We start from the raw sequence: 120801 nt of genomic DNA on the forward strand, positions 1-120801 counted from the left end.
TTAGTAATACAATGCAGGTAGGACTCTGCAGTACTGATCTCCATTAAAAAAAGGAAAGGATCTCTATTTTATAGCTTTGGAGTTACAGCTGATCATTCAACTCCTTGTTGATCAAGCTGGTGTTGCCATGGTATCTTGCTGTGATTAACCGGTTTACTGGATACTGTTGCTTTGGTTGAAATTAATGAAGTGAAGGGATTTTAATCCCTGGCATTCGACAATTTTACAAAAATAAGTATCAAAGGAATAGAAATGATCTTGACGTTTACATGCCTTGTCTTTACACGTGACTAGTGAACGCTCAAATCACAAGTCACCATCAGTGTATGGCAATCAATCCATAGGCTGAAATTGTCCAGCTAGTTGTCCAAGACTTTTGCATAACAAATAAATGATTCGAAATTGCAGATGGTTTGCTGACAGAAAAGAGGGATGAATTCATGCCATTAATCATGTGCTGTGAATACTTTGCCCAGCTCTAATTACAAGGTGTTATACTGCCTGTGTGTCTTGGTTATTAACAATGGTCTGTAACAGGATGGCCTATCTCTCCAGGAGCCAGAGGCCTGGGGCCAGCCAGCCCTGTTCACTAATTAGATGCAGTTGAGATGGGAACAGGTGTTCCCGATAAAGAGCTGAGGAAAGGGACAGGCTGCTCCTGTAGTAGTTCCTGGAGAAGGAAGTCTCCAGGTGGGAAATCCTGAGTGTCCTGGCTGGCTAGAAAGCCTCAGATGGAAGTTTGTTTCCTTTAGCAAGTTTGCTGGTTGTTTGAACAATAAATGGAGCCCAGAGGCAAAGGCTGTTGATAATTCCCCGAGTAGTCAGGAAGGTTGGCAGTTTACAGCAGTGCCACCCAGAGGATTCAGGGGGCCTGGGGCAAAGCAATTTCAGGGGTCCCTTCCATAAAAAAAAGTTGCAATAATATAGTATAGTATATTGCCCCAGGGCCTGGGGCACATTGCCCCACTTGCCCCCGCCTCTGGGTGGCTCTGGTTTACAGTGCCCAATCCCTTGGCAGGTAGATGTCAACGTCCCTTTAGAAGAAGAAGAAAGCCTGCTGGACTGACTTTGGATAAGAACACAAGACAGAGTAGATAAAGAGTAGATAAAACATTGATGCTCCATTTGTCATTTCTGTTCCCCTCTCAAATACCTTGTGTCCATCCAGCCTGAGATATTATGAAGAGCGGATGGTCATAAATAAAAAAAATGTATGTACATAAACAAATAAAGCCCATTGGGTGGGTGAGTGTGACTCCCTCTGGGATTTATCAACACTGCTCCTGGTGAAGCTGAGAGGAGTTGCTTAAGAATAAGGGCCCTGATCCAGGAAAGCACTTAAGCATGTACTTTAAGTACACAGGTAGTCTCATTGGCTTCAGTGGGGCTACTTGTGCTTTGCTGGATTGAGGTTCTGACTCCTGCCCAGTAGTAGACTGCGCTGCCTGCACAACATTTCCAGCCTTTGCCATCCCAGGAGTTGGAGGTGCTTCTGCTTAGGAGTCATCCCCAGATCTGACATGCAGCACTGTATAGCTTGCAAGGACACACCTCGCACTTGTCTTGGGAAAATTGGGGAATCCAACAGGATAGAGTTAAAGAAAAATGTTATTGCATAAGAGGGAAGAAATTCAGTCAAAGGAAATGTTCAAATTAAATACTGTTCCTCCAAACAAAAGAATGACTGTGGAGCACGTGTAAACCAAACAGAGAGACTTATCTGAGCCCTGCTTTCAACAGCTCCAAATACAGACACTGCTGGCATGTGGAGTGTATGTCCCAAATGTTTCCAAAAACCTCCGCACACAGCAGGTTTGTGATGCATTATTGCGTAACAAAAGGATAAGGTCAGCCCCTGCCTCCCTGGGACAGTTGTTCTTCACAAAACTATCTCCTCAGTGTGGAGCCTAGGTGATATCACTGGGTTGCTGCAATCCCCGGCTGTGGTAATCAAATGCAGAAGGCCAGAATGGAGAGCAAATGCTTCATATTAGCCACTCATGTCCAGAAAATGAATCATTTATCCAAAACCATGGCCCCATTGATGTGTAACCCATGTGCGTGCACTGCAATATTTACTGGTATAAATCAGGGAAGACACAGCAGGGAGGATCCATGGTTCATTCCAGGGCGTGGGGGAGGAACTGTGCCAGAGCTGAGCAGGGTGACTCCATTAGAAGAGTGAGAAACATCCCATTTGGGGTGTGGCCGTCACTACAAGTGCTCACTAGCTGATTTGAAGCTAAACAGGCAGCTTTTCATTGTGGACAAACTGCCTGGCAGAACTTACCCACGGTCCCCATCTGAAGGCTGAGCCACCTGGAGCTCAGTGAGGCTATAAATAGCAGAAGTCAGAGACTACCTGTAGGAACTCAGCAGCTGAACCCCACAGGATTAAGAGTTGTTTTGATGGCAAGGTAGGGTAACCAGATGTCCTGATTTTTGAGTCTTTTTCTTATATAGGCTCCTATTACCCCCCACCCCTCCTGATTTTTTACACTTGCTGTCTGGTCACCCTGTGGGAAGGTCTGTGTCTCAGAGATTGTGCCAATCCATTTGGATCCAGATAGCCTGCTCCCTATCTCATTGAGAGCTAAAAGAAAGTGTAAGTTACTGCTGGTTATAAGAGTTAAGATTGCTGTTGCTGAAGAGGTGCAGGTGAGTTGGAAGGAGACTGTGGAATTGCTCTAGCTGTAAGAGGCTCAAGGGGCATATATACTTTGAATTGCACACATTGCAAGCAGGGCTCACCACATGAGAAAGTTGGAGGGACGTGAAGATACATGTATGGGTCAAGGTAGACATTTCCTCAATATCTTGTAATAGCAGCAAGTATGGAAGTTTGTGAGCAAAACACTAAAGGGGTTATCACATAATAGTTGTTTATAGGAAATATTGACACCCAAGTCAGATATTGCATATAGATTATTTGTACTTATTAAATGTTGGGTGTTTTTTTTTTAATGAAGAAATTGTCAGTCTCTTTCTCTTAAAAGTGTAATTGTATAATGGTAAATCTTGGTCCCGAAAGGTCTGATCTCTGACTTGTGCTTCAGCAGAAGAGTAGGTTGAAATGCAGGAAAGGGAAAGTAATCCTAGATAATATTATCTCTGTCCCCTTACCTGTTACATATGCACATGTACCAGTGCCTCATCTAATGCCCGTTGAACACAGTAGGTCTTTCCACTGACTTAAACAAATGCTGAATCAAGCCCTTAATGAGTAACTTATTACAAGGAGAGGAGTGGAGCCTGCAGTGGGCCTGGGATCCCGTGGGTCCCAGAGGACCCACTGCCATAATAGCGGGTGCACGTAAAATGTACTTTATTGCGGGTGGGATTGGGTGAGCAAAAAAACTCCAACCCAACAGACTGCAGGAATTTACAGGAAAACACTAAATCTCTTGTCAGTGTGTCATAGATAAAAACTTTGACACTGCTGAAATTCTCTTTCTTTTTTTTTTTAAATAAAGGTTTTAATACTTAAATTTAAGTGAGGGATAGAAAGAGATTTTATATCTATTATAACAGGAGTTAAAGTATTCTTTACATGGTTTAAGGTTTATTTTATTCTTTAATGGTAAATATTGTGTCTGAATTCCGTTTATATATATTAACCAACCGTGGTGGTTTTTTTTGTTTTGTTTTTGTTCTGTTTTTTTACTGGCATGAGGAATCTGTCTCTTGTGGAATTTGAAGGATCTAAGGTTTTTGCGGGTGGGAGCAGGACAAAAGTGCAAGAAATAGTGAGGGAGCGAGTGGGAATGGGAATTGTAGGATTAAATAAAAAGCCCTGCGTAGGGCCCTAGATTGGAGCTCTTCTGTACTCCTACAAATAGCCTTATTCATGTAAGTACGCCTTAGTCATGCACATAGTCCTATTCAAATCAATGTGGTTAAAGGTGAAGGATGAGACCCTGAGATGAGATATGGGGTAGTTGGGGTGTAAAACTATATTCATTACTGTTTAAAAACAGCTGGATAATGAACTTTGAATTACCATGATTCAGGTGAGCGTATAATAAAAATGGTTTTAATGCAGAGTTATGGTTATGAATTTAAATGTAGCTAATGTTGGGAAAGTCTCAGTTAAGGTTCTAATATGCACGTTATGTATATTTGCTAGGGTCAGAGATGACAATAGAGTATTTCATTGCAGCCCTAGAGCCTTAAAAGCCCACCTGCCCTGCAGGAAGAGAGTGAGGCAGCAGAGCTATGAGCAGAGCCTATGAGAGGAGGCTATTCAAGGACAGGAGCCTCCAGCCCATATCAGCAGGGTGGATGGGTGGGGATAGGTAAAGACATTTGCAGTCCCTGGCCCACATGTTGATGGGGATGGTACATGGGAATTTCCATCCCATATATGGAGGGCTGGAGTACACTGGGGTCTCTTGCCCCTACATGAGTGGGTCTCCAGCCAGTGGAGTTCAATTAAATACAAAGTTCTAGGCTCTCCAGTTCCTAGAGAGGAATGAGATGTTGTACAAAGTAATTTAATAAATTGCTGGATTTTCAGGTTGGGGGGGGGGTCATTCTTTACTTTACTGTTCTCTCTACTCCCACAATCCATCCAGAGGGTGGAGGAGGTGGGACAGGAGAATATTTTCTGTCCATATATGGACAGAAAATCCAAATCTAACCCTGACTTCAAACCTAATTCCAGTTTGGGGAGTGGAGGCAGAGTTAAAATTGGTATTGATTTTCCTGCCTTCTTTGCATTTAATTTCTCAATATAGCCTTAGCCTTAATGGAATTTTTTGCTGTTGAGATTTCCTAGGGCCAAATTCTCTGCTGATGTAAACTGGTTCAGCATCAATGAAGTAACAGAATTGCACCAGCATACAACAGCAGAGCATCTTGCCCCTTGTTTCAGTTGCATGCTTTATTTAGAGTTTTGTTTCAACACTGCAGATAAATATAAAAAAGGAATAACAAAACAGTACAATTACTTTGTCTAGCAGTTTTGACTGCAGTGAGGGTATGAGTTTGCTCTTTTCAAGACTTGGAAGAAAATTTTATAAAACAGTTCCTCTAATTATAAAGAAAACACAATTTTTTGTAAATGTCTGTCTGTCAAAAGGTATAAGAATAATCTGCTTTTTGCAAAGTTAACAAATCTTATTGACACTTTTTGTATTTATCAATTGAAGTCTCAGTTTGGAGTATAGTATGCTACAAACCACACTGGAGTAAACTTTGACAAACAGGAAATAGTTGGAAGGTTAGTAATACCAATGGGATGAAGTCAGAAGTCTCCCAGTCTTGTCTTTCAATTGTAATCTTTTCCATTTTTTATTTTTGTTGGAGGTTTTGGCAGTCTAGTTTCATACTTTCTCAGCTTTTCCATATGTGTTCTAATTGGAACACTCCCCTCTATTATGAAGATTTTAAAAAACAGGAAACAACATACTTTTATCTCAGTGCCACAGTAAGAAAGCTCACATCAAGAGACAGGATGCTTATAATGCATATATCAGGACCTGTGTTTGAAAATGAAGTGCCTTGCTCTGATTCACTTGAACTTTTGTTACACTGGTGATTTCATTGGGCCAGATCCTTGGCCCTGTTCAAAACCCTGTGCACTGACTGCTCTGTGGCACACAGGGGCTGGACACCCAACATATCCAATAATCCAATCCTGGTGGCAGAGGGCCAGCATTGCCTGCTTCCCCCCTCTTCCATTCACACTTTCCTGCACAGGCAGCATGTTGGGGGCACAGCCGAGAATGGACATATGAGTAATGTGCTGTGCCCTGGTGATCCTCAGCTAGTGTTTACTAGCTGGCACAAGCTAGAATAGCCAAACTCCTCAAATTATGTCAGGGGCTGAACGCTGCACAAAATTAGCCACTCATGCTGCATTCCTGTATTCTATCTCTCAGATCACTTGCTCTGTCAATTCAAGCCAGTGGCGTAGCGAGCATGGAACATTTGGGTAGGCCCCAACTTCGGGTGGGCAGGCAATGACAGGGGGGCAGGTGGCAGGAAGAACCAGGGGGGTGATGGACAATCTGGCCTGGGGCCCCATGTGCGCATCCAGTTCTGGAAAGAGACCCCGCTCTCTAGTGCACACAGTTCCTGGCACCTGTCCCCATCCCACACCGGGCCCAGCTCCTTGAGGTGGCAGGCCTATCTTTTTTTGAGGATCTCCTCTTCCACGCCGCTTGCCTGCCCTCCACCTGCTGTGGCGTGCTTGCCCAGCACTCTGCTGCTGTCCCTCCCGCTCCGGTTGGGCTGGGGTGTGTGTGCACCCGGCATGCGGTGTTCTCCATGTCTGGGTGAGGCTAGCTCTGGGGCCGGAGCAGAGCCAGGGAGGTGGGGTAGGTCTGGATTCTAAGAGGGTGGGCCGCAGCCCACCCAGGCAGATATGCCTAACCTGCAAAAAAAAAAGAAGCAGAAATTGGGCTTGTTTTTGGCTTAATTGGCTTGTTGGATAGTTTTTGGCTTGTAGCTTCTTTTTTTTGACCAGCTTCTGGCAAGCAGGGTCAACGGGGAGAGAGAGTCAGAGGTGCACAGTGGGCCCACCACAGTCCCAACTGAATGCTGATTATCATACACATTGTAAGGAGAGTGATCACTTTAGATAAGCTATTACCAGCAGGAGAGCGGGGTGAGAGGAGGTATTTTTTCATGCTTTGTGTGTATATAATAAGATCTTCTACACTTTCCACAGTATGCATCTGATGAAGTGAGCTGTAGCTCACGAAAGCTTATGCTCAAATAAATTGGTTAGTCTCTAAGGTGCCACAAGTCCTCCTTTTCTTTTCACATAAGAGCGTTGGGGTTCTTAGGGATTTTCTTGTTTTGGCCTTGTTTTGAAATGGGATTAGCTTGATTTTTGGCTTATTGTGAAAGTCGGGGTGCTCATTTACCCCGTGAAAGTTGGTATCTGTGCACCCAGGCCCACCTGTGGCTAAACCCTATTCAAGCACTGAATTTTTACTCCAAAGGCCAGATTTTTAAAGGTAGTTAGGTGCCTAACAATCTGGCCCTAAGAATAGAAGTGGGTTGTGTTCCTATGCAAACAAAAGCAGGCTGATCCAAAACCCACTGAATCTAATGGGAGTCTTTCTACTTCATCAGTGATCTTTAGATCAGTCCTTATATCCCTTTGTTAATTATAGGATCTTGGCTTTTCAGCAAGCAATTTTAGGAGTTTTTAGTTGCAAGGAAGTCTTTTTACTTAGCTGTAATCCCATTAATATCACTTACCCTAACATTGACAATAGTCCATCTTGCAGGACATTTGATAAAGCTGCAGTCTGATTTCAACAAAATTAAAAACCAATTTGTTTTAAGGAGACAAGCATTCTAATTGAGTGTCTGTGTGTGTGGGAGGATCAATAATAATGGTTACTACAGCTCGCTCTGAAATAACTGTTACTATACCATGGAGATAGGTACTTTACTGAAAGCTAGAACAGATAATGAGTGAATAAGAATTCACTTTACTTATGTAAATACACTTATTTTAAAAAGGTACTTTAAAAGCATAGGGCTTTGTAACACAGCACATAATTGTCCAAAATTTGACATCTGAAAGGTTTTTAAAGCAAATGGTTTTCCACTCCTAGACTATGTAGGTGTTTACAAAACAGTAGGCCCCACTACAGCATGCCATCTAAACTCAAGGCGCCTTGTAACAAAATCTGTAAGTGCGTGGTCCTCTATCCTCCTAGAAATCTGTAGAATTTTTACAATCCAGAGGATCAGAATGAGCAAAACTGGCTTTTAATAACCGGTAAAGAGGTACGAAAAGTCACCTTCCATCTGCCTGAACAACCCATGTGGGTATTTATGTAGCCAAATCAAACAACAGTAATACTGTATCGGGGGTAACCGTGTTAGTCTGGATCTGTAAAAGCGGCAAAGAGTCCTGTGGCACCTTGTAGACTGACAGACCTATTGGAGCATGAGCTTTCGTGGGTGAATGCCCACTTCGTCGGATGCATGGCCATCCTGTAGCAGCTACACTTCCCCGTCCTGTACAAAGGAGGCTCAAAGACACATTTCCCTTGGCCTCAGCCCATTCCCACACCCAGCACCGGAACGGAAGTTCAAAACAGCCCCACCAAGAGACAATTTTTCCAGAACACGAGTGCTTTTAGGCCCCTTTTTACAGGAAAACCGCCTGACTGGCCCCCCTAAAGGGCTCAGCTCCTTCCGGGCTATGACCTCCCCCTTCCCAGGCCCGCCCCGCTCAGCTCCCTCCTGGCCCTGGCTGCAACCGCAGCTGCCCCCGGCCCGCAGCCCCCTCCAAGCCCGGGCCGCACCCCCCGCCCGGCTGCTCCCGCCAGGCCCTGGCCCTCCGGCCCGGCTCATCACATCACTCCCCCCGCCCCGGGCCGGGTGGGCACTCTCCGCTCTCATTGGCTGGCCGTTGCTGCTCTACTGATTGGCTGACTTTCCGAGCGCAGTCCCGCCCCCCGGCCCTTCCTGCTTCGGCTCCCCTCAAACTCTCCGCCCCGCCGCGCTTTCTAGGAATCTTCTCCGCGCCCATTGGCCGCGCCTGTCACGTGGCCGCTGCCCGTTGCCGCCTCGCGCCCGGTTCGGCCGGGCGGTTGGAACCGGTTCGGCCGGGCGGTTGGGGACGGCCGAGCTCAGCAGGGAGCTCGGGCGGCGCGCCCTGGAGCCGGGGCAGTCGCTTCCGCAGACAAAGGCAGCCGGAGCAGCCCGTCGCGCTCAGCGTCCAGGTCAGAGCCGGCGGCTGTCGGGATGGAGGGGAGGCGCCTGGGAGAGAGGGGGAAGGTCTCTGACAGGTGGGAGCTGGGGTAGTGAGGGAGGGGGGCCAGAAGGGGAGCGCAGGGCAGGCGGGGGGGGGGGGTAGACGGGGTCGGGGGAGGCTGGAGGCGAGTGCAGGGCTCCCGGGCGGGGGGGGAGTAGACGGGGTCCGGGGGGGGGCTGGAGGCGAGTGCAGGGGTCCGGGGGGGGGAGTAGACGGGGTCCGGGGGGGGCTGGAGGCGAGTGCAGGGGTCCGGGGGGGGGAGTAGACGGGGTCCGGGGGGGGGCTGGAGGCGAGTGCAGGGGTCCGGGGGGGGGAGTAGACGGGGTCCGGGGGGGGGCTGGAGGCGAGTGCAGGGGTCCGGGGGGGGAGTAGACGGGGTCCGGGGGGGGGCTGGAGGCGAGTGCAGGGGTCCGGGGGGGGAGTAGACGGTGGTCGGGGGGGGGCTGGAGGCGAGTGCAGGGGTCCCGGGCGGGGGGGGGAGTAGACGGTGGTCGGGGGGGGGGCTGGAGGCGAGTGCAGGGCTCCCGGGCGGGGGGGGGGAGTAGACGGTGGTCGGGGGGGGGGCTGGAGGCGAGTGCAGGGGTCCGGGGGGGGGAGTGGGTGGGGTGGGTGCTGGAGGCGAGTGCAGGGCTCCCGGGCGGGGGGGGGAAGAGTAGACGGGGTCGGGGGGGGGGCTGGAGGCGAGTGCAGGGGTCCGGGGGGGGAGTAGACGGGGTGGGGGGGGGGCTGGAGGCGAGTGCAGGGCTCCCGGGCGGGGGGGGGAGTAGACGGTGGTCGGGGGGGGGCTGGAGGCGAGTGCAGGGCTCCCGGGCGGGGGGGGGGAGTAGACGGGGTCGGGGGGGGGCTGGAGGCGAGTGCAGGGCTCCCGGGCGGGGGGGGGAGTAGACGGTGGTCGGGGGGGGGGCTGGAGGCGAGTGCAGGGCTCCCGGGCGGGGGGGGGGAGTAGACGGTGGTCGCGTGGGGGGCTGGAGGCGAGTGCAGGGCTCCCGGGCGGGGGGGGGAGAGTGGTCGGGGGGGGGCTGGAGGCGAGTGCAGGGGTCCGGGGGGGGGGAGTAGACGGGGTCCGGGGGGGGCTGGAGGCGAGTGCAGGGCTCCCGGGCGGGGGGGGGGAGTAGACGGGGTCCGGGGGGGGGCTGGAGGCGAGTGCAGGGGTCCGGGGGGGGGGAGTAGACGGGGTCCGGGGGGGGGGCTGGAGGCGAGTGCAGGGCTCCCGGGCGGGGGGGGGAGTAGACGGAGTCGGGGGGGGGCTGGAGGCGAGTGCAGGGCTCCCGGGCGGGGGGGGGGAGAGTAGACGGGGTCCGGGGGGGGGCTGGAGGCGAGTGCAGGGCTCCCGGGCGGGGGGGGGGGAGTAGACGGGGTCCGGGGGGGGGGCTGGAGGCGAGTGCAGGGCTCCCGGGCGGGGGGGGGGAGTAGACGGGGTCCGGGGGGGGGGCTGGAGGCGAGTGCAGGGCTCCCGGGCGGGGGGGGGAGTAGACGGGGTCCGGGGGGGGGCTGGAGGCGAGTGCAGGGCTCCCGGGCGGGGGGGGGGGAGTAGACGGGGTCGGGGGGGGGCTGGAGGCGAGTGCAGGGCTCCCGTGCGGGCGGGGGGGAGTAGACGGGGTCCGGGGGGGGCTGGAGGCCAGTGCAGGGCTCCCGGGCGGGGGGGGAGAGTAGACGGGGTCGGGGGGGGGCTGGAGGCGAGTGCAGGGCTCCCGGGCGGGGGGGGGAGTAGACGGGGTCCGGGGGGTGGAGCTGGAGGTGAGTGCAGGGCTCCCGCGGGGGGAAGGGGGAGATATAACCGAGATTGAGAATGTCAAAGTGGGCTATTGTTGTAAGTAATCACTTTCTTGGACATATTTAATTTTCCAGATATTTTCAAGATAAACAATCTCCTTAAAATGTTAGTGTTGCTATTTTAAACCCCAGGTATATTCTGATATCATTTCTTGAAATAGTATTTCTGTTTCCCTACTTCCTAAATGATGGATTAAAATGTACAACAGGATTTTACTTCATCAGTAGACTTTCTGCTTTTGGATCAGAAGTTGTGTGTTCAAACCTTGCCCCTAGCTTAGCTCATATCTAAATGTTAATGCTGCAATGCAGTCTTAAGGAGAGCTGCAGAACTTGTAGAGGTGCTTACCTATGTAGGAAAGATGGCAAAGTAAGGTCCTTTTTGTCAGTCTGTGACTGCTCAGCTGGAAACAAAGGGTTTCAGAACTTTCTTTGTAAAGAATGATAGCTGTTATGATTTGATATACTGTCCAACCTTGGCACTGGTTCTGATATCAAACGCTGTATGATTATTTCAGATTTATTTGCCTGTAGTCACTGTACTGCATGTATCTAATTTGTTAGTTTGTGATATCTTGTGTATGAGCAGAAGAGAATTCTGTTCTTTGTAGAATTAGCCTAATGAGTTTTTGCTGGAAATCATTTAAACTCCATGTGTGATGCTGGAAGCAACTTATGTTGATATTTGGTATCTGAGGGCTTACTTCTGTAGGGCGGGTAAAAATTACCTCTTAGAATGTTAGTTAGTGCTTGTCTCCTTTTTGTTCCCTTTAGTACTGAATGTATACTAATTATATGTAAGACAGTAAATATGATTTTTAGGGTAGGTGCAAGCAGGGGGGCCAGCAAATGCCTTGTGTAGACTTTTCCATCAGTATGGGCAGGGAGGTGTTGATAGCATCCATATATTCTATGGATATTATGATTATGGAGAAGGACTGCTTAAGACGGAAACATACAGTTTTAAAAATACTGTAATGTAACCTTCATGTATATGCCTATGAATTTTAGATTTGGAAACTATAGTCACATTTTGATGTGATTAAGCAAAATACTTATTTTCTGTGGTACCAGTATTGTACACTTGATCTGTTTGGGGATTAGTGTGAAGTTCATGCAAATGTGCTATGTGTTTACCATTATTTTCATATGGCTAATTAAGCAAACTTTCTAGTGTAGTGACTTTAAAATTAATGAGTTTAAGGGGCAGATATTTAAAGGTATTTAGGTGCCTAAAGGTGTAGATAGGTGTCTGAAAATCCCACTTGATCCCCTTTTTCATCTTTAGGCAGCTAAATACCTTTACAAATCTGACCCTCCATAAATAGCAATTAAGAGAGGTTTTTTGTTTGTTTTTTTTTTTTCTATTGAAAGATCCGAATCCTATATTGTAGTTTCTTCCTTCAACATAATGTTATGTAGGTAAGTTTCAGGTTGGTGGAGCATGTGCCAATCAGAAGTTTCTGATGGTCTTTTGTCAGGTGGAAAATGTTCTCAGTTTTTAAGATAGGGAAAATGATATAACATAAGCGAAACTTAGTTACAGGTAAATCCTACTCCTTTTGGCTTTCTTATAAAAACATAGCATAAGAATGGCCATACTGAGTCAGACCAATGGTTCATCTAGCCCAGTATCCTGTCTTATGACAGTGGCCAATGCCATATGCTTCAGAGAGAATAAGAGGGACAGGGCAGTTATAAAGTGATCCATCCTCTTTTGTCCAGTCCCAGCATCTGTCTGAGTCTTAGGGACACCTGGAGCATGGGATTGTATTCCTTACCATCTTGGCTAATACCCACTGATGGACCTATCATCCATTAACTTATCTAACTCTTTTTGGAACTCAGTTATGTTTTGGCCTTCACAACATTGCCTAGCAACGAGTTCCACAGGTTGACTCTGTGTTGTGTAAAGAAGTACTTTCTTCAGGTGACCCTGGTCCTTGTGTTATGTGAAACAGTAAATAATGCTTTTTCTTGACAACATTCGTGACTTTATAGATCTGTCATATCCCCTTTAGTTGTCTCTTTTCCGCGCTGGACAGTCTTAATCTTCTTAAATGCTCATCATAAAACACAGCTTACCAGATATTGATTAACTGCAGTGGGTAAGGTTCACCTAGAGGACCAAATCCTCATATGGTATAAATAGCCATATTTCCAATAAGATCATTGGAGCTACTGCAACTTAATGCTATCTGAGGATCTGACCCAGAGACTTTAGTGTGTCAAAATCTTTGGGTTTTGCCCAATGTACAGCTAGATAAGTAAATTGTCTAATCTTGTAGTTCTACCTTTTAGTTCTGTTCTGCCACCAGCTGGAATTTTGCCTCCTTTCTTTACTTTCCAAATTACCAAAATGTTCGTACTGGATCCTTTTCATTAAGATGTAAAAATGTTAGTTTTCTTTATGCAGATGATGTGATACTCAATTACTCTGCTCCCCTTCCAGACACTCTGTAGTTTACAAAATCAACACTTCTTTCAGGTTCTAACAGTTCATCCATTTTGGATAGTGAATGGAAAGTAGCTCAGTCAATCTCCAGACTCAAAATTGTCTCCTTTCAGAATCCGAAAGGAATCAGTCAAAGTAAGTAAGACTCTTCAAGATTTGTAGTACTTGAGGTTTTTAAGCCTCAGCAATAAGAGAAACTGTTGTGACAGGTATGGCAATGTCTGGCCACATCCTTGGGAGACCTTACTGAATTAAGTTGGTCTTTGGGCTCCATTATATTAAATGCATGGCTTATGTATTATTTTGGGCCGAAATTGCGTGTAACCTCTCTAGGTGACATTTGTGAGACCTGGATGTTCAAAGGACTCTATTGAAAATGTGCCAGACAAGAATGGACTTCTGGGTCTGTAAATGTTAAATGGATTTCCAAGGGGAATACCTAGGGAGAGGTTAATGCAAATTCCCCACCTTCAATTACACAAAAACCCAGCCTTTTGAAGCTACATATCTGCTGAAGATTACCTGTTCCTGGAGTCTGGTGATCAAAGTCCTGACCTGTATAAAGAAACAAGCTTTTCTGCCCAGTCTCAGTTCTGAATCTGAGATAGTTATGAATTTGTAACTATGGTAAAGTCACAGTTGTGGGCTTTGCAGGACTAATGCCTACCAAACGCCAAGATTGGTGTTAAGGATTGCCTCTGGTAAGCTTTTTAGCATGTGTAGATTTTTGTTTTTAATATTTTCTTTGTAATACTTTCACCTTAATAATAAATGTGCTTGCTTAGAAAGAGCTATGGGGTAACTTATAACTGTGGGCGATTATATGGGTCATAGCTTCTGGAGATACAGCAAAATGCAGATTCTAGTCTTTTAGGGAGTCTGGCTTGCTGGGGATATCAGAGTGTTAATCAGGTAGCTGTATAGCCTTTAACACCCTGGTCAGGAAGGAAACAGACACAGGTTTCTGCCCAAGAGAGATGGTGGCTGAACAGTTGGGAGCCTACAGTGGGTCCCCTTGGTGGACAACTGAGGGGAAATAAAGGTTCACTTACCCTGAAACTGACAGCTGTCACAGATCATACAGGGAGCATATCCCATGCATCATACTTGGAACTCAAAAATCTGTCCTTGTACACAGATTTAAATGCTGGCTCAGTGACAGCCAGTAGGCAAGCTGGAGCTGTCGTATGTTAGCTTCAAGAAACTCCTGAAAGCAGCTCTATGATATTGTAATCTAAATTAGAATTCATGTCCAGTCTGATGTTTGGTATGGAAAAAACAGTTTGGAAGTCTTTGTATATACATCTCAGAGATCACTGCAGAGTTTAGCATGATTGGCAGCCCTTGCTCAAAGACGGACGGACGGATGGTTGTTTTAGGTCACTAGTGGAGTAAGGTTTGCCAATGCACTATCTGAGAAGCTTAAATAAATCTTGCCCTCAGTGACTACTGGTTTGGTGAGCATGGTTTGGCCTTCATTTTTGAGTGCTAATGTTCTGTCAACTTTTTTGAAAGGTAAGATTTTTATATATTCCAGATTCCTGTTTAAATATTTTGTAAACTTTAGATATTTCGTATATACTATAGGCTTGCAAAGAACTGAGGTTACTTGACTGGACTAGGAGATGCAGTTACACTTCTTGTCTAAGTGGAAACCTTAAGTCTTCTAGCTAATGTTGAGTTTGTGAGGGGAAAAATGGGTTTAACCAGAGTTTTATAGCAGCTATGCTTGTTTTTTCCCCTAAAGGATGGCTGTACTAATGGAAAAACAAAGTGTTCTTATCTTAACAGCTTTGCCATGTATATCAGGCATAACATTTCAGTGGTGCTCAATATACCAACTGTTATTGTTTCATTATAGTTCCTGTGAAAGTTGGAAAATTCAAAAGAGCACTATAGCAGCAGAGAGCTGTACTGGAGGTCTAGTCATGAAGTGATTAATACCACCTAAGCTTGGAATTAACAAAATGTTGACTTGTTTGGCTACATCCTGCCTGTAGCCAAAAATTAGACCAATACCTCGTTTATGCTAACAGCTCTAAACTATGCTACATACAGTCTTTATGGGAAACAGTTGTTATACTTAATTGTGGTACATCCACACTTGATCACATCTCTTCAGGGAGAAGCTCCTTTCTCTCTTCAGATCTGGAGATTCAGTAGTCTCTCCAGAACTCTGAGGATTGTTGCAAGTATGGGGAAATAGGGAATTTTCCTTGACCGCTCTTAATTGGCTAGGGAGTCTTGCAATACCGATAGGGTCCAGGGCTTATAAAACTTGCATGACACCGACTAGCCAGAGAGTTAGAGTTCTTAGCCAGGAAACTCTTCCCCTTGCCTTGCAAGAGTTTAAAGGAATAAAATTAAAGCCTTCTGGACAGTTTAATTGTGTGTTCTTTTCAAGACATATCGTGTTGTTCATCTAGTATCCCAAATATACACAGTGCTTTACAAATGCAGAATAATGTACAGCATGGATAAGGATTTTGATGCATTAATGTAAAGTTAGAGAGAAATATAAACTGAAATATAGTAACTGGATGCCACAGAGAGGTGTGTGCTAATTTGTATTGTATTCCATACTTGCAGGCATAGCTTCCCTTCAGGAACTTTCTTGAAAATTGTTTAGTCTTACCATGTTTAAGTATAAAAAAAAAATCATAAGCCTGATATCATTGGCAAGAAATTCTACAGCTGCAGTACTGTCCCTGAAAATGTTCTGTTTCCTATCTGTGAGTGTAAACTAGGATTATTTTCAGGTCTGTTATCCCTGTGGAAGTTGAGGTAGTCTCTGAGGTAGATAGCTTCCATTCTGTTGAAGGAAGCTTTGCAAAACTGCAAATGAAAGTTCTTCCAGCCCAGGCTCAAAATCCACTCATCCACCCTTGAACATTATAATGAAAAACTAATATTCTTTTTGCCTGTCAGCTAAAAAGCCCCAACCCAATATTGGTTGGTAAATGAGTGAATAGAACTTTATAAAGCACTTAAATCTGTAAGGCTGCTTTAAGATCAGGACTTTGAATTCAGTTTTGAAACTAATTGGGAGTCAGTTAGTATAGCATAGGCATGGCCTCTTTTATATCAGCCGTAGCTTTGTGAGACATGCTGCGTCATCGTTGGAGGCAGTGTTATCCAGTGATAAGACATTGGTCTGGGACACCAGAAGTTCTGGGTTCAGTTTTCAGCTTTGCCAGATACCTGCATGATAGCCTTGGACAACTCACTTTCCCTCTCTGCCTCAGCTTCTCTTTGTGGGGGTTGGGGGCTGGGAAAGTTCTTTCCTGTTTCCACTTCAGTGAAATCTCCTCCCTCCCATATTCTCAGGCACAGAGGGAAGAGAAAGGGGTTGGGGAGAATAAGAAAAGAACAGGAGTGAAAGAGGTAATGTGTGGGGCAGAAGAGGGACAGACATGAGTGAGGAAGGGACACAGACCCAAAGGGAAGAAATGTGGAGGACACAGAAGTAAGAAACTCAAACATTAGAACTTGTTTTCTGCAGCTCTCGGACTTTCTGCTCTGGGCTCCGAAGAGCTACCTTTCTGCATTCTCCCCTATTCTGTCTCTAGATCTTCTTTCACTCTGCCTTTTGGGCTCCTACTCAGCTCTGTGTACGTTTGCAATCACTGGAGGACCGGGGCTTGCCCTCTAGTGTTGTAACTTGAACATTTTTTGTTCAGTAACACTAAAGCTCTCAACTCAGGCATGCTGCTGTCATCATTGTATTACATAAACTGTACTTCTGTTTACAACAGGATTTTTGAAACCTGGTGTGAAGTGTTCAGAAATCAACTAGGTGGGAAGCACAGTACTAAAATTTCTTGCTGTATATTACCCTTTCAAAATTATTTTGGATTACTTGGCACTCCGTTGGTAGTGCATTTACATACAGTGAATGCTATTTGCATATAGAAACATGGCCTTCATTGACTCTGAAATAATTATTTTATAAGTAATGGAAAAGGAAATTATTTTCACTTATACATGTCAAATTCCTAGTTATCTAGGACTGCCAGTGTTGTCACGAGGAACTCTCTTTTATTCAACTCTAAAATACCTTGCATATTTATGGAAGGGAAATAAGGCATAGATAATATTTTAATAAGCATAGCAATTCTGAGTAAATGTGATTTGTTTTTTTCCTGGCTATTAAAATAGGACTGCTATAGTTATGTAAACTATCATCATGTTTTCATTGCTGCCATGTTATTTTGAGGTAAATGCTCTTTCCTCAAGGAAGCTTGATGTTGTATTTTTGTAAATATTTGCTTTAGAGTTATGTGTATTCATAATTGGTTTTCTGCTCGTCTGCATTATTTTTCATGAGTAGCTTTGAAAGTAAGAGTAGGGTTGTCAACCTTCCAGGATTGGCCTGGGGTCTCCAGGAATTAAAGATTAATCTTTAAATAAAGATTATGTTGTATGATGAAATCTCCAGGAATACATCCAACCAAAATTGGCAACCCTAAGTAAGAGTAAAGAATAGCTTAAAGAGGCTGCTGCTTACCCATAGAAAACTATTGGCCATTGAAGGTTATAATTTCACTTTGTCTCTAATGATAAAGTTCCCATTGACTTCATTGAGAGCAGAGTTAGGAAAATGCTGAGTGCTTTAGAGAAATCCTCCCCTAAAAATATTGAATTAATGCTATTTCTAGTTGCACATATCAATCTCACTACTTTTGTTTAACACTTGTTAATCTTGTAGATAGGCCCTGTGTCACACTGACTTCCTCGCTGGCTGGACAGTGGTTTCTTGATCTGGTCAGTCGTTTGCTTTGGTTTGCTGTGGAGTGGTCCAGAGCTCACAAGTACTGCCGTTTGTTCAGAACATTAAGACCAATACTTGGTCACCCCCCTGTAGATGACTGAAGTTCATACCCTAGCTTTTAGTGAGACAGCTACAGATGCGGTATATTGTTACTGAAATACTTTTTTATACCCTCTAATAGGAGACATCAGACTTCCTTAGTCATTATCTGCAAGTATGACCCCATCTCAAGTTACCTTTGAAGTAAGAGGAACAGCAGAACCAGGTACAGAAATCACACTTGTCGTCATATACGTGTGTGTGTGTGTGTGTGTTGTAAAACTAGAAGAAAATCTTCAAGCCATACAGTTAAAAATATTTTTATATTTTAGTTAGAGGGCAAAGAATCATATAATTTTGATACCTAGGATGACAAGGTTCAGGAGGGTGGATTGGTAAAGAGGAGCTTTAACAAATAATTGTTCTTTAACGGAGAGTTGGGGAATTAATTTTATCTCCTTTATTAATAACTTTTGTTTGAAAAATGTTAGCATACCAGAGATTTTTATATACTCCCTGAAATAGTCTAAATACTTCTTAAAATTAGAATTGTATTTGTGATAACCTTACTTTATCAAGTGGAAATATTTAGCATTAATCCTGACCTCAGATACGCAGGCATACATTGCTATGTTTCTTGGAAAATCCTCAGTTTGTGTATAGGTATGCAGAGGGTTCCTGTTGAACCAAATATAACAAGAGAATATGTTTTGAATGAGTTTGGAACACAGGTTAACAAATTGGATAAGATGGCATGCTGTTCTGATCAAGTATCCTGAAACCTCAGATGTCAGTTACATTTCCGTTCTGTCTCTAGCTGGTTTTGGGATGTTCGCTATGTCTGTGTCTAACCAGTGGGATGTTATCCAATCTTTGCCTTCAACGTTTTTCCAAAATTGTTACAAGCCAAAAGCAGACACAAAGTAGCTATTCCATTGAGTTTCCTCTTTCACTTCCTTCTCTGATTCACAGACAAACACCCCCCCCCACACCCCATCCCCCTCCCAATCAGTGGCTGATTGCATCTAAAAAGCCAGAGTGCTTCCTCTGTGAGTCATTATATGATTTGCCACAAGCCTATCTAAGGTATTCATCTTCTCACCCATCCTGGCCAGCCTAACCATACACACTCCCCTGTTATTTATACACTCCCCTGTTATTTATACAGTGCTATAAGGCTTAAATTCACAGCGAACCACTCTAATAAATCCTAGAAGGCATCAGCAGCCATTCAATAATAAATCGCTAAAATCACCAGAAGCTCCTCCCCCCTCCCCTTCTTATTGAGCATACTCTGCTATGCCAAACTCAGTGGAGTTCCCTCCCCTCTGCTAAAATCAGAGGTAAAATTCCCTTTCTTGGACTTGTGGGAGCTTAGTTCTCTCCCCCTCCTCTGCTGGTGAAGTTGAGGACTCAATAGGTGTTCAGGATGTTCCACTTGTTCCCTTTACATTCCTTTCATGCTGCAAATCAGAGGCCTAGTCTACACTACAGCGGAAAATTGATCTAAGCTACGCAATTTGAGTTACATGAATAGTGTAACTCAAATCGACGTAGCTTAGACCTACTTACCGTGGGTTCCACGCTATGTGATGTTGACGGGAGACGCTCTCCTGTCGACTTCCCCTATTCTTCTCTATCCACTGGAGTACAGGAGTCAGTGGGACAGCGATTTGCGGTCAACTTAGCAGGTCTTCACTAGACCCGCTAAAATGACCGCCGATGCATCATGGATTAAGTGTAGGCAAGCCCAGAGTAGTCCAACACTTTCTTGTGACTTCTTACTCTAAATTGAATATGGAAGCAGTTAGTCATTAGGTAGAAGATGCATGGAATCTACATTTGTCTTACTACAAAGATGCCACTTAGGTTCTAAGGTGCCACAAAATACTCCTTTTCTTTTTGCGAATACAGACTAACACGGCTGCTACTCTGAAACCTTGTTTTGTGATACTTTTTGCTGTACCTGATAATGCAATTCTTGCTTATTATGGGGTATCATAGGGTTTCCAGTTTCAACTTAAAATGATGAATCTAGACTCCATTACCAAAAATCTAAAAATATAAATATATAAGTACCTTGGAAAAGTGCTTGTAAAAGAGGCAGATAGGAGCCTGGGAGGAGATGATCTCTGTAGCATGTGATTTCAAAGGGGGCATTTTGAACATAATTGCGTAGTAGGAAGAGGCGAGAAATGTAGCAGGCCAATATTACTGCAGTTTTTGGGGCAACTGAATAAATGTTCGATATATCATTCTGCTCTTTGATAAAAAAAAAATGTAATGTTCTTTGGCGGTAATTAGTACAACAAGAAATACAAACTGGAAGTAAACAGGGAATCAGTCTACCATATGTGGTTTATTATTACAATGATATTGGCAAAATAATGAATATATAATAATGCCTTGTCACTAGTCATCTGTTAAAACTCCTTAGGACACAAACTTTCTGTCACATTTTAGTTAAAAATTAAAAGCACTAATTATATCTTTTTTTTTTTTTTTTTTTTGTTTAAAATGATGTGTAATAAGAGAAGTAACAGGCTATTAAAACAGAAATATGCATTGAAACAGAAACCAATGCCAACATCTTGATTGCTAAGGTAAAATTTATCTAAGGTCACTAACATTTGTTGACGGTTCAAGTGCAAATGTTTATCAATAACCAATTGCGGTTTATTACAAAAACTTCAATTTGCAATAAGATTGAAGTGAGCATTCATTTATTTCACATAAAATAAATCAGTAGCTGTTGCTCAACAGAAGCAGCTGAACATGTAATTATGAATGTTGGCAAAGGTCCTGTTAAGAGGCAAATGTTTGGTTGCATAAGTTTCCATTGCATTTGTGCAAAAATTTTCAGCCATATTTGAGTATGAGGACAGAAAGGCAAAAATATACTTTTACCAGTTAAAAAAAAAAAAAAAACTTGCAATTTTTTAAACAGCTGTACAGGCAAAATGTCCAGGGCTTGGAACCTGAAACTCAGTATGAAGATATAGCCCTTGCTAAGGAGCAGTGTCTTTAATTTTTGTATTTTTTAAAAATGACTCTCCATGCTTGCAGCTTTCACATCTGTAAGAACTGTTTGATGCCTCACAAAGTATTTTGTTTAAAAATGATTTCTACTTGTATGTCATAGTTTTTGTAGAATTCTGAAAACTTGCAAAAATTAAAAATAATAAACAAAAAGGTAGAACTCCAAAAAAGCTTCTGCTTATTTCCTTCTTGTATTTGCAAGTTTATTTCTAAAGCAGCTAGTTGTGACATTGCTTTCCCTAGCAGAACAGACTTGAAGGTTTTTGGTTTTTTTCTAATCGTAATAGAAGAAGTAAACAACAAGGCTAGAGAAAATTAATTCCTTTTCTGTCAGTGGTTTTGCAGGGAGCTTTCCTGTGGGAAATACCTACAGGATGTGGATGGCATAAGAGGATGATTGTACTGTTTCTGTTGCCCCACAATACTGACATGACATGAGGGCTTGTCTTCATTACGGGGGTAAGTCAACCTAAATTACACTACTCCAGCTACGTGAATAATGATGTAGCTTAGGTTGACTTACTGCAATGTCTTCACTGCACTGTGTTGAGGGGAGATGCTCTCCAGTCGACTTCCCTTACTCTTCTTGGATAGCTGGAGTACCTGGGTCGACCGGAGAGCGCTCTGCTGTCTGTTTAGTAGGTCTTCGCTAGACCCACTAAAGCAGCAGCTGGATCTCCCCTTAGTGAAGATCAGCCCTGAGTTCAGGGATGGGCAAACTTTTTGGCCTGAGGGCCACATTGGGTTTTCAAAATTGTATGGAGGGCCGGTTAGGGGAGGCTGTGTCTCCCCAAACAGCCAGGCGTGGCCTGGCCCCCGCTTCCTATCTGACCCCCTTGCACCTATCTTGCACCCTGACCCGACCGCCCCCCCCCCCCCCCCCGGACTCCTACCCCATCCACCACTCCCTGTCCCCTGACCACCCCAGACCCGCCCCATCCAACCCACACTCTCTCATTCCTGACTTGCCTCCTGGGACCCCTGCCCCATCCAACCACCCCTTCTCCCTGTCCCCTGACTGCCCTCTGCCATCCCATTGAGCCCCCCATCTCCTTCCTGACTGCCCCCCTGGGACCTGTGCTCTATCCACACCCCTGCCCCCTTACCGCACTGTCTGGAGCTCTGGTGGCACTACAGCTGCGCTGCCCAGAGCACTGGGTCAGGCCGCTGCTCTGCAACTGCAATGCCCAGCTGCCCAGAGCCTGGTGCCGCGTGCTGAGTCTGTGGGGGAGGCGAAACAACAGGGGAGGGGCTGGGGACAAGCCTCCCTGGCCAGGAGCTCAGGGGCCAGGCAAGAGGGTCCTGCAGGCCAGATGTGGCCATGGGCCATAGTTTGCCCACCTGTACCTTAGTTTCTTTCTGCTGCTACTAGTGGAGAAGGGGCTTTTGGTATTAGCAGAGGGAGAAAGCAGGCCTGAGGACATATAAACAAACTTTCTGAGAGGCTTCAGCAGTTCTTTATGCCATTAAATTTTTTTTCCTCCTTATCTAGCCATTGTGTGGGTTAATTATGTCAAGTCACAGCTATAAATAGTGATCTATGAAATGAGAATCCTTGCATAGAGCATTGAGAGAATATGTATTTTAGTCCCACGTTAATACTTTTTTCTGCAGTATTCGGCTAAGGAGTGTTGCAGTGATCTTGAAAATGCTCTTAACATTAAGCAATTCAAGTTATAATATACTTCCATTTCTCTAGTGCCTTTCATCTAGGGACTTTACAGCATTTTGTAAACACTAATTAAGCCTCACAACACCTTTCTGAAGGTACATAAGGGATCACTACCTCTCCCATTTAAATATAGCCTGCTGTGTGGTAAGCAATAGCCAGACCTTCACACGTTTAGGACAAGAAATGAAGAATATTGCTAAATAAAACTGCAGGGGAATTTAGAGAGGCAGAATATAATTATCCAATCTAGAGATTGGCCAGTACACAGACTTTAACTTGTCTCTTAAGACAAGAGACATAGGATCTTTAATGAGCGTGTGGGACAGATCTGTGTGTGGGGTTTTTTTTTTTTTCCCACTTTTTCCCCCCCAGAATGAGCCAGGCCTTGAGCTTCTTAAATGCTTCAAAAACTTATTAAAAGCTGCTAGGTAGATTCGACTTGCTAGCAACCACTCAGTTGCCAGCAAAAAGTTGCTGTTATCCAGAAGTTGCTGAAAAGTGGAAGGCAGGTTTGCAAGGCAGTAGCCAGGGAAGAAGCGCTGGGACGTGCTATCCCTGGCTGCAGCACTACTAGCCTGCCTGTGTAGAGGACAGCAGTGGGGAGGGATGCTGCAACCCTGCTTCCAAGGGCAGCAGGAGCTCAGGAGACCAATGGAGCTGCACTGTACATCAACTTGTGCTCTCCAGTGATCGGAGTTCAACACTTCCCAGCACTTACTTTCCTTAGGGAGAGGTACCATGCAGCCATGCTGCAATGGCTCTTCCCACAGCCTGCCTTCCCAGCCCACAGTCACTTACTGCTTGTGCAGGGCCTAGGTGTATGCAGGTTTGCAGTCACAGAAAGAAAGAAGAAGAGAGAGAGAACCTTTGGGGTGGACTGAGCACTGGCCACAGGCAGGCTTGTGGGATTACAGCCAGAGAAAGGCATATCCCAGCACTTCAGTACTTAATTTGTAATGCTGGAGCTCAAGCAATTTTTTTACTTTCATAACTGATGTGGCAAGCCCAGAGGTGCCAGGGCTCAGCACTGGTAAGCCCAGGCACAAATTAAGCACTACAGCAATTCTTTCCCCGGCTGCAGCCTTGCAAACTTGCCTGCACAGGGTGCTTGGCACATCCCAGTGTTCCTTGTGGGGCTGCAGCCTTGCAAACCTGCTTTCAGATGGTGCATTTCTTCCCCACCAAAATGTTGCTAATAAGCAGCATGCGGTCGCTGATACCCAAATCCCATTAACATTGATGATAATGAGGTGGGATTGGTTTTCAGCAATATGTTGCTATTAACTGGAAGTTACTAATATCATTGCTATTAAATGGAATCTGCTGTATTTTAAGAGTGTTCCAAATGTTTTTACCTTAATATTAATCTACTATAACAGTTTCTAGTTTGGAATCTCTTGCCTTTGGTTGTAGTTGTTGGTGCTAAACAAATCTTTGCTGTAGCATGTGTTTTTTAAAGAATAGCACCTGACTTGCATTGATTGTGTGCATCAGTTACACAGTAAAAAGAAAAGGAGTACTTGTGGCACCTTAGAGACTAACCAATTTATTTGAGCATGAGCTTTCGTGAGCTACTAGCTCACGAAAGCTCATGCTCAAATAAATTGGTTAGTCTCTAAGGTGCCACAAGTACTCCTTTTCTTTTTGCGAATACAGACTAACACGGCTGTTACTCTGAAAGTTACACAGTAAGTTCATTGTAAACCTACAATGGCAGATGGGTAATATGACAATGGAGAATATAAAGTAGGTCTGCGTTCTGTTTTTTCTTAATATTTTAAAGAAAATATTGATGCAAAATTTGATAGGCAAATACTAAATGGGACAAATTACTATTACTGGGACTGAACGACCTTGGTAACATCCTTTTTAAAGTTGTAAGTTTTGCATCTACCTCCAAGCGGCAATGTATTCTTTCCCAGTATGAGAATTTGAAATCGCTGCTGGAGATAGTGACTTGTGGCACAGGTTCACAGCTTCTATTAAGGCTTCCTGTGACTCTGTAGGACTGGTTCAAGTTTAATAGTTGAAAATACCTAGCCCATTGTCATAACAGGTAGGTTAGTTTTCATTAATCCCATTTTTCTGATGCTCATGTTTTCTGAAATTTAAAGAACTATTTTTTCCTTTTGGGCTAAAAATGCTGCATGTTTGGTCTCAGCCCAAAGGTGAAATTAAGACAATTCAGTTTTTAGTGAGGGTGAAACACATTCTAATCCTGTTTTTACTTTTTGGGAACAGTTCCGGTAGAAATGACTGACATTTGGAAATGTCTGCATGCAAATTGTTCTTAATGAAGGGGTAGTACTATTCTAGGAGTTTTGGGGAGGGAGGTGGTGAGTAGAGGAAATGCTCAGTGAGGTTCTGCTAAAATTTGCAGCAGAGCCAAATGAAATCCCATAACAGTGTTAAAATTTCTGTGTTCTTGCATGTGTAGACTACTGCTCTGAAGTGCAACACTTTGCATGAGGGGCAGGAGGCAATGCTCGCTGTGTAAACTACAAAAAACCCCAAACCTCCAAAAGTACTCTTTTAACATCAAGAAAAGGAAGAACGTTAAAGTTGTGCAGTTCAAGGATTCCAGGGGGAAAATTCTTGAGATTCAGAATGTTAAGGTCCCAACAGAAGGATTAACCTCTCAACTTGCCCCTGTTGCATATCCATTTAATGCATGTATAATGTTGTACATATGCGCAACCATTAATTTTATGTTGCTTTTATATTCATATAGACATAAAAAGAACTAAATTAAAAAAAGATTAAGGTTGAAAAGTCAAATATTCAAGTTTGAAAATGCCAAAATAAATTAGCAGCCTGGTCTCTATCAGTGCTTTCCTGTTCATTGACACCAGTTAAGGGAGACTTAAAAATAAGCAACAAATCAGTTGCTAACTATTGAGTGTAAAATTCTGCTTGAGCTGTCATTACGTATTTGAAATGAATTTCAAGGAAACTGACTTTGGAATCTGCCTGTACCATTGTCTGCAGAAGTATTTGTGTGGTGGTTCCTATTATTTAGCAGTTACTTTCAATGGACCTGCCCATCTGTAAACTGGAGATGAAATTTGAAGCACAGTCACAGTCCTGTAGTAAAATATCCTTTGTGAAACAAAAACTTGAAGAGGGCTGGATTGGGGTCTGTCTTATATCACAAGTTTTAAAACCCCTTCAGCCACTGTGTAGAATGCCATTTCTAATTGAAGACAAGTCCAAGTAATTATGATGATTATCTTCCTAGGAGAGGTTTTTGCAATATGTGGGAGTTGCAGCGCTTTGGGAAACTGGAATCCTAAAACTTCAGTGGTTCTTCAGGCTGATGATGCTGATGGGTAAGCTTTTAGAAATAAAAATACTGATCTAATACTTGCATTTTGATGCTGAATTCAAAATTCTAAAAACTATACACACTTCATAAAACCTGTTTTATCTAATCAGGTCTTTCCATTGTTTGATCATTTTGGAAAGCATTTTTAGAAAAAAGATGTTTACTAATGTAATAGAATTTGTAACTTACACACCTGCTATTCCAGTTATGAGTGAGATCACATACTGGAGTGGTGTGGTAGCACTGCTCAGCAGGACACTTGCAAAAACTTCTTTAAAGTGCTGTTAAGGAGGATCTTCTGTTGCTGTGACTGTAAACCGATAATAAGAGAAGTTTTTTGTGTACATATGAAATGGGGGAATATCAAACCCTAACACTTGTGTTGCATAAATTTTTAAATGGTTTAGTATGGGAATAAATACTGCAGGAAGAGTCAACCAGTTTCTTAAAATTACACTGTGTTGCTTATTTTTCTCTGATTTGGGGAATAGCATGCCCAGAATCTGTTCCTAACTCTGCCAATGACTCTGTGTGACCTTATTCATTTAACTGTTTCTCATTTTCACCCGTCTGTAAAATGAAGATAAATTGTTTTTCCTTACTTTGTAAAGCACCTCAGATCTACTGATGAAAGGCACAATAGAAGTGCTATGTATTTTATTATTTTACTTGATGCATGCTTAACTAAGTCAACTAGAAGAGAACTTTTTGTGACTTTTTTACAGTTTATTTTACAAGATGTATAAGAACATGCACTTATGTCTGAGATCACAATCAAGTTTCAAAGCTTCTTATATTTAATGGAATAGCTGACAGTGCTGCATATTTGTATTACCACAACATTCTAGATGTGGCCTTTTTCTAAATGGCTGGCTGACTCTCACTATTGCAGCATTGATAATAGATGGTTGTAGCAATAAAATCATACTGCAACTTCATTATAAATTTTGTAAAATGCTTTCAGCCTCTCAAACCATTTTAGAGGGCTGTTACATAAGTTCAGAACTGTTATTCAAGTTTCAAGAATGCTAGCCTAGTGTATTTGTGAATGTTTTCTTTCTTTAAAGTAAGTTAGGAAAAGAAACAAACAGCCCTGGTGCTTTTTTTTTTTAAGAGGTAGCAAGAAATGTACTTAAATCATATTTTTCCAAAGCCATATTTGTATACTTACCTGTTTCTGTACAACTTTTAGTTTTGGGCTAACGATAACATTTTTTGAAAACCTTCATGTAACCAAATACTTTTAAAAAAACTATTTTTCTGCAGTATATTATGGAAAACTACTGTTGAACTTACTAGAGGAGTTGCTGTTCAGTATCGATATTTTAAAGGGTGCTTCTTAGGACCCAAGGTATGTATAACTTTTTAAGCTGGTGTTCTTTGTTTTTTTTGAACTGTAATACTTTAACTCATAAGGAGTATGTCTTATGACTCCAGCAAAATAATATAATGGACACAAACTTAGTCTGCGACAACTTACTGTTACTAAATGGAGTTTTACTTTAATCATTCCTACCACCCTGTCCCACAACTGCTGGTTTTTGTTCCTCCAATAAAAATGCGTGAGGATCATGCAGAGCTTAAATACATACAAAATCCATCATAAGTTCAGGTCATCTTTATCTGTTGTCACTAGAAGTAATCATTAAAAGCCAGAAACTTTATTACAAAAGGTAAGAGTATTGCATCATAATAATGTAAATGTGTAATAGCAGAAGAAAATTATTGGTAATTTAAGTAAACATGCTAAAATTCTGCTTTACTGGGCTGTCTTTAATATTTACATTTTTCATAAAACATTAAATTTTAACTGCCTCTTAACTGCTTTCATTTAAAAAAGCCAAAAAAGAGAGAGCATTCCAATATTTTCTACAGTTCCTAAGTACGCATTTGCATGAGTTATACACCTGCAGTTTTTATGTGGATTCATACTGAAGATGCATGTGAGTAGGAGTTAGAAGGCAGCATACTCATCTGTGGATACCAAGCTCTTCTTGGGATTAAGGATAGGAGAGCTCCAAGGAGATGATCTGATCATATAGTCGTGTGGGGAAAATGAACAGCTACTGTTTAGCTGCATTTTCCTAGAAGCCACCATACTGAAGAAGAGTGGTCCAGTAAACCCACCCAACTGTCTTTTGCACCTATTACGTCTACAAATATATTGTAGTTCTTCACTAGGGCCCAATTCATTATCAATTATATGACTTCATTAGTAAGTAAATACGTGGAAGGGCTGCAGAATCGTGCATCCTCTTTGTATAGCTCAAATATTTTAAATTATTTCATGGCTAATAAGTCTAAAAATTGACTGGTCTTGGTTTTCATTTTTTTGGAGATGGGGAAAATTTCTTTCTTGAGTTGAAAATATATTTGAAAAAAACATTTATTAAAATTCTCAGTAACATTACTTATTTGACACATGCTCTAAAAGATGGTGTTACTTTATCCGTTCCAGCATGTGAAATCAACTAATCTTAAACTGAGACTTAAAACAGATATTTGTGAAATATTCTAGGGGCATAAGAGGAGGGTACAATGATGGTTTTTTTTCAAGGTGAGAAACTTATAAACGGGGACTCCTGTCAAGGTAGGTCAGTTTTAAGGCCTAACAAGTCGGATAGTTGTTCAGATACCCCAATATTTAAAATGTAAGCAGTAACAACTGGGGGAGAAAGCATACTTAGCTTAAAAGAAAATTGGCAAGAAATTTTTTGCTAGTAAAACATTTTCCCTTGTAATATTTGCAAAAGTTCACAGTATATATTGGTGAGTGTGTTTCTTTAAGTAGGTGCTCTGTATCGTGCACGCTCTATGTACCGTGTGATGCAGAGGCTGCCAAGGTAAGTATGAATTTTATGGAATAGCAGAGTAAATAGCTACTGTATATAAAAACCCATATAAATAGCCATAGTGAGATAACTATCCACCTACAAAGTTTAAATTGCACCTTGTTATAAACACCTGACTTAATTTTTTAATAAAATTGGTTTCTGTGTCTAGAAGTGCTTTTCTAGTGGCTTGGCCCTTTTTTAGTTCTTGAGTTGTTTATGGATATAGGAAAGATCAGTTTAAGAACAAAATAAAAAATACAACACAAATGAACCAAGTATACAGAAAACCTAAGGAGATGAAATGTTAATTATCTAATAACTAAGAACTATGTTTTTAATATAATTTGAGATTCAAAACACTTTTCAATCACTGGACTGTATTATATATTTCCTGCTGTTTTATTTAGTACTCTTGGTTAACTTCTAAATTTGAAACTTATTATCTGTACAGTTGCACTAACACAAAATTTAGTAAGGGTCTGAAAGGTACTTCATATAGCTTGAACTTTTAATCTATCTGAATAATCACTGAAATATCTGTATGCTAATCCTTCATCTAATAAACAAATTAGGGGGTTAAGTATCTCGAAATACGTTTTGGAAAAAGTAGTTTTGTAGTCCCATAATAAAGTTTCAGTTTGTAAATTTATAAACATGCATTAGAATAAAAACTGCTAAAGACAAACCCAGTTTAAATATGTAAAGTGGTTAGCAGTTCTGTTTCACATTTCTTCATGAACTGAGGGTGCCGCATATGCTTGAAACAGAACATCATATTGATATATATGTGAATATTGGCTAAACTAGAGGCCACAGACATAAGGGCTAATAGAGGAAACTGACCACTTTCACCTATCTAGAAACAAAATACTAATACAAATGAGAAGCTGAAAATTTTAGCACAGCAAAATATGCTTTATAATCAGAACATAAGAATGGCCATACTGGGTCAGACCAAAGGTCAATCCAGCCCAGTATCCTGTGTGCCGACAGCGGCCAATGCCAGGTGTCCAAGAGAGAGTGAACCTAATAGGTAATGATCAAATGATCTCTCTCTCCTGCCGTCCATCTCCACCCTCTGACAAACAGAGGTTAGGGACACCATTCCTTACCCATCCAGGCTAATAGCCATTAATGGACTCAACCTCCATGAATTTATCTAGTTCTCTTTTAAATCCGGTTATAGTCCTAGCTTTCACAGCCTCCTCAGGCAAGGAGTTCCACAGATTAATTATTTGCTGTGTGAAGAAGAACTTCCTTTTATTTGTTTTAAACCTGCTGCCCATTAATTTCATTTGGTGGCCCTTAGTTCTTATATTATGGAAACAAGTAAATAACTTTTCCTTATTCACTTTCTCCATACCACTCATGATTTTATATATTCAATCACATCCCCCTTTAGTCTCCTCTTTTCCAAGATGAGAAGTCCTAGCCTCTAATCTCTCCTCATAATAATCTCAGTATTCAAATTCAAGAAGAAATAAATTGAAAAATCCTGTCCTTCAATCTTGTAAATTGTCATTTTGGGTAGTATCTTTGACTGGTTTTATTTCACTTGAAAATATGCTGTCAAATTAAAAGGACAGTTTATATTTAAGTATTTATAAATAATAACTGTCTTGGGTTGTTTTAAGATTTGCTACCATCTTCCCCCCTTATTTATAAATATAAACAAAAATTCATGAATATGAATTATTTGTGTACAGTTAAGGCATGTCTTGGCTGCATTAATGAAAGACAGCACATCCATGCAGAAGGAAAAAAGCTTTTAATGAATTCTAGATACCTTTTGCAATAGCTTTTATGTATCTTGTGCATTTTTGTGAACAAATGGTTACATACAGTTAGAAGCAAAGTATTACTAGATATTTCTGCTATTTTGTACAAGCTGAGCTTTTTTTTTTCAAACGTATATATGTCTTTTAAAGATATACTCACTTATTGCAATTACTTTGCTTCAAACTTCTATTTTTATGAAGTTCCTTATTTGGGCAGGTTGCTTCTGCAGGGAAAAAAAAAAAACTGTTGGGAAAAAAAAATAACAATCCTGTCTGGAACATGTCATGCATGTATATTATACATAAATTAAATATACTATACTATTAAGTATGGTTTTTAAAAGCTCATTGTGGTGAATAAAGAATAAATAATAAAATACATAAACTCTTGACCTTTATTTAATATTTTCCTTCCAGTAAATAAGCTTGCACATTTTAGGGAATTTCCTTCAAAGAAAAATACAGTGACTAAGCCACCAGTGGGTGTAGCAAAGCTTTGAAAACTTGGCATCACTCTTCATTCACTTTTTTAAATATTGGCAGAATACCATTTGATATATTCATGGGGATTTTAACAGAGCTTTGTATTTTCTTAAAATTTTCTAGTAATAAAAACACTCCAAAGATGAATCTTGGGTTCATGCTCTGCATTTACTAGCAGAGTACCCTAGCAAAATCCTTTGGCTGTCAGTCAGTAGCAGGCTAGCAACTTCTAGTTTCTGCCTAACTGCTAGCAATGAGGGGGTTCTCCACTTTACTGTGGTACAGCAGTAAGTTGTGTGTTAAATCGTTACTACTTGAAAATGTTTCAGGCAACAGAAAATACTAGGCTAACTAGTTTTCAGTGTTAGGTAACTTAAATGTGTGTTCTAGAGTCTTTGAGCCTTGTGAAGTCAGCTACCCTTTGAGCTTTCAGATTTTGTGCCAGTGCTGGTTGATGTGCTCAAATGTGGCCTATGAGAGCAGTATAAAAACCTAGGTAGATGGACCTCGTTGTTAAAAGTCATACTATAGCCTTCTAAGGCATTCAGCTGCCTTGTGCTCTTACCCAGCTTTTATATGGCACATAGGTTCCATTTTGAGAATCTTGGACTTACGGTGTGCATGTGAAATGCCCATTTAGGCACCTGGCATTACACTTGCATAGATTCCATTGGTGAGTTCTTCAGGGCAGAGACTGACTTCCTTTGTTCATACCCTGCTATCATTGTTCGTTTTTTAGCTTTTGGAGAGGTCACTGGGCTACTTGATGGGAGCAGCTGTGGCACCTGCCTCCCTGCTGGCAGACATAATTTTCACTGTGGGAATCCAGAGTGTGTGTGTCAGCCAAAAGCGTGTGGGTCTGTTATAAGAAAACAGGGAAGAAACTTGACTTCATATTCTTTTCAACTTACTCGTATTTTAGACAATTCTGTTTTCCCTTTCCCTCTATTATCCTTGCAATTGTGATCTCTCTCTCTCTCTGTGTACTGTTAATTAGCATAACATTACCAAAAGAGAGATTAATAATGTAATATTGTGTTATAACTAGATGTATTCTACCTTTTTAAAGCATCAAGTGCTAAATAACTTTGGGTATGTATTTTGCATGAAGTGGCTTTGGGTGGGGTATATGCAGCTTTGAGCTAAATGGGACCTTGGCATTTCTTTTTAGCAGTGATACAGAGATCAAGCCTAAATTTACTGAATACTTTTAAATCTTTGGCTTTTGGGGTCACCTAATGCAAAAACCTTAATAGATTACATATCCTTTACATAATATCAGGAAGTCCCAGCTGGTGCTAAAAAATTGATACTGAGCCATAAATATTCACAATGTTCAGATATTTTGATTATTACTGTTGGATTTTAAGTTTGTCTGAATTTTCCATTTTTTTATCAGCAAATTAAGTTGTTTCTGTTAATCCGAAACAAAATAAATGTTTTCGTCTTTTTTTTAACTCTGCTGAGACGAAACTGGTGTTGGAGCTTATGATGCCTTGTAAGAGAAGGGACAATGTAGGCTTGATGAAATCTAGAGTGGCTTCTTAGCCAAAAATACCAGGATGGTGAACCCTGGAGATAGCTAACAGCACTTCCTGTAGAAAATGGTAACCATGTATTGATAGGGGAAGTAGATAATTTAAGGAGAAAAAAAGGGCAGAAAAATAACTTTAGTCATTAAGTCCCATTCAGTACAGATTATCCAGAGACTTGGGCCCAACAAAGTCTCAGTTCCTGCTTCTGCAGCCAGCCAAATGATTCACTATAAGCTCTAACTTAGAAAGCATTTTTAAAGTTCTGTTGATCCTCGCAACAGAGAAACTATCATTGTTCTCAATATCTAACTGGCTTTCTACCAGATTCACTAAAACCAAATATTGCCCCCTACAATTGCCAAAGTTTGGGGGAACCCACAAATTTAATGTTGGTCCAACCAAAACTAACCACCAAGGACTTCACTGATAGCTTATTGTGTATAAAGTTAGAAGCATATTTTTGTAGTGGGATTTCTTAATCTTCTGCCCTGGCATCTTCATCCCTCTTCTGTGGATTCTTCTATGAATACATTCTCCTTTGCCCAGGAATAGTCTATATATGTAAAATATTTAACATGGATATATGGTTCACCTAAAATGATGTGCCTCCCTTTGAGCATTGTGAACGCTTTCTTTATGCTTTTGCTATGCCTTTTAAGCCGTGTAAATTTTTTATATTCCTTTTGTGGTAGTGAACCAAACTCAGATGTTCTGTTTGAGGTAATGCAGAAGAGCAGGACCTCTGCCACAGCCAAAACACTTTTGTGTCAGTCTGAGTTCCTCACCAAATAAAATAGATAATTTTAAAAAACTTGTGTTGGATGGGTTAGAAGTCTACCTGAAGGAATAAATTTAAGTAGTAATATTAGCATTAATTATCTGAATATCTATTGAAGTACCACAAATTAAAACAAAAACCTGAGTTCAGTGAGAATTGTTTTCTTATTGGAAAGCATAACTTTCCAATAAAGTACAGTAGCTATAAATTCTGAGGACTTAATAATTCCATCCAACTGCTCTGCTCCCAGTCTGAATTTGTCAGTTTGTCATAGTGTGACCTGACTCATCAAATCGCATCATCAGCAGTCTCAGTAGTAAGAAGCAAGCCTTTTCTTTTCTAAGGGTATGTCTACACTACCCACCGGATCGGTGGGCAGCGATCGATCCACCAGGGATTGATTTACCACGTCTAGTCTAGACGCAATAAATCGACCCCCGAGCGCTCTCCCATCGACTCCTGTACTCCAGCTCCGCGAGAGGCGCAGGCGGAGTTGACAGGGGAGCGGCAGCAGTCGTCTCACCACAGTGAAGACACCATGGTAAATTGATCTAAGTACATCTACTTCAGCTACGTTATTCACGTAGCTGAAGTTGTGTAACTTAGATCGATCCCCCCCCAGTGTAGACCAGGGCTTATTCTTTAGCATCTTTTCTTATTCTTTAGCATATAAATTAAGATCACAAGCACCCAAAGTGGCATTGTGGGTAGAATATCAGATATGACATAAGAGATTATTGCAGACATTTAACTTTTAAATTACAGACTATCGATGGTCCCTGCCAAGTCATAGTTCACAAGTGGGAGACTCATCTACAACCACGATCAATAACCCCTTTAGGTATGGGCATCAATTGCATCTGTTTGAGGCATATGCATAAGATTACTAATATGCTGCACATTGGTTTAGTGGGATTGACAACAATTTATAGCTTTCAAATATTTAAATTTAGTAATGTGTTGCAGGTAAATAAAATTTCTTTATACATCATGGACCTCATTCTCAAAACCTTAAAATTATCAAATCTTAAACTCCTGTGAGCAACTGCTTTAAAAAGTAATAGATTTGAAGTTGTTTCCTAAATATTGTCTTTTGCCTATTTCTATTTAAATTGGAGTTAGCATAACTTTTTGATGTTTGTCACTCTTTGAGACTGAGGATCCATAGTTACATTTTTAAAAGAAATGTGAAGAAGGGGAGGATATGAATTTACCCTTGTCCTTGTTCATATGAAGTTCCAGTAGTAAATTTAAAGAGGACTTTAATCCCAGTGAGTGGGCATCTTAAATAGATATTACTAACAACAATAGCAACATAATTCAAGGTGATGGAGTTTTTTCTAACTGGTAAATACCAGAAATCCCCCTTTTGTTGTAGGGACATATGATACGAACTTGATTAAGTTCCTTAGAGTTTTCTGAAATCCAAACTTTCTTTTTAAAAAGTGATTGAAGTCATCCATTGAGTGTAGTTCAGATCGCAGGATGGCACTTTTCTACATATATTTTTTTGTCTAGTATATCAGAAGGCCAGTGTTTTCTAAACTTGAATTAGTTCATTCTACATATATTAAGTACCTTCTGGTTCCTGGAGAGAGTGTACCCTTTAGTTAGAATCTTCTATTTAAATATCTGTTAGGATTAATCATGTGTATCATAAGGGATTACTGTTGCTTACTAGTTAGTTTTTTTTTTTTTTGTGAATTAGAGCAGTTAATGATTTCTGTTCCTGCAGAAAATTGTTTTTTCTATATATTGGTCAGCAATTAATATTCTGGTCTATATTCCACCCTCTGTTGAACTTTTTTTCTAATACATATGTTTACCTTACTCTGAACAGTTTTGAATTTTTAAGTAATATTCAACTTTATTCTTTTTCACCCAGTAGTCATTGGAAAAAAAATACACTGGTCCTGTGAATTCTGGGGTGATTATTTAAAAAGTAAAATATATTTCCTAGGAAAGCTAAAGTACTAATAAATGTAATGAGATAAGAACTTACTTGTTTTTAATATGTTAAATGAACTTCCCAGGGATCTATCTATTTAATATAGCAGCTCTGTTTGTTTATAAACAGTCTTTTTTTAAAAGAAAAAGTACTTTCTTGATCTAGTAAAACCTGGATATTGGAGATCTAGAGCTGTGTGAAAACTTTTGCTGTCAGAAATAACTCTTCGCAAGTTCATTGAAAAAATAAAACATCTCTTTTGTCACAAATGTCAGTCTATTAATGCAGATAGAAAACTTGTCATTACACCACAAAACGTTCTTTAATTACTATTAAAGATTGAGGGCAGAATTGTGGTGTTTTTTACAAAAGGCTAATGACATTATTGGCAAAATATTACTAAGTCAAAGGAAGTGAGCTGTAGCTCACGAAAGCTTATGCTCTAATAAATTGGTTAGTCTCTAAGGTGCCACAAGTACTCCTTTTCTTTTTGCGAATACAGACTAACACGGCTGTTACTCTGAAATAAGTCAAATTTGGTTCTCAAATTTTGAGAAACACAGTGATTATTTCTTTAGTGTTTTTTTTCATAGCTCTGAATGGGTTATGGTTATGCTGGTGAGTTTGCATACTTCCTGAGCTTCCTGTTTTATAACCTTTCTGAGTAGGGTAAAAGTGAAGAAACACTTTGAATATCTTGTTCCAGGGAAACGGGTCTGTCAGATGCACAGAATAAGCATTTTAATTGTGACTAACTTGATTGAGAAGCTTTTCGTAGCAAAAAGCTTGTATGCTTTCAAGAAACATTTCTTAAACACTGTCAACATATATAATACTAAACGGATCTTGAACGCTAGCGAAACAGAATACTAGCAATATAGTGTAATCTGCAAGAGAACCAAACTTTTAGAATGCATTTAATAGAATTTTGCAATAAATATGCTTATTCTTTGTCTACTTTTTTCCTTCTAAATTTTAAATACAGTAGTTTAATTTTGACATTTGACTCTGTAAGGTAAGAATGCTAACTAGTTTCCTTCCGTTTCCCCTCCCTTCAATTACAGAAAATGACATCTCTGTTGATGATGGACAGTTTGGAATCCATAGTAAGTAAGATGTATTAATTACTTTAAAATCCTTACCAGCATGTATGAATTTTAAGAAGTCAGGTGTTAGCGATTTACAAATATTTTGAAATTCTAGGTGTTGGCTTAAACAAAACATTTGCCAATGCCTGAGGGCCTGCTTCCGACTGGTGATGCCCTTTTCAGGGGGAAGAGCACCAGCCATGTGCCAGGGGGATATTCTACTGACAGCAGGATGCTGTGGCATCATGTTTTGGCCATGATCTTCATCCTCCCCAGATTCTCACTGCTGCTGTGTGTCAGCTGTTAGGTTTGGTAATACCTTTTAGGTGTTGTCTACACTACAGAGTTATGTTGACAAAAGTTATGTTGACTATCAAAAAGCACTATAATACACTCTCTCTGTCACCAGAGTGTGCCCACAGTTGGGGCTCTAGCATAGACCGTGAGAGTAGTGCACTGTGAGTAGCTGTCCCACAGTCCTACTCACCACCTTTTGCTGCTAGCATTTGTAGGTTGGCATAGTGGCTCACAGTGCATCGTGGGTTCGTGGCATTTTTCAGTGGCCCATGTTTACTGTATGCTCACCATCTCTATGTTAAAGGATGTATCCTGCACTGCTCTCTACTGCTTTGTTAACTGTCAAAATTTGTAATGTTAAATTGAACATACCTGTTAAGCCCATTTTGGTAAAATTTCAAAACTTTCCAGTCTAGGCAAAATTCTTAGTCCAGCCTTAGAATAAACATGGACAGTCTGCCTAAATAAATCAGGCCAAGAGCCATCAATACACTACCTCCCCAATTGCTCTCATATGTATGTGCCCACACTTGCATGCTTCATACCAAGTTCTCCCTCACTTTACAACTGTTTTTTCACACACCTCACAGCCACGCCACCATTCACTCATTGCTCAGCCCTCTAACACCTACAAAATTATCCAAGTTTGACACTACTGTCACATTACACCTCAATTCTGTCCCTTCCACTAAATTCTTAACTTCTGTTTTCTCCTGTCTTTGCTTTATGCCCCCCCCCCCCCAACTACCTCTCTTACTCCTGTCTTCAGAGTTGTCACTTCTTTTCACAGCCACACTAATCTATTGCTTCTCAGCAGCTTCAAAGCTGCAGAAGCAATTTCTGAACATCTGGTAGCTGGTACCTTGTGCCCCCTCCTGGCAGCCCCACTTGTAGCACTACTTTCCTCATTCTGAGAAGCTGAGGATTCTTCTCTACCTCTTGCCAGCACACACTCTTTCACATGGTGGTGGTGGTGTTACGTCTTCGTACTTATATTCTCAGTAATTTTATTTTTTCAAAGTGTGTTTTTAGTTTTTTGACTGGTCTATGCATTTTATAATTTTTTTCTCTCTTACACTTAAATTTAATTAATTGAGTAGTGAGTTCTAAAATGCCTAACCAGTCCTGGCTGGAGTAATTATCCCTATTGGTAACTTTTTAAAAAGATAATATCTAGGTTTTCTGTTTCTACTGCTGGCACACATCCGCACGTTACTGCGGTGCACATAACAAAATTTATTCTGCACATGGGTGGAAAAAATTGGAGGGAACATTGGTTACAGGTATGGTAGACTGTGCCAAAGAAACTAGTTATGTGAAATCACGCTATTTCAAAGTTATACCAATATTCTATTTTTAATTTATATTGATGTATGTTTCTTTTTTGAAAATCTCTTGGGCTGTATATAACTGTTACTACTTTTCATCATGTTTACTTTGGCAGATGGTGTTCAAACTCTGGATTCTGGGTGGCTGTCCTGTCAGACTGAAATAAGATTACGTCTACATTATTCTGAAAAACCACCTGTCTCAATATCCAAGAAGAAATTTAAAAAATCTAGGTTTAGGTAAGATCATCATAAGTTGCAATTTTTGTAATGTTAAGTTCCATCACAAGTTAAATACTGTAGTATGCTGGCATGCCTTGCATACCTCAGTTAACATAGTTTTACAACTAAAGCTATAAATAATACTTACAAATATGTATTACTGTGCCCTTCCCAGATATTCGCAAGCTTTGCCGAACATCTGCTGATAACATTCAATCAGTGGTGCTTCTTTCCTCAGGCTTCTCCCATTGCTAACTTTTTTTCTTCTTTGAACAATTATGTTAAGAGGCCACAATGTACGTTAGCATCCCATTTCTATAATGATCCTAAGTCTATTTTACAGCTACTTGTGGGGGTGGGGATATTGTCATACATGAGAGATTATTTATATATCCTTACATGTGCTGTCCAATGAAACAAAGAATTAATTTGGTATTTTTTAATGTTCCATTATGATGTTTTAGATTAATATGAAAAAATTAATAGCTGTTACAATCTTTACTTCAGTTAATTTTACTTTAGTCTTGATTTTGTTCAGAGCTATATTTCTTGAGATTCTTCATTAAATATTTAATATTAAGTTCTCTTTATGAAAAAATGAAGCAGTACATTTAGATGAAAGAACTACTTCAATTTAGTCCATTTTCAGTCTTTATATTTTTATGATAAGTTATTTTAATAGGTCCCTTTTCTCAAACTACAAAAAATATCCATATACAGTAAAAGCTGTTTTATCCAGCACTTCACCAGCTGGAAAGCTCTATAAACCAGCATTTCTGATCTTCAATGAAATTCCAGTTTGTAGTCTGGTTGGCATGGGGTGTGGGAGTGGGTGCGGGGTGCTGGATCCGGGGGGGGGCACTCACCACAGGTGGCTCCCTACAAGTAGTGACATGTCCTGGCGACTCCTAGGTGGAGGTGCCCCAAGCCCCCGCCTGCATCCACTCCTGCACCCCAGCCCTGCACCCAAACTCCTTCCCTCTTAGTTAACCGGCATTTTTCACTTACCAGCACTCCCCATTCCCCCAAAATGCTGGATAAAACAGCTTTTACTGTAGCAGGTATTATAGCATCATATACCAGGAAGTAAACGGACTGCTTTTCCCAGTAGGTACACACACATCCTTTTGTCTTAATTTTCCTTCGTTTATACTTTCTTTTTCTAGGGCTATGTGATTAGATGTGACTCATCTCTTCAGTTATATACATGCAGTGCTCAAGTCTGATCGTGTTAAGTGCAGTTAGCTGTCAAATATTTTATACAGCTTTTGATAGTGCAGAGATTCTCCAGCTTTTAAAATAGCATATCTGCTTTGATTTTTTTCCTCCCAGTCTCAATCATGCTGACCACCTGCCTTCCAATTTGCAGTTGGTTAGAGGATTGGGTTATACTTGTTGGAAAATATTAAAATTTGTATATTTTTAATCAGTGTGATTTAGCTGCTGTAAGTCAGATACTGAGCCGACACCATGTGACCAGCTAGCTTTTCACGTACCACCAGCAAGTGCTCTGCAGATCATGGGCCGTAATTTGAGAGCCCTGTCATAATGAACGCCTGGCTAAGATGGTAGCTTCCCCCCTGCCCCCCCTTTTCCGGTGCTCAACCTTGTCATGAGGCTGGAGAGGTAATTGCGTTACTGAGAACAATTGCACCTAATATGCCCTTGCTCTGTCCCAATACTGTAACACCTGACTGTGTTTCCTGGGGCACACCATTGGCAGGGCATGCAAGAGAGATAAGGTAATTCTTGAAACCTGGTCCTAGTCTTCCTGAGAATCCGTGCACTGCCCTTTTTGCTGGTTACTTCAAGGACCTCCTTGCTGGCTTGTTACTAGCAATTCAGGAGGGCAGTGAGAGGCTTTGAACCTCTTTCCTGTAGTACATTGGCTCTTCTGCTGCCTTGGACCATTCATATCACCAAAGTCCTGATGTGCATGGCAGATTGAACAGACATGACACCCCCCCGCCCCCCGAAGATTGGGATTCATTAGAACTCTAATAAACATGTCTCGGCTTGATATCCCTACTAAAACCGGGAATCCTGGGCAGTCCAGGTCAGACAAAGGAGGTAAGTCTGCATGTAACAGTTCAATCATTTAGCAAAAGCTTGGTCTCATGACTCCTACCTAGACTATTTTCTCAGGAAGCATCCTCACTGGACAGTAAGGTGCCAGGGAAAGTCGAACTTCATAGGATTTTTGCATACAGCCATAGTAGATGTTCTCAGGGTTTTCTGGGCCTGATAAGTCTGGTGGTAATCTTCAGTTAGATCTGGATGGCTAAATTCTGTTTTTATTGACATGGGTGCATTGAGACACCTTTCACAGAAGGGTTCCACACACAAAAATGTTCTTTTTAGAACCAGAAATTGCATATGTTAAGTGATCTAAATATCAGAAAGTGTATAATGCACAGAGGACCTGAAGAGTTCTGGTATATGAAAGGATGGATGGTCTGAAGTCCACTGGATAGTCAGAACAGCACAATTAAGGTGCTTGTGGCTGCTCTTTCCACTGTCTAGGGTCCTGTAGTGGAGGGTCAGTTTTAGTCTCTAGACTGTTTCAGATATTTCTTTCTGTGGTATTGAGGATACAGATTTGATGTAGAGGCTCTATACTGGCAGCATTCTCTCAGTGGGATTTGTTTGCTGCTTTTAGTGTTATGTGGACCTCTTTTTGTAACTGAGAAAAATATCTCCATTTACTTTGCTTTCTTTGTAATTGACTGAGAAAGGGATTGGAACCTGGTTATATATACTTCCTTTGGTAGGAAACAAAGAGGCAGAAAACCTGTTTCATGGAATGATGATGTTTGCTGGATGCAGCTTTGTTTGCTGGGATAGGGCACATTGGAAGCCAGGGAGAATTCTCCACATTCCATGTAGGACCACTTATTGTTTTCAGTCTGGGAACCTTCATAAGCACTACATTCAATTTAATTTTGTGTTTGTTTAAAAATAATCTGAAGTTTACTCTTTCTTTGCGTTTATCTTTGTGGCTTATCAATAACACAGGATATATCTACTTATATTACTTGACTTTAGGAATATTAAGGGACTTGTGTGTTTTGTGTGTGCATATTCATACATCAGTTGTCATATGCTCGGGGCTGATGGTGGCAATTACCCTAGTCTTCAGTTGCCTTCAGGTGACCCTTTAGGTTGTTGGTAATGATCTCCTAAAGGAGGCCATCTGTTCACTCTGGCACCCATATAATTAGTCAGTAATGATTACTATCTTTTTACACAGTGGGAAAACTTTTCAGATCATCCAGTAACTATTTTTCAAAAGTAACTTGTGCACTTATAAGCCAAAATTAATCCATTTTTGAAAATGGAATGTAGTTACTAGAGCCTAAGTTTCTCTGAAAGTCTGTGCAACTCAGGCTGCATGTACTCTACAAGTGAGGGGTGTGATTCCAAGATTGCGTACATGTACTCGCACTAGCTCTCATCTGAACTAGCATGCTAAAAATAGTAGCGTAGTTGCAGTAGGTTGGGCAGTGGTGGGTACAGTCTAGCCATCCCAAATACAAACCTGCCTGAACCCCATGGTTCTGTGTGATGGGATCCCTAGGGTACAACCTGAAACTGTGGGACTGTTGTGCCCCCTTAAGTCTCCAGCCTGGGCTGTCTCTCATGATGCAATGCCAGCCAGTGACAGGCAGTGAACTCTTCTGGGTGCTGTGATCGCTCAGCCATCAGCATGTGGAGACCCACACACAGCTAAATCGTATGAAGGCTTTCTCAGTCATTCATGAATTATACAGAGTGAGGCACCAGCAAATCACCCTAGTCCTCAGCCTTGCAACACTGAAATATACTATCTTACACTGCTTATGACTCTCTTGGACAGTGCAAGCTCATTAATTAGTTCTCCATTCCAACAAGGGTAGTAGACATGCAAAAGTCCTTATTAGCCTGAGCTGAGATTCTCTAAGCATTTCAACCTAAAACACTCTGTTTTAGGTAAAATATAAAACAGGTTTATTAACTACAGAAAGATAGATTAAATGACTATAAGTAGCAGGCATAGAGCTCAAAGTTGGCTTTGTAAGAAATAAAAATAAACTCACAATCTAAATTCTACAGACTGACTAAGGTTTGATTCAAACAGCTTTTCTCACCCTAATAGGTGTTACAGGCATCTTACAGTTCCAATACATAGGGTGGATTTCCTTCCCAGCCTGGGACCTATCTCCCCAATTCAAAGTCTTTTGTCTTCCAGACAGTCTTCGAGGTGTTGAGATGGAGAGGAGAGGCCAAATGATGTCACTGTCCCTCTTCTATACTTTCTTCCAGTTGCTAGAAAGATCCTTGCTGTGAGGGAGTTAGGCAGCCCCAATTGTGTATGTGTCTTCTCTGGGAGAGTGGATTCTTCTCAGTGGGTCATCAACAAATGTCTGGCTGGTCCTGATATAAATCCGTTTTACTAGGTTGCCACTGAAAGGCTGGCTGTGGGTGTCTCCCAACTTCACAGCATATTTCAGTAACACACACAAAACAATACTTCAGATTCACACAATCCCGTAGGGTAGTAGTAATCAACAGATCATGACTTCTCAAATGATACTGCACAAGGCATACTTTGTGACATGATTATATGTTTTGTACAGTGGTGATTATGGGGGTTCCAGGGTGCTATTTTGAGGTACAGAATGTTACAGTATGTACTCAGCAGCTAGCCTGTGCTGCCAGTGCCTAGGCTGCTGTGGCTATGCTGTTTTTAGCATGCTAGCCCGGATGAAAGAGGGCGTGGGTAGGTGTACATGAGCTGCAGACCACACCCCTTGTTTGTAGCATAGGCATATCCTTAGGGGTTGTCTACATGGTGAATTAGTATGCAGCAAGCCAGGGTGAGTCTACAGCCTGCTATTTGCTGTGTGCTAGCTTGCCATGTGGACCCTGCTACATTAAAAGTTCTATTGTGCACTTTGACATCCTCCTCTTTAGGACTGCAAAACTTTTAGTGCACCGTAGCAGGTCCACTTGGTGTGTTAGTGCAGCAAACTAGCACACTATAGAGTCACACTGTGGCTTGCTGCACACTAATGCATGTAGACAACTCCAATTCTCCTAAGTCACATAGGCATTTTTGAAAACCTTACGCAGTGTCTTGAGCTTTTGTGATGTGCAAAAGCATAAACTATGAGGTTAAAATCTAAATCTGTAGAGGTGGTTTGGAAAGTATAACTAGAGAGTAATGGCTCCAGGATGGGAGGAGTAGGGAAGTATTATCCCACTAATGTTGCCTTGAGATCTTGGTCATCATGATGTTTAGGGAAATATAGGTAGTACAATGGCATATAAAGTTTTTGTGGGGCAGAATCCTACTGGATCTACTAATCTAGTATTTTGTAGGCTTTTGAGTTGTTGCTGTCACTGAGGATGCTTCGCTAATTTTCTAGCATCTGATTTGTTTTTCTTTTTGGTGCATAGGGTGAAGCTGACTCTGGAAGGCTTGGAGGAAGATGATGACGATGACAACCAAGATAAAACTGTTACTCAGAAAATGTCAAACACTCTGGAGATCTCCTTAATAAGTGATACTGAATACAAATCTCGGCACTCTCAGCCAGAATGTGGTTATGGTTTGCAGCCTGATCGATGGACAGAATACAGTATACAGACAATGGAACCAGATAACTTGGAATTAATCTTCGACTTTTTTGAAGTGAGTACTTGTCTGGCATGTGTGTTAGGAAGTGATGAGTCTTTGGTGCAGGAAGAGGTAATTTTAAATAGCTGAACAGCTAGCAATTTTATTTTAAAAATTACTAAAAATATTTAGTCCAGAGAAGTGGTTCTCAGCCAGGCATATTTGTACCCCTGGGGGTACACAAGGTGTTTCAGGGGGTACATCAACTCATCTATATATTTGCCTAGTTTTACAACGGGCTACAGAAGAAGTCAGTACAAACTAAAATTTCATATAGACAATTACTTGTTTATACTGCTCTATATATTATACACTGAAATTCAAGTACAATATTTATAGTCCAATTGATTTATTTTATAGTTATATGGTAAAAATAAGAAAGCAATTTTTCAGTAAGTCTGCTGTGACACTTTTTTGTATTTTTGTCTGATAGTGTAAGCAAATAGTTTTAAAGTGAGTTGAAACTTGGGGGTACTCAAGACAACTCGGACTCCTGAAAGGGGTACAGTAGTTTGAAAAGGTTGCGAGCCGCTCGTCCAGAAAAGAGAGTAGACCATTTCTTCCTAATTGTTTCACTTACTGCCAACTCAGGGGTATGGGTCCCACTGTTTAGTCAAGGAGTTCTTTACATACCTTAAGAGTCCCTGTGATTAAGACCGAGCAAAATAATCACTGTTGTTAACCAGAGCTACTTTATTACCAAAAAGGAAAACATTAAACAAAATGCAAGTGACGGAGAGCAAGTGATAAACTGGTTACTTCCATTACAATCTCTTCCATATCATCAATATATTGTGACTTCAGTATATTTGTAGTTAACTAAGAATGTTTATAGATGGTCAAAATAATTTGTCAGGGCAGGTGTACCTGTTGGTTATTAATAAATAGCCAGTCAGTTGGTAAAGAAGCAACTATAACTACATCTATGAAATCAAAGAAGATATTTAAATCAGTTCCTTAGAAGAAGCCATTTAAGGAGCTGTCTTGAGACAAGCCAGTTAACCATTATTAAGAACTTTAAATCCACGTAACTCCCACTATTTCTGTTTACCAATATTTATCATCTGTCTTCTGTGCAGGAATACATGGACTAACCACTTGGTGATTAGCAGGAGAAAAACTGCTACTATTTTAAGTTACAACATCATTTCACTATTCCAACAAAATAATTACAAGGGTTTTTTTTTGTTTTTTTGTTTTTTGTTTTTTTTTTTTTTTAAATCTAATAGTTTGACAATGTCTTAGTTAACTTTCTCTCACCAATCCCTGTTGAAGTTTTTGGGAAGATTTTCCTTGGGTTGGTTTCTTTTTGAGTCTGCTCTGTTTCTTATGTGTCTGTGGCAGCTTGTTTGTAGAGATGGACAGGATGAGTTGCAAAGTGCTTGCTGTCTAAGCAGAGTAATAGGGTGTGTATAAGGGGTACTCACTCCAGAGTTTTATACTCTTCTCCTTCCTAGTTCTGTAAAATTATAAGAGAAAACACCTCTGTAAGCTTGTTTAGATTCCAGGTTGATTGCTGTCACCCTTTAATTGGTTTTGTGTCTTCATGGTAGTTCTAGCAGCCCCTTCATCTTTAAGAATATATAGTTTGTTAATACATATACAATTTTCTGTATTTTTGTGGCAGGAAATATTCAGATAGTTTTTAACCAATCAAAAGTTTCTTTTTATTTAGTCCACTTTCTGACAGTCTCAGTTTTATTAGATTTTGACCATTAATATATAATTTTATTTTCAAAAAGTCCAAACACTTCTGTTTCTTCTGTTTTAGTCCTCAAACAGGTTTTTTCAAATTAAGTAGCTCTTATAAAGGCTTCAGTGTTAAAGTCATTGACTCTTAACAGAGTTTGGAGAGAGAATTCTTGTCTTCCAAAAGTGGATGAGTGTTTGCTTGGGCACTGTCAGTGATTAATTTCACACGAATATAAATAGTCTGTATTTAAATGGCTTCCTGAATTAGTAATTAGTTTAGCATCAAATGACTGTGCTATACTTGTACATACTATTCATATAATAATATCAAGCAGTTATTATATGAAGGTTTGCAATTAGATACAAAATATTTGCAAATATACATTTTAAAAGAAACTTATGCCATCTTAATCACTTGAGAAACAGCAAAGGTTTTTACCTTTAAGTGGAAACGTGAGTTTGAAGTGACCAATATCTTCTGTAAAACATCTGACCATAAATGTTCTCAAAGACTAAAGAATGATGACTTCAGTTGATGTTCAAAATGAAATATTCATATTGAAATTGATTTTAGAATTCTTTGAGTTTAAACTAAGGTTTTTCTTTGTGAAGATGAGGGCTAAATGATTCATTTTTATGATTTGGTTTATATCTCGGATAGCACATCCTGAGCATTACTACTTTTTGCGGTGTTCTACATGAAACATCCTCACATTCTTTTATTCAACCAGGTCTCTTTCCAGACATAAATATCTTACAAAGTCTCTTTTCTTGAGAGAAAGATCGTATCTGGACTAACTCACATTGGGTACGGGGGGGGGTGTCCTTGTCTGTGATAAGATGTACTACTTTTCTTTTTGCAAATTAGTGTTTGTGGCACCTTAGAGACTAACAAATTTATTTGAGCATAAGCTTTCGTGAGCTACAGCTCACTTCATCGGATGCATTCAATGGAACATACAGTGGGGAGATTTATATACACAGAGAACGTGAAACAATGGGTGTTACCATACACACTGTAAGGAGAGTGATCAGGTAAGGTGAGTAATTAGGCTTGAATAAAGACTGGGAGTGGATGGGTCATTACACAAAGTAAAACTCTTTTCCCCATGTTTATTCCCCCCCCCCCCCCCCCGCTGTTCCTCAGATGTTCTTGATCAATTGCTGGAAATGGCCCACCTTGATTATCACTACAAAAAGTCGTGGTGTCCCTGTCCATCCCCATCCCCGACCCCCCACTGGTAATAGCTCACCTTACCTGATCAGCAGACTGAGGTAGGCTCCCGGTCTGGAACAGCTTGGCCAGGGCAACTCCATGGGTGCGGGAAAAGGCAGGAGCAGCAGTGGATCAGGGTAGCAACAGGAGGGGCATTCCTGTCCCAGAGGCATGTAGCAGCATCCCCTTGAACACAGTGCCCTGGTGTGCGATTAACGCTTGTTTTTTAAAAAAAACAAAAAAACACAAAAAACGCATTAATTTGTATTGAGTTAATTGTATGCATTAGTGCTGATTGACAGCCCTATTTACAACCTACTGCTTTACAACTTGTAATTACTCTCATCAAATATTCTATACAAAGCATGAACCATAATAACACTTTTATACACTTTTCCAATATAGCACAAAAGAAAACAGCATAGAATATTAAAGTGAAATAGAAGTTATAAAGCTGTATTCCAGAGTCTCTGTAAATATCGCTAAGAGTTTAAGATCTTCAAGAGCAAAGTCGTGTTTATCTTTTCTAACACTTGCTTGTCCTTGGGAAATAAAGTAGAAGTTTCCTGGAATTCCTTTGGTTCGCTTGAATATTTCACATAACGAAATAAAAATGTAGGCATATTGAGGTACCTTTTTTCTATAAGCATTATCTGTATGAAAGTAATGATAAATATATTGTAACTTTTTCAGTAAAGGCACAGGCAAATTTCATGACCTAATATTAAAATTACAATTTTTCAAAATTTTTGCATCAATATTCAGATCTCTCCCCCACAGTCTGCTTCAGTAACAAAAGGATTCAGTGTCAGTGAAGGTTTTATTATAGGCATGTAGCACAATACTGTTAATTGATGTGTTTGACCCTGTAGGCTTTCTCAGGCAGTCTTCATGGAAATTGGTCTTCTGTGAATGGAAGTGAACCTCATAGGTAGAGTAGCTCCCCAAAGTAAATATTTTTAAAATGTATTAAAATACCTGTTTTATATTAGTTTTCCATGGTCCCTGTAGGCTGGTCTGATGTGTTTTGTGTTCCAGCTTACTGTATATTCAGTTTATGCAGGTACACTGTATTCAAGGAGCTGTCCTGTGCCAATTGTTGGCCAAGACAACTTGTGGGACTGATGAGGATTTGGGTAGTTCATTCATCCTCTCATTTCTTTCTGCATAATGGCCTGGATGTGAAGTACTTGATCATATAGATCATTACATAGATTACATAGAACATATGTAATGGAGCAATAGTGTTCAGTGACATTCGGGCCACCTTCCAGATAATCTGTTAAAGACCGGATTTAAATCCAGAATTCTCTCAATGTAGTTAATATCAGAAGTATTTTCCTCTTTTGGAGAGTGAATATGTGGACCCTGCCTCCCTTTCCTCAACAGTTTTATCTGAATTTGATTATATTTTGCAAATGGAACCACCTGAGTCCAGAAAATGCTGGCTGTGTAGCTGGTAATTCCAGAGTTGATTCTGTGCATCCACTAATGACTTCAAAGTGCTTCATTCCCTGGGACTGAGTGTGCTGATTCCATAACACTTTCAGTTCCTGCTTGCTCGGAAGCAGTGCGCAGACTAAGATCTTAGTGTGACATCATGCTGCCCTGCAGTTAGGTAGGCTGATTGGTTCTTCTAATTCTAACTTGCATCTAAAAAAAAAAAAATAGGTATCCATAGTTTGACTTGCGTGTCTTTTTCAGTAAGATTACAGAAGACCTGATGAGGTTGTATCATAAAATTATGAGATAACTATTACAATTATCAAAGTCTTTAACTTACTTACTAGAGAGGTAGTAAAGTAACCACTTATTTTCATCTGCAGTTGTTCTCTTCGCCTGTTTGTTGTGTTGGGCTCTCATATGATGTTTTTCTGCAAGATTTAATAATCTTTAAATCCTTAAAGTTTTGGCTGTAGCAAGCCATTTGTAGGCGAAGCAAATATTTCATTACTTATAATTCAGTATCTTCGTTATGCATATACTTATCTATATATACACCATTAGAGCTTATACTAAATTTGAAAATTGATTAAATAATTACTGACTTTGGCAACAGTCAAATGCATAATTCTGCCTGCATAGCCTTTGACCTTTTCCTTCCCCCAGAAAAATACTGTATATAGCGTAATCATATATTTAATAACCTAGTTTAACTGTAAGTCCTGAATAAAATACTGGGCTTTATGTCATAAAGCCAAAATAAACTCTGCAAACCAAAAGAGAGTGGCTGAAATTCTGTAAGGGTCTCTTAAATAATTTTTTTCCCTGTAATTCTATCAAATTAGGATTTCATATTTCTGATAATTTACAGTAACAATGAAATCAGGTTTGTGTGTAACACAGGTACATTTTGAGTTTAAAAGGAGGGATCTAATAACGAAGCACACTAGATGGGTATGTTTCATATTATATCAGTGCTTGTCTACATCTGCCCGACGAGCAAAGTTTCCATGACTATGGAGAGTTTATATTGTCATTCATATAGCTGTAATTTTAATGTTTTGTTCTGTTTTTTAAAAAGAAAACTTAATACTCTTCATTTTTAGGAAGATCTAAGCGAAAGGGTATTACAAGGAGATGAACTTCCAGGCCATGTGGGTTCTGCATGCCTCTTATCCTCCACGATTGCAGAACTGGGAAAGAGTGCTGGAATTCTCACACTTCCTATTATGAGTAGAATTTCAAGAAAAACCATTGGAAAAGTAAGAGGTATGATTGATACAAAACAAGAACTTCAATATAAGCTACCTTAAAATTAGACAGACAGTTTTGTTTAAAGTGCTGTGTTTGGCCATTTAGTCCAATGATTTCATAATGCATAGCCTAATGTGTTAGAAATTACCTCCATTTAATTTCTGTTTCTTCACTCTGAGATGGCTGTGGTGGTATTTAAAGATAATTTCCTAGCATGAGTGCATAGTTACTGTACATCAGGGAATTCTGTAGACTTGCAGTAAATTCTCAAGTGCAGTGGCTCTGAATCAGCTCCAGAGATATAGCCGGACTGCTTTACTTAAAACCATCACCTTTTTATGACATTCAAAACAATAAGAAAAGGAGGACTTGTGGCACCTTAGAGACTAACCAATTTATTTGAGCATAAGCTTTCGTGAGCTACAGCTCACTTCATCAGATGCATACTGTGGAAACTGCAGAAGACACTATATACACAGAGACCATGAAACAATACCTCCTCCCACCCCACTCTCCCACCACACAATCCATTGTCTACAGCCAAGCTCTGCGATACAACCGCATTTGCTCCAACCCCTCAGACAGAGACAAACACCTACAAGATCTCTATCAAGCATTCTTGCAACTACAATACCCAACTGCGGAAGTGAAGAAACAGATTGATAGAGCCAGAAGACTTCCCAGAAGTCACCTACTACAGGACAGGCCTAACAAAGAGAATAACAGAACGCCACTAGCCGTCACCTTCAGCCCCCAACTAAAACCCCTCCAACGCATTATTAAGGATTTACAACCTATCCTGAAGGATGACCCAACGCTCTCACAAATCTTGGGAAACAGGCCAGTCCTTGCCTACAGACAGCCCCCCAACCTGAAGCAAGTACTCACCAACAACCACATACCACACAACAGAACCACTAACCCAGGAACCTATCCTTGCAACAAAGCCCGTTGCCAACTGTGCCCACATATCTATTCAGGGGACACCTTCACAGGGCCTAATAACATCAGCCACACTATCAGAGGCTCGTTCACCTGCACATCCACCAATGTGATATATGCCATCATGTGCCAGCAATGCCCCTCTGCCATGTACATTGGCCAAACTGGACAGTCTCTACGCAAAAGAATAAATGGACACAAATCAGATATCAAGAATTATAACCTTCATAAACCAGTTGGAGAACACTTCAGTCTCTCTGGTCACGCAATCACAGACATGAAGGTCGCTATCTTACAACAAAAAAACTTCAAATCCAGACTCCAGCGAGAAACTGCTGAATTGGAATTCATTTGCAAATTGGATACTATTAATTTAGGCTTAAATAGAGACTGGGAGTGGCTAAGTCATTATGCAAGGTAGCCTATTTCCCCTTGTTTTTTCCTCCCCCCCCTCCCCCCAGATGTTCTGGTTAAACTTGGATTTATGCTGGAAATGGCCCATCTTGATTATCATACACCTTGTAAGGAGAGTGATCACTTTAGATAAGCTATTACCAGCAGGAGAGTGGGGTGGGAGGAGGTATTGTTTCATGGTCTGTGTATATAATGTCTTCTGCAGTTTCCACGGTATGCATCCGATGAAGTGAGCTGTAGCTCACGAAAGCTTATGCTCAAATAAATTGGTTAGTCTCTAAGGTGCCACAAGTCCTCCTTTTTCTTTTTGCGAATACAGACTAACACGGCTGTTACTCTGAAACAATTCAAAACAATGTTTGTTTTCTTTATAGTGGACTATATAATTATAAAGCCGATCTCGGGATACAGTTGTGATATGATAGCTTCATATGCTAAATACTGGAAACCAAGAACAACACTAGATGTTGGACATAGGGGCGCAGGAAACTCTACAACAACTACCAAGTAAGTTCATGTGTCCTGAATTGTGATATTTTGTTGAGTCCCACCTACTTCATTTTTGTAGGTATCCAATTGTGTAAATAGGTTTGCCAGGTCAATTTTTATGAAAAACTCATAATTGATTTTAAGTGATTTTATTCTAAATTTGAGTGTTCCTTTAAAACTCAAATTGCGTGTGTGTGTGCACAGCCTTAACAATTTTTTCCTCTGTTTCTATTTCAGACTCGCTAAAGTGCAGGAGAACACTATTGCTTCTCTGCGGAATGCTGCTAGCCATGTACGTGTGGGTGTATATGAAAATAAGCTATTTGTTGTGTTGAGGATCTAGTGATTCAGCAGTTCAGTCAGGAAAATGTTAAGTGAAAAGAATAGTCAAATACACGAAATATGGAGCTTTGATAGCAACTCCATAGGCATGGTTGTTACTTTCTTTTATAAGCTCACTTTTTAGACTTTCGTCCTCAAACTCACCTTTCCACCTTAAAAGGAACATCTGAAAATTTTAACACATGGAGAACTTTAGAGAGCTAACCCCAAATTCTACAAAGACTCACATGTAGTGAGTAACTTTAAGCATGTGAGTAGCCTACTGAAGGCAATAGGCAATATTCTGACTCTGAAATCCGTGGATAAACTTGCACTGACTTCAGTAGGGCCGGGATTTCATCTGGTGGGGACTGGTCGGGTATATAAAGTTGATTTGCATAAGTCTTTGCAGGTTTGTGGCCTCGGAGGTTAATTGGAAAAGACATTTTGGAGATGAGTTTGAAAAATTAAATCTTTCATTTTTTCAAAATGTGTATGATATTGAAGTCTAATTTTTACTTGTTTTCAATGAGAACTAGTACCTCTGACATTTTAAAGATTGGATGGTTAATTTGGGGGATATTCATTTAGAATTCACAGTGAGGATATTCTGTCATTTAGTCTGAGGTTGCATTCAGACTTCTTTCCTGTCCAAAGATCCTGATCTGAGGACAGGTATGTCTACACTGCCCACATTACAGCGTGGCCGCAGCAGCTGTGACATGGGCAGTGTAGACACGCTTTATCGCTGGGGAGAGCGCTCTTGGTGACTTTTAAAAACAAAACACAAATACCGCCCCGACCGACTAAAGTTCTAGCGCTGGAAGTGGCATTGTAGACACCGCCTAAGATGAAGGAAGTGTTAATGGACTCAAGGACTGAAAGGAAGGTAGTAAGCAGGTTGAGATGTCTTGTCCCACTCCATTTTTCACACTGAGAATGAGGTGAGGCTATTGAGGAGATGCTGCTGTGAGATTACACATCCTTGAAAATCTGCTAGAAACAGACCTTTCTGATAGTTTCACTTCCTTGTCACTGTGCTCTCTGAGGTCTGTAGCTGAAAGGTGATTTCTGGGTGTTACTTTCTGCTGTGGCATAGTTAATTTGCTGTCTAAATGCCATGTCAATAATTGTAGTATGCAGCAGAGCAGGTTTCATTGCCTTCAGGGTTATTGCAGTCCAGATGTACTACAGATTCATGTTAAGGACTTTTAAGGAAAGTCGGATTTATTATTTCTTCTTTGAGTAGTGTCCCTATGGGTGCTCCGCTGTAGGTTTGTGTCCCTGCACTGCTGATTGGAGAACTTTTGATAGCCGTGTCTGTTCGGCCTCTGTGTGCCCTGCCTCCGCCGCGCCATCCCCTCTTTTCCCCGCACTCTGCTATGAGGCTAACCAGAGTTGCGTGGGCAAACTCTCCTCAGTTCCTTCTCAACCATCCGGGCTACCAAGGGAGCTTTCACTGTCCATTAGTGGATCTTAACTTCTTTAGAATTGTTAATTTTTAGCTATCTTTTTGGAGTTTTCCTTTCTTTTCTCCTTTATCTTTTATTTACCAACCCCTCCCTTTATTTAGACTTAGTCTTTCTTCAACCCCCCTGTCTAGGGAACCCCCCTAGACAAGGTATGCCCAGTTCAGCAGGCTTCAAGACGTGTCTCAGTTGTAAGGAATCTATTCCGATGACTGACACACTCTCAGTGCATCCGCTGTCTGGTAGAGGACCACATTCCCCAGAAGTGTGGTTTATGCCAACAACTGAAGCCCAGATTCAGAAAGTATAGAGAACTGAGACTCAAGCTTCTCCTAATGGAGGTGGCCCTTCAACCACCCTCAGAGCCGTGCCAAGACCACAAAGGGTGGGAAGCCTCACCACAGCCCTCTACATCTAAGGCTAGTGAGCCCAAGAAGGCAACCCTGAGCCACTCACACACTGCCTTTTAGAAAAGGGCAGTGAGTTCCCACAGTGAGCCCCAACCAAGTTGAAAACAATCTGACTCGCTCAGTATTCTCTGTATTGACAGTACCGAAGCCATCTTAGTACTGTGCGAGCTTTGGGTACCAGACTTAACTCGACAGAGCATGTTGGACTGCATAAGGACCATATGGGCACAGGCAAGGAATCATTGGTATGAACAGCACGCAAGAAATCCAGAGAATCTGCCAGGGGAAAGGCTTCTTCAGCCTACATCAGTATGGTCTTTGGCACACTAGACACCGATGGACTACGCTATCAGGTCCACATCACGGACTCCGTCGGTGCAGATATCTTGGCACCGTCAACCGCCACCAGTAATGACATCTTTGGCACCACGGGACTTCTGGTATGTGTCAGACACTGAAAGGTCTGGACAAACATAAGGCATCTCATAACCTGCTCTACTGGATTCACCTCTACTTGGTACTGGGGTCCTAGTACCAAGTCCACCCAGAGCTCCAGATCTGGGGGCGGCAACATGCCATGCACCCCCATTTTGAAGCACTGAGTTGGATAGAATCATAGAATATCAGGGTTGGAAGGGACCTCAGGAGGTCATCTAGTCCAACCCCCTGCCCAAAGCAGGACCAATCCAACTAAATCATCCCAGCCAGGGCTTTGTCAAGCCTGACCTTAAAAATTCCTAAGGAAGGAGATTCCACCACCTCCCTAGGTAACCCAGGGCTTCACCACCCTCCTCGTGAAAAAGTTTTTCCTAATATCCAACCTAAACCTCCCCCACTGCAACTTGAGATCATTACTCCTTGTTCTGTCATCAGCTACCACTGAGAACAGTCTAGATCCATCCTCTTTGGAACCCCCTTTCAGGTAGTTGAAAGCAGCTATCAAATCCCCCCCTCATTCTTCTCTTCCGCAGACTAAACAATCCCAGTTCTCTCAGCCTCTCCTCATAAGTCATGTGTTCCAGCCCCCTAATCATTTTTGTTGCCCTCCACTGGACTCTTTCCAATTTTTCCACATCCTTCTTGTAGTGTGGGGCCCAAAACTGGACACTCTACTCTAGATGAGGCCTCACCAATGTCGAATAGAGGGGAACGAATCACGTCCCTCGATCTGCTGGCAATGCCCCTACATATACATCCCAAAATGCCATTGGCCTTCTTGGCAACAAGGGCACACTGTTGACTCATATCCAGCTTCTCGTCCACTGTAACCCCTAGTCCTTTTCTGCAGAACTGCTGCCGACCCATTCGGTCCCTAGTCTGTAGCAGTGCATGGGATTCTTCCGTCCTAAGTGCAGGACTCTGCACTTGTCCTTGTTGAACCTCATCAGATTTCTTTTGGCCCAATCGTCTAATTTGTCTAGGTCCCTCTGTATCCTATCCCTACCCTCCAGCGTATCTACCTCTCCTCCCAGTTTAGTGTCATCTGCAAACTTGCTGAGGGTGCAGTCCACATCCTCCTCCAGATCATTTATGAAGATATTGAACAAAACCGGCCCGAGGACCAACCCTTGGGGCACTCCACTTGATACCGGCTGCCAACTAGACATGGAGCCATTGATCGCTACCTGTTGATCCCGACAATCTAGCCAACTTTCTATCCACCTTATGTCCATTCATCCAGCCCATACTTCTTTAACTTGCTTGCTTGCAAGAATACTGTGGGAGACCGTGTCAAAAGCTTTGCTGAAGTCAAGGAACAACACATCCATTGCTTTCCCCTTATCCACAGAGCCAGTTATCTCGTCATAGAAGGCAGTTAGATTAGTCAGGCATGACTTGCCCTTGGTGAATCCATGCTGACTGTTCCTGATCACTTTCCTCTCCTCTAAGTGCTTCAGACTTAGTGAGCAGATAGTGAGCAAGAGGACATGGTTTCATGCCACTCTTCTCACTCATCGTACAGTACCCACTTCCAGTATGGACCTCCAACTGTACTGCCCCTCTGATCCCCAGCCTCCTTGATATGGGCAGCCATGGTACCTACCATCGGGCCCCTTCTCAGTGGCCCTACTGGGACCATTGACAGGCACACAGACACTGTGCCTCCCATAGCTCTAGCATGGCCTATCAAGAGCCACGGAGAGACCCTCCTTCGGCAGCCATATCAAGGGCATCCAAGTCCCCTGAACCATTAAGAGAGGAACAAGAGGCTGAAGTAGAGGAGATAGCTACCCCCCAGACTAATTTCTCATCATCATCACCAGACGCGTTGGCAGATGACTTTAAGCTTTTTCAGGAGCTATCCCAGCAGGTGGCAGAGGCACTACAGATACCACTACAAGAGGTGACTGAGTCGCACCATAAACAGTGGACATTTTACATTCTTTTGCCTTGTCCAGAGTAACCCTCCCGATTTAACGAGGCTGTCTTGGACCCTGCCAATCTCATATGGCAGACCCCTGTGTCAGTCCCACCAATGTGCAGGTTGGGCTCAAATAAATTGGTTAGTCTCTAAGGTGCCACAAGTACTCCTTTTCTTTTTGCGAATACAGACTAACACGGCTGCTACTCTGAAAAAAGTACTGTGTGCCAGCAAAAGAGATGCAGTTTATTTTCTCCTACCTACCTTTTAATTAGTGGACATGGTGAACTCGAGCCCGCCAGCACCATCTCAAATCTACCCTCTGCAACTGGGACTGGAAACGTCTAGATCTTTTTGGGAGGAAAAACATGTTAATCAGCCATCCTACAATTCCATATTCAGACTATCAACCTTAATGGCAAAATATGGTTACTTAAACTATTCAAAACTAAATTCCCTTATTAAGCAGCTACCAAATTCTCAAAACAATTTAAAGCCATCGTTAATGAAGACCAATTGGTGGCAAAGACATCACTCCAGTCTGCACTTGAAGCAGCTGACATGGCAGCACACGCCATCTCTAGTGCTGTTGTGATGAAACGAGCCTCTTGGCTGCACTTATCCGGTTTCTGCAAGGAGGTACAAACAACTATGGAGGACCTTCCTTTTGAAGTTTCAAAACTCTTCGCTGAGAAGATAGATGTTTCCATCCACATTTTAAAAGACTGCAGAGTTACTCTCAAATGCTCAGAATCTACATGTCTGGGCAGAAGAGAAAATATACTGAACCTTCATTCAGACTCCATTCATCACAATACTCATCTCAACGATCATATGAACCCCAAAGAAAGAAGCCCAGGTTCCCCGTACGGAAACCTTTAGGATCTCAACTTGCTTCTTCACAGCCATCTACCTCAAAATGACAGTTTTGACAGATTGGTTGAGGTGCCATCAGGCCACTCTCTCCTCAATACCATCTGCCGCTGGAAAACCTCGCTCATCCCTAGGGATAACTCACCCCATTCCACAGCACCTGGGAACAGAGCCTCCAACAAATGAGTGCTGAGGATTATTTGAAATGGGTACTCCGTCCACTTCACCTCCCTCCCAGCCCCTAACACCCTTCTCACGAGAGCCTGCTATGACGAGAGAGGCCATCTCCTCAGTGTAAGAGTCCTAGAGCAAGTGCCCATACATCTGTGAGGCAAAGGTTTTTACTCTTGCTCCTTCCTGATTGGAGAGCCATACTACACCTCAAAGGCTGAACAAATTTGTCAAGGCTCTGAAGTTCACTATGGTCACCTTGGTGACAATTATTCCAGCGTTAGAAAAGGGAGACTGGTTCTTGTCTCTCAACCTTCAAGATGCTTACTTCCCCATTTTGATCATACAGAGTCAGATGATACCTCAGATTCATACTAGGCCAAGACCATTATCAGTACAGAGTAGTCACTTTGGCCTCTCATCGGTCCCCAGAGTATTCTCCAAGGTTCTCTCAGTAATGGCAACTCACCTACGCTCTTAGGGTATTATGATTTACCCTTACCTGGACAATTGTCTCCTCAGGGTGTGTCTGCACTGAAGCCCATTCTGTCACTGAAGCCCAGCTAGTCACCACCTGCAGAGCAGCTACCTGGACATCTGCACATACCTCTGCAGAACACTATCCCATCCTGGGGACTTCGCTGCAGATGCCAGATTTGGCGCCAGGGTACTATCATCCATCGACTCTGAAGTCCCAGCCTCCAGTGGGGGATACTGCTGAGGAGTCACTTACAGTGGAACGTCTATAGGGACATTGCTAGAAGGTACTTCCCTTGTGCAGTAATGATCATTATTTGAGATGTCTCCCTGTGGGTACTCCATGACCCACCCTCTACTTCAGAGTTCTCATAAATTTCAGTAGAGAAGGAACTGAGGAGGGTCGCCCACACACTGCTGGTTAGCCTAGTGGCTGAGCACGCAGGGAGGGAGGGGGGCTGTACACGTACTAGCTGAACGGACACTGCTGCCAAAGTTCTCCGATCAGCAGCGCAGGGTTGCAGACATGCCTACAGGGACACGCATCTCGAAGAATAATCGTTACTGCACAAGGTGAGTAACTTCTTCCCTCAGTTAGGGATTTTTGTTAGCCAGTGCTAATACTAGTCATTCACTTAAAACAAAGTTCCTGTTCAGTCCAGTGGAGATGTGGTCTTTCTATGAAACTAAGCCTTTCAAGGAATGGAAATGGGCTCTAATTCTATTTTATTCTCCACTGATCCACCTGTACCGATGTTCTTTTGGTGGCTAGAGTAAGAAAGAGTTAGGTGACCATGATGGGAACACAAGAATTATCAATGGAGAGAAAACCAGCAGTGGTCTGAAGTTGAGCATCCTGTCTTTCAGTCCTCTGAAGCATTGGATGTAAGGAAAATAAAAAATTTAATTCCGTGAAGGTACTGTATAAATAAGCCTTTTGAGAGAAGGAGTGGAAATATCCTGGACTTTCTATTTAGCTTCTAAAGCTAATGGAGAGAGAACATATGATCCAGGTGTGGGAATCTGATGAGTGCTACCTTTAGAGGACTTGATTTACTTCTGAATAATTCCTCTTCAATAAACCAAAAATAAAATTGCTCTTCAATTGACTTTTTTAATAAAAGCAGCACATGTAGTTCTTCAGCTTTCTTCTTTAAAAGAACAAACTTTCTAAATGCTTTTACATAATTATACTATAACAAATTAGCTCAATCCAAATAGATTACGTTTATTTGATGCTGTTGCATATGTTCTTAACTGATACTTGAATGGCTCATCAACAATTTCAGTATCTCGAATCACACCTTCAAGCGGACCTTAGCTTATATGTAAGAGAGGGGAAAGGCATGTAAATTTCAGTATATGAAGTGTATCTCCTCTCATGGCTTTTCTTCGATGAAGAGTGCATAATACTCTGGCATACACTTGAACCCTTAAGAGATTGAGTATATAATAGTTATTAGACTTGCATACTGGTTATTTTTTCCTGTACATTGTTTATCAGTTGTTGAACTGAAGAATTTTGGTCTAACATATAACCAATAGTTCTCTACAATGCTATATTGAACTCTAACTTTTATCAGCTACTGTAGTTATTGTATTTCAGTTGACCTGCTATATATAATTTATAAATTTGAAAACTTTCTTTTGAGCTCTCGCTAGTTCTTATATATATGCAGTTCTTACTTTCTTTCTTCTTTGCAGGGAGCAGCATTTGTGGAATTTGATGTACATCTTTCTAAGGATCATGTGCCTGTTGTGTATCACGATCTCACTTGTTGTATGGCTATGAAAAAGGTAATATATGAATGTGCTGGCCATATTTCTGTTAGTGTGACAGTTACTGGAACTCAAATTATTTGACTGAAATTCCAAGGTGTCTTGTAAAAATAATTCGGTAACTCAGAAAAAGTATGGAATGGAAACAAACAATACAATCTTAATATATTGGAAATGACTGTTTTGCATAAAAATATACCACAAAAGATGAGCTAATTTAATAGTAATTCTTTATCTTGACATTAGGGGCACTTCACATATGTGATCTGAAATACTTCCTTCCATGCTGTAGTGCAGTGGTTCTCAACCTCTTAGTCCATGACCCACAAAATAGCAGAAAATTCCTGCAATCCACCATATCTTGCAAGCCTTTGTGGCCATAATGGAGTGTCGCAAGTTGCATTTTTTTTTTTGGCCTTTTTTGTCTTTTCAGCCCCTTGAAGCACAACTTACCCTATCTTAGTACTTAACATATTGTGGGGAGGGAAATTGGGGCTGAAGAATTGCTCTGGGGTTGAGTGGTAGGTCAGAAAGGATGGAGCTAGGGCAGAAGTGATAGTAGCAGGAAGGAGCGTACTGGAAGCAAGCTGCTTCTGTGACCTCCCAAAACAACTTTCTGCTGCTTTCTCACAGTAAGGGTGAGGAGTCTTGAGGCCCCTGTATGCAATTCACTGGATGAGCAACACTGTTGTAGTGCATACTGATTATGATAGAAATTCTCTAAGGCGAGCACAATCTTACAGCAGGCTTGTAGAATTTCTCTTAAACCTCCCAAGTTTCATAGCATACAGCCCATTAAATATTGTTTCTGAAAAAAGTGACACTAGATTTCTACGTCTTCCCCTTGCTTTCCTCTTCTGTACAGTTTGACAGCCGTAGAGAAGGAGGAAGTGAAGGTGGAGAACTTGCCAGATCTGCACCCCCTTTCCACTGAAAAGCTTGAGCAAGTGTTTTGCACTGGGTTAACAACTCATCATACTATGCTTGTAATATTGTCACCTGACAGATGACAAGCTTTGGCCTTGAACTGTGGTTAGCATGAAATGTGCACTCAGTATGGGATTAATGAAATGGGTGTACAAAACATCTTAAATCAGTATAGCAATGCTTGAACCAAAACTTTGTAGTTGGGATGGGGGAACATTTGAAATGAAAAACGGGGACAGATGTCTTGAAAGAAGTTCTTGGGACACGAGGACACCAGGTGAAAGCTAGGACGTGTTCTCTTTATCAATGTTTTTGAGAAGTTCAAAACGAAAATTTGGAAGGGTTGTCAAATGAGGTGTTTGGGTTTTTAGAATTTTTATTGTACACTTTCCAGCTTGTGAACTTCAGGTTGAATGCAGAGTAACATCAATAAATTAATCTGTTATTTTTAAATGAACAAATGTAGGCAGTTACAAGAATTTTTAATAATGTACAGCACAGCCTAGTGCATAGATGACCACTTGAAAATTAAGTCCTAAATTGTGCTTGCAAACCTTACTTTTGCCTTAACTAAGTGCACTAAGACAGTTACTATTTTGCACATCCAAGTGCCCATGCTGCCACTTTTGAAAACTGGTGGTCTCATCCACAAACTGATAAAGTGCCATTTTAACAGTGTCAGTGGTAAACAAAATATTTGTCAGTATGCTTGGCTAAATGCTTTAATGATGTCTGTCTTGAAACAAAAGTAATATTGCTTTTCATACTTTCTAGTGAATTTTCAACATTTAATGTCAAATATTTATTTTTTCCAAGAAATTCGATGCTGAGCCATTGGAATTGTTTGAGATCCCAGTAAAAGAACTCTCGTATGACCAACTGCAATTATTAAAGGTAATGTCGTCATGGTAGGCTAGTTTGTTACATTGCTGCACAGTAGATGTTTGTATTAAAACTGGATATCAGACCTTTGTTTTGAAATAGTTAGTCTGAGAGAACTCTTTCTGCTGCTCTGAATGTACTACACGAACACAATAATTTAAAAACATTTGACTGGTGTCGTCCATCTTCCCCTTCTCCCCCCTCCCCCAGTTTAGCAGAGAGTATTCCTTATGGAAGACTAGCTATATGTGCAGACAGGAGTTTAAATATTAAGCCATATGAATAACTGAGCACAAAAAATTACCTTAGTTGTAGATGACTAAGTGGATCTCCTTTACTTCCCCAAAAACTTAATGGAAAGGTATATTCTTGGAGAAAGATATAAGGGATTGGGAGTAGGTAGTTTAAAAAGCAATGGCCATATCTATAGTATCATTACTATGATACTCCAAATAAACTGAAGATGAGGTTAAGGGCCTAATTTTCAGAAGTGCTAAGTATTCGCATCTTGCATAGAAGTTAATGGAAGCTGAGGGTACTCAGTAACTCTCAAAATCTGGCACTAGGGTTTTTTTTGTTTGTGTGTTTTTTTACGTTAACAGGATTTTTAAAAGTATTTTTGCTCTTGTGATTAGTCAAATAGCTTATTTTCTGATCGAATGCTACTTTGTTTTCAACTTGTTCTGTCCTTATAACTCTCGTATACTGGGTGGAAAGGTGGAACAGCATGCTAAACAGACCGAGATGATGACCAATTAACATTGAGTATTACAACAATATGAGTTTAAAAAAAATAGAATAGCCTGACGATGGAGTTAGAAGTCATTTAAAGCTGATAGTTCAGAATCTTTGCCAAAGAAGGGATATAAAAACTATATTTGATATTTTGGGGGTTTGTCTGCATTAGGAGAAGACATTGAGGGTAGATCAGATAATCCTGGCTTAATCTAGACAGACCTTGCAATTGAGGGCAAAGGTTAGGAATGATACGTAATCCAATCTAACCTGGTCAGGCAGAATTGGAGAGTAGGGTATTGGCCTGTCACTATGGATACCATGGGGGCATTGATTCTCTGGAAAAAATAGAGACCAGGAGATAAGTCTGGGAAGCATGAGAGTTGAAAACGGGATGAAACTTCTTCTTTCAGAGTCAAGGAAAGATGTGGCTGAAACAAGAATTTTAGGTACTCTTATTTCCTTAAATTACCTAATTTTCTCCTTCAGCCTCAAAGAGAAAATTGAATGGATGCAGGGTCTCAGCCTAAGCCCCACCGTATTTTAAGTCAGATACATGGCCCCATCGCATAAACTGTGGTCAGCCATCTGCTTGTAGTGGGCCCAGAGTACAGAAAGTATAAAGACAGATTAGATGAGTTTTCATGGATGCACGTTATGACCATTTGCAAACTGAGTACATAAGGTTTGTAAGGCTCATTATGAAAATTGTATCTTCTCAACTTTAAATTACATCCTTATCTCCCTGTCCACTTGTAAGTGTTTTGGTTCGATGATTAAACAATATAAAAAATTTTTTACTTTCTCCCTAAAATCTTAAAATAGGCAAGTTGGAAAGAAAATAGATGTGTATTAGAATCGTTTGTCTTCCTACCAGAACTGCATATTTCGTAGACTCTTTTAAACTTTTAAAAACAAGTGTAAGGGAATTCAAAAGGAAAAATCTAATTGTTCTTTACCAAAATAGTACAGTCTCTACAGATAAAAGTATACTTGTTAGTTTAATATATTCTTTTTGTGATATTTAGCTGGCTCATGTGACTGCATTGAAATTAAAAGATCACAATGGTATGTACAAATACAAATGTCTTTATCTGCTGCCTTATAAGAATTTATATTGTCATTGAAATGTTTATTTTTCAATCAATTTTGTTTATTCTTGGAAACTGGAAGTTGAGATTTTAAAATACTTGAAAGCGCTATTCGTCACATACGATTTTCACAGGGAAGTTTATGTATAAAGGCATCACTGATAGCATGTAATACCATCCTCCAACATATTTAAGAAAAATTGTAATTACTCCACTAACAAAATCACCACAAGTGTCTTCCCTCCAACAACTTCTTGACTGTGCCAGTTTCTCAGCCCCCGATATTCCAGGGACAAAAGATGGATCTTGCAGTGTGCCCTAAATGCTAGTAAACTTGGTCTGTTACAAAATATATGACACTGTTTCTATTGCTGCAGAATTTCATAGTACTGTTCGCTACAGAATTAAATATTACCAGAATTTAGTTAGCTCTGATAACAGTGAAATATGTAATTTTGCTGCATTACAAAAACTTTTAGTGCACAATAATTTAAATTTGTAAACTGAGCTGAATTGGTTTGCCACTTGTGTTGCCATTGCACAGTTGATGTAATGAAGTGGACACGGTCATCAATTTACTGGGCTTGCTCAACACATGAGTACATTATTGAAACAAGGCCCTGGGGGAATAGGAATAACTAGTGGAGTCTCTAAAGCAGGAGTTTCTTATCAGATGTCAAAATTCTGTGTTCTCAGCCATTTTTCCTGGTGCATTTCATAATAAGCTTCAGGAAAAATGAGATTTTTTTTTTTAATTTGATTTATGGTCTTTTAAACCTTCCTTAAGATCACTCATTGAACCTGTAGCTTGCGTATGTATTGCATGTGTTAGACGTTATCCTGCTCATACTTGGTAACATACTTTTTTTAATATTTCCATAAAATAAACGTACCTTTTCAGAATCCATTATGCAAACTGTAGTTGAACCTTAACTTCTTTACTAATTAGCATATCCCAGGAGATACATTGCAAATTACTGAATTTTGAGGACTGGTATACAAATACAGAAGCAAATTGTCCCAAGTTCTGTGCATCACAGAGTGTACTATATTAAATTAAAGTACAAGTGGCAAAATGTATTGAGTTCATCATGAACTAATAAATGTACTGTAATTTGTTTTTAAAAGTTTTAGTAATACCACTTAGCTGGAGATGCCAGTTAAAGTATTGTGCAACTGAACTGTTGTCTGCCACTTTCATGTATAGAATGCGTTGACTAGCTTAATTTTTATATAGTATTCTTTTGTATCTAGTTCTTATTGGATACATGTCTTCCAGTAGAAGGTGTTGGCAATTCGCAGTGTTGCCAACTGGAATTTATTGGAAATAACATGATTTTGGCCACCTCTATAGTCAGTCTTGCGATGATGTGAATAGCTCCCTCCATTATATAATTTGAGGAAAGCAAAATCAGCGTGAGCTCCCCACATACTACACTGTAGTCTTGGAGAATGTGCACTGAACTGCAAGCCCAAGAGTCCATGAGTTTTAGTTTCAGCTCTTTTATATTTCTGTGCCCTTCACAATTATGAGCCAAGGTCTCATACTGTTGCCTTGGCGAAGGGGTTAAGCATCATTCATCCATTTCACAGGGTAATGGAGAACGTGTATAAGGTCATTTTAGGCAGAGCTGGGAATCGAATCTAGGTGTCTAATATAACAGCCAAATCTTACCAACTTTGACACAGTTTGCAAGAAGGAACGTGGAAAATTAGGTGATTCTGTAACCCATGCTAACAGTATGGCTCTGTCACCCTTTAGCAACTAGACCACACACAGCAGCTTACAACTCTTGTTATGATTTCCATGTTAAATCTGGTGAAGGCTTGTGTTTTTACATCCAGAGGTCTCTGGCTCATTCCCCAAAGGCAACATACAGGGGTATTGTTATATTTAGCTATACTCTCTGTAACCAGAGGAAGAAACCAAGAACCCTGATGCCCAGTGTTAGGCGGTTTCTCAAATGCTAGTGTAATCCACTGGCATTGTATGTATGTCGTCTCCCTGTATGGACAGGCTCCTACTGAGGATAATAGCATGGTTTTTCTTTTAGCAATTACCCTAGCAGAAGTGGACGAGATCTGTGCTGTGGAACAGAAGGTTTAAACTCTGCTGACAATGTCCCATGTGGCAGTGAAAATAAATAAATATAAATTATATCTATGAATAAAAGTTAGTGTAAGACCCTGAAATAAGAGTTGGAATGGTTTTCTATTGCAAAACGTTGCATTTAGAAGTGACTTTACATGTGGTATTAATACTTATTGTTGCATTATTTTTTTTGTGCTTATACTTTGGTTAATGGGAGTTGTCCCTTTTAAGAACCGCATATGAGATTCAGATTCAAATACCTCTATAGGGAGTCTTAGAGTAATGTGTGGGAGACTGTGTGTCTGTTTCCTGAATGGAAGATAATGTCTGTGTAATTTCCAAAAAGGTCAGAACTTCTGGAAAACAAGCTTAATTCTCAAAGTATAATATTAGCACTTATAGAGAACTGTGGGTATGTTCACACTACAATAAAACACCCGTGGCTGGCCTATGTCAGCTGACTCGGGCTTGTGGGGCTAGGGGTGCAGGGCTACAAAATTGCAGTGTAGACGTCCAGGCTTGGATTGGAGCCTGGGGTCTGTGAACCTTTCCCCCTCATGGAGTCCCAGAGCCTGGGCTCCAGCCTGAGCCTGGATGTCCACATGGCAATTTTATAGCCCTGCAGCCTGAGTCAGCTGACACAGGTCACCTGTGGATGTTTTTATTGCAGTGTAGATGTGCTCTGTATGTCTCAAGGCATTGCTAATGAGCTGTAGAGCCTTTCAACCGTAGGTCACCAGTATGAAATCCAGCTCAGCAGGAATTAAAAGGTGTTCCCATTTAAAGGAAGTCTGGTAGCCTCGGAGTTCAACTTGCAGCTCCCCTGTCACAATCTTTGCACTAAATTGTAAGCTCTTCAGGGAATGACTTTCTTACTATGTTTGTACAGACCATAGCGCAATGGGGGACCCATCTCAGTTGAGTACTCGAGGAAGAGCTCATGCAGCATGGGCCAAAATCACCTTACTCACTGTATGTTTGAGTTGGCAACACTAAGTCACACACACACATTGGAGGTGGGGTGGGAGGAGTTAAATAAACAGACAAACTTCAAAAAAAGTTTCAGAGTAACAGCCGTGTTAGTCTGTATTCGCAAAAAGAAAAGGAGTACTTGTGGCACCTTAGAGACTAACCAATTTATTTGAGCATGAGCTTTCGTGAGCTACAGCTCACTTCATCGGATGCATACCATGGAAACTGCAGCAGACATTATATACACACAGAGATCATGAAACAATACCTCCTCCCACCCCACTGTCCTGTTGGTAATAGCTTACCTAAAGTGATCATCAAGTTGGGCCATTTCCAGCACAAATCCAGGTTTTCTCACCCTCCACCCCCCCACACACAAACTCACTCTCTTGCTGGTAATAACCCATCCAAAGTGACAACTCTCTTCACAAAGTGCATGATAATCAAGGTGGGCCATTTCCTGCACAAATCCAGGTTCTCTCACCCCCCCTCCAGAAACCACACACACAAACTCACTGTCCTGCTGGTAATAGCTCACCAAAGTGACCACTCTCCCTACAATGTGCATGATAATCAAGGTGGGCCATTTCCAGCACAAATCCAGGTTTTCTCACCCACCCCCACCCCCATACACACACAAACTCACTCTCCAACTTGATGATCACTTTAGATAAGCTATTACCAGCAGGACAGTGGGGTGGGAGGAGGTATTGTTTCATGATCTCTGTGTGTATATAATGTCTGCTGCAGTTTCCACGGTATGCATCCGATGAAGTGAGCTGTAGCTCATGAAAGCTCATGCTCAAATAAATTGGTTAGTCTCTAAGGTGCCACAAGTACTCCTTTTCTTTTTCAAAAAAAGTGAATCTTTTAAAATCTTATGATTTTGAAGACCGTCTCCTAATTTGGGGGTTGGCAATACTGCTGTTCACCTTTTTAAAAATTTTTTATTTAATTTCAGCATCTCTTAAAGGGGAGGAAAGCCCTGTTTCTGAGAACCAACCATTTCCATCTCTCCAGACGGTAAGCAGCAGTCAGTATAGAACTAGACAATGTAGAGCAATGTAATGCTAGGCAAATGGAAATTTCAAAATATTTATAAATAAGTTTGGGTTCTTGCATGCTTAACGGAGAAGTGGAGTCTAGAAAAAGAACTTTCAAAGGTTTTTGTCACAAGACGAGGAAAGGGTTCAAAATGGAGCTTATTTTTGACTGTCTATGTGGACAAGAGTTCGGGGCACTGAAATGCTATAACTTTCTTTAGTAAGGTTTCAGAGTAGCAGCCGTGTTAGTCTGTATCCACAAAAAGAAAAAGGAGTACTTGTGGCACCTTAGAGACTAACCAATTTATTTGAGCATAAGCTTTCGTGTGCTACAGCTCACTTCATCAGATGCATTCGATGAAGTGAGCTGTAGCTCACGAAAGCTTATGCTCAAATAAATTTGTTAGTCTCTAAGGTGCCACAAGTACTCCTTTTTCTTTTTGTCTTTAGTAAGTAACCAGTGTAGTTGTTATAGGCATTGTAAATGTATCAGCTACATTCAAAACCCCTTCAGTTTCCAACATGAATTCTAAATGGGAGCTCTTTTCCTCAAAATTGAAGCAGTAGATCAAAAAAGCCAAAAAAGATGATCTGGAAGAATTTTTTCCATTTCTTTCCCGTTCCTGAATCATCCTGATTTTTTCTGCAATAGGAGCTCACTGGTGGCTAATGAAATACTTCTTCTCAGCACTGGACAGGAAGCTTTTTACCGGCAGCAGTGCATTAAAGCCAAAGAAAATGGGTGTAGTGGCAGTAAAAGGAGGCTATGGGCCAGAATTTTCAAAAGTGGTCACTAATTATGGATGGCTCAGTTTTTAGGTGCCCAGCTTGGTACCTAGGGTCTGCTTTTCAGAAATCCTGTTCATCCATAACTCTAAAAGTTTTTGGGACCTGCAGGTGCTTACAATCTCTGAAAATCCTACCTCGGGGGGAGGAGTGAAATTGGGCACCAAATTTGGGGCATCCACAATTGGTGGTCACTTTTCAAAACTTTAGCTTTAGAATTACATTCCTTCACCACTTAGCTACTGCTACTTAGCACAGTTGCAGTATATTCTGTTAATAACTAATCTTTGCCAAAGTTTGTATTTTTGAGTTGGCTTTTTCTTCAGAAACTGTTTACCAGACTTAGTCTGTGATAATTCTTGAAACTCTTTTTTCTTGAACTGTGCTTCTATTTGCCCCTTACAGCAATTGCTGGGTACTATTCTTCCAAATCCAAATGAAAGTAGTTAAATCTTTCTTTTGTCTGAGAGGTAAACATGAACAAAATGAATAACAAACTGGCCTAGACAAGGGAATCTTGTCTGCTGTGCCAGATAGTTTTTGGTGGTTAACCAGGGAAATTGTGACTTTTTTTTCATGTATCAGAGCAATTGTTTTTTATATAAAACAAAAACATATATAATAAGTAGCCAGACAGAAAAGTATGCACTAAGTATTTGTAAATTGTAAATAACTGTACATCTCAAAGTGTTAGTACATAAGAAATTAGTTGCAGATAATGGTGTAACTAATTCCTGAAGGCTGTTCTCATTATTCCATTGACCCACTTTGGACCAGAGTAGAAAAGGGATCATGTGCCTTTAAGTGTTAAAGAATCATATATGTATATGGTATACTTTTGGCCTTTGCTGGGTGGTGATTCAGCATTTTTTGTCCTGTATTTACCCTTAGCAATAGTACTTAATGAGCATCATGTGATTTGGTACCTTTTTATAAAACTATTGTATCCAGGTTCTGGAATCGCTTCCTGAAGATGTCGGGTTTAACATAGAAATAAAATGGATCTGCCAACAAAGAGTAAGCAATTTATAATGTTCCTTGCTTTGATGCCTTGTGTTACTTTGTAGACTACTATGCATATCTTGATAGGTCAGTTTGCATGTGACCCAGACCTAAACTACTATTTTACTGTTATTTTTATTTAATCAAAGTTATTAGCCTTTTTTTTTTCTTTTGAACAGTAAAAGGCAGTTTTGTTTCACTGACAGTGTGTCCTGCTAGCTTTAGAACTAGAAAATCAAAGGCACTGAACCTGCAAATAAACAGACATGTACTTCTCTTTAAGCACATGCATAAGTGTTTGTATTGGGATCTTAATGCAGAATTGACAGTTTCTTGTAGGCAATCATCTTCTAAAGATGAAAATATTCCTGAGTTATTTATATAATTAAATATTGCTACAACATTTATATCCTTACAGATGGTTGTACATAACATCTGTTTAGTTGCCCTTTATTCATTTATACTACATTAGGCTTCTTAATATATTTTTGTTTTTAATATAATCCATATTTAAATGATTTTATTATGCAAATGATCTTTTAATTTTAATAGACTTCATGAATAGTTGATGTCGTCTCTAGGAATAAAGTGAGTTGTTTTAATGAATCTTGAAAAGACCATTTAAAGTTATAACACTGATTCAAAAGCTGCATATTTCTGAACAATTTTGTTGAAAGCCAGCTCTATAGTGTTGCAAACAGCGCTTGGTAGACTGGAGAAGAGTGCTATTTTTTATTCATATTAACAAACTGGATTCTTTTTTTTCTCTCAACTTAAATAGACTCCTGTCATTTGAAATAATTAGTGTAGTCATTGATTTAGTTCAACTACTTGTTTTTTTTATAGGATGGGAAATGGGATGGCAACTTGTCAACCTATTTTGATATGAACCTCTTCTTAGATATCATTCTAAAAACTACTCTAGAAAATGCTGGAAGAAGGAGAATTGTATTTTCTTCATTTGATGCGGACATTTGCACAATGTAAGTTACAACTCAACTTTAAACCATTTTTAACTCAATAGATTTCACTTTAGGTGTTAGTGCTCAATGGAAAACTCATTAAGAAGTTATTTTTGTGACTTGAGTTTGAATGCCAACACGTTTAAGTTTAGATCCTGGACTTAGACCTTTCATCCATCTGACCCATGCCCAAAAATACAATCGGAAAACAAAGCCAGCAGCATATTAAGAGAAAAGGCATTGGAAAAAATAGTGAATAACAAATTGTCTAAGTAAACATTTATTTTCTTAAAACAGTAGGGAAAAGAGCAGACTTTATCCTGGGGTTTCACTTTCCCTCTGGCTTCAGTTTCCTGGCCATTCTAGCATGTGTCGAACTGTTCCTCCTTCCTTTTGGCTGGAGGATAAAATATTTAGTGTTTCAGAACAAGAAAATACCTGTTTGAAATGCTCTTCTTCACAGTACTGCAAAAGGAAAGTCAGGGCCAGATAACAGCTTTAATGTCTCTTCAGTTACAGGACAGTTTTGGGTAATGTCAGTGGCATTTGTTTGAACAGCAGCATATGGACAAGACAGTACACTTACTTGGTAACTGCCAATTCTTGTCACAATAGGTGACCATCTTAGAACAGGGCATACTGTTTTTATTTGGCAGTTTAGTGTATGCAAATTAAATATACATATATATAATCATAGAATTCTCTATTGACAATTTTCAACAAATCTCTGATTTAAAAAAAACAAACATGAAAGTTCTTAAACTACATAAATAGTTATTGGATATTGGCTTTCTAGAAAAACTAATTTGCTTTTTGTTGTGGCACATCTTATGTTGGTTTTCTGGGTGCTGAACAAAAGACAGACCCTGAATCAGGGAACTTATTGACACACTATACCAGTCTTTGTATGGAAATATTGCAGAATTCCTTATTGAAAGACTGTGTAGAAGAAATCCTTTAAAGCAGAGATGTGAAAGAAGACAGGTACTTGACAATAAGAGGACTTCCAAACATAAGGGACAGCCTGGGAAAAACAGTGGAAGAAGGGTGTAAAGGGGCTGGTTAGGAGGGGGCAATGAAAGGTGAAGAGTAAGTGAAGGTGGAGTCAAAGTTGATGAATCATCATACCCGGAATATTACTTTCGCCTATTGCTATTTCATAGCTATGCTGGTGAACCAACTCTAAAGTGGTCAAGGTGGCTTGAGAATGTGTTAAGTTTGCTATTGTGTGTTTTGTAAAGGGGAAAAAATGATAGAAGGCTACCCACTTCTAAAATTTTATATATGGAGAAATTTGGGGAAGGGGGAACATACTCTAGACTTTAGATAGTTGAAATATGTGTGAAATATGTAAATCTCTAAAGTGGTGAAAGGGACAATGGTATGTTGTACACATTGAGGCAAAACTGCTGTTGCATCTGCAAAGGATTAAATGAATATCCAGTAAGTAAAAGTATTCCCTTCTAACCATGAGGCTGAACTTGTCATTTGTAGTGAATGTGTTCAAACATGAAAATGTGCATGTTACTATGCAGGAAAGGGAGATTTCACTATGCTAAACTATCTTTCTGGAGTTAAAATCCAGGGCAGTCATGTCTCTTTCCCTTAGGAAGAAAGGGGACAAAAAAAATCAGTCTTGTTATGAGAAAATGGAGAAATTCTTTTTCACATGTGCCTTGTCTTTCTCTGGAATATAGTAAAGGTTACTGCAATATGTTAACTTTTTAGTCATATCCAACTGACTAGACAGACTGGTGTGTGTCCACAAAACTGCTTAATCCTTGAGTAATACTTTGCATATTACATGTCAATACAGTTTGGGAATGGTGACTGTGCTTTTATGTTCTCATCCATGTGAGAGAAACACTACTGAAAAGTTTCCCTTTGCAGTTGTATTTTTATACTCTTTTACAGGGTTCGGCAAAAGCAAAATAAGTATCCTGTGTTGTTTCTCACACAAGGAAAATCTGATATTTATCCAGAACTTATGGATCTCAGGTCTCGTACAACTCCTATTGCCATGAGCTTTGCCCAGTTTGAAAACTTGCTGGTAAGTTGTCATGCTCTTGTTACTCTGTGAAATGAAACTAACTTATTGCTACGTTCCATAATTGCTGATAAACTGACTTTTAAAATACAGAAGCTGAATAAGGTGACAAGCAAACTTAAAAGAATACATAAACATTTAGTAAACATGTTAAAGTAATGTATTTTCATTGCTTCAAAGTACTAAGAATGCACTTCAGTCCTCTTGAATATTGAACAGTTGTTAAAGAAGCAAGTCTTTAAAAATGCATTTAATTCCTGGAGTTCACAAGATTTTTTTTCTTTTAGTTGTCTAAAAATTGTGAAACACTTCAGTGATCAAAAGCTAGAAAAGTTGACTTTTAATAGTATTTAGTCTAGATTATATTTGCATTTTCTTAAGTGTTTTTTATAACTTTACAGGGAATTAATGTGCACACTGAAGACCTGCTTAGGAACCCATCGTATATTCAGGAGGCCAAATCTAAAGGTTTAGTAATTTTCTGTTGGGGTGATGATACAAATGACCCAGATAACAGGAAGAAGTTGAGAGAATATGGCATTAATGGGCTAATATATGACAGGTATTTATTTCTTCAAATATTCCTTTAGAATTACAATACCTAAAGTGAGCATATGAAATATTTGTTCTGTTCTAATCCTGCTTTTATTTCACTTTGATTTTGGCCTGATTTGAGTGGGTGTTAGAATATCCTGCTCTGCACGTGTCTGTAAACCGGAGTTCAAGAGACAGTCGTCCTAAAACTCACATATACTGTCTCAGTTGCATATGTGAAACATAGGTGTGACTTCCTTCTGTCGGAGGATGCTGCGAGTACATGGATGGCTAGTTTGAGTGGCCTTGCGTTTGATTCCTAAAAGAGAGAACTAGTTTACAAATCTAAGGCTGCATCTGCACAGCCACTTTCAGTGCTAAAACTTTAGTCGTTCAGGGGTGTGAAAAAATACTCCCCTGAGCGACAAAAGTTTTAGCACTTGAAAAGCTCCAGTATAGACAGGGCTTTGTTGCCAGGAGCCGTGCTCCTGGTGATAAAGCTACCACCTCTCGTTCAGGGTGGTTATTTTTATCACCAGGAGAGCTCTCCCCCGGTGATAAAGTGTGACTACACTGCCCATGTCACAGGACTGCTGCGGCCGCGCAGTAATGTGGGCAGTGTAGACATACCCTAACATGTAACTGGCATTTTTGTTGTTTGGTTTTTAAACTTTGTATACAAGATGTGGGAAAGTTTGCTTAACTGAAAACTTCGTTTTCTATATTTGTTGAAGACACTAAGTGTAATAGGTATTTTTTTAATATTTTCAGACATTGTTCTGTTTAGCAAAATTGACTTTCAAAACTGTACATTCGTGTGTAATCAGTACTGCTCTTGTCATCAAGAGGAGCTAGACATAGTTCTCTCAAGCCAGTAACCTCTAGGTCAGGGGTGGGCACATCCGGCCCTCCAGACGTTGTACTCAGGCCCTCGAGCTCCTGCCGGGGAGTGGGGTCTGGGGCTTGTCCCGCTCTGCACAGCTCCCAGAAGCAGTGGCATGTCCCCCCTCTAGCTCCTACGTATAGGGGCAGCCAAGGGGTGCCACACTGTCCTCGCCCCAAATGCCACTCCCACAACTCCCATTGGCCAGGAACCACAGCCAGTGGGAGCTGCATGGGTGGCACCTGTGGACAGGACAGCACGCAGAGCCACCTAGCCGTCCTTCCACATAGGAGTCAGAGGGGGGGACATGCTGCAGCTTCTGGGAGCTGGTTGAGGTAAGTGCCACCTGGAGCCTGCACCCCAACCTCGGCCCTGATCCCCCTCCTACCCTCTGAACCCCTCAGTCCCAGCCTGGAGTACCCTCCGGCACCCCCAACCCTCATCCCCAGCCCGGAGTCTCCTCCTACACCCTGAACTCCTTATTTCTGGCCCCACCCCAGAGCCCGCACCCTAACCCCCAATTTCGTGAGCATTCATGGCTCACCATACAAGCTCCATACCTAGATGTGGCCCTCGGGCCAAAAAGTTTGCCCACTTCTGTTCTAGGTAGAGTGATAAAAGACACTCTTTCTATTCTTTAGAGACTGATAGATTACATTACTTTTGCAGTGCACCCAGCCTGACAGTGAATGACTAAGCTAGATCCTAGAACAACATGCATATTGTGACCCGTGGTGCCTAGGGTAGTCCACCCTGAAAATGCCCAGGGCAGGGCAGTCTGCAAAAAGGAGAACAGATTCTCCCAAAACTGGTGGTTAACACTGTGTAGTTAGATTCACCAACCAGTCACAAACTGTACTGCTTATCCCCCACACTGGTTATTAAGAATCTGGGGGGGGAAAGAAATCACATAGACCCCCTTTATTGCATTCCAGTCTCTGGCTCCCAATCAGCAGATAGTTCCAGTAAAGTGAGATGTTACTTAAAACACTATTCACTGTACAAAATGTTCTTCTGATCCCCAAAGGGCCAGCCACATTACCAGGTCAATTGTAGTTTGGATCTTACCCAAAATACCACTCTGCCAACCAATCCTTTTAGTATCTAAAACCCAAAGGTTTAAAAGAAAAGAATAAGAAGAGTTGTTAAATGGTCAAAGCAATCCGATACATACATATGACTTCAGAATCCATATCTCAGGTTCTTAGCAGCATTGGTGAGTTTGCTGGCTTGTAAAGTCCCTCTGGAATGCATCCAAAGCTTGGATGGGTCTATCAGTCTTGCGTTCAAGTCTTCATTTTGTAGAGCTGTTACTCCAGAGGTGAGAAGCAGGATTCAAGACAAAATGGGGGTGATGCAGCTGCCTTTTTATATTTTCTGCCATGTGACTTTGTATATCCTTTGTCCCAAACACAAGCTCACAGCACTTGGGCATGGAAAAGTATTTGGAGTCCTCTGTCCATAGGTATGTTCCTGTACATGTCGTGTTGACTCATAGACATAGCCCTGGCTTGTTTTCAATGGCTTCATTGTACAGCTGATTGCCTTTGATGGGCCATCAAGCAGGCTGGGTAGTGCTGATGCCAGTCTGTCTTGGGGTGTCACCCAGATACACAGCATAAGAGATAAATATACCACACACTTATAACATAAGATATAAAGATGATACATATGTATGAACAAGCTTATCATATTTAGCAAATCATACCTTTTCCACTGATACCTTACATGGCATATCTGGTAGAAGACTCATTTCAATTTTGTAATATTGGTATCGATAATATTATAAATGGTCACCCATATACCATACAGCATCACACATCGTCTGTATATTCCAAGTATAATTTTGAAGTTCTTTGTAATAGTTAAACTTGCAGGTCAGTGGTCTGGAAAAGGATCTGCAGTTGGTAATGGTTGAGATTTTAAAACAATTCGTTCAGGGTCCCTCTGCAGTTGAAAAAGCCAACTTTGTGCACATTGATGGACCAATGAAACAAATCAGAAGAGATGTTTATGGTGCCCTGCAAATGGCTAACAATAGGACATGCAAAGTTGTGCATAATTTGGGCACTTAATTCATTATTGTAGGAAGGATATTGAAGAATTGGAAAACGTTCAGAAGAGAGTACAGAAAAAGGGGCATTGTAATAGAGTAGAAAAGAGATTAAGGGACACAGTTGAAGTGTGTAAAATTATAGGAGAGACAGATTCTGAAAAACTTGAGCTAGTAGCTAGTAGCCTTTGAGGGGGGAAATAATATATAGTAAATCAGGCATTTAGAACTTTGGTACCTGTTCTTCTTGAGGTAATAAAATGAAGGACAGAGAGCCAAGTAAACTTATTTCCTGTTTCTCTTCTCTAAATATATTCTTCCTATCCTATACATATACATGCTCTTAGAGTTCTTACGTTAGTGACATGAGTTAAGTTGGCTCTGATTACATCTCCCTGCCATTCTCTCAAGTACAGAAGATCCTTCCTGAAAAGTTGGCACAGAACCTCCTGTTTACTACCAGCCTTCTCATACTCGGGTTGCCTGCTTCTATTGCTTCTAGGTACAGGTGGTACCTGGCAGCAACAGGAGGTGAGACAGACCAGTGAAGTAAGTTTCTAGTTAAGAGAGGGGTTGGAGACCACCTTTCCCCTAAGTAGCACAGCTGCAGCTCCTCCTCCCTGCCACAGCATCACATAGGGATCTCTCCAATCGATCAGGAATTAAGGTGACACTTGTAATGGACTTCCAGATGGGGCACAGTGACTTTCTTCTTCACCAAATATTATTTTAAGTCTTATTGTGAAATGTCTATATTTGAAATTTAAACCTATTGGGTTTTCTAAATTGCCTGTTTAAGATCGGCAGGTGACTGCAGTCTCCTGGCCCAAAAGTAGTTGTGCAAGCCACAATCTCAAGACATAATTTTTAGTCTAGATTGAGTTTTAGTCTAGATTTGAGTTTTGTAGCTAGTTCTTTACTGTCTAGCAGAGAAAAGTATCTAGATAATAAAAAAGGAAAAGGTAGAATTCCTTTGTAGAGGAATCTGAGTGTCTCAAAGGTGAATGTTACTGAACTACTGATGGCAATGCAGTTCAAAAATCTGTTTTGTGAGCATGTTGCTGGTATCAGGGCTCTGAACCACAGCTGCACAACCCAGACACCCAGGGTTATAGGGCACAGAGTGACACAACCTCTTTACTGGTCTGGGTTGAACCCCAAAGTGTCATAACATCTCTTCTCCCAACTCTGCAGTAGAATGCTACAACTCCTTTAAAGTAAGGAAATAATAAGATGTAAGAGGAGAGGCTTGCATATAGCTTCCTGGAGTGCACACACCACCCCGCACACCTATAATATGGTTTGATGGACCAGTTAGTAAGGAAGAGCTCTGGGTAAGCTCAAAAGCTTCTCTCTCTCACCAACAGAAGTTGGTCCCGTGAAAGATATTACCTCACCCACCTTGTGTCTCTAATATTGACTGACCATTTTGATTCTACAAAAAGAAAAAGAGGACTTGTGGCACCTTAGAGACTAACAAATTTATTTGAGCATAAGCTTTTGTGAGCTACAGCTCACTTCATCGGATGCATTCAGTGGAAAATACAGTGGGGAGATTTATATACACAGAGAACATGAAACAATGGGTGTTACCATACACACTGTAAGGAGAGTGATCAGGTAAGGTGAGCTATTACCTGCAGGAGAGCGGGGGGGTGGGACCTTTTGTAGTGATAATCAAGGTGGGCCATTTCCAGCAGTTGACAAGAACCTCTGAGGAGCAGCATGGGGGTGGGTGTGGGGGGGAATAAACATAGGGAAATAATTTTACTTTGTGTAATGACCCATCCACTCCCAGTCTTTATTCAAGCCTAAGTTAATTGTATCCAGTTTGCAAATTAATTCCAATTCAGCAGTCTCTCGTTGGAGTCTGTTTTTGATGTTTTTTTGTTGAATTGCCACTTTTCAGTCTGTAATCGAGTGACCAAAGAGATTGAAGTGTTCTCTGACTGGTTTTTGAATGTGTTAATTCTTGACATCTGATTTATGTCCATTTAGTCTTTTACATAGAGATTGTCCAGTTTGGCCAATGTACATGGCAGAGGGGCATTGCTGGCACATGATGGCATATCACATTGGTAGATGTGCAGGTGCTTATGCTCAAATAAATTGGTTAGTCTCTAAGGTGCCACAAGTACTCCTTTTCTTTTTGCGAATACAGATTAACACGGCTGCTACTCTGAAAAATGCTATATAGTAATTCTTTCTTGAACATGCTAAAAGGTAGTTACAGAACATGGAGGAACAACTGTTATAGCTGGTGGCGTAAGAGAGGATTCCCTTAGGAATGGATCCTCTGACTGAGGGAGGGCGAGAAAGTGAATCCAGATTTCTTGAGTCCCAGTCTAGTGCACAACCACAAAACCATCCTTCTTTCCTTTCAAACTTGTGATATTGGGCACCTTGCTTAACTTTCTGTGCCTCTTGTTTCCCAGCTGTGAAAAGAGGATAGTACTTGCCTATTATACAGGGATGTTGAAGATTCATTAATGTTTTCAAGGTGCTGAGACTCTACAGTAAAGAGGGGTGCTGAGGACAGAAGTACTTATGTACTCCAGAAAGAACTGGGGTCTAGCTGGGAAACCAGAGGCACAGAAAATTAAGTGACTAATAGCTAAAAAGTTAGAGAGTTTGCTAACGATTAAAATAATTTAACAAATTTCTGTATGAAAGTATATATTAAACCTAAATTTAAAAAATACTTTTCACCATTTATTTATTTTTTTCACTTTAGTAAAGCTGTCGAAAATTAAGCTTCATTTTCTGGCTCTCACATTCTAGCACAAAACTGCAATGTTGAGGTTACAGCCAACACAGTGGAATAGTTACATCCAATTTAACAAACTTTAATTGCAATTAAAACCATTAAGGAAAAACATTTCCAGTATTAGTTTTGGTACATAATTGTTTTACATAACTTACAGCTTGGGCCTCATCCACCTAACCGTATTTTCTTAATTTCTCACTATTGTCATGTGTACTCACAAAAATGGAAGCTTTAGCATAGATGAGGCACTATTGGCAGCCCACTATTTGCACTGACGCAAAGCTGTAGAATTTGCGTTGCATAAACTGCAGGGGAATATTCAATCCAAACTCATTGGAATAACTTATTTTTAAAAAAGAACATATGTTCTGTAAAACTGTTACACAAATTCTAAACTTGGGGCCTTACTTGCCTAAGTGTTCATGTAAATTAGCAGCGCCTTCCTGTAAAATTAAAGTTAAATAGTGTTTTATTAGATGAACTAATGTTTAAATGTTAATGTTCAACTAACTATGTTTAATAAAAGACAGATATTGTAAGTATACAGATATAGTATCTACATGTAATAATTCTACTGACAAGATGTTTACTGTATAATTACTGTTTGGCACCTAAATAGCATGATGACAGAAACATTAGATGTAGATATTCCCTAAAAAGACTTTCTGCCTGTCATACTGGTTGTTTCACTTTTAAGCCATTTAATAATACTCTATTTAGTTTGTGTATAAACTTACATATTTGATATTTTCCCTTTCACACTGTCCTTTCATATGTTACTTGCTTTGGACTGTAAGATTTTTGAGGACATGGACATAGTCTAGCATGATGGGTCTTAAATCCTGATTGGGGCCCCTGGATGCAACTGAAATATAAATATTAAAGAATCACTCTTTAAATGATTGTTGAGCTCTGAAATAAATTTACTTTACTGTGTTCCTACATGCTTCCTTGGTTACAAGCTTTCTCCTTTATTATGCATTATAAATGGTACTCATGAAAAGCCCAGTATGAAATGATTTGAATATTTTGGACCCGAACGTTTATTTTAAAAGAAAAATATTCCAGTTGACAAAACTAGTGTAGATGAATTAATATTGTTTAGTAAAGCAGATGGAAATGTTTAATGGAATGAAAAGCCAAACTGTTACTGTCCTATTCATTGGTACGAGGCTCTTGAAACACTGGGTACTTCACCCAGTATTAAAACACACTTATATAAATACTCCTATAATTAACCAAATGAGAATCAAGGAAATTTCACCTTCTAAGGCTGATACTGGGCCCTTAAGTTAGATACTGCATGAGCTTCAGTATCTAGTTACAACAGAACATCACGCTGATCACAGAACCACTCTGATACGCCTTTGTGTTAGTTTGTGTTTGATACTGGTGGCACTTAGTTCAGTTAAAGCTTTGTATTAAAAAACTGGTTCGTTACAGTACAACATTTTATACTTAACTAATGCCTAAATGAACTCTTCTTAAAAAGATAATTATTGGGGGTTAAATAATAAGTGAGTTGAAGAGCAAAGATGAAAGTTGGGAGCTACTGAGCAAAGCATGGAATGAACTGCTGAGTTTTTGGGAGATAGGAGAGGATGCAAGTCCATTGAGGGCATGAGAGTTTCATCCTGTTAGGAGCCATTCAAGAGATGATGGAGAAGAACAGACACACCTCTCTTCTACCACACTGCTGCCAGTGAGTTGTCTTAAAAATTGTACCAATATAGAATGCAGTGGCAAATTTCCATGTGGATTATTTAAACATTAACAATGCTTCTTAAAAAAACCTTTATAATTTGCAACAGCAAACTTGAATTTGGACTATTTGAATATATAATGTCAGCCCTTCAGGGCTCCAGCCAATTTAACGCTGACCCTGCTTCACGGACCCCCTGAAACTGGCCCGATGGGGCCGCAGACTCCAGGTTGAGAACTGCTGCTCAAAGGGATTGTCAAGCAAGGGGCAGGAAGTTCCTGCGAAAACTCTCTCCAGCTAAAAAGAAAAGAACAGGGGGAAAATAGGTTTTCATTTTAACATTATTACTACTTTACATTTGAAATGCTGTAACAGTGCTTTTCCTCTTCATCTTTAATAAAAGAAGGTTTAAAAGGATTTTCTGTGGTGTTTGCAGTGGTACACAGCCAGCTGAAATCTCTGCATACCAAACTCTGGACCTTGTTTAACACTGTTTAATGTTGGATAGTGACTGGGTTATGTTAATATCTTTGGCTCATATATTCCATCTAAATTAATACAACACCACCATCTGTAAAGTCATGTCTTCAGAAGAATAAGTGGATGTTAGTGGTCATGGTTTGCTTGCTTTTTAGCATATCTAGTCAAACTGTTAACCATGCTGATAAAGGACTACCACTTTATATTGCAGAATATGGTTTAGAGAGACAAGTTTCAAGTGTTAAGTACAGATCTACTAATTTATAGAGGTGTTGGCTACCTAATTTCACTCTAAGCAGAGAAAATGGAAATTTAACAGTAGTTTTGTGTAGCATTATTTCTTACAGACTTTTTTTCTCATTTATTCAGGATATATGACTGGATGCCTGAACAACCAAATATATTCCAGGTAGAGCAGCTGGAGCGTCTAAAGAGAGAATTACCAGAGCTGAAAGTCTGTGCATGTCCCACTGTTAGCCACTTCAGTACCGTATCTCTGTGTAAATGTCATAATAGCCATATGGAAATGAATGGCATAGATAATTTACCAAATGCTTAAGTGTGCATAGGCTGACTCCAGGCAGGATTCTGCTTTCTGTATTTAATTTTCACCATTGGAGCAGTGCCATCTATGCCTTCATTTTTTTGAGCAATAACTATGTTCCTATTCCATGACAGTACTTGCTAGAATTTAAAATTCTGTTAAAATGTTAAGCCAGTTATAATTATTATTCCAGTTTTACATCTAGTTTTTAAATCCTCACAATTGACAAGTTCAAAATCTTAAAATAGAAATCAAGTACTGTAACAGTGTGCAAACATGTCTTATAAAATGAGCAATCTGAGGTGTGGTAGTTTCAAAGATGAAATTCTAGAGGTTACTGTGATATGATATTGAAACTGCTGATGTATCATTTTGTCATAAATTTGATTCCAGTACTAATCTGATGTCAGATTAGGAGAGTGATTGTAATGTATACATAATTAGATCTGGCCTGAATAAATTAGTACCTCGTATGCATGTATTTGCACTGATGCATCCAATTGTACAAAACCTTTGTGCCATCTTAAAGTGTGTGTGTGTGTATATACAGTGTGTGTATATATATATATTTTTTTAAGTAAACTGCAGTGCACATGAACTGATTTTTTCTCACTCTGTTAGAACCTTTAGGTTGCTGCCATTTTTTGTTCTTTACCAGCCAAATGAATGGCGCAAAGTTTGTATGTGGCAGTTAAGGGCGAACCACAAGTACAGCTTTTAATTAATCCCGCACAAACCTGCCAAACCTCAAAACGTTACAAATAACTACAAAAATTTTTCATTGGTTAAGAACTTTATTATTGCACAATAATCTTAAAAGAGCAAATGTGTATAATGCACAAATTCTAGAAAATGCATGCTTCAGGTATTTTAAGCATGAAATTATAGGTGTTTGCAATGGTCCGTGCATCCTTGAGGTGCTAGTTGAGTGTGAGGGTATCAAGGATGAACTAAAACACTTAATATTTGTTGCCTAAAACCATGAGCCTATATATAGGTATATTCAAATAAGGTTTACACCATCTACAGTTCATCTTACTACATGTTACAGACCACTAACACTTGTATTCTGCAACAATCGTGATTTTTTGCTTTCAAAATTGATTTCTCAGATAATCCTTATCCTCTGTTGGCTGATGTCTGTCCTCTGTAATTTATTCCAAAGTTATAGTTTAGAAAATCCTGTTAGATATGTATGCATGTTCTTCAATTTGTACCTCTTAAGATACTGTCATGACAACACAACAGCTATAACTTTTTACTGAAGTGTTCATGTATAATAAAAAAAAACCCAAATATTTATTTTTCCCTTGTAAATTGACAATGAAATTGATAGCTTGTATTATACTCTTTAAATGCTGTCATTGTTGCATAAAATTGATTACATGAGCAATTGCAAATGTGTTTGGGCCTGCACCACTGAATAGTTTGAGGCAAGGAGTTTCTTTCAGCTTGCCTTGCATATCTAGTTATTTAAATTTCTTTTGTCCTCCACAAACAACACAGTACTTGGAAATTGTCTTTATTTAAAAAAAATAAAATAAATCTGAATTTAAAAACAGATCATTTTTTTTCTTTTTCATGAGCTACTTAAACTGGTTTGAAGCCAACTGTTTAGTGGTAAATCATAGCGGTGTTACTTGGTACATCAGTTACACAGGTCCAGATTCATAAATCTGTCAGACTGCAGGTTGTGATGAAATTTTAAAATGTTGTTCTTAATTTCAATTTATCTTGAAAGATGCCCAAGTGCTTTGTTAACCCACCTGACTGATGAAGACCCAGAATGCAGGATTCAAAGAACCAGAGAATTTAAAGTGATAGCTTGTAATGTTAACACAGTTTTCAATACAACATAATTTACAGACTGATGAACTAAATACACTAGAGGGTTGTATGTTTCATTGCTTGTCTAGGCTGAGCTGTACACCCAATGAGAGAGCAGCATATCAAGCTACTGCTGGTGATGTATAGGCAGCTGTGAGGGACACTAGAGGGTCACCTCTGCTTGCACAGTGCCATACATATGAATCTAGGGACTTGCGTTGCTCTGCCAACTAAGATTGGAATGGCTTAATGATGAACAGCAACACTTAGTTAGGACAGTGTGTAAATACTACCATGCTGCATCACCAATGTCAACACTGTTCTTGGCTCCTCCACCTGCACCTATGTCCAGACAAAAAACCTGACCATGGATGCCTCTATCCAGGTCCTGGTGTGGATTTGCAACCTGTGGCCTGCTGGGGAGATCATCCACTGTGAGAAGTGCCTACTGGTAGAATCTCTCAGGAAGCATGTGGGAGAGCTACAGGAGGAGGTGGCTGGGCTGAGGAGCAGCTGTGCACACAAAGAATTCACTGTAAAATGCATATAGAGACCTCCAAGGTTGAGGAAGCAATCCAGCTGGAGAGGAGGAAACAGTTCCTTCACAGAGAGGAAGCTGGCTGCTGGTCACATCTGGCATCAGGCAGTGCTCCACCCCTACTTCCTACCATCCACAGAGATTATAAAAATGGTATGCAGCTCTGGTAATGAGGGATCCTTCCGCCCCCCCCCCCCCCAAAGATGGAGGAGAAGCCATGTACACCCAAGGCTGGGAAGATTGCAGCCATCACTCCCAAAAGGAAACACATGGTGGTTGATGACTCTCTTCTAACTGGGATGGAGGCATTCCTCTGCTGGGCTGACCTGGCCCATATCTAAGACAAGAACATGCCCAATCAGCAAGTTTGGTGGGATAATTCACATGACTGGTGAAGAAGGGTACAGCTTGCTCAGGAAGGACAGGAGGAGATGTTGACTTCTACATCAAAGATGTAGACACTTGCACTGAGGTCGAGAGAAGTGGGAGGCAGACCTGTTGAAAGTCCCTGGGTAAGGATAAAAGGGGTAAAAAACCAACAGTGATAGCCTGATAGGGGTCTACTACAGACCACCTCACCAGGAAGAAGAGGTGGATGAGTCTCTTTTTTTTTTTTTCTTTCTTTTTTTTTTTTTAAACAGAATCCTCCAAAGCACAAGACTTCAACTACAGTCATCTGCTGGGGAAATAACACAGCAGGGCACAAATTATCCAAAAAGTTCTTGGATTGGAAACCACTTTGATTACAGAATGTGGAGAAAGCAACTAGGGGAGAGAATGTCCTAGATTTGATTCTGAAAGATAGAGAGGAACTGGTTGAGAATTTGAAGGTGAAAGGCAACTTGGGTAATCGTGATCGTAAAATGATGAGTTCATGATCCTAAAGAATGGTAGGAGGGAAAACACCAGAATAGAGACAATGGGACTTTTTGTTGCCCTTCTATGTACTTCTTCCAATTCTAATATCTTTTTTGAGATGGGGTGACCAGAACTGCAAGCAGTATTCAAGGTGTGGGTGTGCCATAGGTTTATATAGTGGTATTATGATATTTATGGTCTTATTTATCCCTCTCCTGATGGTTTCTAATGTTCTGTTTAACTCTTTGACTGATGCTGCACACTGAGCGGATGTTTTCAGAGAACTATCCATGACTCTTAAGATCTATCTTGAGCACTAACACCTGTTTTAGAGCCCATCATTCTGTATGGATAGTTGAGATTGTTTTCCAGTATGCATTGCTTTGTATTTATCAACATTGAAGTTAATGTACTGTTTTGTTGCCCATCACCCAGTTTTTGTGAGATCCTTCTGTAACTCTTCAGTCTGCTTTGGACATTATTATCTTGAGTAATTTTGCCATCTCCCTGTTTACCCCCTTGATCATTTATGAATATGTGGAACAGGACTGGTCCCAATTCAGATCTCTAGGGGACACTGCTATTTACCTGTCTCCATTCTGAAAACTCTTCATTTATTCATACCCTTTGTTTCCTGTCTTTTTAACCAGTTACTGAACCATGAGAGAACCTTTCCTCTTATTCCGTAACTGATTACTTTGCTTAAGAACCTTTGGTGAGGGGTCTTGTCAAAGGCTTTCTGAAAGTCCAAGTACACTATATCAACTGGATCACTCTTGTCTGCATGTTTATTGACCCCCCTCCTTAAAAGAACTCTAATGGGGGGGGTATGATTTCCCTTCACAAAAATCATGGTGACTCTTCCCCCAATAAATCATGCTCATCAGTGAGCCTGATACTTTTGTTCTTTACTATAGTTTCAACTAATTAGCCTTATACTGAAGTTACGTTTACCAGCCTGTAATTGCCAAGATCACTTCTGCAGCTGTTTTTAAAATTTGGCATCACATTAGCTATCCTCCAGTCATCTGGTACAGAAGCTGATTTAAATGATAGGTTACACACCACACTTAGTAGTTCTGAAGAAACTCAAATATGAAATTGCAGAACTCTTGGGTGAATCCCATCTGGTCCTGGTGACTTATTACTGTTTATCAATTTGTTCCAAAATCTCTCTTGACTCCTCTGTCTGGGGTAGTTCCTCAGATTTGTTGCCTACAAAGAATGGCTGAGGTGTGGGAATCTCCCTCGCATCGTCTGCAGTGAAGACTGATGCAAAGAATTCATTAAGCTTCTCTGCAAAGGCTTTGTCTTCCTTGAGCTCTCCTTTAGTACCTCGACTGTCCAGTGGCCCCACTGATTGTTTGAAAGGTTTCCTGCTTCTGATCTACTTAAACATTTTTTTGCTGTTTAGTTTTTGAATCTTTGGCTAGTTGCTCTTCAGATTCTGTTTTGGCCTGCCTAAGTACACTTGACTTGTCGGAGTTTATGCGCCTTTCTATTTTCCTCAGTAGGATTTAACTTCCAATTTTTAAAGATTACCTTTTTGCTTCTAATCACTTTTTACTTTGTTTATCCAGGGTGGCACTTTTTTGGTTCTTTTACTATGCTTTTTAATTTGGGGTATACATTTAATATGAGCCTCTATTACGGTGTCTTTAAAAAGTTCCCATGAAGCTTCCAGGCATTTAACTTTTGTGACTGTACTTTTTAATTTCCATTTCATTAGCTTCCTCATTTTTGTGTAGTTCCTCTTTCAGAAACTAAATGCTACTGCGGTGGGCTTCTTCAGTGTCCTTTCTCCACCTCCCCCTCACAACTCCCCCCCAATGATATATTGAATTATATTATGGTCGCTATTAACAAGTGGTTCAGCTATATTCACCTATTGGATCATTTCTAGTGCTCCACTTCTGGACCCACTGCTGGTCATCGCAGGTCTGCATGACTATATTATTCCACCAGTCTCTGCTTGCAGACCTGTGCCAGAAGCAGCAACCTCACGGGGGCATCAGCGGCTGTGCCAGTGTACAATGTCAGGGTACTCCTCCTTTGCTGCCTTCTTCTCCTGTAGCTCCATTAGGAAATCCGTCAGGCACCTCTGGTGGGACAGAAAATGCTGCCAAAATAGCCACTGGTGCCTCGCAGATGCTCTGCCCGTTTCTGACACCGGAGTGAAAGTGCAAGTAAGAGAAGTTCGTCAAAAGACCCCTCCTCCGTGGTTCTGGTTCTGGGAGCTGTGGGGGGCGTTGCCCAAAATGACAGCTCAGCAGTCTCTGCTGGTGGGCTATTCAAACGTCTGGTAATGTGCAGGGTGGGCAGTAAACTTTTCCCGCAGTGCACCAGGGTCCTAGGGCTAGAACGGCCCTTTTGGGGTAGGGGAACGTGGGGATACAGTTACTTTGACTCAGGTCTGTGCACTGCAGTGTGGATGCAAGAGTCCTAGGTTCTGGCACAGGTTAGAAAAGTCTTAACGTAGGGTTAAGAAACCGTGTAGATGCTCAAGCCCAGGGTTCTCTAACATAGACCAGCTGACTTGAGTCCCACTAACCCTGGGTTTACATTGAAGTGTCGATGTACCCCAAGAGGCAGGAAGGCATGTGTGTGTTTCTTATAGAGTGTTATAACAAGAGCATGCACGTTCCCCAGTGCAAGGCACTGGGGCATCTCTTTAACCCCTTCCTCTCTCTGTCCAGGGTGACCTCAAACATATGCTTCAGGACCATCTGGTGCTGACCCTGCTCTGGAACTCCAGCCTTCCAGGTAGCTACGATGGGGGAAACTATTATTTGTACGACTGTAGTCGTAAACCATTGTGCTAGGTGCTGTACAAACACAGGACAAAATGACCATCCCTGCCCCCAAAGAGTTTAAAATACAAGTTTAAAACGAGACAACAGCTGGACACAGACAGGAGAATCCAAGGGAACAATATTGTCTAGGTAGACCAGATGGACTATATGGGTGAGTGAAGGGGTAGAACACAAACAGAGTGAACAGTGTGGCAAATGTCATACAAGTTCTATTATTTGGGCTGGGTTTTTTGTGGGGTTTGGGTTTAGTTAGGAGGGGCTCAGCAAAATGGTAAGGGGCGGAAGGGGACACAGTGTGAGCAGAGGGGCAGGTGTGGAGGGAAGCTGAGGTAAAGAGACTGGGGCGGAGCAGAGGGACAGCGTAGCCGCAGTTTGGAGTGGACAGTCCAGAGCCTCCTGCCTGGGCAGCTCCTGTCCCTACGTGTAAGCAGGGGAACAGTCCCGCTATTGTGGGGAACTTTCCTGGCTTCTGCACTACCCCGGTGAAGTGGGCTAGCGAAAGGATCTGAGTCCTCGCTCCCACTTCCTTTACCCAGTGGCCTCCCTGCCCTTGAGGACTCCCCTTCCAATCTTCGGTCTGGCAGAGTCCCTGTAACCCCAACAAGGCCACACGCTCTCAGGCTCTAGGTGGCAGGGCCCTTCTTCCCAGTGTCGCCACCGCCCTGTTGGGGTTACCAATCCCCCTCTGAGTCTGGCCTGCAGAGCCTCCTGGCGGAGGCGTCTCCCTGTGCTGGGCCCACTGCCCAGGGTCCCCCCTCGCTCTCCCCAGCTGCGCACGACACCTGGCTCCGGACTGCTCCAGCCCCACTCTGCCTCCAGCTCCCTGGGCTGCTTCTTTGGCCCCTCTGGCTCTGGTTGCTGCAGCTCTGCTCCCAGGACAGGTCTGCTCTGCAGGCTGCGTCTGTGACTTTGCTCCCAGCACTGACCCGCTTCGTGGGCTGCTTTTCCGGCCCCTCTGGATCTGGCCCAGCTCTGCTCCCCAGCTCAGCTTGGGCCCCACTCTCTCACCCAGGCAGTCCCAGCTCTCATGGAGGATGGGACCTCCCTGGCCTCCTGACTCCCTGATTAGCCTGCCCGCCCTGTCATTCAGGCTGACCTAGAGCACTGGCCTCTCTCCATTGTTCCTGGGGGCTGGCAGTCTCAGGGTCCTGATTCCCCATCGACCCTCCCCCTTTGAGTACTGGGAGCTAGCAGCTGAAACACCCCCACTGGGTGTTAGTAAGGGGGCAACAGTTGGAGTCTCGGCTGTTCTCCCTTAAGGCCACACGGAGTCGGGGAGGGGAGGCACCACCTGGGTACTAGCGCCCCTAAAGTGGTGGGGGGAGGGGTCCTCGGTTAATGGGGGGAGGGGTGGCTCCATTTAGGCCCCAATTTACCCTCTTTCCTCCCCACCCCACCCCCCACCAATGTATGTGGCTGCTCCTCCCAGCTGGAGTCTGGCTGGCTACTGCCTGTTCACAAGAACTGACCGAGCCGCCGAAGCCCCTGGACCCAGGTGAGCCTCTTCAACCCTGGGTTTCCTTCAGCTCCTCGTAGAACTCGTGCCGGAGTATCTTTCGTGTGGGTGGCCTGCAACGAGTGTCCCCGGTGATGAGGCGGGGGCAGTTTCTCCACTTAAAGGGACGAGGGGACCGCTAACTCCCGCTAACGAAGGGACGGTGTGGGTAGGGTCCCATGAACGCTCTGCAGGGTCCCTTGCTTTCTCCACGGACGTTAATTTACTGCCACAAATGCCCCTCGTGCCCATCCTGGGGCCGCCCCCTCACACAAGCCCACAGAGCTAGGGCTCAGGCGTCGGAAGGCTCCCTGGCGTCCAAAGGGTCGGTGAGTAGTTGCAAGGAGGAGGTTACTTTCACAACACTCTCCAGGCAGCCTGACTCCTCTCCTTTGGCCTCGGCTGCTGGGATGTTGTGTAAAAGCCTCCCAGGTGAGAGCTCCCTTCTCCGCCTTGTGGGCCCGGGAGGGCTGATGAAGCAGTGCATCCCCTCAGGCCTCAGTAGCCGCTCTGTTCTCCAGGTGGCCCAGCCAGCTGTTGCGTAAATTAGCTAAGTACGGAGCTCGGTGGTGCCCAACCCTGGCCGCTGCCCTGGCTAACCGTTATGGCTTGGCTCAGGGCTGGCTTCTCACTGGTGTCTGTGGAAAAAGGAATCTGGAGGTGGGATTGGACGGAGGAGAGGGAGTGACCTAAGATTACTTCCAGGAGGGCACTTAATGTAGGGGGCCCCTGGTTTTGGGTGCTGAACCTGAGACAACTAGGGCCTGCGTCTCAGAGGGGCTGAGACCCCACCTCTTCAATTGCCTTCCACTACTATGGGGTGCCTCCGATGGGGAAGCTTCCAGAAAATGTGGGTCTTCAGCACTTTAGAGACATGGCTGCTCTTCCTCTTCAAAGCCAGCCTCATCAGCGCTTGGACCCTTTCAGCTCGGGTTGCCGGGTGTCCGGTTTTCGACAGGAATGCCCAGTTGAAAAGAGACCCTGGCAGCTCTGGTCAGCACCGCTGACTGGGCCATTAAAAGTCCAGTCGGCGGTGCTGCGGGGATAAGGCAGGCTCCCTACCTGTCCTGGCACCACACTGTGCCCCAGAAGTGGACAGGGGGCAGGTCCAGCTCCTAGGTGGGAGCCGTGCGGGGGCTGGGGGTGCCACAGGGCTCCGGGCGCTGTCCATCCCCCCCCCCCTCCCCATGCACCAGCTCTGCACTCCCATTGGCCGGGAACCGCAGCCAATGGGAGCTGGGGGGGGGGTGCCTGTGGGTGAGAACAGTGCACAGAGACCCCTGGTCCCCCCGCCAAGGAGCTGGACCGGCTGGCCACTTCTGGGGTGCAGCATGCTGCAAGAACAGGCAGGAAGCCTGCCTTAGCCCCGCTGCACTGCTGACCGGAGCCACCTGAGGTAAGCCTGTGCCCCAACCCTGAGCCCCAACTCCTCCAAACCCAGAGCCCCCTCCTGTATCCCAAACCCCTCATCTCCAGCCCCACCTCAGAGCCTGCACCCCCTATCTGGAGCACTCACCCCCTCCAATACCTCCTCCCCAGCCCAGTGAAAATGAGTGAGGGTGGGGGGGAGTGAGCCACTGAGAGAGGGGGAATGGCAAAGGGGTGGGGCTAGGGTGTTTGATTTTGTGCTTTTAGAAAGTTGGCAACCCTACTTTGAGTACTTGCATGCCACTGCAGCACTTCTGCCAGGCATTGCCTGTTGCTATGGGAACACAAGATAGGCAGCCCCCAGCATCACTGCAGAGATGAGCATTCTGCGGCATTTGGCAGGGGAGAACGAAAAGCAGGAAAGGCTGTTTTTAAGCCTGAATTATTCCTTTAACGTTCCTGTGGGTTCTGAGTCAGTATGGTCCTGCCACCTGCAGCTTTGTTTGTTTGCTTTAATCAAGCCTGGAGTTTCCTTTGCTAAAGCCAAGAGACCTCAAAGGAATTGATTTAGAAAGTCTCTGTGCTGTGGTGGCTAAGCCTGATGGAATTTCTCTTCTAGCTTCTGAGCATTTGCCAAGCACTGGTTGAGACGGGCCCAGTCCTACTTATGTACAGCAGTGAGACTAATTAAACATTTTTCCAAAGCTCACTTTCATAACGTAAGAAGATTGTGCCATATGTTCCGTCACAGATATCTGGCCAATATTCTATTGTTAGAATGATCACCTTTATGCTAGCAATGGGCCCAAACCGAAACCTTAGAACTGTACTTTATATTTCTGTAATGGGCCAAATAACAAATCTGGATTGGAACATATTCAGACTTGAGGGTTTTGCAATCCAGATCCAAATCTTCCAAAACTTCAGCATGTTTGGGTTTGGCCTGGGATCCAAAGTACCATGTGTTCTCTGACAAACTTGACCTTTATTCTGGGCAAAACCCTTTAAATCTGCCCTCCTACTGGAAATTGTGGCAGCTGCAGATAAAAACCCTCCATTGAACATATGTATTAATTAAATCTGAAAATGATTCATATAATTATTATGGTCTCCCTTCCATTAGTGAATTTGGTATTAAATTCCATTGATTTTACACAGGAGCCAAAATTGTTAATTGTGTGTTTTGGCTTTTGCTGTGAATACACATAACTGAACAGTAGGAGTTGTTTGAGGGGAAGCTGGAGGCTCTTTTTCGAGTATGTGTCCATGTGGATCCCAGGGGTCAGTTTCTTGCTCTGCCACAGACTTCCTGTGTATCTTGGTCAAGTCACTTAGCCATGAACCTCAATGGTATTTAGACACCTTGTAGAATTTTCAGAAGCATGTACGTGATTTCAATAGGTGTTGGGTGTGTGGGTGCTTTTGAAAATCCTGCTAAGTGCCTAAATACCTTTAAAAATCTAGCCTTTAGTCGCTCTGCGACTCAGTTCTCCATCTGCATCATGGGGATGATAGCATTTCGCTCCCTCTCAGAGGTGTTGTGAGGATAAAGACATTAAAGGGTGTGAGTTGCTCAGATATTACAATAATGGAGGCCCTGTAAGTACCTAAACTAGATTTCAGTCAGATACAAAGTGAAACCAGTGTGAGAACAAAGACGATGGAAGATTTAAATTGGTTTAGATGGATAACTAGGGGTGAGTGAGGCAGCTCCTGTAGATTCAGATCCAACCCTAACATCAGGGACAGCATCTGTATCCACCCCAGCTATCACCTGTTCTCTTTGCTGTGCTAAAGTCCATCACTGTCTCAGCAACCTTTACTGGGCCAGCCACTCCCATGAGTTCGGGGTGGGTTGAAACATCTTTACGGTACACGCGTGTCCTCATTTCACCCAAAGGAAATACAGATACCCTGACCAATCAGCCTGGTTTTAATAAGGTGAACTCTTAGCTCATTCAAATTAAAGCTCAAGAATGCTGAGCCGCCTGTGGAATCAAAGGCTGGCAATTCTATGGGGTCTCCATTCCCGAGGCTATACAGCCATGCTTTTGAGAACAATGTACACAGCTTTGCGATTATATAATAGATGGTAATTGGTTTACTGGCATACGAACCAGAGATTCCTTAAAGGAGAAGACGTGAAATTCAGGACCAGCTCCTCAGCTAGTACAAATCAACCTAGCTTCGTTGACGATGATGCTGTGCTGATTTCCACCAGCTGAGAATCAGCCCAGCGTATTCATAAGGACATGAAGCACCTAATGGCAAAGCAGTAAAAATGTTAGTTAACAATGATACATTTAAATGTTTCTTAACTAGAGACTTTTGGTCTAGCAGCTGTCTGGGAATTAATGCCCATGCAATGTGATTTATTTTCTCTGTTTCTCTCCACTCAGTCAATGAACCAGATCCTCAATTGGTGTAAATTATCACAAGCAATTTCAGTCACATTTCTTTCACCTGGCTTTCTGCCATTTCACTCCTATTCCTGTGCTATCCACTCATCCTCTTTTGCTTTACCTTAGCTTCTACTTACGAACGATCAGAGTGTACATGATATAATTTGACTCGTTTTGTATTTTATCTGTCTATCTTAGGTATTTATATACTCCTATTACTATAACATCTCCTAATCTTTTATGCCTTTATTCTCACAACACCCCTGTGAGGCAGGGCCGTGCTATTATCCCCATTGTACAGATGGGGAACTGAGGCACAGCGAGACTAATGGCATGTCTACACTGCAATTAGATCCTCGCATCTGGCCTGTGCCAGCTGACTTGGGCTTGCAGGGCTCAGGCTAAGGGGTTAACTGCGGTGTAGGCATTCAGGCGCAGGCTGGAGCCCAGGCTCTAGGGAGAGTCCCAGAGCTGCAATATTAAACAATCCCTTAGCCTGAGCCAAGTCAGCCGTGCGTGCCTAACTGTAGTGTAGACACATCCTAAGTGGCTTGCCAAAGGTCACACAGGAAGTCTATGGTAAGACTGGAACATGAACTCACATTTCCCAAGTCTGAGCTAGTGCTTCAACCACTGGGCTACCCTTCCTCTTTACCTCATGATTTTTGGGGGCCCGACTCTCCTATTTTAATGCTTGGGGTTGGCACTGCAGCAGCGTGTGCAGAGTAAAGGGCTATGCACAGACCATCATTCCCTGAGGACCGAATGGCTCCTGCTGGTCTGACGGGGCGGGGCAGGGGTATGTGTAATGGTATGTGTCAGGTGGGTGTGTGCCTCACAGCTCAGGAAGGCACAACCTAAGTCTGAGGCCTGGCAGCTGCCTTCTCAGGAGGCTTCTGTCCAAAGCAAACAATCCCTCATTCTGTTCCAGAGAAGCATAAAAAGAAAACAAAAAGCCTCCCCTGGAGAGTGAGATGCTCAGATTGTGGTGTTAGCCAGCTGACTCACGCTTTCCAGCAGGCATTAACACACAGGCCTAAATTCATCCCTGGCATCACCCCCCCTGAAATCAGTGGAGTTGCACAGGGATAGATTTGGCCCAGGGATAGAGCGATTATTTACCTGGTACCATATTGACATGTGGAAGCAGGGTCTGAATGAGCTGTCCCCTGACATCTAGTGATGAGTGGGGGCAAAAGACTTCAGGAACAAACCGTGTTTGCATATAGACACCTCCTATGCCTAGGTGCGCACCATGATGGAACTGCTCTGTCGAAACGATCACTTTTGGCTGGTGTTGGTATGCAAATCACTTTAGTGCAGGGGTGACAGAATGTTATCCTTACTGTGTGTTTAAAGGGCAGCAGAACTATACTTAGCCACCCTGATTGGGTGGGGGGGGTCACCCTAAACAGAACCTCGCTAAGCAGGGGGTAGGGATGCCAAAGCCTAGTGAGGCGGGGGAAGAAAGGTGTTCTTTGTGGTGTGGGCTTTGCCTAAGGAGTCCTAGATGTTATTTGACTACCTCCTCTTTAGTGACTGAAAACAGAGCTGATTAGTCAATCAAGAGTTAGTGATTCTATTTGGTGATTACCAGAGCTGAATTGCTGATAAGCAGGTGTAGGGGCTATGCTTTAGACCTGGTGCAGGGACAGCGGTGAAAGGAAAGACAATGCAGAGTCTGTACTGGCAGTGAGGTTCCCTGCCACCCAGTGAAAGCACCAAGAGCTGACATCACTAAAGAGCTGGGTTAAGTGGTGGAATCTCACACCATGGGGTAGCAGAAATGGCAGTGAGCATCCGACAGCGGCAGCAGAGAAAAGCAGCAAACAGCCTGTTGCAGAGGCGTGCAGCGACCACAGAGACATTGCTCGACATTGCTTCCTTTTCTGGGGTGCAGCTGAACCCCATAGAACACACCTCTGAACTCTGCGTCATTGCTAACCAAGTACAGCCAACTGTGAGTGGGGAAGGTGCGGGAGTGATGTATTCAGGGGACATTCATTCACTGCATTTTCCCAGCACAAGGTTGGGAACTGAGGCAAAAGACACTGCCCAATGAACTGTGGAGTCAGGTTTGCTTATGATCGGATGCTTTTGAATGTGGTTATGGTGTTTTCCCAAACTAATGCTTAGTTCCCTTTCCCTTTTAATAGAAGTTCTCTTGTGTTAGATACAGACTCAGTGCTTGTGAGCCGGGAAATATTGCCTTTAGGAGGCGCCCAGGGGTAGTGTTCAGTTTTCCCAGATTACTGGGAGGAAGCTTGAGGTGGTTCTGTTTCGTATTGTTAAGAGGAATCTCTAGATATTGAACCCAGCCCTTGTTGTTGCTGACGGCACCTGGCAGAAGGGTTACACGTGTATTTGTGATAGGAGACTTGGAATGTCACCCAGAGCTTTGGGATAACAAACAGCACGCAGCTTGTATACAGATCTTGCGTATTCTCATTTCTCTCTGTTCTTTCTTTGCATTTAAACCCACTGCTTATCCTACTTGCTGTCATAGAATCATAGAATATCAGGGTTGGAAGGGACCTCAGGAGGTCATCTAGTCCAACCCCCTGCTCAAAGCAGGACCAATCCCCAACTAAATCAAACTACTCCAAGGACAGCCACTGTTCTTAAGCCTTGCATGTGGATGCAGTGTATTTGTCCTCATTGTTCATTGTACGCAGACAAAACATGAGGCATCTGTAAGCACTTTCTGTTAATGTTTTGTGATTGGGTTACAAATGACATTTATTCTGAAGTAGGCTCAGTATTTCAGCTGGTGACAACACAGCTGTCTGCTTCCTAGTACTACACATCCCCACTTGATATCAAAGTCCAACCAAGTGACATTCTTGAGCCGGGAGGTTTGGTCTGGGATGTATGTTGCAACAATTGAATAACTGTGGTCACTGCTATGACTCAAGTAATAAATAGCACTAACGACAGTGAAGTGTGGTTAAGACACTGACAGGGGACTATAGAGATCTGGGTTTTATTCCCATTCAGCAACAGACTCCCCGTGTGACCAAGTGCCAAGACTTTTTTTCAATAGAATCCTTCCAACTCTATATTTAAGCACCTAAATCAGTGGCTTGACTTTTCAAAACTGCTGAGTTCCCTGTCGCTCCCATGGGGTTTTCAAAAGTACTGAGTGACTTACGAGCATAAGTCATTGAGAGTTGAAAATCAGTGGGTCTTGTGCTAAGTCTTTGAAATGAATGGGAGTTCGGCATCTAAGTACCTCTCCGGCCCATATCCTGAGGCACTTTGGGAAACCTTCATCCTAATTGCTCTGGGCCTCAGTTCATCATCTGTAAAATGGGGATAATAATACTCCTGTCTCCCACCGTTTGTCATGTCGATTTACATTGTAAACTCTCTGGGACAGGGACTTTTGTACAGCACCTAGCACAGTGGGACCCTCATTTTGGTTGAGGTAGTATGTGCTGCGGTAATATTAATAGCAATAGTTACAATGTAATAACGCATTTTGTCTTTTATACTTCTTGAGCACAATAGCTCTGGCAGTAATAATTATCTATCTAGCTATCTCAAAGCCATTTATCCTGGCATTCCTCAATTCATTTTAATTACTATATTTTTTCCCCTCCACTGAGTTTTCATTAGAAGTCTTTAGCTAGTGGCATACAGTGATGAAGCCTGGCATAGTTATGACAAATTGAAGCACCTGCGGTAGATTTAGCGAAGATTAGCTCTGAGTATGCATACATATTTCCAACCAGGTATTATTATAGTGTTGCTTTGTTCTGGTATTCTTTGAGGGAGCCGGCTCAGATTTTATTTTTTGCTCTGTACAAAAGCATTGTATATTCTTTGCAATAGCTAAAACAATTAACAGCCTGCTTATACAAATCATTGGTCCCCAAAAGTGCCTCTGGTCTTGAGCAAACCATAAATAGGAAAGGCTATCTGCTGTGAATTGTGTTGCAGGTTGTTAGCAATGCGGGTGTAGAGGAGAACCTGTGTTAGCAGCTCCGGGAGTTTCCGCCATCCTGTCTGCCTGTGTTTTTTAAACCAGCTCAGCTGCTGGGATGTGGCAATACCAGCCCAAGGGAGGGAATAGGAGACTGCTTTGCATTCTTATCACTGCTCAGTGGATCACTTCCTTGCTGCATATTCTGCAATGTTTTGTTTTGTTTTGTTTTTTCAGTGCATCCCCCGCAGGAGTAAATCGACATAGTGCCACTGAGTTCAATGGGGAATACATAAAAAGCTGTTAGCTGAGTTTTAAGTGGGCTGATAAAAGATTGACCTGGTGGTCGACTGGGAGCCCATCTCTGGGCTCTGTGCCAACACTCTACCAGAGGTGATAATGCCAGGGTGGCCTTGGGCCACATCCGGCCAGCTCCAGGGATGGAGTGCTTTGTGCCTATGCCTCTTCGGTCAGCTGCAGGTTTGCTTATAAATCATAGAAGTCAGGGATGGAAGGGGCCCGCCAGATCATCAGATCGATCGCCGTGCAAATGGAGCCTCTAGAGCCCCATGGAAGATGTATCAGATAATTAGAGCTGAGCCAATAATATGCAATGACTAAGTGATGTGAAAGAACCTAGCCTGTTTTCCTGCCTTTCCTCGAGTATGTTTGTTTGTTCTGCTGGCACCCATTTAATTGTTAAATATTTTACTCTAAGGGCTAATTGCAAACAATTCACTGCGAGTATTTGATACTCAGAATTTGGATTTTGAGTTGCGTTGCTTAGTTGGGATTGGTTAGCCTAAGTCGCATGGTATTCCTTCTGGTCCTTGACTGGATGACTGCAGAAGTACCTCAGTCTTGGATACTTGAATATGTAACTTTGACAATTGCTGTCCAGGAACGGTGCACTATTAAGCATGCTTGACTGGGCATTCACAGAAAGCAGCGACTCAAAGGGACCTGAGTGTGGTATGTTAGTGTGAGGTAGATTTGCACTCCTGCTTGCCATGTATTGACTGTTCGTCTAGACAAGCCCTGCGTCATGCTGGCTGGACTAGTCCCATAGAGACTGTATTGCAACCAAGGACCACCCAGAGGGCTGTGTCCTCTGTCCCACATCATCTCCTTCCCCAGCATGCCCCCTCAGTCAGAGTGAGGCAGGTGTAGCTGGCCTTAGCTGGCCAGCCCCAGGCTGGGCTAAGGTCCCCTTTCACCCTTCCAGCAGTGCAAAGAGACCTTAGGAGGTGCTGAAAATCTGGCTCCTTACATCTGTCCAGAGGTTAAAGTGAGCAGCCTCCCCTGGGAACACTGCTAGTAAATTCTGTGTCTTAGCCAGCACTGCGTTGTGTTAAAGACACTCCTCCTCTAGTGTAAATAACGCTCCTTCCCCAAAGCCTATGGCCCTGATCCAACACATGTATGCACTTGTAACACCAAAGTTCCACCAGCGGGTGTAAGGATGTGGGGAATCAGGACCATACAGTAGACAGGGTCCTGTATCCATTCTGAGCTGAAGTAGCCTGGAGTTGTGGGCTGAGGAGAACAGTAAGAGGATGTGAGGAAGCATAGTTCACATGACATGAATTGCATGGAACACAGAGCTTCCCACCTGGGCAGAAAAGGGAAAGTACTGTTTCCTCCTTCGTTACAATGGGACAAACATGATACTTCACAGCCACCGGCTTAAATAAACCTTCAGTGCTGAGGCTGCTCTGAGGAGATTATGAGTATTATCATAATCATTAATAAAAAATTTCCCCTTTTATACGGTTTTTTAGCATGGAGCTCAAATTACAAAGATTGGGTCACGCGTTGGGGTGGCATAAATCAATGGAGTTGTTCCAGTTTACACCAGCTGAGGATCTGATCCATTCATTCTAACTCAGTTGCAAGTGAACAAGTTCCTCTTTATCTGCAGGGAGTATTTCTGTTTCCTCATATGTATTTCATGGGCATGTCAGAGAAGCTGTTTAGCAGTTAAACACTTCCTTGGCAACCTAGTGTCTTGTTGTTGCACTGCCCACTATATTTGGCTGAGTTATTTCAATGCATTTAATACTGTGGGCTATATCCTCAGCTGGTATAAATTAGTGTAGCTCCAGTTGACTTCAATAGAGCTACCCCAGTTTACACTAGCTGAGGATCTGGGGTCTGATGAAAAACCCAGTGAACTCTCCCATTGACTTGAATCAGGCTTCTGGCTCTCTTGCTCTATAGCAATTCTCTTATGAGCTAGATCTCCAGCTGGCTTTAAGTTAGTGGGGCTATGTTGATTTACACCTACTGAAGATCTCTGGCCTATTACCCATATGGCCGCCTGTATGTTTTCCCCGGGAATCTGATATTTTCCCTCTCTGTGTGTGTGTTTGTGCGTGTGTACACGCATACATATATTTGTACCAAAAGTGTGTGTGTGTTATTTTCTCAAAGCAAATATCCCCACAGACTGTTCAGAGGGGAAAATATTGTGAATGCAAAGGAAAAGGGCCTGGAATAAATCAGTAAATAATAATATATTATTAGAGTCTGTTCTGCAGCCCATTGAGGTCAATGGAAAGACTCCCTTTAATTTCAATGGGAGCTGAAAAATCGTACCCTAAAAGACCAACCCCAAACAAGTCTCTAGTATAATACGAATGCATGCAGGAGAATGAAGCAATTAGGCAAAGAACATGGAAGGAGGCAGGATACATGTCTTAACTTCCTTGAGACTAGGCAGTGAAGCAGACAGATGGATTTTGGAGCACAGTATTTGCACACACTGCAGTGAATATATAGCTAAATTACCTGTCTATGTAAGTCAGTGATTTTCAACCTCTGGGGGTCCAAAGACTATGTGTAAGATTTCCAAAGGTGTCTGTACTTCCAGTTGAATATTTTTAGGGGTCCACAAATGAAAAAAGGTTGAAAGGATCTGGGCCCAGGTGCTTTCATTAGTGAGGTGTCTGACTAGCCAGATATCAGAGATCAACTCAAAGCAGATTATCCAGAGAGCTGAAGAGGGAAAGTGGCAAAAAGTCTTCGCAACACGGGAGTGGAAACCTCATGCTAACAAAGGATGTCGCAAAAAACCCAAGGAAGAAATTAGCATATAGGGCTCGATCCAACTTCCATTATAGTGACTTGGAAGAAGCTATTAGCCACTCTTCTGCTGTGGTCAATGTCTCACCTCCTGTTCTACACCAGCTGATCAAAGTAATCAGAAATCATGCCAGGCGAGCTTTGTCAGACTGTCAGCTCGCCATCCTTCACTGCTGCCCCAGGGCGCCCCCATCCACCTGTGTCTAGAACAATGGGTGGAGAGCTCTATGTCCCTGTTGGCTGAGCAGTTTCCTTCCTGCTTGGTTTTTTGGGTGTTTTTTTTTTTTAAGACATTTAGAAACTCTTCTGTCTGGGTGGGGGTGGGGGGAAGTTGGTTCTTCATCACTGGGATGATTGTCGATTTGCAAGCCTGCCACAGCATTCAGACCTGGCAGGAGACACTTGCTGTATTTGCAGAGGCTGATGATGGCTTCGCACGCCTCCCCGCAGCTTAAAACTTGGATTTATGCTGGAAATGGCCCACCTTGATTATCATACACATTGTAAGGCGAGTGATCACTTTAGATAAGCTATTACCAGCAGGACAGTGGGGTGGGAGGAGGTATTGTTTCATATTCTCTGTGTATATATAAAGTCTGCTGCAGTTTCCACGATATGCATCTGATGAAGTGAGCTGTAGCTCACGAAAGCTTATGCTCTAATAAATTGGTTAGTTTCTAAGGTGCCACAAGTACTCCTTTTCTTTTTGCGAATACAGACTAACACGGCTGTTACTCTGAAAGATGAAGGAGAGGGAGAACTAAGGGACTGGAAAGACAGAGAATGCTGGGGAGAGAAAATTCTGAGGCTGAGATTTTTCAAAGGGTTTATAGGAATAGGTGCCCAAATCCCACTGGAAGTCAGTGTGAGGTGGGTGCCTTACTCCCTTAGGACCTGTGACAGTTGGAGTGACTCTGCACTCTAATCTTCCACACAGGGGCCGTATTTGGGAGATAACTGGTTAAAGATTGGGTGATTAACAAGTCAGCTGGGGACCTTTAAAAGGGAGACAGGCAGCAAGAGGGGAAGGCTGGAAGGAAAGGCAAAGAAGCCTAGGATCTCAAAGAGGTGAGATTTCTCCTGCCCCCACTTGCCCTGTGCCTAGGGAATAGCCAGGCGCTTGGGGAAAGACATCATAACTCTTGGATAAGATGTCGTAAAGGAAGCATGCGGTGTTGAAGCTACAGGACGAGTGTGTGAGAGGAATCCAAGGCAAGGAAGCCCCTCCTGTGTTTAAAAATTCCAGCCTGAAAATTTTCATGTTCAAAACAGGTGCAGAAGAGACCAATCAGAAAAGAGAATGATCTGGAAGAAAGGGAGGGGTGGGCGGGAGAGGGAGAATACTGTACTATACATGTGAAAAGAAGGGAAAGTAGAGAGAAGTTAGTCTAAGGGGAAACTTGGGAATGCCTCAAATATATGGAGGGTTTCTGCCTTCTAAGAAAAGTGAAGGATAGGATGGGAAAGACGAGGGAGACATGGTATATTTTAAAATATTATAGAAATTGACTTCCTATGATGTTTTGAATCTATGATTTACTGGTGGCTTGGCTCTTTTTCGTGGGGAGAAACCCCGTTCCTGGCTTTAGACAGGGAGTGGCTGCTGTCTTCCACTTCTCCCCTCCCTTTAGCGGCAAGAGTTCCTTGGAAAGGTCAGTGTGTATATTAGTTGTAATGCAGCAGCATCCAACAGAGGTCAGTGGATCTGGGCAGCGTACAATCATATTGCAAGAGATGGTCTCTGCCCCAAAGAGCTTACAGCCTAAATAGAGGCAGCATGCAATGGGGAGGGGAAACTGAGGCACTGAGCAGTCACATGACTTGCCCAAGGACCCTCAGCAGGCTGTGGTGGAGCTGGGAATGGGATCCAAGGCTCTTACTCTGTTGTTGATTAGAATTTTTCTCTCTGATGCCTTTTTCAACCTCTCCTAAGCAGAACACAACCCTAATAATATTACTGCTCCAGGCCAACTTCCCCACCCGTGCTGGTAGGGTGGATTTGAAATTAGATGGAGGCCTTTCATCCGTCCCTCTTTAAACTGAACGCCACATGAGGGCCCTGCTCCAGCGAACCCTTAAGTGGGTGTTTAGTGTCAGGAATGTGAGTAGAAGCCAATGGGATTCCTCACATGCTCAGAGTTAAACATGAGCTTAAATACTTGGCTGGATCAGGGCCCAGGGGACGGCGACTGGGGTGGCTCTGTGACTGTGGAAGAGCATCCTACTGAGAGGAAGGCTACACTCTGGCACGGTGTGTCGTTGACCTGGCTCCTGTTACACCAAGGTCAGGATGCCTAGATGGCCCTGCACAAAGCGTGGTCATTGGGTGGAGGATTGAACCTTGGACTTCGGGATTGAAAAGCATGATCCTCTACTGCTTGAGCTAAAAAAATCCCCCTTCTGTCAGCCAAGCCTGGAGCAGGCTCATTAACTTCTCCGTGTGACCCAGCCACCCCTGAGGGTGACCCAAGGTGTCGGTTACACATTGCATTGAAGCTGACAGTTACGGCCCCTCTTCCAAGCCTTGCAGACGCATGGCCAGAGAAAGAAGATTTAGGGGCCTAAGGAATCTGGCAGACAGAGCTTCTTACAGTCACTTCGGCTTGTTTCAATGTGCCTCAGCTTTGGAACTCTAGATCCACCCTCTTGTGCCCTTGAGAGCATCTGCACTGAGGTCCAGACAGCTAGTCTGGTGGCCCGAATGACTCCCACAAAGCTGCAGAGAGCTCCGTGGGGCCCAGGACTCTGGTTTCTATACAGGCCGTTTCCACTGATCAGTGCACAACAACTGTGTTTCTGGGTGGATTCGCAAAAAGAAAAGGAGGACTTGTGGCACCTTGGAGACTAACCAATTTATTTGAGCATGAGCTTTCGTGAGCTACAGCTCACTTCATCGGATGCATACTGTGGAAACTGCAGAAGACATTATATACACAGAGACCATGAAACAATACCTCCTCCCACCCCACTGTCCTGCTGGTAATAGCTTATCTAAAGTGATCACTCTCCTTACAATGTGTATGATGATCAAGTTGGGCCATTTCCAGCACAAATCCAGGTTTTCTCACCCTCCGCCCCCCCCAACCCCCCCCCCCAAACTCACTCTCCTGCTGGTAATAGCCCATCCAAAGTGACTACTCTCTTTACAATGTGTATGATAATCAAGGTGGGCCATGCCCACATATCTATTCAGGGGACACCATCACAGGGCCTAATAACATCAGCCACACTATCAGAGGCTCGTTCACCTGCACATCCACCAATGTGATATATGCCATCATGTGCCAGCAATGCCCCTCTGCCATGTACATTGGTCAAACTGGACAGTCTCTACGCAAAAGAATAAATGGACACAAATCAGATGTCAAGAATTATAACATTCATAAACCAGTCGGAGAACACTTCAGTCTCTCTGGTCACGCAATTACAGACATGAAGGTCGCTATCTTACAACAAAAAAACTTCAAATCCAGACTCCAGCGAGAAACTGCTGAATTGTAATTCATTTGCAAATTGGATACTATTAATTTAGGCTTAAATAGAGACTGGGAGTGGCTAAGTCATTATGCAAGGTAGCCTATTTCCCCTTGTTTTTTCCTACCCGCCCCAGATGTTCTGGTTAAACTTGGATTTATGCTGGAAATGGCCCACCTTGATTATCATACACATTGTAAGGCGAGTGATCACTTTAGATAAGCTATTACCAGCAGGAGAGTGGGGTGGGAGGAGGTATCGTTTCATGGTCTCTGTGTATATAATGTCTTCTGCAGTTTCCACAGTATGCATCCGATGAAATGAGCTGTAGCTCACGAAAGCTTATGCTCAAATAAATTGGTTAGTCTCTAAGGTGCCACAAGTCCTCCTTTTCTTTTTGCGAATACAGACTAACACGGCTGTTACTCTGAAATCTGGGTGGATTGTAGCTCACATTTTAATACAGAACATGACTGCCATCTAGTGGCTGCTGCTGTCAGTAACTGCACTTGGGTTTCTCAAAAAAAAGGGGGAAAATGTTCTACCGTCCTCCCTGGGAGTTCGGCTGGGGCTAGGGTGACCAGATGTCCCGATTGTATAGGGACAGTCCCAATTTTGGGGGCTTTTTCTTATATAGGCTCCTATTACCCTCCCACCCCCGTCCCAATTTTTCACACTTGCTGTCTGGTCACCCTAGCTGGGGCACAGCCATGGGCAGTGGGTGAAACTTCCCCTGGGGGAGGCGAGCTCCTTGTCCTGCCTCTTCCACCCACAGGCCTGCCCACACTCCATCCCCACCCACCGCTGACTTACCATTCACCTCTTTAGCCCTCCGAACCCTCCCTCTGCTCACCTCCCCCCCCCCGACCCTTTCCCCGCCTGCCATGAGACAACCCCCATCTGCTGCGCAGCTGGCTCCCCTCCCCATCCTGCTGCTTCCCCTCACCCCCATGACACCCTCTCCCCTTTTCATGTTCAAGCACTAATAACATTCCCCAAGGGGACTGAATAGGCAACAGGCATAGCTCAGTTACCAGACAGATTCTCTTCCACGTGGCAGGTTGTTCAGTGTACACTGTGTACAGAGAGAGATGAGAAGCCAGGCTACCTGCCACAACCTGAAGCCTCATCTCTCCTTTTGAAACCGTGCTTGTCATTGACAGCCTACATTAGGGCAGGAGTTTAATCATCTTCCTTACACAGGATTCTCTGCCAGGCTCATTTACTTAAACTGGGTTTGAATAAAACGACTAGATCAAGACATAAACTCACTGGCTGTGTCAGCTCTTCCTTCAGCCAGGTCCACAGTTACTTCTGCTGGGTACAGAGAATAACTGACAGGTCATTTGGAAACTGGTTTTAACCCCAATAACACATTTCCCTACAATAGAAAAGCCAGCTGAATGTGGCCAAAGGCTTCCTGGGTGTTGGCAAACGCCTGTTAAATGGCTTCATTACCGCTTCAATGGCCCATTAACAGTTTCAGTGATCTCTGCTACTTCCTCTCTGGAAGGCTATTTCACTGTGTAAAGTTACTCCGGGACCCCCTCCGCTCGCCTCCTCACTCCCCTGCATCTGCCACTGCACTCCCCGCTCGCATTCTCTCTCTCACACACACCCCCATACCCACACGCCGTGCAGGAAGCGGGGGTGAGGAGAGATGCCGCCAGCAGTTGCAGGGACCACTTGGGGGGGAAGTGGATGGCGTGCAGAAGAGGAGAGGAGGAAGACTCCAGGCAGCAGCAGCAAGTACCATGGGAGCCTTGGGGAAGAGAGAGCAGGGAGGGGAAGAGGCGCGCTGGGGGGCACCATGGCCCATAGGACAGCTGTGCTAAGGGAGGCAACGCCTCCCCTTGCCTATTATATCTGCTGCCCATGGGAACGGTAGCTTTTAACTTCACCCCACATTCAATGAGTCTGTCTGCTGTGTGTTCCCAGGATTCTGAACCCTTGCACCCCTTCCCTTTGGGACAGGGCAGTCTGGCTGTGGTTCTCCTCAAGAGCCCTGTGGCTTTACAACCATAGGTTCTCTTTTGGATGCCTGCAAGCTGGTGACGTTACCACCCTATCCTAGACAGTAAGGCCTGATTCTCATTTATGCTAAGGCCATTTTTCACTGCTCTCATAGCACCCAAGGGCCTTGAGGAGGGTGTATCTGTGTGACCACCCCTTATATGATCTCTCTTTCCTGTGATTTGGCTCAGTTGGTACCCATATAACGGCAAAACATCATCTTCCATGTAAACTCATTCCCCATGTTTGGCTGCTCGCAGTAGCTTCCCTGCAGGACCTCTCCTTTCCCAGCCCCTCATTTCTCCCTGCCACTTCAACCCCCCATTATGGCCTGGCTGGTGTTAACAAGCGCACCTGCCATCATGAGGGAGCTGATCCAGAGTTCCAGGACCTGAGCTCTGATATAGGTAGTATGATGCCATCAACTGTGTCTAGAGAAACAGTCCTGAAATCCAGTCTTAGCAGGCATGTAAAAGAGAAGCTAACATTCAAAGGCCAGATCCTCAGCTGGTGTAAATTAACATAGCTCCATTGACTTCATTCACTATTATTTGCAGTTTCCTCCCAAAATATGCCACTTTCATGCAAGAAACTCTAGCTGTGATCACAGATTTGGAGCTCCTTTGAAAATCTGGCCCTGATGGATGCACATCTGTTCTGTTCATCTAAACCTCTCCATCCACCTTCTTCGGGCCTCCCCTGAATGCCTTCTCTGTCCATATCTATCCTTGTTCTAAACACCTAATGGATCCTGACAGTGAAATGAAGCCTGATGAATTAGCCTGGCTACAGCAGGGCAAGTCCACCTTTGGGGAATGTTCGATTTACCGACCGCTTCCTGAACCAAATGATACTTCATGAGTTTGTGACCTTCCAGGCACCTTTAATAGGTCACTGGAATATTGCAAGTCTCCAGGCTCCCAAGATGAACGATGCAAACTGCCTTCTTGTAATGCTAATAGGAAAATAAAGGCACAAGAACATTCCATTCCAGCAGCTGCTATCTGCAGCTGAGGATATACACTCGCTCTGGATCTGAAAGAAATATGAGTGGCAAAATCCAGCTTGAGGCCTTGATTCTGCTCCCTGCAAGTAATGAATTAATTTCAATTAAGTCTATGTAATTCCTCCCCCCTTCAACAAAATGAAATGGGCCAAGTTAGGCCTGAGAACCCCAGCAAGAGGAACTGAGTACATTTGCCAGTGCAATTCTTATACTGCTTTAGTGTGGTGAACAATAAACACTTCTGCATCAAACCTATAACCCAGGCTGGATGTTTTATAGGGGCTGTTGCCATGTGGAGGAACATTTTATTTATATTGCTATAAAAACTCCCTTGCTGACCTGCTGCTAAATCTTTAGCTCTTCAGGTCATCCCTCTGAATTGCCATTTTTATTCCAAACTAGCGATGTGCAACAAATGCAACCGCTTGGCCTCATCCCAAGAGGTGCCAGAGCAAGGCACGTCTATCCAGTGCTGGGTTACACATTCCTTTATAAGATAAGTTCTGTAGGTTGGTAGCCATGTTTGGTGCTTAGTACTACTGTGTGATGGACTTAGGTGTGATTCCTGGCTCTGGTCCTACGTCGGTATGAACAGGGAGCATTGCAGAGGCAGTGCACGCTCCCCAGCTTGGAAGGACCGTGTTACTTTGCAGTATCCAACCTGGGAGCTTTGTCTGATGGTCTCCCACCTAGTGGTAGAATGTCACAGAGCAAAGCTTCAGAGGAAGGTGGGCTTCCTTCTTTGGGAAACCCTACTCTCCTGGCAGAGAAAGGACAGTGCAGATCAGTGACATGATGCGAAGAAGGCTATTAGCTTTTCTCCAAAATGGGGTTTGGTTTTGTTTGTTTGTTTTTCAAAAAAAAAAAAGTCAACTTTTTCAAATGTTTGCTGACTTTTTTTCAAATTCATATAAAAACATTATCAGCATGACTATTGACATTTTTCATTGAATGAAAGCTAGGCTTTTGGTCAGCAGTTTCTATAGTTGTTTCAATAATGTCTTGGGTGACAATTTCATGAGAATCTTTGGAAAAAACCCAAAGTGGGTCCATCTTGAACTCTGTGAAATGACAATATTGGAGCTGTGGAACTGTTGTTCATTGTTTAACCAGTTTACAAAGCTGGTGGAAGCCAGAGTGAAGCTGGTGTTTGCTAACAGGCTGTTGGCATCAGGGTTGCTAGACCAGGACTGTGTCTATATGTGACATTACCCAGCGTACAATCTGGACTGTTGATAAGCTGTGTCCCCTTAATTCTCTAACCTGTGGGTGTGTTTTACACTGTTTGGCTCTCAGAACATCCAGTCCTGGCCTGTTCACACAGCCTTCAGCATGCAAAATCACTCCCAACTATGTTACATGAATTCTCCGACCAGTCACTCATGAATGAAGGGCAACACCTGCAAATTCCTAGTCCCAGCTTTGTCCCCCAGAAATGTGTGTCTTGTATTATCCAACACCTTACTGAACAATACAAGTGCATGTAAAGTCTGTCATTTCATCAGTGGAAAATGATATGTGCCAGCTTTGTTATCCCAAATGGAGCTTCCCATACACTTTAATCCAAACACACTGGTTAAGATAAAACAATAAAATAAGTTTATTAACTACAGAGAAGTAGATTTTAAGTGATTATAAGTAATGATGCCTGAAAGTCAGGACTGGTTACAAAAGAAATCAAAGAGTAAAACACAAGCGAATACCTAAGTTAGCAAGCTAAGTGAACTTAAAAGCAAAAAGGTTTTGTCTCACCGTATGTTTACAGCAGTCTTTACTGGCTGAAAAGCCTTCCAGCCAAGACTACCCAATTATGCTCTCTTTGTCTTTTGAGCATTATAGCTGCCATGAGTAGAGCTGGAGGGAGAGAGAAGTGATGGTGGCCACTGTCTCTCATTTTGATATCACTCTTCCCTCTTTAAGGTTACCCCCCAGCTGGGAGGCAGGTGACAAGTACTGTCTTGTGGATGTGAGGTCTGAGCCATCCCTTTGATGGAATGTACATTGAATAGTCTCACCTTCCCCTTGCTGGAGAATGGCCGCTTAAGCAGGTGATGCTCTTTTAACACTGGGCCATGTGTCGGTGTGTCCTTTGTTTCTGAGAAACTGGTTTGAGCCTGCCTTTCTAACTGTGGAACATGTTACAGCAATGTTATACAATAGAAATTTATAACTTCACATACAATGTTGATACACACATTTTACCACTCATGTTCAGCAGATGATGATGTTTCCAATGAAACTCCACAAGGCATACTTTGTACAAAAATTATCATAGTTTTGTAAAAGGGGTGAACATAACAGTATAGGCTGTGACACTATACACAAACACTCAGGGGTGAGCTGCCTGCTGTTTGAGCAGCCCCGGTTGGGAGCTACAGCAGCAAAGCATTGTGAGACACCCCAGATTGCAGGGCAGAGGTGAGACAGCCCCCCACTGGTCTGGATGGCACCCCAGAATGACATCATCTCCCATTATCAAAATCATATATCATGATCAGAAAACTCGTCTACAATGCTATCCGACTGTTGATTAAAAACCCATCCTTCTTTTCCTCTTCTGCTGCTTCTGATGGTGTGTAACATCCGCTCACAGTCGTGCACTTTATTGTAGGCAGCAGTAAACCTTGCTATGACAATCTGCTCAGACACTGGTTTCCAGCTGTTCACTGAAGAACTGTTCTCTTATCCACTGCTATGGCAACCCCTCCCCTGTACTTTTCTTGTCCACTTGAATGTCTGGAATAACAGAAAGTATAACTTCCAACAGTGAACCCTCCTGCATCCAGCCAATATGTCTCCTGGATAACAGCAAAGGGAACCTATACATTCCTTATCTCATTACTAGCTCAGTCTGGCCTGGAACAAATAGTTTTAACATTCCAGCTCACAATACAGGGAATACGTTTAGCCCTTATCTGAAATCCACGTCCCTCTCTATCTGCTAGGTTTGGTAGGCCTGGGTTGAAATCCATATAAGTCAGTCTGTCTTGCCGTACTGTTTCTATATGAAGTAAGTTGCCAGTGTAATGGCTTGTTAGCCCAATCCACTTTCTCCAGCTTATGGGAATGCCATGACACAGAATGCTGGCCTGCTAGGAACGGGTATCAGCGATTCCGCCCCAGTCCACTTCCCTTCCAAGTCTAATGAGCTTGGACTGCTCGGATTTGAAATCACGGTTGTCCTCCTACGCAGACTTGCCTAAAAGAGGCTAAGGGAGCCCAGTCTGCCCTAGTTTGAAATTGGAATTTCCCTTCTCCTAGGTACAGTTGGTTTCTGGCACCTTATTCCATAATAATGGGTGCGACCCTTGTGGATTTCCCCAAGATGGGCTGCTTCCATCCACAACCCTGCAGACACACCTCTACACTACTGCATTCTTAGCACCATGTTTCTCAATCTAATCTAGTGTCATTTAATTTAGGAATAACAAGTAACACTTCCACATCCTTTGTTTTTTACCAGAACTTCTTTGGGCTTCTGCCACATCAGGTCTAGCCTTCTCACGTGCCTTCTTGAGAGCTCTTCATCTCTGCAGTGCTATCTTTGATCCCAGTGCTTCTCAGGCAGTAACTATGATAGGAAGGGGACAAGAACACCTCTGCCTTAGTATGTGAGCCACACTAAGAAAAATTCGAGAAGCCCTGTCTTACAGGTTTTGTTGTTAGTTATAATGAGTACATCTGCCACAGTTCCCATTTCTCTTGTCTTTTTGACAACCTGCTGGGAAAAAGAAAAGCACCCTTTGGAACTGAATCTATTGTGCATATGTGTCAAATTCAGTTTTACTCTGAGTTTATCACAGTGTGTCTTAAAATAATTTAAAAAAAAAATCACTGCTGAACTTGCCCAGGAAGAAAACCAGATCCTTTGAGAAGGGAGAATAGCAAACTAAAACTGGCAAAGGTGAAACTGACACATTTCACAAAAGCAGAGCCTGAAGGAGTGAGGGAGAGAATCTTTTGCTGAGAAGGGGTTTCAGCTGTGTCTATTCGAGAGAGTAACATAGGCCAGCTCCCTCGCTGGTGTAAATCAGTGTAGCTGACCATTGAAGTAAAAACTGTGCTGATGTATGCCAGCTGAGGAGCTGGTCCTATACGTCTTATACTCCCCTTCTCCAGCAGGATGGTATATCAATCAGAAGTTAGCTAGTTAGCCAGTTCTCTTGGCAGGTAGAGTTCCTTGAAGAACAGCAGAAAGCAGCACACTCTGTGTCTAGACTTCAGTAGCGAGCTGTGAACGCTCATGTGGCACCTGTAAGTCAGAGGAGGTGGGCAGGAGAAGCCTAAATAAGGGAAAATGTGATCATTAACAAGTGATGCGAGTGAAACATGGGAAGTCTTTACAGACTGAATCGTCATGGAATACAATGGAAAAAATAACACCCACGAAGCGTGCCATTGTTCAGCCCTTTGGGAAGGTGCAGGGCAAAGCCTTGGGAACTATTATTGTCACAAAAATGGCATGTTCCAAACTTAAAGCACCCTCCCGAAAAGAGTAAAATGCTGTCCTGAAGAATGTCAATGCTGTTGATCATCCACTGCTCTGAGCCTGCAAACTCTTACTCACCTGGGCATCCCTTACTCAGGTGAGTAATTCCATTGACTTGGGACTACTCACCTGAGCAAGAACTACTGAGGTGTGCAAGCATCAACCTCAAGTGAGATAGAACCTGTGTTAAAATGTCATCGTAAGTCTCCACGTTGCCCATGTCAGTAGAGAGGCCACGGACTGCATGGAGGGGGAGACTGAACTGTGCTCCTTTGCCTGCAGATTGCTCCTCCCTGGCAGGTTTGGGGCATGCTGGAGGCGTGGTGTAGAGACACTTGTAATGCCAGGAGTCACGCTTTCATAAGTTTGGGGGATAGAATTCTGCATCCTGCAGAGGCTCTCAATCCAGCACCGTTCACAGTCTCCACATTCACCTAAGGTGAAGTTCCCTTTCTTGGCTACCCCAGAGAATAAGACAAAGTGTGTGCTAATGTGTCGTGGATGTACGTATTGGTCTGTTAATGTAGCAATGTCTCATTCATTAATGTCTGTTCCCATCACCATGAGAGGTCATAGATAGCATCCAAAGAGGAAGGGTTGCCAACCCTTCAGGATTGTCCTGGAGTCCTCCGGAATTAAAGATTAATCTTTACTTAAAGATTGTCAGGAGATGATGAAACCTCCAGGAATACGTCCAACCAAAATGGGCAACCCGAGAAACAAAGCTGTAGCCAGATGTGGAAAGTGGTGATGGCCAACGCTTGATAAATTATAGAGTAAGAATATAAAGATAGTTAGGTTACATGTTTAGCTGGGATTTTAACTGAATAATTCATCTTGCTTGTTGCAATCAGGACACATGGGCTATACTGAGTGGCAGGAGATCTGTTATTAACAGTAGAATTTGTATCACAGCTGTGCTTAGAGGCACCAACAAGACCAGTGTCCCATTATGCTATGTGCAGTACAGACATGGTAGGAAACAGTCCTTGCCCCACAGCGTTTACAGTGTAAATAGACAAGGGCTGGGAAGGTAAATATAGGCCCAGAGACCTGCCTGGGACACACAGCAAGTCAGTGGCAGAGCCAAGAATAGACCCCAGGTCTCCTGGCTCCCAGTCCAGTGCCCTACATTTAAAGAAAAACAAAGATTCCCCCCCACCTTGTTTCTACTTTTGCCTGGAGAAATCGCTGATTCCTGTAAGAGGCTGTGGATGAGAATCAAGTGCTGTGTAGTCCCAGTACTTAGTGCCACTATTGCAATTGCTGTTGAAATAACGACACCCCTAGTTCTTACATAGTGCTTTTTCATCCGTCGATCTCGAAAACGGCAGTACCATTATCCCCATTTTACAGAGGGGGAAACTGAGGTACAAAAAGTGAAATAAATTGTACAAGACCACCTGGCAGCTTAGTGGCCAAGGTGGTAACAGAACCCATCTTACCTAAATCCTAATCAAATGCTCTAGTCACTAGGCTAGGAAACAATAGCCCTATACTTATAGGGTCAGGGGACCACAGATCCCAGAGGCTATGCTTAGTGTTTTTTACACAACCTTGCAGACAGCATGAGGGCTCCTGTCTCAATTTTCACCAAGGGCCCTGTATGTCTCAGGGCAAGCAGCAAAAAAAAAAAGGTAAGTCAAAGATTTAGATTAGAAAAGATGTTTTGCCGAAGTAAAAAGAAACCTGATTTAAAAAAAAGCTTACAGAAAGGAAGAAGGCCTCCTCCCGCCGTTACTCGGTCCCCGTGGTCGTTTTCAAAGGTTGGTTGTGTGTATGGACTCAATCCACAGCCCCCTGGGATCCATTGACTTCAATAGGCTTTGGGCTGGGGTCCATCTCAGTAGTACTGACTGCAACTGGAAAGTAATGGAGATCCCTGGCTAGAACAGACATATAAGCGTATTTCCTCTGGAAGGCAGTATATCCAGAAAGGATAATGGAACACCAACAAGTCCGTGTCGCTGGGGACATAATATTTATAGTCGTATCATATTCCAACTTCCAGATGCAAGGTCAAGAAGGACAGCAATGGCTGTTGATGGCCATACTTATACTCATCTGGGAGATATTGATTGCTCCCAGATACTTTTTTCTCATAAAATCTGTGTTTTGTGGCCACTAAAATAACAGAAACATAGATGTAAATGATTGTGAGAGCCATATAGTGCCACTGAATTTTAAGTAGCACTCCCTGTGAAATCATCAGTAGCAGCTGGCATTATTGGTATGGCCTACCCTTAGGTAAATTCATGAGTCTCATGGTTTATTCTTGCAATTCCTTTCTTCTAAGTATCTGAAAACACCCAGGTTCAAGTCCATGGTCTCAATTAAGTAGAATAGGGACCTGCAACCTCGGTCTCCCATGGGCCAAATACCTGCCCACTGTGCTATTAGCTATTCTGGCATAGATGAGTGTACTCTCACCAGGATTCCCTTCTGGGCCCATGATGTCGATTGCTTTGTAAAGAACTTTTCTCTGTTCCTTTAGAATTCTGATGAGTGCTACCTGCAAGTTCACTGAAAATGCTGATTTTTAAGACTGTTTTTAAAAACAAGCAAACAAAAAATGATTCCAGCTTTGTCAATTTTACACTAAAAATAATAGCTCTCTCTCTTATTCTTCTACTGCAGTATTTCTCCTAATCTTCCCTTATGCCCTATATTTAATTAAAGTGAAGGACACAAATCCCTTTGCATCCTGTAATGGTGTTTTTACAAATCTCTTATTTTTGGCTTTCAATAAATTTTAACTCTTACAGAATTTCCACATAGCAATTTTTTTAAAAAAAAGTTGTAAAACAAAAATTAGGAATCCATAAACACAGCACAAAGCAGACACAGAAAATTCACTGGAGTAACAATGGGCTTGGATCTGTTCCCCTTGAAATCAATGGAACTTTGACATGACGTGACCAGGAGAGCAGATTACACGCATTAATCATTCTGAGAGTTTTCATCTTCAGAGCACTTTATTAATATGAATCTTCAAATACTGTAAGGCTTGTGATAAAATTGTAAGACCTGGCAACACTGAATTGGGCCCTAAATGCCTCTGCCTTGCTACAGACGCAAAATGGGGTAAAGAATCTTACTTACCTTACAGGAGGTTGTGAGGAGTTATCCCCAACTATTTGAACACAATTATAACAACTTCCTAATGGGAATATATATTACAGTAATACCAGTATGTTTGATTATGCTTTTTAAACACTGATGATCAAAAATACAGATTAGGCCAAAACCAATCTTGGTGTAAAATCGATTTAAGTCAATTCACTTACACAGAGACATTTGGTCTGACATGCATCATTCTTTTGTAGTTAAATGGTGTGGTGTTTGAAATTTACATGATATGATGTTTTCAGCTTATGTGGTTTGAAGACTGGCAGTTTTGGAAATGGGGTGTCGTTGTCTATTGGGGAACAAGTGGGCTGCTGAAGTACTTGGAGATTTGCAGCTTACTAATAAAACCTATCTCTAATATAGCACTTTGCATCAGCAGAGCTCAATGGGCTTCCCATCACTAATATATTTATTCTCACAACTCTGGAGGCAGGGAAGGGCTACTGTTCCTGTCCCACAGGTGGGGAGCTGAGGCATAGAGAGGCTAAGTGACTTGCCCAATGTCTCTCACAAAGTCTGTTTCAGAGCAGGGAATTGAATCTACATCTCTCAATGCTCAGCCAGAGGTTAATGTGTTCCTGTTGATTTATTCCTAACACCGCCTAAAGTGAAATTAAGTTGCCCCTGTTAGGGGTTCTGAAAACCCTGATAACAGAGGCCACCTGCCTGTCAGAACTGGGCTGATAGACTATGCCCCAGGGTGATTTCAATCATTGTCTCTTCACCTATGGGCAAGGGTAATATTGTCAGTAACATTTTAAGTCAACTTCCCTGTGATCTTTGAACTCACTGCCAGCCTGTCTATAAAGGTTAGAGTCATTGCCCACCTATTTATGGGAGCTGAGCTCATTAGCAGCCCGTCAGTATCAATGGGAGAAATTGACAATTTATCTGGGTGAGATGACAACTGATTTTGGGGAGGGAGCAGCGTTAACTGATTTATGGGAGGAATTGATTTTTAGGGAAAAGATGTGATTGTTGGGATGGGGATTAAGCAATTTGTCAGGGCCTTTGCCTGTTGGAACCGGGCAGCCCCCTGCCCAGTGGAGTGTGTATCGGGGGCTCCTGACTGTCACAGCTGGTCCAGATGGAACCTGCCCACCACAGCAGTGCTCGACCGCTCTGCCAATTTGAGCTTGGAGCACAGTCCATCTCCAATTGTCCTGTGGCTCAAAGAGATAAAGGCAGGCTCCCTCCTGTGCTGACCAGGCTGGCCCATCTCCTCTCAGGGGCTCAAAGCAGTATCTGAAGAGAAGTCTGGTTGGCAGAAACATCACTGGCTGCTGGCTTCAGGCAGGGGGCTCGCTGTCAACCAGCCGGTTTTAGCCGGGTTCCTTGGCCGCTTGACCATAACAGCAGTGATCATCGTCCACTTGCCCGCGGGAGCTGAGCTCACGGGGCAGCGTGTCCATTAAAATGGGAGATCTGATCTATGTGCCATGGGATCTGAGCTCCCTGGCAGCCTGTCTGTATGAGTGGGAGTCATTGTCCACTTACCTGTAAGAGCTGATTGCACTGTAACTATCTTGTCAATCGTGTATTTACTTGTGGGAGAGGATTATATTGTCAGTAGCATTTCAGGTCCACGTCCACTTACCTGCAGGAGCTGAGCTCACTGCCAGCCTGTCTGTAATTTCATTCTTTCACCTCCCTGGGCCTTGGACCAGGCCCCTACAGAAGAAATTAAAAAAAAGAAGCAAAGACTATGGGGAGTTTGTGAAGAAGCCCAGCGCTGCCCTGCATGTGGGAGAAGACCTCAGCAACAGCCCCTCGGGTGTGGAGAATCTTCCACATGAAGAGGAGGCTGCCCCATTGACTGAAACATTTAAATCTAAAGTAGAACAAAGTCTTGGCTAATACACTTTAGGGAAACATATTTTGCTGGTTTATTGTGGGGAGAGCAGCTTGTTAATGGGACCCAACAGGGCTTCCCCATCTCCAGTTTCCAAATGGAGATATAAACACTCTAAGGATTATAATGAGGAAATCTCAGCTAATCCCACCTTGAGCAGTCACTGCACGTCCTGACTGGGGCTCTTCACCTTCTAGATCTTCTGTTTGAGACCCCAGGACATTTCCCCAGAAGATGGAACATCTCTATTGGAGCCCCTTTATTCCTTTCTGCTCGCGCCTTCACTCCCGGCAGCAAGTCACTGTCACCCTCCAACTCCTTCATAGTAACTGGCCTCAGGGGCAGGGAATGTTTTTGCCATTATGAGCTTAGCTCAATCAGCCACCTCTGTGATGTCATCAGCTCATCACAGCCACCTCTGTGGTCCAACCTACAACTTCAGTCTGATCTAGTAACCTTTGACTCCCCATAGCACATAGGACAGAGTACAAAAAAGGGTTTTCCCATGAAGAAAAGTGTGCTCTCAAAGACATGCCTTTCCTCCATAACCCTCCTCTTCTCCTGTCAATAGGAACTTGCCAGGTCCCAGTTCCCAATGTTATGACCCAGTTCCTGTAGTCCTTTGCAGATAAAATGCCTGTTACATAGCTTTTTAGGCCAGAAGGGTCCATTCAATCATAACTTTTTGCTGTGGGCTTAGAATTTCATCCAGTTACTTCAGCATTGAGCCCAGTAAAGTGTGTTTAAGTAAAGGAGATCTTCCAGAAAGTCATCTTGTCTTGATATGAGGACTTCAAGACATGGAGAGTCTACCCATTTCCTTAGTTGTTCTTTCCAATGGTTAATTGCCCTCCCTGTTGAAAATGTGTGCCTTATTTCTAATTTGATTTTGTTGGGCTTTAACTTCCAGCCACCGGTTGTTGCAAGGATGTAAGGCAATGTCTACTAAAATTAAACATTTTCAAATGAACAGGCCAGATAACTTATTCCCAGGGTTCTTAAAGGAACTAGCTAAGGAAATATCTGACTCACCAATGTTAATTTTTAACAAATGTTGGCAAACTGGGGATATTCAAAAGGATTGGAGGACTGCCAATCTAGTTCCAATATTTATAACAGGATGAGCCAAGGAACTACAGACTGATGTTGAGTGTATCAGCAAAGAATTGAAGGCTAAAAATATGATTAATGCCAGTCTGTGACAGACTGAGCATATCCGGCAATATTCTGAATGAACTTCAGTGAATGAAGTTGAACTTTATTGTATTAAGTTTTACATCTTTAGAGTTCATTGTATTAAAAACATAATTGTCTATGTGTTGTTGTAGGATTGTATGTAACTCTTTTCTAAGGGCTTGACTAATGTACATGTTAGGAAGTAAAGAACTTTTTGGGACAATGCGTGTAAAGTGGATTTCCTAGGAAATACCTGGGGGTGAGGGGAATACAAATGACTCACTTTGAATCCACTCTTTTGAAGTTATCCCTTGGGGAGGAAAACCCATTGTCTGCTAATTACCTGCTCCTGGAAACTCTAGAACAAAGACCCCTGACCTGTCTACAAAGTGGACTAAACTTGATATGAATGTGCTTGTTCAGAGAGGAAGCTGTGATAAACTTGAAACCACAAGGGGATTTGAAGGACTTGTCCTGCTGGAATCCATGTTAGGATGGGAGGGGTGGGGGGACTGTGGTAAACGTCTTAGCATGCGTGTAGGTTCTTTTATTGCTTTTCATATGTTTTTTCTGTAATGCTTTTTACCTCAAGAATAAAATAGGGTTGCTTACGACATACTGTGGTGGGTATGATTGGTTAAAGATTTGTTTCGTAATGGTCTAAGATGGGTGAAAAATGCTGTTTTGTAAGACTTTATTTGAAAATGATTGGTTAAGGTATAGTCAACTTTTAACTGAATAAACTGGGGTCCAAAAGGAAGTTCTTTGGAACCTAACTCCAGGACACAGCCCAAGATCAGAGCGGCCAGCCCTCAACACTCTGCTGACCATACTGTGCAGAAGCTGGAGCCCCGGGCTACCTGATCCTGACAGGCCTCCAGGAAAAGTTTGTCTGCCCTACTGGAAGGGATGAGTATTGTATGCTTAGTATATGTATTCTGTTTGGTAACTGTTAATAAACAGAGGTAAAGTATATTATTGTGTAAGGCTCTTTCACTGGTAAAAGGCCCCGCATACCCGTAGAGGCCTGAATCCACTGTGAATGAGTGTTGGTCCTGAGTCAACCAGGAATGGGTGTTAGTCCGGAGCCCATGGAGGGCTAAAGTTGGGTTCCTTACATCCTGATTACGCAAAAGAGAGGGTAGAGGGGGGAGAGCCCTAAATTGTGTGGGTAACAGATGCCAATACCATATAGAGAGGTCAAATCACCTCTCTACTCCTACTCACTATTCCCCTGTTTATACATTCAAGGTTTCTGGGAAAAATATGGTAGTAGAAAGACACTGTCATGGAGTTCTGCAGCACATTCAACTACCCATGAGCTCAAATATGACGTAAAGGCATATGTGGGATGCTATGGACACATACAGAATGTGTCAGAAAAGAGACTACACCAGCTATAAAAATAGCTTCGACAGATACGCAACTTCAAGAAGTTCTAAGCTACATTAGGGCTGCTGGCCCAAGTATCTAAAAGACACTAAACAAGTGACAAGAGACTATTTTGTGGTATATGGACAATTAAATGAGTCAAATGACCTCATGATTACAGTCAATTGTATCGTAATTCCAAATGAAATGAAAGGAGAAATACAAAACCTCATCCATGAAGGACATCAGGGAGTAACTAAATGCCATGAATTGGTCAACCAGGTAGTGTGGTAGCTGGGTATCAGCAAAGACATAAATAATAAAGTATCTGCATATGAACATTACAGAACTAACAGACCAACACAGGGAACCTTTAATAACAACACCTCTACCAGACACCTTGGAAGAGACTAGCTGCAGATATATGCGAGTTCAGAGGACATCATTACCTGGTTGTAGTGGATTATTTTCCCAGTTATGTAGAAAAAATGTACTTGAAAGACATAACATGCTGCAGTGTTATTGAAAAACTGAAGTGTGCTTTTGCTCATTTCAGTGTTCTAGAACAGTGGTTCTCAAACTGTGGGTCGAGACACCAAAGTGGATCGCAACCCCATTTTAATGGGGTTGCCAGGGCTGGCTTCGACTTGCTGGGGCTCGCAGCTGAAGCCCGAGCCCCACCACCCAGGGAAGAAGCCGAAGCCTGAGGGATTCAGCCCTGGGCAGCAGGGCTTAGGTTACAGGTCCCCTGGCTGGGGCTGAAGCATTTGGGCTTTGACTTTGACCCCTTCCCCGCCCAGGGCAGTGGGGCTTTGGCTTTGGCTCCCCCACCCCAAGGCAGTGGGAATCGGGTTGGCTCAGGCTTCGGTCCCTACTCCTGGGGTCATGTTGTAATTTTTGTTGTCAGAAGAGGGTCAGGATTCAATGAAGTTTGAGAACCCCTGTTCTAGCACAACTAGTGACAGACAACAGACCACAGTTTACTGCAGCAGAATTTAAGTAATTCTGAATGAACTATGAATTTGATCGTATTACTAGCAGCCCATATTACTCACAAGTGAATGGAGAAGCTGAGAGAGTTGAACAGATAGCCAAGAAAATCCTGCAGCAGGAAGATCCATTCCTTGCTCATCTGAGTTACAGATCAACACCAACAGCACCTACTGGATATAGTCCAGCACAACTCCTCATGGGAAGATAACTCAGGACTGCTGTTCTGACTTTAGAAAAAAATCCAAAGTGGCCAGACATGAAGAGTGTAGCCATATCAAATCAAAAGGCAAAAAAGCTTACAAACACATTTACAACAGACAACACTCAGAGAACTGTCAAGTCTAGAACCTGATTACCTTCTTTGTGTCAAGCTGGATGGAGAAAAAGGATGAACAGGTCCAGCTGTCGTAAAGAAAAAAAGAATTCATTGCCCACATCACGTGTGATCGAGACAGATAGTGGAGAGTTCAACAGAAACCATCAACATCTACAGTTTGTTCCTCAAAAGAACAATCTACAGATGCAGAACAAAAAGGAGACTCAAAGATTCCAAATCAGCCACAGCCGGTCATTGCAACTAATGGACAGCCAGATGCCCAAGTTGTTATGCATTCAGGTCATGTAATTAGAAAGCCAGTATGATTCAGAGACACTTAACAGACTGATGCCTGCTGAACTTCAAAGATATCATGACAGTGTAAATTTTGCATATGGGAGGAATGTAGAACTTAAAAGGGGAGATGTAATGGAATGCTGAACTGTATTATACAGTTCAGCCATTAGGTGGCACTGTGTTTAACACACCTTATTTAAGCAAACCTTAACCACACCTGGCAGAACATTAAAGGATCTTATTTTGAACACATCTGGTGTGTATTTTTCTGAGAAGGAGGCTTTCTAGCCAGTTCATATCTATACAAAAGCTTGATCCGCTAGTAGGAGCCCTGCAACCTCCTGTGTACAAGAAATACATGAGAGGGAGCTCCTGTTTCATTGGTGGTCCACTCTGACTCCTAAATCCTTTTCAGAGTCACTTCTTTCCAGGATATAGGCCCTCATTCTGTTGGTATGACATCTATTCTCCTTACTTAAATGTCTGAACTTGTATGTGGCTGTATTAGAAAGCATTTTATTTTAACTAAATGTTCAGCTAGCTATAGGACATAGCCGAATGAGCCCAGTGGAGTTCAAATATTCCATCCATCACAAGTCTTCAGCTTTTCTTTAATTTAATTTACATGATTTTCAACTACTGTTGGCAAGGAGCATTGCTGTAAATGTCTCGAACTTGGTAAGATTCCAACATTTTTCAGGTCACATTCTAAATAATCCTTCAGGGTTACATTGTCAAGGGATTTTAGAGGAAGATTTGCTGCACAGAAAGCCTCAGTAAACTTAAAAAGCTCCGTCCATCTCTGAAGTTGCTCATCTGTTGTCACTTCAAGCTTTTCCAACAGAGTTTTCTGCACTTTTTGTTTTCTTCCCTTTTCAGATTTCAAAACCTCTGCTTTTTGCTTGTGGGATGCTGCCTCCGTAAGCTTGCCTTTTGACTGTAATCTACTGGTACTGTACATTGCATGTTGAGCAAAATAATAAACCTCCAGTTTCATGGAAGTTTTGTGAATACTGCCCCCTTGTGCATGATATTTTACTCATCATCCTAGTTGTACACACAGGGTAGGTCTACACTGCAATTAAAAACCTGCAACTGGCCCATGCCAGGTGACTTGGTCTTGCAGGGCTTGGGCTAAGGGGCTGTTTAATTGCGATGTGGATGTTTGAGTTCAGGCTGGACCCTTGGCTCTAGGACCCTGAGAGGTGGGTGAGTCCCAGAGCTAAGGCTGCAGTCAGGAACTTTACACTGCAATTAAACAGCCCCTGAGTCCCTTGAGCCCAAGTCAGCTGGAACGGGCCAAACACCGGTATCTAATTTCAGTTCAGATATACCCTTAATGCAACAATTAAGGGTTAGGTCCCATGCTATGTATTGCCATGAACTATGTCATTCAGAATGATTTCATTCATTAGAGATGTGTATTCAGTTGCATTTAGCATTATCATAAATTATAGAAAGTAGGCAAGTGAAAGTCCTCTTCCAAATGCAAAATTGCTTGTTTCACATGTGAAGACATTTGAAAATGGTTATGGAAAAATACAGTACATCCAGCTAATCCCAATTTATTTTTCTTGTAAAACCATGTTCTTTCATAGATATGTCTCTTAATACCTTCACTGTATAACTTTACTCAGTGTTGATTGCAGGTATTGCAGGACACTAGGACATTCTAGGGTGAAAGCCTAAAACTAGATCTGGTTGGAAAATGGAATTTCAGTTCTGTGGGAAATTCTGACATTTTGAAGTTTGTTTTTGTTCAAAATGTCAAAATTTTCCACAAAATGTAAATTCCAAAAAATGTCGATTCGA

General features: G+C 42.2%; 1 protein-coding gene across 3 annotated transcripts; it reads left to right on the plus strand.

The window, feature by feature from the left end:
- Nucleotides 1-2398: 2398 nt before the first annotated feature.
- Nucleotides 2399-82124, plus strand: GPCPD1 (glycerophosphocholine phosphodiesterase 1). 3 transcript variants are annotated; one of them, XM_084623407.1, is made up of 20 exons: nucleotides 2399-2417; nucleotides 17906-17989; nucleotides 25713-25803; nucleotides 27066-27150; nucleotides 33973-34048; nucleotides 36220-36261; nucleotides 37985-38108; nucleotides 43530-43764; nucleotides 49207-49369; nucleotides 51085-51217; nucleotides 51437-51491; nucleotides 58987-59079; nucleotides 60805-60882; nucleotides 62634-62673; nucleotides 66722-66783; nucleotides 68541-68606; nucleotides 69438-69574; nucleotides 71468-71603; nucleotides 72002-72162; nucleotides 80389-82124. In XM_084623407.1, the coding sequence occupies exons 2-20, from the start codon at nucleotides 17941-17943 to the stop codon at nucleotides 80576-80578; spliced, it is 2016 nt and encodes a 671-aa protein (XP_084479533.1). In that variant the 5' UTR covers nucleotides 2399-2417; nucleotides 17906-17940; the 3' UTR covers nucleotides 80579-82124. The 3 variants fall into 3 exon arrangements, with proteins under 3 accessions (XP_084479533.1, XP_084479531.1, XP_084479532.1); XM_084623405.1 differs by lacking the exon at nucleotides 2399-2417 and adding an exon at nucleotides 8508-8693; XM_084623406.1 differs by lacking the exon at nucleotides 2399-2417 and adding an exon at nucleotides 13070-13088.
- The last annotated feature ends 38677 nt before the right edge of the window (nucleotides 82125-120801 follow it).

Source organism: Lepidochelys olivacea, assembly GCF_965140295.1.
Source record: "Lepidochelys olivacea isolate rLepOli2 genome assembly, chromosome: 3".
In the NCBI taxonomy this organism is placed as follows: domain Eukaryota; kingdom Metazoa; phylum Chordata; order Testudines; family Cheloniidae; genus Lepidochelys; species Lepidochelys olivacea.

Bases quoted from the DNA above. Each gene is read 5' to 3' on its own strand.
- GPCPD1 (XM_084623407.1), top strand. From the start codon at position 17,941: ATGACCCCATCTCAAGTTACCTTTGAAGTAAGAGGAACAGCAGAACCA. The intron at 25,804-27,065 runs GTAAGCTTTTAG...ATTTTTCTGCAG, and splicing joins CAGGCTGATGATGCTGATGG to TATATTATGGAAAACTACTG. The intron at 27,151-33,972 runs GTATGTATAACT...TTTAAATTACAG, and splicing joins GGTGCTTCTTAGGACCCAAG to ACTATCGATGGTCCCTGCCA.